General features: G+C 39.8%; 5 protein-coding genes across 9 annotated transcripts; 4 read left to right on the top strand and 1 right to left on the bottom strand.

The window, feature by feature from the left end:
• Positions 1-9,035: 9,035 nt before the first annotated feature.
• xkrx (XK related X-linked) lies at positions 9,036-27,591 on the bottom strand. The gene is made up of 4 exons (XM_062043977.1): positions 26,819-27,591; positions 13,151-13,413; positions 11,245-12,073; positions 9,036-9,468 (listed from the first exon to the last, which is right to left on the bottom strand). Exons 1-3 carry the CDS (start codon positions 27,115-27,117, stop codon positions 11,265-11,267), a joined length of 1,371 nt encoding a protein of 456 aa, XP_061899961.1. The 5' UTR covers positions 27,118-27,591; the 3' UTR covers positions 9,036-9,468; positions 11,245-11,264.
• Positions 27,592-40,466: 12,875 nt separating this feature from the next.
• Positions 40,467-59,442, top strand: arl13a (ADP-ribosylation factor-like 13A). Of its 3 annotated transcripts, none has more exons than XM_062043357.1 (10): positions 40,467-40,538; positions 45,954-46,061; positions 46,126-46,196; positions 46,262-46,430; positions 50,619-50,724; positions 50,808-50,989; positions 56,190-56,322; positions 56,379-56,607; positions 56,806-56,916; positions 58,997-59,442. In XM_062043357.1, exons 1-10 carry the CDS (start codon positions 40,519-40,521, stop codon positions 59,050-59,052), a joined length of 1,185 nt encoding a protein of 394 aa, XP_061899341.1. In that variant the 5' UTR covers positions 40,467-40,518; the 3' UTR covers positions 59,053-59,442. The 3 variants fall into 3 exon arrangements, with proteins under 3 accessions (XP_061899341.1, XP_061899342.1, XP_061899343.1); XM_062043358.1 differs by lacking the exon at positions 40,467-40,538 and adding an exon at positions 41,191-41,213; XM_062043359.1 differs by lacking the exon at positions 40,467-40,538 and adding an exon at positions 41,745-41,753 and having other exon boundaries at positions 58,997-59,439.
• A 3,225-nt stretch (positions 59,443-62,667) lies between these two features.
• On the top strand, positions 62,668-68,116 carry tmem35 (transmembrane protein 35). Its single transcript, XM_062044004.1, has 2 exons — positions 62,668-62,832; positions 67,742-68,116. The coding sequence occupies exons 1-2, from the start codon at positions 62,713-62,715 to the stop codon at positions 68,114-68,116; spliced, it is 495 nt and encodes a 164-aa protein (XP_061899988.1). The 5' UTR covers positions 62,668-62,712.
• Positions 68,117-68,242: 126 nt separating this feature from the next.
• On the top strand, positions 68,243-69,888 carry LOC133648179 (uncharacterized). 3 transcript variants are annotated; one of them, XM_062044001.1, is made up of 5 exons: positions 68,243-68,381; positions 68,451-68,519; positions 68,589-68,795; positions 68,934-69,416; positions 69,486-69,888. In XM_062044001.1, exons 1-5 carry the CDS (start codon positions 68,295-68,297, stop codon positions 69,603-69,605), a joined length of 966 nt encoding a protein of 321 aa, XP_061899985.1. In that variant the 5' UTR covers positions 68,243-68,294; the 3' UTR covers positions 69,606-69,888. The 3 variants fall into 3 exon arrangements, with proteins under 3 accessions (XP_061899985.1, XP_061899984.1, XP_061899987.1); XM_062044000.1 differs by having other exon boundaries at positions 68,934-69,888; XM_062044003.1 differs by lacking the exons at positions 68,243-68,381; positions 68,451-68,519 and adding an exon at positions 68,556-68,588 and having other exon boundaries at positions 68,658-68,795; positions 68,934-69,888.
• A 1,984-nt stretch (positions 69,889-71,872) lies between these two features.
• Positions 71,873-114,363, top strand: cenpi (centromere protein I). Its single transcript, XM_062043997.1, has 20 exons — positions 71,873-72,166; positions 75,593-75,730; positions 75,807-75,925; positions 84,561-84,668; positions 84,742-84,790; positions 84,849-84,895; positions 84,975-85,064; positions 87,374-87,505; positions 90,978-91,124; positions 99,458-99,578; positions 99,704-99,798; positions 99,880-99,997; positions 102,301-102,365; positions 102,509-102,618; positions 103,662-103,797; positions 106,646-106,770; positions 106,958-107,006; positions 107,226-107,441; positions 113,861-113,902; positions 113,967-114,363. The coding sequence occupies exons 1-20, from the start codon at positions 71,995-71,997 to the stop codon at positions 114,090-114,092; spliced, it is 2,205 nt and encodes a 734-aa protein (XP_061899981.1). The 5' UTR covers positions 71,873-71,994; the 3' UTR covers positions 114,093-114,363.
• The last annotated feature ends 29,816 nt before the right edge of the window (positions 114,364-144,179 follow it).

Here is a 144,179-nt window from a genome sequence, read left to right as displayed (position 1 = left end):
GCAAACTGTGGTCGACACGTGCAAACTGTGGTCGACACGTGCAAACTGTGGTCGACACGTGCAAACTGTGGTCGACACGTGCAAACTGTGGTCGACACGTGCAAACTGTGGTCGACACGTGCAAACTGTGGTCGACACCGTGCAAACTGTGGTCGACACGTGCAAACTGTGGTCGACACGTGCAAACTGTGGTCGACACGTGCAAACTGTGGTCGACACGTGCAAACTGTGGTCGACACGTGCAAACTGTGGTCGACACGTGCAAACTGTGGTCGACACGTGCAAACTGTGGTCGACACGTGCAAACTGTGGTCGACACCTGCAAACTGTGGTCGACACCGTGCAAACTGTGGTCGACACGTGCAAACTGTGGTCGACACGTGCAAACTGTGGTCGACACGTGCAAACTGTGGTCGACACGTGCAAACTGTGGTCGACACGTGCAAACTGTGGTCGACACGTGCAAACTGTGGTCGACACGTGCAAACTGTGGTCGACACCTGCAAACTGTGGTCGACACGTGCAAACTGTGGTCGACACGTGCAAACTGTGGTCGACACCTGCAAACTGTGGTCGACACGTGCAAACTGTGGTCGACACGTGCAAACTGTGGTCGACACGTGCAAACTGTGGTCGACACGTGCAAACTGTGGTCGACACGTGCAAACTGTGGTCGACACGTGCAAACTGTGGTCGACACGTGCAAACTGTGGTCGACACGTGCAAACTGTGGTCGACACCTGCAAACTGTGGTCGACACGTGCAAACTGTGGTCGACACGTGCAAACTGTGGTCGACACGTGCAAACTGTGGTCGACACGTGCAAACTGTGGTCGACACGTGCAAACTGTGGTCGACACGTGCAAACTGTGGTCGACACGTGCAAACTGTGGTCGACACGTGCAAACTGTGGTCGACACCTGCAAACTGTGGTCGACACGTGCAAACTGTGGTCGACACGTGCAAACTGTGGTCGACACGTGCAAACTGTGGTCGACACGTGCAAACTGTGGTCGACACCTGCAAACTGTGGTCGACACCTGCAAACTGTGGTCGACACGTGCAAACTGTGGTCGACACGTGCAAACTGTGGTCGACACCTGCAAACTGTGGTCGACACCTGCAAACTGTGGTCGACACGTGCAAACTGTGGTCGACACGTGCAAACTGTGGTCGACACGTGCAAACTGTGGTCGACACGTGCAAACTGTGGTCGACACGTGCAAACTGTGGTCGACACGTGCAAACTGTGGTCGACACGTGCAAACTGTGGTCGACACGTGCAAACTGTGGTCGACACGTGCAAACTGGGTCGACACTGCAAACTGTGGTCGACACGTGCAAACTGTGGTCGACACGTGCAAACTGTGGTCGACACCGTGCAAACTGTGGTCGACACCTGCAAACTGTGGTCGACACGTGCAAACTGTGGTCGACACGTGCAAACTGTGGTCGACACCTGCAAACTGTGGTCGACACCTGCAAACTGTGGTCGACACGTGCAAACTGTGGTCGACACGTGCAAACTGTGGTCGACACCTGCAAACTGTGGTCGACACGTGCAAACTGTGGTCGACACGTGCAAACTGTGGTCGACACCTGCAAACAGTGGTCGACACCGTGCAAACTGTGGTCGACACGTGCAAACTGTGGTCGACACCTGCAAACTGTGGTCGACACGTGCAAACTGTGGTCGACACGTGCAAACTGTGGTCGACACGTGCAAACTGTGGTCGACACCGTGCAAACTGTGGTCGACACCTGCAAACTGTGGTCGACACGTGCAAACTGTGGTCGACACCTGCAAACTGTGGTCGACACGTGCAAACTGTGGTCGACACGTGCAAACTGTGGTCGACACGTGCAAACTGTGGTCGACACGTGCAAACTGTGGTCGACACGTGCAAACTGTGGTCGACACGTGCAAACTGTGGTCGACACGTGCAAACTGTGGTCGACACGTGCAAACTGTGGTCGACACGTGCAAACTGTGGTCGACACGTGCAAACTGTGGTCGACACGTGCACACTGTGGTCGACACGTGCAAACTGTGGTCGACACGTGCAAACTGTGGTCGACACGTGCAAACTGTGGTCGACACGTGCAAACTGTGGTCGACACCTGCAAACTGTGGTCGACACGTGCAAACTGTGGTCGACACGTGCAAACTGTGGTCGACACGTGCAAACTGTGGTCGACACGTGCAAACTGTGGTCGACACTGCAAACTGGTCGACACCTGCAAACTGTGGTCGACACGTGCAAACTGTGGTCGACACGTGCAAACTGTGGTCGACACCTGCAAACTGTGGTCGACACCTGCAAACTGTGGTCGACACGTGCAAACTGTGGTCGACACGTGCAAACTGTGGTCGACACGTGCAAACTGTGGTCGACACGTGCAAACTGTGGTCGACACGTGCAAACTGTGGTCGACACGTTGCAAACTGTGGTCGACACGTGCAAACTGTGGTCGACACGTGCAAACTGTGGTCGACACCTGCAAACTGTGGTCGACACGTGCAAACTGTGGTCGACACGTGCAAACTGTGGTCGACACCTGCAAACTGTGGTCGACACCTGCAAACTGTGGTCGACACGTGCAAACTGTGGTCGACACGTGCAAACTGTGGTCGACACCTGCAAACTGTGGTCGACACCTGCAAACTGTGGTCGACACGTGCAAACTGTGGTCGACACGTGCAAACTGTGGTCGACACCTGCAAACTGTGGTCGACACGTGCAAACTGTGGTCGACACGTGCAAACTGTGGTCGACACGTGCAAACTGTGGTCGACACGTGCAAACTGTGGTCGACACGTGCAAACTGTGGTCGACACGTGCAAACTGTGGTCGACATGTGCAAACTGTGGTCGACACCTGCAAACTGTGGTCGACACCTGCAAACTGGTCGACACCTGCAAACTGTGGTCGACACGTGCAAACTGTGGTCGACACGTGCAAACTGTGGTCGACACCTGCAAACTGTGGTCGACACCTGCAAACTGTGGTCGACACGTGCAAAACTGTGGTCGACACGTGCAAACTGTGGTCGACACGTGCAAACTGTGGTCGACACGTGCAAACTGTGGTCGACACCTGCAAACTGTGGTCGACACCTGCAAACTGTGGTCGACACGTGCAAACTGTGGTCGACACGTGCAAACTGTGGTCGACACCTGCAAACTGTGGTCGACACGTGCAAACTGTGGTCGACACGTGCAAACTGTGGTCGACACCGTGCAAACAGTGGTCGACACCGTGCAAACTGTGGTCGACACGTGCAAACTGTGGTCGACACCTGCAAACTGTGGTCGACACCTGCAAACTGTGGTCGACACGTGCAAACTGTGGTCGACACCGTGCAAACTGTGGTCGACACGTGCAAACTGTGGTCGACACGTGCAAACTGTGGTCGACACGTGCAAACTGTGGTCGACACGTGCAAACTGTGGTCGACACGTGCAAACTGTGGTCGACACGTGCAAACTGTGGTCGACACGTGCAAACTGTGGTCGACACGTGCAAACTGTGGTCGACACGTGCAAACTGTGGTCGACACCGTGCAAACTGTGGTCGACACGTGCAAACTGTGGTCGACACGTGCAAACTGTGGTCGACACGTGCAAACTGTGGTCGACACCTGCAAACTGTGGTCGACACGTGCAAACTGTGGTCGACACGTGCAAACTGTGGTCGACACGTGCAAACTGTGGTCGACACGTGCAAACTGTGGTCGACACCTGCAAACTGGTCGACACCTGCAAACTGTGGTCGACACGTGCAAACTGTGGTCGACACGTGCAAACTGTGGTCGACACCTGCAAACTGTGGTCGACACCTGCAAACTGTGGTCGACACGTGCAAACTGTGGTCGACACGTGCAAACTGTGGTCGACACGTGCAAACTGTGGTCGACACGTGCAAACTGTGGTCGACACGTGCAAACTGTGGTCGACACGTGCAAACTGTGGTCGACACGTGCAAACTGTGGTCGACACGTGCAAACTGTGGTCGACACCTGCAAACTGGTCGACACCTGCAAACTGTGGTCGACACGTGCAAACTGTGGTCGACACGTGCAAACTGTGGTCGACACCTGCAAACTGTGGTCGACACCTGCAAACTGTGGTCGACACGTGCAAACTGTGGTCGACACGTGCAAACTGTGGTCGACACCTGCAAACTGTGGTCGACACCTGCAAACTGTGGTCGACACGTGCAAACTGTGGTCGACACGTGCAAACTGTGGTCGACACCTGCAAACTGTGGTCGACACCTGCAAACTGTGGTCGACACGTGCAAACTGTGGTCGACACGTGCAAACTGTGGTCGACACGTGCAAACTGTGGTCGACACGTGCAAACTGTGGTCGACACGTGCAAACTGTGGTCGACACGTGCAAAACTGTGGTCGACACGTGCAAACTGTGGTCGACACGTGCAAACTGTGGTCGACACCTGCAAACTGTGGTCGACACCTGCAAACTGTGGTCGACACGTGCAAACTGTGGTCGACACGTGCAAACTGTGGTCGACACTGCAAACTGTGGTCGACACCTGCAAACTGTGGTCGACACGTGCAAACTGTGGTCGACACGTGCAAACTGTGGTCGACACCTGCAAACTGTGGTCGACACGTGCAAACTGTGGTCGACACCTGCAAACTGTGGTCGACACGTGCAAACTGTGGTCGACACGTGCAAACTGTGGTCGACACCTGCAAACTGTGGTCGACACCTGCAAACTGTGGTCGACACGTGCAAACTGTGGTCGACACGTGCAAACTGTGGTCGACACCTGCAAACTGTGGTCGACACGTGCAAACTGTGGTCGACACGTGCAAACTGTGGTCGACACCTGCAAACAGTGGTCGACACGTGCAAACTGTGGTCGACACCTGCAAACTGTGGTCGACACGTGCAAACTGTGGTCGACACGTGCAAACTGTGGTCGACACCTGCAAACTGTGGTCGACACCTGCAAACTGTGGTCGACACCTGCAAACTGTGGTCGACACGTGCAAACTGTGGTCGACACCTGCAAACTGTGGTCGACACGTGCAAACTGTGGTCGACACGTGCAAACTGTGGTCGACACGTGCAAACTGTGGTCGACACGTGCAAACTGTGGTCGACACGTGCAAACTGTGGTCGACACCTGCAAACTGTGGTCGACACGTGCAAACTGTGGTCGACACGTGCAAACTGTGGTCGACACGTGCAAACTGTGGTCGACACGTGCAAACTGTGGTCGACACGTGCACACTATGGTCGACACGTGCAAACTGTGGTCGACACGTGCAAACTGTGGTCGACACGTGCAAACTGTGGTCGACACCTGCAAACTGTGGTCGACACGTGCAAACTGTGGTCGACACGTGCAAACTGTGGTCGACACGTGCAAACTGTGGTCGACACGTGCAAACTGTGGTCGACACCTGCAAACTGGTCGACACCTGCAAACTGTGGTCGACACGTGCAAACTGTGGTCGACACGTGCAAACTGTGGTCGACACCTGCAAACTGTGGTCGACACCTGCAAACTGTGGTCGACACGTGCAAACTGTGGTCGACACGTGCAAACTGTGGTCGACACGTGCAAACTGTGGTCGACACGTGCAAACTGTGGTCGACACGTGCAAACTGTGGTCGACACGTGCAAACTGTGGTCGACACGTGCAAACTGTGGTCGACACGTGCAAACTGTGGTCGACACCTGCAAACTGGTCGACACCTGCAAACTGTGGTCGACACGTGCAAACTGTGGTCGACACGTGCAAACTGTGGTCGACACCTGCAAACTGTGGTCGACACCTGCAAACTGTGGTCGACACGTGCAAACTGTGGTCGACACGTGCAAACTGTGGTCGACACCTGCAAACTGTGGTCGACACCTGCAAACTGTGGTCGACACGTGCAAACTGTGGTCGACACGTGCAAACTGTGGTCGACACCTGCAAACTGTGGTCGACACGTGCAAACTGTGGTCGACACGTGCAAACTGTGGTCGACACGTGCAAACTGTGGTCGACACGTGCAAACTGTGGTCGACACGTGCAAACTGTGGTCGACACGTGCAAACTGTGGTCGACACCTGCAAACTGTGGTCGACACCTGCAAACTGGTCGACACCTGCAAACTGTGGTCGACACGTGCAAAACTGTGGTCGACACGTGCAAACTGTGGTCGACACCTGCAAACTGTGGTCGACACCTGCAAACTGTGGTCGACACGTGCAAACTGTGGTCGACACGTGCAAACTGTGGTCGACACGTGCAAACTGTGGTCGACACGTGCAAACTGTGGTCGACACCTGCAAACTGTGGTCGACACCTGCAAACTGTGGTCGACACGTGCAAACTGTGGTCGACACGTGCAAACTGTGGTCGACACCTGCAAACTGTGGTCGACACGTGCAAACTGTGGTCGACACGTGCAAACAGTGGTCGACACCTGCAAACTGTGGTCGACACGTGCAAACTGTGGTCGACACCTGCAAACTGTGGTCGACACCTGCAAACTGTGGTCGACACGTGCAAACTGTGGTCGACACCTGCAAACTGTGGTCGACACGTGCAAACTGTGGTCGACACGTGCAAACTGTGGTCGACACGTGCAAACTGTGGTCGACACGTGCAAACTGTGGTCGACACGTGCAAACTGTGGTCGACACCTGCAAACTGTGTCGACACGTGCAAACTGTGGTCGACACGTGCAAACTGTGGTCGACACGTCCAAACTGTGGTCGACACGTGCAAACTGTGGTCGACACGTGCAAACTGTGGTCGACACGTGCAAACTGTGGTCGACACGTGCAAACTGTGGTCGACACGTGCAAACTGTGGTCGACACGTGCAAACTGTGGTCGACACGTGCAAACTGTGGTCGACACGTGCAAACTGTGGTCGACACCTGCAAACTGTGGTCGACACGTGCAAACTGTGGTCGACACGTGCAAACTGTGGTCGACACGTGCAAACTGTGGTCGACACGTGCAAACTGTGGTCGACACCTGCAAACTGGTCGACACCTGCAAACTGTGGTCGACACGTGCAAACTGTGGTCGACACGTGCAAACTGTGGTCGACACCTGCAAACTGTGGTCGACACCTGCAAACTGTGGTCGACACGTGCAAACTGTGGTCGACACGTGCAAACTGTGGTCGACACGTGCAAACTGTGGTCGACACGTGCAAACTGTGGTCGACACGTGCAAACTGTGGTCGACACGTGCAAACTGTGGTCGACACGTGCAAACTGTGGTCGACACGTGCAAACTGTGGTCGACACCTGCAAACTGGTCGACACCTGCAAACTGTGGTCGACACGTGCAAACTGTGGTCGACACGTGCAAACTGTGGTCGACACCTGCAAACTGTGGTCGACACCTGCAAACTGTGGTCGACACGTGCAAACTGTGGTCGACACGTGCAAACTGTGGTCGACACCTGCAAACTGTGGTCGACACCTGCAAACTGTGGTCGACACGTGCAAACTGTGGTCGACACGTGCAAACTGTGGTCGACACCTGCAAACTGTGGTCGACACCTGCAAACTGTGGTCGACACGTGCAAACTGTGGTCGACACGTGCAAACTGTGGTCGACACGTGCAAACTGTGGTCGACACGTGCAAACTGTGGTCGACACGTGCAAACTGTGGTCGACACCTGCAAACTGGTCGACACCTGCAAACTGTGGTCGACACGTGCAAACTGTGGTCGACACGTGCAAACTGTGGTCGACACCTGCAAACTGTGGTCGACACCTGCAAACTGTGGTCGACACGTGCAAACTGTGGTCGACACGTGCAAACTGTGGGTCGACACCTGCAAACTGTGGTCGACACCTGCAAACTGTGGTCGACACGTGCAAACTGTGGTCGACACGTGCAAACTGTGGTCGACACCTGCAAACTGTGGTCGACACGTGCAAACTGTGGTCGACACGTGCAAACTGTGGTCGACACGTGCAAACTGTGGTCGACACGTGCAAACTGTGGTCGACACGTGCAAACTGTGGTCGACACGTGCAAACTGTGGTCGACACGTGCAAACTGTGGTCGACACGTGCAAACTGTGGTCGACACGTGCAAACTGTGGTCGACACGTGCAAACTGTGGTCGACACCTGCAAACTGGTCGACACCTGCAAACTGTGGTCGACACGTGCAAACTGTGGTCGACACGTGCAAACTGTGGTCGACACCTGCAAACTGTGGTCGACACCTGCAAACTGTGGTCGACACGTGCAAACTGTGGTCGACACGTGCAAACTGTGGTCGACACGTGCAAACTGTGGTCGACACCTGCAAACTGTGGTCGACACCTGCAAACTGTGGTCGACACGTGCAAACTGTGGTCGACACCTGCAAACTGTGGTCGACACCTGCAAACTGTGGTCGACACGTGCAAACTGTGGTCGACACGTGCAAACTGTGGTCGACACCTGCAAACTGTGGTCGACACGTGCAAACTGTGGTCGACACCTGCAAACTGTGGTCGACACGTGCAAACTGTGGTCGACACGTGCAAACTGTGGTCGACACGTGCAAACTGTGGTCGACACGTGCAAACTGTGGTCGACACCTGCAAACTGTGGTCGACACGTGCAAACTGTGGTCGACACGTGCAAACTGTGGTCGACACCTGCAAACTGTGGTCGACACCTGCAAACTGTGGTCGACACGTGCAAACTGTGGTCGACACCTGCAAACTGTGGTCGACACCTGCAAACTGTGGTCGACACGTGCAAACTGTGGTCGACACGTGCAAACTGTGGTCGACACCTGCAAACTGTGGTCGACACGTGCAAACTGTGGTCGACACCTGCAAACTGTGGTCGACACGTGCAAACTGTGGTCGACACGTGCAAACTGTGGTCGACACGTGCAAACTGTGGTCGACACGTGCAAACTGTGGTCGACACCTGCAAACTGTGGTCGACACGTGCAAACTGTGGTCAGCACAGTTGCTGACCACAGTTTGCAGGTGTCATTGTCATTGTTTATTCATTGTTCAAATAGAAGAACCATCATGGATGTTGTCATTGTTATTCTTTATTAAACGTTCAAATAGAAGAAAAGGGTGAAGGCACAAGCAGTAAAATAGAGAAAAAGCTCATTCAGTGGCAGCCATCTTAAATTTTGTTCTCGATCCACATTTTCTTTCCAGTGACATTCTTCCTGGGAACAATCTGATTGCTTGCATCTTTTCAAAGGTCCCACATAGGAGTTCATTAGTGGAGATATCTGTCACACTTCCACAAGCAAGAGGAGGAAGATCTCGGTGGGCGGAGTGACTCCCAAAACTCCCCACACCTTTTTGGCCAGCTTGCCTTGCACACCTGGTTCAGTTCTGAGCCGCTCTCTTTGTCTGGGAGAATACATTGTTTGGGTCACAATCCGGGAGGGGGGGGGGGGGTCTTGAAGGCCAAAGTCTCCAACGATGTTGTTCAAGTCCACTCCACCTCCTTCAAGAGAACAACATTAATGAGCTACACCATCTTATTCCACTCCACCATCTTATTCCACCAGCAGCAGGTCCAAGTACTTCTGGCTGAGAACTTCCTCCTTGATCGCTGATCAGTGGTAACAAGACTGCCACAAATGTAACAAGACTGATAACGGTAACAAGACTGATCAGTGGTAACAAGACTGCCACAAATGTAACAAGACTGATAACGGTAACAAGACTGATCAGTGGTAACAAGACTGCCACAAATGTAACAAGACTGATAACGGTAACAAGACTGATCAGTGGTAACAAGACTGCCACAAATGTAACAAGACTGATAACGGTAACAAGACTGATCAGTGGTAACAAGAGTGCCACAAATGTAACAAGACTGATCAGTGGTAACAAGACTGATCAGTGGTAACAAGACTGATCAGTGGTAACAAGACTGCCACAAATGTAACAAGACTGATAACGTTAACAAGACTGATCAGTGGTAACAAGACTGCCACAAATGTAACAAGACTGATCAGTGGTAACAAGACTGATCAAATCCAGAAAGGACCTTCTCAGTGACTTGATGAGGTATGAAGTAACAACCTTTAGTCACTTTTTCATCCCAGACAGTGAAAGTCTGGGCCAATCAGGGAGCTCGATACTGAACAGCTCTGATGGCTTTGATCAATACTACTGTAGTAGTGATACTTTAGCTTTATTTAGCCATGTCTATTATTGACAATGCTTCATTTAGGAGCAAATTAATGTAGAATATGCTTTCAAAATATTTCTATAAAATTAGCTGTGTGTGATATCTGTTATTATAATGTATTTATTTTATTATTATTTGTACATAAACTTAACTTTAACTTAGTGAGGGACGGCTGTCACGCCTATTTGTAGATTATACCAATTCAACTGCAAATGTTTAGACAATATTTAAATAGGTGGTGGTGAGGGACGACTGTCACGCCTATTTGTAGATTATACCAATTCAACTGCAAATGTTTAGACAATATTTAAATAGGTGGTGGTGAGGGACGACTGTCACGCCTATTTGTAGATTATACCAATTCAACTGCAAATGTTTAGACAATATTTAAATAGGTGGTGGTGAGGGACGACTGTCACGCCTATTTGTAGATTATACCAATTCAACTGCCAATGTTTAGAGACAATATTTAAATAGGTGGTGGTGAGGGACGACTGTCACGCCTATTTGTAGATTATACCAATTCAACTGCAAATGTTTAGAGACAATATTTAAATAGGTGGTGGTGAGGGACGACTGTCACGCCTATTTGTAGATTATACCAATTCAACTGCAAATGTTTAGAGACAATATTTAAATAGGTGGTGGTGAGGGACGACTGTCACGCCTATTTGTAGATTATACCAATTCAACTGCAAATGTTTAGAGACAATATTTAAATAGGTGGTGGTGAGGGACAACTGTCACACCTATTTGTAGATTATACCAATTCAACTGCAAATGTTTAGAGACAATATTTAAATAGGTGGTGGTGAGGGACGGCTGTCACGCCTATTTGTAGATTATACCAATTCAACTGCAAATGTTTAGAGACAATATTGAAATAGGTGGTGGTGAGGGACGACTGTCACGCCTATTTGTAGATTATACCAATTCAACTGCAAATGTTTAGAGACAATATTTAAATAGGTGGTGGTGAGGGACGGCTGTCACACCTATTTGTAGATTATACCAATTCAACTGCAAATGTTTAGAGGCATGATGGCGGGCACTCGCCCAACAAACAAACTGCTGAATTCTTACCTCCAAACACCACATTTTTCTCAGGCATATTCTGTCAGGTCATCCAAGATGGCGGTCTCCTGCAGGTGGGAGTCCGGAGGGTCCAGCAGCGCCACGGGCTCGTCCGACATCAGCACCATGGTGGCGGCGGCGGAGTAGGAGGGTGCCATCTTCCCGGCCTCCAGGTGGTCCTGGCGGCAGCACAGGACGTTGTGGCTGAAGAGGCGCCTGCAGGGGTGGAGGTACTGGTAGAAGAGCAGCATGAAGAGCACGGCCAGGCTGTAGCCCACCAGCAGCTGCACGGCCAGCAGCGGCGCACACACGTACTCGTAGAAGTCCGTCTTGAAGAAGTACCAGAGCGTGAGGAGGAGCAGGTTCTCCACAAAGCGCACGCTGTAGTACGCGGCCAGGCGGTCCCAGCGCTGCTTCCGGTCCAGGAGCTCCGGGTGGCCCAGGTCCAGCTGCACGGCCGACCAGCAGAAGACGTTGATGCAGGCGTAGAGCAGCGTGAAGGCGCTCAACACCACCACCGTGCCCAGCTTGGAGAAGTTCTTCTCCACGTCCTCGGCCAGCGAGCCCTTTTTGGCCCACAACTCCGCCCAGGGCAGGAAGAAGAAGAAGAGCAGGTTGGCCACGCCCACCAGGATGACCCAATGGTTGAGCGCCGTGCTCATGAGGACCAGGATGGTGATCCGGGTGGCGATCTCCAGGCCTCGCCACAGGACCATGCACAGGTAGGCCAACTTGCGGAAACGCACCTTGTAGTCGTCGTAGCGCACCTGGATGGCGAGCACGCTGCACACCAGGGCGCCGTAAATGATGGACACCTTGGTGATGATCATCAGCGACACTGCAAACACACGGCAGGCACACTGCTCTCATCACACTTCAACACATTCAACACTCTGCTCTACGCTGACATAAACATGAAGAATGTACCAGATGCTGCCACTAGGGGGCAGCGTTACCTCCACTTCACCTCTACTCTAACATAAACATGAAGAATGTACCAGATGCTGCCACTAGGGGGCAGCGTTACCTCCACTTCACCTCTACTCTAACATAAACATGAAGAATGTACCAGATGCTGCCACTAGGGGGCACCGTTACCTCCACTTCACCTCTACTCTGACATAAACATGAAGAATGTACCAGATGCTGCCACTAGGGGGCACCGTTACCTCCAGTCTAACATAAACATGATGAATGTACCAGATGCTGCCACTAGGGGGCACCGTTACCTCCACTTCACCTCTACTCTAACATAAACATGAAGAATGTACCAGATGCTGCCACTAGGGGGCAGCGTTACCTCCACTTCACCTCTACTCTAACATAAACATGAAGAATGTACCAGATGCTGCCACTAGGGGGCAGCGTTACCTCCACTTCACCTCTACTCTAACATAAACATGAAGAATGTACCAGATGCTGCCACTAGGGGGCAGCGTTACCTCCACTTCACCTCTACTCTAACATAAACATGAAGAATGTACCAGATGCTGCCACTAGGGGGCAGCGTTACCTCCACTTCACCTCTACTCTAACATAAACATGAAGAATGTACCAGACGCTGCCACTAGGGGGCAGCGTTACCTCCACTTCACCTCTACTCTAACATAAACATGAAGAATGTACCAGATGCTGCCACTAGGGGGCAGCGTTACCTCCACTTCACCTCTACTCTAACATAAACATGAAGAATGTACCAGATGCTGCCACTAGGGGGCAGCGTTACCTCCACTTCACCTCTACGCTAACATAAACATGAAGAACGTACCAGATGCTGCCACAATGTTAGCATGCTAACATTTTACAGGTTAAAATGTACAAATTTAGCCAAAAGGCTAGCATTTCTTTGACGTGGTATTTAGACAAGTACACAAGGCGAGTATTGCGACTAGTAGAGCAAGTGAGTACTTCTTACGTCCTACAGGCAGGATGTACTTCTCCTGGATCATGGCGTACAGTTGGAGGGTGAGCTGCGGCGTGGAGCCCAGGAAGGCCTGGATGACGGAGGTGCGCTTGAAGGCATTCTTGTGCGTGGCCAGGATGCGCTGCGACCGGCTGATCTCGTACTCGGTCCAGGTCGTCTGGTGGCCTCTCCCCAGGAAGATCTTCCTGGTGATGGTGACGTATGGCTCCTCCCCCTTGCCGGCTTTGAAGTACACCACCAAGGCATCAAAACACCTGCGACACAGTACACATGAGCGTGTAGTACTTATGTACGCCAGCAGAGGGCAGAGTAGCAGTACAAGGAGTTCTAATGGCCAAAATACTGCTGTCACACTGACTGTTGTCATTGAAAAATATATTCGACATATTATAGGAAATTCACTAAAAAAGATGTAATTTAACACATTTATTTCTTGCTTGTGTATTTGCGCCAATAAGCAAACTTATACAATAAATCCAACTTTATGCACATAATGCATGATTGTCAAATTACATTTATTTGAAAATATATCAGGTAAAAATAGGCAAAATACCTATTGATCATGATAAATACATATTTTTAAAGAAAACTGTAGGAAATGTATTTATTTTATTAAAAAGAACATTACTTCAATATACACACTATTACAATAAATTCAACTTTATGCACATAATGCATGATTGTCGGTTGCAAAGTGGCAAAAATGACCTTATTTGAAAAATAAATCTGGTAAAAAATACGCAAAATACTTATTGATCATGATGAATATATATTTGTAAAGAAATAAATGTAGGAAATTGATTTATTTTATTTAAAAAACGTTATGCACATAATGCATGATTGTCGGTTGCAAAGTGACAAAAATGACAACATTTTTACATTTATTTAAAATATATGTCCAGGAAAAAAAAAAATCACAAAATACTAGAGATGCGTAAAAATGTAATATCGGAAATTATCGGTATCGGTTTTTTTATTATCGGTATCGTTTTTTGTTTTTTTTAAAATTAAATCAACATAAAAAACACAAGATACACTTACAATTAGTGCACCAACCCAAAAAACCTCCCTCCCCCATTCACACTCATTCACACAAAAGGGTTGTTTCTTTCTGTTATTAATATTCTGCTTCCTACATTATATATCAATATATATCAATACAGTCTGCAAGGGATACAGTCCGTAAGCACACATGATTGTGCGTGCTGCTGCTCCACTAATAGTACTAACCTTTAACAGTTAATTTTACTCATTTTCATTCATTACTAGTTTATATGTAACTGTTTTTATATTGTTGTACTTTCTTTTTTATTCAAGAAAATGTTTTTAATTTATTTATCTAATTTTACTAATTTTTTAAAAAAAGTATCTTATCTTCACCATACCTGGTTGTCCAAATTAGGCATAATAATGTGTTAATTCCACGACTGCATATATCGGTTGATATCGGTATCTGTAATTAAAGAGTTGGACAATATCGGAATATCGGCAAAAAGCCATTATCGGACATCCCTACAAAATACTCATTACGATAAATCTATATTTGTAAAGGAATAACTGTAAGAAATGTATTTGGTTATTTAAAAAATATACTGTATTAGCAATGTTTCATTTTTAGAACACAAAGAGGAGCAAGTACAGTATAAACCAGGGGTCACCAACCTTTTTGAAACCAAGAGCTGCTACTTGGGTACTGATTCATGCGAAGGGCTTCCAGTTTGATACACACTTAAATAAATTGCCAGAAATAGCCAATTTGCTCAATTTACCTTTAACTCTATGTTATTATTAATAATTAATGATATTTACACTTAATTGAACAGTTTAAAAGAGGAAAAAACACGAAAAAAATGACAATTAAATTTTGAAACATAATTTATCTTCAATTTCGACTCTTTAAAATTCAAAATTCAACCGAAAAAAAGACAAAAACTTAAAAAAAAGAATTTATGGAACATCATTAGTCATTTTTCCTGATTAAGATAATTTTAGAATTTTGATTAAATAGGTTAAAATCCAATCTACACTTTCTTAGAATATATAACAAATTGGACCAAGCTATATTTCTAACAAAGACAAATCATTATTTCTTCTAGATTTTCCAGAACAAAATTTTTCAAAGAAATTCAAAAGACTTTGAAATAAGATTTAAATTTGATTCTACAGATTTTCTAGATTTGCCAGAATAATTTTTTTGAATTTTAATCATAAGTTTGAAGAACTATTTCACAAATATTCTTCGTAGAAAAAACAGAAGCTAAAATTAAGAATTAAATGTAAATGTATTTATTATTCTTTACAATAAAAAAAAATAAATGTACTTGAACATTGATTTAAATTGTCAGAAAAGAAGCGGAAGGAATTTAAAAGGTAAAAAGGTATATGTGTTTAAAAATCCTAAAATCATTTTTAAGGTTGTATTTTTTCTCTAAAATTGTCTTTCTGAAAGTTATAAGAAGCAAAGTAAAAAACTTAATGAATTTATTTAAACAAGTGAAGACCAAGTCTTTAAATTATTTTCTTGGATTTTCAAATTCTATTTGAGTTTTGTCTCTCTTAGAATTAAAAATGTCGGGCAAAGCGAGACCAGCTTGCTAGTAAATAAATACAATTTAAAAAATAGAAGCAGCTCACTGGTAAGTGCTGCTATTTCAGCTATTTTTAGAACAGGCCAGCGGGCTACTCATCTGGTCCTTACGGGCTACCTGGTGCCCGCGGGCACTGCGTTGGTGACCCCTGGTATAAACAGTATTAAACAAAAATGTTACTCCCATTTCTTTTTCAATCACCATCCATTACTATTAATATTGTTTAAATGTAGTGTAGTCATATCTCAGTTGAAAATAAGATTTAAACACACCGTCAACTTTCAAGAGTTTTTTTTAAAGCATTTGGTCTTTTAATGTTTTAAATTCTTGAGTTTCACAATTTATATAAAAAAATCAAATGCAAGTAATAACACTATGTTTTCTATTCATAAATTAAACAATACGTTTTATTTTCAAATATTCTGACCAGGTAACGAACACATTACTGTCTTGAAGTTGACGTCAAAGTGGAAGTTGCATTTTGACGTAATGTGGGTGTACTTCATTAAATGTCCACTGGAGGTCAGGCTGAGGACAGAAAAGTGGAAAGTCCCAAGGCGTGGTGGTGTTACGTTCCAGGACAAACAACACACCCTAGAATGACCTCAGGACAGGGAAGTACTAGTTGGAAAGAAGCAAGCCAGTGAGGATTGTCAGCGCATGGTATGGCCTCACACCACTGTGCGGGAATGTTGATGACATTGCACGCAGGTTTGACCCAGAGTCTGCCAGCCCAGCCCACAGCAGGTTTGACCCAGAGTCTGCCAGCCCAGCCCACAGGGAAAAGTGGATGTATCTGCCCCTGTGCCTTGCATACATGGTGTCAGCATAGAAGCAGACCATGGACTCCAGACAGCACTCAGGTTGACAAATGCATTTGGAGGCAAAGCACTCAAGACGCTCACTTCCTTTTATGGATTTTTGGCTGCTGACTAAGTCTGAATGGAGCAAGTTCCTCTAAAAGACCAAATAAGTGACTCGCGTGTCGCTCTTCTCTCAGCTAGGCGCGCAGGAACTTGTTTGATCATCCTGAGAAGGAATCCTTAATGTATGTCTGCATGCTGGGACCTGTTGACACTTCAATCCTGTCTTTAGACGCTCAGAAGACAAGTCCAGGCCTGACACATCTCTAGCATGTAGTATAATCCCAACGAGTTCCTGTGCAGACTATGCTGCTTGAACCCAGGAAACAGGACAAACTAGACCATGGACACAATTCCAAACAGACACATAGAAGCACTAGTCTCCTTGAAACCAGGAAACAGGACAAACTAGACCATGGACACAATTCCAAACAGACACATAGAAGCACTAGTCTCCTTGAAACCAGGAAACAGGACGGACTAGACCAGGGGTCACCAACCTTTTTGAAAGCAAGAGCTACTTCTTGGGTACTGATTAATGCGAAGGGCTACCAGTTTGATACACACTTCAATAAATTGCCAGAAATAGCCAATTTGCTCAATTTAGCTTAAACTCTATGTTATTATTAATAATGAATGATATTTACACTTAATTGAACGGTTTAAAAGAGGAGAAAACACGAAAAAAAATGACAATTAAATTTTGAAACATAGTTTATCTTCAATTTCGACTCTTTAAAATTCAAAATTCAACCGGAAAAAAGAAGAGAAAAACTAGCTAATTCGAATATTTTTGAAAAAATAAAAAAAATAATTTATGGAACATCATTAGTAATTTTTCCTGATTAAGATTAATTTTACAATTTTAAAGACATGTTTTAAATAGGTTAAAATCCAATCTACACTTTGTTAGAATAAAAACAAATTGGACCAAGCTATATTTATAACAAAGACAAATCATTATTTCTTCTAGATTTTCCAGAACAAAAATTTAAAAATAAATTCTAAAGACTTTGAAATAAGATTTAAATTTGATTCTACAGATTTTCTAGATTTGCCAGAATGTTTTTTTTTAAATTTTAATCATAATAAGTTTGAAGAAATATTTCACAAATATTCTTCGTCGAAAAAACAGAAGCTAAAATGAAGAATTAAATTAAAATGTATTTATTATTCTTTACAATAAAAACAATTAATTTACTTGAACATTGATTTAAATTGTCAGGAAAGAAGAGGAAGGAATTTAAAAGGTAAAAAGGTATATGTGTTTAAAAATCCTGAAATCATTTTTAAGGTTGTATTTTTTCTCTAAAATTGTCTTTCTGAAAGTTATAAGAAGCAAAGTAAAAAAAATTAATGAATTTATTTTAACAAGTGAAGACCAAGTCTTTAAAATATTTTCTTGGATTTTCAAATTCTATTTGAGTTTTGTCTCTCTTAGAATTAAAAATGTCGAGCAAAGCGAGACCAGCTTGCTAGTAAATAAATACAATTTAAAAAATAGAGGCAGCTCACTGGTAAGTGCTGCTATTTGAGCTATTTTTAGAACAGGCCAGCGGGCTACTCATCTGGTCCTTACGGGCTACCTGGTGCCCGCGGGCACCGCGTTGGTGACCCCTGGACTAGACCATGGACACACAATTCCAAACAGACACATAGAAGCACTATGCTGCAGTCCAGTGACTCTGGTGCCAACAATGCAGCAGCAGCAGCAGTACTTTGCTATTGTCTAGTGCAGAGAGTGCGTGGTATGCTGCTATCAACTCAGACTAAAGAAGAATGATCTGCCTGAGATGAGACCAAGATCTCCTACATAAACCCTGTGCTGCTCTGCAGTGGCTGTGATAGGCTGCTTGCAGACAACTACTGTATGCTAGTGTCAAGTGAGCGTGCAGACAACTACTGTATGCTAGTGTCAAGTGAGCGTGCAGACAACTACTGTATGCTAGTGTCAAGTGAGCGTGCAGACAACTACTGTATGCTAGTGTCAAGTGAGCGTGCAGACAACTACTGTACGCTAGTGTCAAGTGAGCGTGCAGACAACTACTGTATGCTAGTGTCAAGTGAGCGTGCAGACAACTACTGTATGCTAGTGTCAAGTGAGCGTGCAGACAACTACTGTATGCTAGTGTCAAGTGAGCGTGCAGACAACTACTGTACGCTAGTGTCAAGTGAGTGTGCAGACAACTACTGTATGCTAGTGTCAAGTGAGCGTGCAGACAACTACTGTATGCTAGTGTCAAGTGAGCGTGCAGACAACTACTGTACGCTAGTGTCAAGTGAGCGTGCAGACAACTACTGTACGCTAGTGTCAAGTGAGCGTGCAGACAACTACTGTATGCTAGTGTCAAGTGAGCGTGCAGACAACTACTGTACGCTAGTGTCAAGTGAGCGTGCAGACAACTACTGTACGCTAGTGTCAAGTGAGCGTGCAGACAACTACTGTATGCTAGTGTCAAGTGAGCGTGCAGACAACTACTGTATGCTAGTGTCAAGTGAGCGTGCAGACAACTACTGTACGCTAGTGTCAAGTGAGCGTGCAGACAACTACTGTACGCTAGTGTCAAGTGAGCGTGCAGACAACTACTGTACGCTAGTGTCAAGTGAGCGTGCAGACAACTACTGTATGCTAGTGTCAAGTGAGCGTGCAGACAACTACTGTATGCTAGTGTCAAGTGAGCGTGCAGACAACTACTGTATGCTAGTGTCAAGTGAGCGTGCAGACAACTACTGTACGCTAGTGTCAAGTGAGCGTGCAGACAACTACTGTACGCTAGTGTCAAGTGAGCGTGCAGACAACTACTGTACGCTAGTGTCAAGTGAGTGTGCAGACAACTACTGTACGCTAGTGTCAAGTGAGCGTGCAGACAACTACTGTACGCTAGTGTCAAGTGAGTGTGCAGACCACTACTGTATGCTAGTGTCAAGTGAGCGTGCAGACAACTACTGTACGCTAGTGTCAAGTGAGCGTGCAGACCACTAGCTACATGTTCCCATTCAAAGCATGCATCCAGTTAAGATGGAGCACAATCAGTCCCACCTGACATGTGTTGGAAGACTAAATCATTGCAAGTAGAAAATAGATGTCATATTTCATAGCAGTGTTCTACAAGCTAGCGTGTGGTCTTTCAAGAGGTTAGCTAGGATGTTATCAATCTTATTACAATGTTGGACGACGACAGACGTCAAATCGTAAGGTTCACGCATTCGGTTTGTTTGTTTTTTTCAACAAAGGGTCAATTATGACATCACAGATCTACGGACGTACTTACCGTATCTCTGAGCAACATTTATGCTAATTTGACAGCAAAGCACATCACACATGTTGCAATGAGGAAGTAGAAGTATGTGATGTATCATATTGGAACTGCTGGAAATAAACAACATTTACCAGGAAGTGTTTTAAATGTATTTGACAATCATGATAGGTCAATAAGTTCAATTCAAGCATGAATTTCAGGCACCTCTTATGGTTTGGATATTTTAGTCAAATGATATATGAGCTTAGCCCTCAGGGGACACAGGCGGACTGTTCAGTCAATATTTACTGTTTTGTTGGCCGTATTGTTGTTGTCCTTCCATTGACATCTTTCTTGTCCATGTTGGAGTTCAACCTTTTCATGTGACACTGAATGTTGTGTGTGCATATGTTGTGTGTGCATATGTTGTGTGTGCATATGTTATGTGTGCATATGTTGTGTGTGCATATGTTGTGTGTGCATATGTTGTGTGTGCATATGTTGTGTGTGCATATGTTGTGTGTGCATACTCCAAAGCCAAACAGGACGCAACAGTCCTTTATTTTTCAAAAGGCCCTTAAAACATTTAGGTTGTATGTTTGTTTTTTTTACATTTGTGGGTCAAATCTAGGGATGATGTTCGAAACCGGTTCTCCCGGTTGTTTGATAAGAAAAGAACCGTTCGATAAGAAAAGAACCGATTCCATGGACTCGAATCCCTTTTTTGAGAACCGGTTCCCGTTATCGAGGCCGCTATGGTAAAGAAAAAGAGTTGGTTCTTTATTCGAATCCCGTCCCACAAGAAATGCCCTGTGGGACATCACAGGAAATGATGTAGCTCAGTCTGATGACTGAGCTACGTCATTTCCTGTGATGTCACACAAGCAGCAAAAATAATGGACCGGAAAAAAACGCCTCAAGGCATGACTATTCACCTATAGTGATCACAGAGACAGCTTGTTTTTGTGTTACTGTATATATTTGTTTTTCTGAAAAATCCCACTTAATATACTTTAGGTAACAACAGTCAATATATATATATTTATATATTTTTTTAGGGGGCTAACAGTCAATATTTATTTATTTATTTTTCTTAGAAAATAAAAGTGTGCTCTTGTTAAACCAAATATTGTGTTTTTTTCCATATACAACAACCTATCTGGATTCAATAAGAGAATCGACAAGGAACCGGTTCGATAAGAGGATGCGATAATGGGCTCGAACTCGATAATTTCTTATCAAACATCATCCCTACTCAAATCTACAAAAAAAATAAAAATAAAAATACCAAACATGTTTTTTATTGTATTTAAAGTTGACACTGAAGGCCTTTTGATCAAATATCACATGGATCAAATATCACATGGATCAAATATCACATGGATCAAATATCACATGGATCAATTAGCATACATTTGCACATTTAAACTATGCGACATTATCTGCTCAAAAGGCCTTCAAAAGGTAAACTAACATTACATGTTTGATATTTTTGTTTAGGACAGAAGGTTTTAGAAAAACAAATATGAATCCAAAATGTTTTAGTCTTTGGATCCATCCATCCATCCATCCATCCATCCAGCCATCCATACATCCAACCATCCAACCAGCCATCCAACCATCCATCCATCCATCCATCCAACCATCCATCCATCCAACCATCCATCCATCCAACCATCCATCCATCCATCCAACCATCCATCCATCCATCCAACCATCCATCCATCCAACCATCCATCCATTTTCTACCGCTTGTACATTCCAAATGGTATGGTTAAAGTTCATTGAGAAGTAGGACATTCTTTTTGGAAACTTTAGATCAGGGGTCAGCAACCTTTTTGAAATCAAGAGCTACTTCTTGGGTAGTGATTAATGCGAAGGGCTACCAGTTTGATACACACTTCAATAAATTGCCAGAAATAGCCAATTTGCTCAATTGACCTTTAACTCTATGTTATTATTAATAATTAATGATATTTACACTTAATTGAACGGTTTAAAAGAGGAGAAAACACGAACAAAATGACAATTAAACTTTGAAACATAGTTTATCTTCAATTTCGACTCTTTAAAATTCAAAATTCAACCGAAAAAAAGACAAAAACTTAAAAAAAAGAATTTATGGAACATCATTAGTAATTTTTCCTGATTAAGATTAATTTTAGAATTTTGATTAAATAGGTTAAAATCCAATCTACACTTTGTTAGAATATATAACAAATTGGACCAAGCTATATTTCTAACAAAGACAAATCATTATTTCTTCTAGATTTTCCAGAACAAAAATTTTAAAAGAAATTCAAAAGACTTTGAAATAAGATTTAAATTTGATTCTACAGATTTTCTAGATTTGCCAGAATAATTTTTTTGAATTTTAATCATAATAAGTTTGAAGAAATATTTCACAAATATTCTCCGTCGAAAAAACAGAAGCTAAAATGAAGAATTAAATTAAAATGTATTTATTATTCTTTACAATTAAAAAAAATAAATTTACTTGAACATTGATTTAAATTGTCAGGAAAGAAGAGGAAGGAATTTAAAAGGTAAAAAGGTATATGTGTTTAAAAATCCTGAAATCATTTTTAAGGTTGTATTTTTTCTCTAAAATTGTCTTTCTGAAAGTAAAACAATTAATGAATTTATTTAAACAAGTGAAGACCAAGTCTTTAAAATATTTTCTTGGATTTTCAAATTCTATTTGAGTTTTGTCTCTCTCAGAATTAAAAATGTCGGGCAAAGCGAGACCAGCTTGCTAGTAAATAAATACAATTTAAAAAATAGAGGCAGCTCACTGGTAAGTGCTGCTATTTGAGCTATTTTTAGAACAGGCCGGCGGGCTACTCATCTGGTCCTTACGGGCACCGCGTTGGTGACCCCTGCTTTAGAATATTACCTGTTCCTGAAATGAGCCTAAAATGGCATTGCTACATGAAAACTGCACTTTTTATGCCACATTCATGTGAACATACCCAATATATCTTCACATTTGGCCTCCTATTTACTGTAAATGTGTCCACCGGATGGAGATACCTTTTCCTATTCAAAGCATGCATCAGTTTAGAAAAACTGCTCCATTTTTGTTTCATCTGACCACAGAACTTTCCTCCAGAAGGTCTTATCTTAGTCCATGTGGTGTCAGATGGAACTAAAAGTGAGCTGTTTGGCCACAATACCGAGCAATATGTTTGGAGGAGAAAAAGCGAGGCCTTTAATCCCAGGAACACCATGCCTACCGTCAAGCATGGTGGTGGTAGTAGTATTATGCTCTGGGCCTGTTTTGCTGCCAATGGAACTGCTGCTTTAAATGAGACAATGAAAAAGGAGGATTAGCTCCAAATTGTTCAGGATGCGTTAAAATGTTATATCGGAAATTATCGGTATCGTTTTTTTTATTATCGGTATCTGGTTTTTTTTTTTGTTTGTTTGTTTTTCTTAATTAAATCAACATAAAAAACACAAGATACACTTACAATTAGTGCACCAACCCAAAAAACCTCCCTCCCCCCATTTACACTCATTCACACAAAAGGGTTGTTTCTTTCTGTTATTAATATTCTGCTTCCTACATTATATATCAATATATATCAATACAGTCTGCAAGGGATACAGTCCGTAAGCACACATGATTGTGCGTGCTGCTGCTCCACTAATAGTACTAACCTTTAACAGTTAATTTTACTCATTTTCATTCATTACTAGTTTCTTTGTAACTGTTTTTATATTGTTGTACTTTCTTTTTTATTCAAGAAAATGTTTTTAATTTATTTATCTTATTTTACTAATTTTTTTAAAAAGTACCTTATCTTCACCATACCTGGTTGTCCAAATTAGGCATAATAATGTGTTAATTCCACGACTGCATATATCGGTTGATATCGGTATCGGTTGATATACAGTCAAATTCTGCCAGCATTTTAGCAAAAATTCCAATTGATTTATTTTTTACTGTGTAACCACCATGTTGCAGTATGTTCAATTTCCTTTTCTATGGTTGTCATTAGAGATGTCCGATAATATCGGCCTGCCGATATTATCGGCCGATATATGCGTTAAAATATAATATCGGAAATTATCGGTATCGTTTTTTTTTTATTATCGGTATCGTTTTTTTTTTTTTTTTAATTAAATCAACATAAAAAACACAAGATACACTTACAATTAGTGCACCAACCCATATACGGCCGATATATGCGTTAAAATGTAATATCGGAAATTATCGGTATCGTTTTTTTAATTATCAGTATCATTTTTTAAATTTTTTTTTATTAAATCCACATAAAAAACACAAGATACACTTACAATTAGTGCACCAACCCAAAAAACCTCCCTCCCCCATTTACACTCATTCACACAAAAGGGTTGTTTCTTTCTGTTATTAATATTCTGCTTCCTACATTATATATCAATATATATCAATACAGTCTGCAAGGGATACAGTCCGTAAGCACACATGATTGTGCGTGCTGCTGGTCCACTATTTTCATGAATTACTAGTTTCTATGTAACTGTTTTTATATTGTTGTACTTTCTTTTTTATTCAAGAAAATATTTTTAATTTATTTATCTTATTTTAGTAATTTTTAAAAAAAGTACCTTATCTTCACCATACCTGGTTGTCCAAATTAGGCATAATAATGTGTTAATTCCACGACTGCATATATCGGTTGATATCGGTATCGGTTGATATCGGTATCAGTTGATATACAGTCAAATTCTGCCAGCATTTTAGCAAAAATTCCAATTGATTTATTTTTTACTGTGTAACCACCATGTTGCAGTATGTTCAATTTCCTTTTCTATGGTTGTCATTACGGCCGATATATGCGTTAAAATGTAATATCGGAAATTATCGGTATCGTTTTTTTAATTATCGGTATCGTTTTTTTTTTTTTTTTTATTAAATCAACATAAAAAACACAAGATACACTTACAATTAGTGCACCAAGCCAAAAAACCTCCCTCCCCCATTTACACTCATTCACACAAAAGGGTTGTTTCTTTCTGTTATTAATATTCTGCTTCCTACATTATATATCAATATATATCAATACAGTCTGCAAGGGATACAGTCCGTAAGCACACATGATTGTGCGTGCTGCTGCTCCACTATTTCCATTAATTACTAGTTTCTATGTAACTGTTTTTATATTGTTGTACTTTCTTTTTTATTCAAGAAAATGTTTTTAATTGATTTATCTTATTTTACTATTTTTTTTAAAAAGTACCTTATCTTCACCATACCTGGTTGTCCAAATTAGACATAATAATGTGTTAATTCCACAACTGCATATACCGGTTGATATCGGTAGATATCGGTATCGGTAATTAAAGAGTTGGACAATATCGGAATATCGGATATCGGCAAAAAGCCATTATCGGACATCCCTAGTTATGTCCCTACTCATCGGTTATGTCTAGGGATGTCCGATAATGGCTTTTTGCCGATATCCGATATTCTCCAACTCTTTAATTACCGATACCGATATCAACCGATACCTATATCAACCGATATATGCAGTCGTGGAATTAACACATTATTATGCCTAATTTGGACAACCAGGTATGGTGAAGATAAAGTACTTTTTTTAAAAATTAGTAAAATAAGATAACTAAATTAAAAACATTTTCTTGAATAAAAAAGAAAGTAAAACAATATAAAAACAGTTACATAGAAACTAGTAATGAATGAAAATGTGTAAAATTAACTGTTAAAGGTTAGTACTATTAGTGGAGCAGCAGCACGCACAATCATGTGTGCTTACGGACTGTATTCCTTGCAGACTGTATTGATATATATTGATATATAATGTAGGAAGCAGAATATTAATAACAGAAAGAAACAACCCTTTTGTGTGAATGAGTGTAAATGGGGGAGGGAGGTTTTTTGGGTTGGTGCACTAATTGTAAGTGTATCTAGTGTTTTTTATGTGGATTTAATTAAAAAAAAACAAAAAACGATACCGATAATAAAAAAAACGATAATTTCCGATATTACATTTTAACGCATATATCGGCCGATAATCGGACATCTCTAATGACAACCATAGAAAAGGAAATTGAACATACTGCAACATGGTGGTTACACAGTAAAAAATAAATCAATTGGAATTTTTGCTAAAATGCTGGCAGAATTTGACTGTATATCAACTGATACCGATATCAACCGATACCGATATCAACCGATATATGCAGTCGTGGAATTAACACATTATTATGCCTAATTTGCACAACCAGGTATGGTGAAGATAAGGTACTTTTTAAAAAAATTAGTAAAATAAGATAAATAAATTAAAAACATTTTCTTGAATAAAAAAAGAAAGTACAACAATATAAAAACAGTTACATAGAAACTAGTAATGAATGAAAATGAGTAAAATTAACTGTTAAAGGTTAGTACTATTAGTGGAGCAGCAGCACGCACAATCATGTGTGCTTACGGACTGTATCCCTTGCAGACTGTATTGATATATATTGATATATAATGTAGGAAGCAGAATATTAATAACAGAAAGAAACAACCCTTTTGTGTGAATGAGTGTAAATGGGGGAGGGAGGTTTTTTGGGTTGGCGCACTAATTGTAAGTGTATCTTGTGTTTTTTATGTGGATTTAATTTTTTTTTTTAAATATTTAAAAAAACGATACCGATAATAAAAAAACCCGATACCGATAATTTCCGATATTACATTTTAACGCATATATCGGCCGATAATATCGGCAGGCCGATATTATCGGACATCTCTAGACATAACCGATGAGGGGGGGACATACCTGATGAGGGGGGACATACTTGATGGGGAGGGACATACTTGATGGGGGGGGGGGGACATACCTGATGAGGGGGGACATACCCGATAACGGGGGATAAGCGATGAGGGGGGGACATACCTGATGAGGGTGAACATACTCGATGGGGGGGGGGGGGCATACCTGATGAGGGGGGACATACCCGATGAGGGGGACATACCTGATGAGGGGCCCCAGCAGGAGCAGGTGCAGGAGGAGGACCAGCGGCCTGTCCCTGCCCACGTCTCTGTGGATGAAGATGAGCGTCATCTGGATGAGGACGGCGGGCAGCAGCATGAAGGTGAGGGTGAAGGCCAGCCAGTGGGTGTCGTCATTGCGGCTGTATTGTCGGCACAGGACGGCGGCGTTGATCAGCTCTGCGCAGTAAAGCAGGGTGGCGAACACTACGCTCAGCGGGGCTCGAACCTGGTTCCCACTCACCACCAACATGTCCTCCCCCTCCCTCTCCCGCTCCTCCATGGACGCACTTGTCACAGTCCGGGGTGAGCCATACCTAACCGAGGTGAGCCATACCTAACCGAGGTGAGCCATACCTAACCGAGGTGAGTCATACCTAACCTGCCGCCATTCTCCTTCCAACTTGTCCTGCTTCTCAACTTTGCGACAGCGTCACAAAGTTTGCGGCAGTATTGTCCGCTGGAAACGCCTCGCTGGATAATCCTCCGCTCGTCGTGGAACTTCCGCTTCGAGTCGTCACGTCGTCCGCTAAATGATGTTGAAGACGGCCGGACCCAACAAGAAGACTTAGTGGCGGCCCCGCTGGGCGTCTTTGGCCGGCTTTCATGCGCTCTAGCCGCCAGTCAAGCAGCGTCAAGATGACCGCCTTAAAGCGGAAGTCAGTAGTCGGCCGTCCAAAATAAGAGCTACAACATCCGGTTTCGGTTTGGTGAAAAAGGTTAAGGCACGATGGAAAACGTTCTCCCAACTAGATGAGGCAATTCCTGACGGAAATGCGTGGGAATGCTGAAGTTGAACTGAAATCCTGGAATTTTTTTTAGAATGGTTGAGGGCGGACCTACGTCACTTCCGCCTACCAATCCCCTAGCAACCGGGAATTGGTTGAAAACAAAGCAGCTCACAGCGAACACAGCATTGACAGAAAAAGCATTTAACGAGCGTTGTGGCTTGGAAGTCGGCGTTAAATCCTTCATTTACGCATTTTTACTTATTCGCATATCGTGTGAAAAAATGAAAATGTATTATTTGCATCAGACTCGTCTCAGTGAACTTTAAAGCTTCTCAGGCTTAGCTTAGATTGCTAGTTAGCTTATATTACGGGGTCCCCAAATTTTTGGTGGCAGGTCAGGGCATGGGGACTTAGGTGAGCGCAAGCGTGGTGCGTGCCGGCCGACTTGTGCAACGGGGGAGAGGTGCAATGGAGGGGAGGTGCAATGAGGGCGAGGTGCAGCAAGGGCGAGGTGCAATGAAACGAGGTGCAATAAGGGCAAGGTGCAACGGGGGCGAAGTGCAACGAGGGCGAGGTGCAACGGGGGTGAGGTGCAATGGAGGGGAGGTGCAATGAGGGCGAGGTGCAGCAAGGGCGAGGTGCAATAAGGGCAAGGTGCAACGGGGGCGAAGTGCAACGAGGGCGAGGTGCAACGGGGGTGAGGTGCAATGGAGGGGAGGTGCAATGAGGGCGAGGTGCAGCAAGGGCGAGGTGCAATGAAACGAGGTGCAATAAGGGCAAGGTGCAACAGGGGCGAAGTGCAACGAGGGCGAGGTGCAACGGGGGTGAGGTGCAATGAGGGCGAGGTGCAGCAAGGGCGAGGTGCAATAAGGGCAAGGTGCAACGGGGGCGAAGTGCAACGAGGGCGAGGTGCAACGAGGGCGAGGTGCGACGGGGGCGAGGTGCAATGAAACGAGGTGCAATAAGGGCAAGGTGCAACGGGGGCGAAGTGCAACGAGGGCGAGGTGCAACGGGGGTGAGGTGCAATGGAGGGGAGGTGCAATGAGGGCGAGGTGCAGCAAGGGCGAGGTGCAATGAAACGAGGTGCAATGAGGGCAAGGTGCAACAGGGGCGAAGTGCAACGAGGGCGAGGTGCAACGGGGGTGAGGTGCAATGAGGGCGAGGTGCAGCAAGGGCGAGGTGCAATAAGGGCAAGGTGCAACGGGGGCGAAGTGCAACGAGGGCGAGGTGCAACGAGGGCGAGGTGCGACGGGGGCGAGGTGCAATGAAACGAGGTGCAATAAGGGCAAGGTGCAACGGGGGCGAAGTGCAACAAGGGCGAAGTGCAACTGGGGCGAGGTGCAACGGGGGCGAGGTGCAATGAAACGAGGTGCAATAAGGGCAAGGTGCAACGGGGGCGAAGTGCAATGAGGGCGAGGTGCAACGGGGACGAGGTGCAATAAGGGCAAGGTGCAACAAGGGCAAGGTGCAACGGGGGCGAGGTGCTCGCAGCTTTGATTGATGGTGGTCATGTCCTGTCTTGGACATGACCAGGGATAGAATTCTTGGTCGTACATGATCTGCCACCTCAGGTCAGCCTTCTATTGAGTTGAGTGTGTTTGGTGTGTTACTTCCTGTTTAGCGCTCTTATTTTGGTTGTTGTTCCTGTTTTCCTTGCAGCCTCACCCCCACCACTGGGTGTCTTTTTCGCGTAGCTGTTTTCATTTTAAGTTGAGTCTTTGCTGCTTGCCTTTGTTGCTCGTGTATGTTGGTACATAGTGGCCGTTTTCACCCGAGAGTTTTTGCTGTTCTCCAGCATTCTGTTTTGTTTACACCCTGATCAGTCTAGTTCTGTTTTGCATAGCCTTCCCCGTGCTTTGGTGCTGTTCCTCGTTGTTTGTTTATTTGAGCCGTTAAATGACGTTTAAACCGGCACCTTGTCCTCGTGGTGGTGTGCGTCTTGGGAACACACCAAATGATGGCCGTCATGTGACCCGAGCATGACGTGCACACTTGCTTGCTTCCACTTGACATTTGTGTTTGAAAGGAAATGCTGTCTTTTCCATATGTTACATATTGTGCACTTCAGCAGACACCACATGCGTGGTCATGTGACTGGTGGTGATCACATGACAGCAGCATGACATCATTGGCTGCAGCTGAGATACATTTAGCATGCGGGGTTCAGTTACCTTGCACGTCCACTTTTAGTGTCACCCACTTGTGGCTGTGGGAGCTGCTGAAGTCCAACAAAAGCTTTCATTTGACTCGTCCTCCTCAGGAGACTTTGTGGCTCTCAGTGAGTCGCTGGACCTTCACGTTCTCACTGGAACCAAACATGTTTGCTTCAGAAAGCCCAACATTTGGACACATGTGCCAAAAAAGAATGCTAAACGTCACTCGGAAAAGGAAAAGTGTGATGACAACTAGGGATGTCCGATAATGGCTTTTTGCCCATATCCGATATTCCGATATTGTCCAACTCTTTAATTACCGATACCGATATCAACCGATATATGCAGTCGTGGAATTAACACATTATTATGCCTAATTTGGACAACCAGGTATGGCGAAGATAAGGTACTTTTTAAAAAAATTAGTAAAATAAGATAAATAAATTAAAAACATTTTCTTGAATAAAAAAGAAAGTACAACAATATAAAAACAGTTACATAGAAACTAGTAATGAATGAAAATAGTGGAGCAGCAGCACGCACAATCATGTGTGCTTACGGACTGTATCCCTTGCAGACTGTATTGATATATATTGATATATAATGTAGGAAGCAGAATATTAATAACAGAAAGAAATGGGGGGAGGGAGGTTTTTTGGGTTGGTGCACAAATTGTAAGTGTATCTTGTGTTTTTTATGTTGATTTAATTTTTAAAAAACGATACCAATAATAAAAAAACCGATACCGATAATTTCCGATATTACATTTTAACGCATATATCGGCCGATAATATCGTCCGATATATAATGTAGGAAGCAGAATATTAATAACAGAAAGAAACAACCCTTTTGTGTGAATGAGTGTGAATGGGGGAGGGAGGTTTTTTGGGTTGGTGCACTAATTGTAAGTGTATCTTGTGTTTTTTATGTTGCTTTAATTAAGAAAAAAAACAACAACAACAAAAAAAAACAGATACCGATAATAAAAAAACCGATACCGATAATTTCCGATATTACATTTTAACGCATATATCGGCAGGCCGATATTATCGCACATCTCTAATGACAACCATAGAAAAGGAAATTGAACATACTGCAACATGGTGGTTACACAGTAAAAAATAAATCAATTGGAATTTTTGCTAAAATGCTGGCAGAATTTGACTGTATATCAACCGATACCGATATCAACTGATATATGCAGTCGTGGAATTAACACATTATTATGCCTAATTTGGACAACCAGGTATGGCGAAGATAGGGTACTTTTTTTTTAAAATTAGTAAAATAAGATAAATCAATTAAAAACATTTTCTTAAATAAAAAAGAAAGTACAACAATATAAAAACAGTTACATAGAAACTAGTAATGAATGAAAATGAGTAAAATTAACTGTTAAAGGTTAGTACTATTAGTGGAGCAGCAGCACGCACAATCATGTGTGCTTACGGACTGTATCCCTTGCAGACTGTATTGATATATATTGATATATAATGTAGGAAGCAGAATATTAATAACAGAAAGAAACAACCCTTTTGTGTGAATGAGTGTAAATGGGGGAGGGAGGTTTTTTGAGTTGGTGCACTAATTGTAAGTGTATCTTGTGTTTTTTATGTGGATTTAATTTTAAAAAAAAACAAACAAAAAAACGATACCAATAATAAAAAAAAAACGATACCGATAATTTCCGATATTACATTTTAACACATATATCTGCCGATAAAATCGGCAGGCCGATATTATCGGACATCTCTAATGACAACCATAGAAAAGGAAATTGAACATACTGCAACATGGTGGTTACACAGTAAAAAATAAATCAATTGGAATTTTTGCTAAAATGCTGGCAGAATTTGACTGTATATCAACCGATACCGATATCAACCGATATATGCAGTCGTGGAATTAACACATTATTATGCCTAATTTGGACAACCAGGTATGGCGAAGATAAGGTACTTTTTAAAAAAATTAGTAAAATAAGATAAATAAATTAAAAAAAATTTCATGAATAAAAAAGAAAGTACAACAATATAAAAACAGTTACATAGAAACTAGTAATGAATGAAAATGAGTAGAATTAACTGTTAAAGGTTAGTACTATTAGTGGAGCAGCAGCACGCACAATCATGTGTGCTTACGGACTGTATCCCTTGCAGACTGTATTGATATATATTGATATATAATGTAGGAAGCAGAATATTAATAACAGAAAGAAACAACCCTTTTGTGTAAATGGGGGAGGGAGGTTTTTTGGCTTGGTGCACTAATTGTAAGTGTATCTTGTGTTTTTTATGTGGATTTAATTTAAAAAAAAACTAAAAAAACCGATACCGATAAAAAAACAAAACGATACCGATAATTTCCGATATTACATTTTAACGCATATATCGGCCGATAATATCGGCAGGCCGATATTATCGGACATCTCTAATGACAACCATAGAAAAGGACATTGAACATACTGCAACATGGTGGTTACACAGTAAAAAATAAATCAATTGGAATTTTTGCTAAAATGCTGGCAGAATGTGACTGTAAAAGTGAAAGAGAAACCACATGAATGCAGTGTAAAAACAACAGCCCTACATTTGACGGTAAAACAACTTGCAAAACAAAACAAAAACAGTGCTTCCATTTCCAGTATGCACTATGAAAGAAAAGTAGAAAGAAACAAAACTACAACCTCAGTCGCCAGAATTGGATGATGAAAATAAAGGCGGTACAGTTCATGAGCTGGGAAAACAAAAAAGGTCGATTTTAACGGTTAAAAAAACCAAACCTGGCAGCTCAGCGGTCATAATTTTACAGTAAAAATAAAAGAAGAATAATGCTTTATTTTACAATAATGTCTTTTTAGGGTAAAAGAACAAATGTTTTAGTAGAAAGAACATATTGAAGTTTGGGGTGAAACCATCCTAGATGTGAGCAAACTTGCACCTCTTATGTCTGGAGCTGACCCAACACCCAGCTTTTTGAAGATGTGTAGCAAAGCCTGAGGAAGACTATCTGAGCGCTTCTTCTCTCCAAAGTGGAGCGAAGAAGTGAAGGAAATGTTTCTCACGTCTGCTGCTGACACACACATTGCCGTAGATACGTCATGGAACGTCACTTTTGCTTTAAAGGAGACCTTTGAAAGGCTGAGATGTACTTCCTGCATCACGACCTAGAAGGAGGCGTTTGATATCAATATCAATATGGCACTTTTCACTTACACATGTTCAAAACAACAGTGTCGTTGGTGGTCATGAAGGTTCTTTCATTTTTTTTATTTTTTTTTTCATTTTTTCATGTTTATTTCGAATATGTAGACAAAACAAAAACAACAAATTTTGAAAAAAACAACAACAAAAAAGCCATTCAAGAATGAATAACAAAAACAATAATAATAATAATAATAATAATAGTAATAATAAAAAGCAAAAGAAACAAGAAATGAAAATAAACATTTAATGTAAACATATCCGAAAATATATATATATGTATATATACATGCACATCTTTGAAGGTCAACACATGGTTTTGTCTTCTATTGAGAAGAAGTGCACTAGTTAAACCTCCATCACAGCTGCTTATCTGCTGGAATATTTATTTCCTTCCAAGAGCTCAACCCGTCACGCGTTATCCACTTCCTGCCTGTCACATTTGATCCACTTCCTGGCTGATTTCATGTCACAAACAAAGGCCCCTCATTACTAATGCATGCCTCTGCTGCAGGTCACCGCCTCCACACTGCAGAGGTGCTGTGCTCTGGCGGATATATATATATATATATATATATATATATATATATATATATATATATATATATATATATATATATATATATATATATATATATATATATATATATATATATATATATATATATATATATATATATATATATATATATATATATATATATATATATATATATATATATATATATATATATATATAATATTAATAAAATAAGATAAATACAATTCAAAAAGTCAAAAGATGGACATTTTTAAATATATATATATATATATATATATATATATATATATATATATATATATATATATATATATATATATATATATATATATATATATATATATATATATATCACTGTATACCGTATTTCCTTGAATTGCCGCCGGGAATATAGTATTCGCCTGCCTAGAATTACAGCCGGGTCAAACTCGTTTCGCAAAATAATTAGCGCATGCTTGGCACTTCCGCCGGGTCAAATTTGAGTCATTAAATTTACCATGGAGGATTACATATCTAAAATAAAACAGTTTTCTAAACTGGACTTTCAATCGAAGCAGGAGGTAATAATGAAAGGAATATCTCCAGAGACTTTTAAAACTGAAGAAAGATAAGGAAGACTGCCTTTGATCAGAAGCAGCTGCACATGGACATCATTTATAAGTAAAAGTAAGACCTTAATAAAGTTTTTTTTACTAAATGTGCTTTTCATGATAAGGTAAGCGCCGAAGTTAAAAGAGGTTTTAAAATAATTAGCGCACGCTTGCCCATCCCGCATGCTTTTGGTAAGCGCAGGAGTGAGAAGAGGTTTTAAATTAATTAGCGCCCCGGCGGCTATTCAAGGAAATACGGTATGTATAAATAAAGAATCAAATAGAAATAAATAATATACAAAAATATTATAAAATAAGGATAATAAAATAATAATAAATACAAAAATAAATAAAAATAAAAAAGAAGGAAAAAAGATCTCATCAACAGTTCAAACCTGGTGTGACTGTTTGCTAAAGAGTGACTTTGGACTCCCGTGACCTGCAGGCCAGGCCTTCTAGTGTTTGCTGTGCAGCAGAAGAGGGTGTGGTGGTGTGCTCTGTGTGTGTGCGTGTGTGTGCGTGTGCATCTTCAGTGTCACATGACACACGATGTCCAGCCAGGAGGGGCGGCGCCTGAAGGGACATTAGTGTAATGACTTAAGGAGATGAAACATGTTTATTTATGTGAAGCATCATTAGCAGCTCCACTTCCTGCACTCCTCTTCAGTACCAACACGGTGAGGTGTGCTGCATGTGCAGAAGTGTGTCTTCAGTACCAACACGGTGAGGTGTGCTGCATGTGCAGAAGTGTGTCTTCAGTACCAACACGGTGAGGTGTGCTGCATGTGCAGAAGTGTGTCTTCAGTACCAACACGGTGAGGTGTGCTGCATGTGCAGAAGTGTGTCTTCAGTACCAACACGGTGAGGTGTGCTGCATGTGCAGAAGTGTGTCTTCAGTACCAACACGGTGAGGTGTGCTGCATGTGCAGAAGTGCAGGTCACAGCAAAAACACAACACTTGATCACAGCGCCATCTAGCGGTGGTATCCCAGCAGGTGTGTTCATCTTCATCATGTCGTTATGGGACTCACCTGTCACCTGATGATGTATGCCGGTAAAAACAAAGTATAAAAACTAGAAATGATTCATCTGGTCTAATAAAACCATCAAGTAAAGAAATAAAAAAGGTGGTAAAAGTACTACAATGATTATACTGTCCTGTGCTTTTATTACATTTCTGAAGTTATAGTCAAGTACAAGAAAAGAGACGTGCCAAAAATTTCATTTAAGTAAATGTAAAAAAGTTACTCATTGCTAATTAAAGTTACTAATTACATTAGTAATGTGAGTAAATGCAAATTGCTAAATGTTTTTATATTTCATCATTCTTTTAGTATATATTTTGATTTAATTTTAAATTAATCTAATGAATTTAAATGTAATTTTACTTTCAGTTTAAAGTTTTTTTTTCACTTAATTGTAATTGCTTTCAACAATGACATCATAATCATGTAAAGGAATATAATTTATGTTTGAAATCATAACTCTTTTTTTTAATTGACATCATGGCAATGTGAACATGACATCATGGCAGTGTGAACATGACATCATGGCAGTGTGAACATGACATCATGGCAGTGTGAACATGACATCATGGCAGTGTAAACATGACATCATGGTAGTGTAAACATGACATCATGGCAGTGTGAACATGACATCATGACAGTGTAAACATGACATCATGACAGTGTAAACATGACATCATGGTAGTGTAAACATGACATCATGACAGTGTGAACATGACATCATGACAGTGTAAACATGACATCATGGCAGTGTGAACATGACATCATGGCAGTGTGAACATGACATCATGGCAGTGTGAACATGACATCATGGCAGTGTGAACATGACATCATGGCAGTGTAAACATGACATCATGGTAGTGTAAACATGACATCATGGCAGTGTAAACATGACATCATGGCAGTGTGAACATGACATCATGGCAGTGTGAACATGACATCATGACAGTGTAAACATGACATCATGGTAGTGTAAACATGACATCATGACTGTGAACATGACATCATGGCAGTGTGAACATGACATCATGACAGTGTGAACATGACATCATAGCAGTGTGAACATGACATCATGGCAGTGTGAACATGACATCATGGCAGTGTGAACATGACATCATAGCAGTGTGAACATGACATCATGGCAGTGTGAACATGACATCATGGCAGTGTAAACATGACATCATGGCAGTGTAAACATGACATCATGGCAGTGTAAACATGACATCATGGCAGTGTGAACATGACATCATGGCAGTGTGAACATGACATCATGACAGTGTAAACATGACATCATGGTAGTGTAAACATGACATCATGACTGTGAACATGACATCATGGCAGTGTGAACATGACATCATGACAGTGTAAAGATGACATCATGACAGTGTAAACATGACATCATGACAGTGTAAACATGACATCATGGTAGTGTAAACATGACATCATGACAGTGTAAACATGACATCATGGTAGTGTAAACATGACATCATGACAGTGTGAACATGACATCATGGTAGTGTAAACATGACATCATGACTGTGAACATGACATCATGGCAGTGTGAACATGACATCATGACAGTGTAAACATGACATCATGGTAGTGTAAACATGACATCATGACAGTGTGAACATGACATCATGGTAGTGTAAACATGACATCATGACTGTGAACATGACATCATGGCAGTGTGAACATGACATCATGACAGTGTGAACATGACATCATAGCAGTGTGAACATGACATCATGGCAGTGTGAACATGACATCATGGCAGTGTGAACATGACATCATAGCAGTGTGAACATGACATCATGGCAGTGTGAACATGACATCATGGCAGTGTAAACATGACATCATGGCAGTGTAAACATGACATCATGGCAGTGTAAACATGACATCATGGTAGTGTAAACATGACACCATGGCAGTGTGAACATGACATCATGACAGTGTAAACATGACATCATGGTAGTGTAAACATGACATCATGACTGTGAACATGACATCATGGCAGTGTGAACATGACATCATGACAGTGTAAAGATGACATCATGACAGTGTAAACATGACATCATGACAGTGTAAACATGACATCATGGTAGTGTAAACATGACATCATGACAGTGTGAACATGACATCATGGCAGTGTGAACATGACACCATGGCAGTGTGAACATGACATCATGACAGTGTAAACATGACATCATGGCAATGTGAACATGACATCATGGCAATGTGAACATGACATCATGGTAGTGTAAACATGACATCATGGCAGTGTGAACATGACATCATGGCAGTGTAAACATGACATCATGACAGTGTAAACATGACATGGCAGTGTGAACATGACATCATGGCAGTGTGAACATGACATCATGACAGTGTGAACATGACATCATGGCAGTGTGAACATGACATCATGGCAGTGTAAACATGACATCATGGCAGCGTAAACATGACATCATGGCAGTGTAAACATGACATCATGGCAGTGTGAACATGACATCATGGCAGTGTGAACATGACATCATGACAGTGTAAACATGACATCATGGTAGTGTAAACATGACATCATGACTGTGAACATGACATCATGGCAGTGTGAACATGACATCATGACAGTGTAAAGATGACATCATGACAGTGTAAACATGACATCATGACAGTGTAAACATGACATCATGGTAGTGTGAACATGACATCATGGCAGTGTAAACATGACATCATGACAGTGTAAACATGACATCATGACAGTGTAAACATGACATCATGGCAGTGTAAACATGACATCATGGTAGTGTAAACATGACATCATGACAGTGTGAACATGACATCATGACAGTGTAAACATGACATCATGACAGTGTAAACATGACATCATGGTAGTGTAAACATGACATCATGACAGTGTGAACATGACATCATGACAGTGTAAACATGACATCATGGCAGTGTGAACATGACATGGCAGTGTGAACATGACATCATGGCAGTGTGAACATGACATCATGGCAGTGTGAACATGACATCATGGCAGTGTGAACATGACATCATGGCAGTGTGAACATGACATCATGGCAGTGTAAACATGACATCATGGTAGTGTAAACATGACATCATGGCAGTGTAAACATGACATCATGGCAGTGTGAACATGACATCATGGCAGTGTGAACATGACATCATGACAGTGTAAACATGACATCATGGTAGTGTAAACATGACATCATGACTGTGAACATGACATCATGGCAGTGTGAACATGACATCATGACAGTGTGAACATGACATCATAGCAGTGTGAACATGACATCATGGCAGTGTGAACATGACATCATGGCAGTGTGAACATGACATCATAGCAGTGTGAACATGACATCATGGCAGTGTGAACATGACATCATGGCAGTGTAAACATGACATCATGGCAGTGTAAACATGACATCATGGCAGTGTAAACATGACATCATGGCAGTGTGAACATGACATCATGGCAGTGTGAACATGACATCATGACAGTGTAAACATGACATCATGGTAGTGTAAACATGACATCATGACTGTGAACATGACATCATGGCAGTGTGAACATGACATCATGACAGTGTAAAGATGACATCATGACAGTGTAAACATGACATCATGACAGTGTAAACATGACATCATGGTAGTGTAAACATGACATCATGACAGTGTAAACATGACATCATGGTAGTGTAAACATGACATCATGACAGTGTGAACATGACATCATGGTAGTGTAAACATGACATCATGACTGTGAACATGACATCATGGCAGTGTGAACATGACATCATGACAGTGTAAACATGACATCATGGTAGTGTAAACATGACATCATGACAGTGTGAACATGACATCATGGTAGTGTAAACATGACATCATGACTGTGAACATGACATCATGGCAGTGTGAACATGACATCATGACAGTGTGAACATGACATCATAGCAGTGTGAACATGACATCATGGCAGTGTGAACATGACATCATGGCAGTGTGAACATGACATCATAGCAGTGTGAACATGACATCATGGCAGTGTGAACATGACATCATGGCAGTGTAAACATGACATCATGGCAGTGTGAACATGACATCATGGCAGTGTAAACATGACATCATGGCAGTGTGAACATGACACCATGGCAGTGTGAACATGACATCATGACAGTGTAAACATGACATCATGGTAGTGTAAACATGACATCATGACTGTGAACATGACATCATGGCAGTGTGAACATGACATCATGACAGTGTAAAGATGACATCATGACAGTGTAAACATGACATCATGACAGTGTAAACATGACATCATGGTAGTGTAAACATGACATCATGACAGTGTGAACATGACATCATGGCAGTGTGAACATGACATCATGGCAGTGTGAACATGACATCATGGCAGTGTGAACATGACATCATGGCAATGTGAACATGACATCATGGCAATGTGAACATGACATCATGGTAGTGTAAACATGACATCATGGCAGTGTGAACATGACATCATGGCAGTGTAAACATGACATCATGACAGTGTAAACATGACATGGCAGTGTGAACATGACATCATGGCAGTGTGAACATGACAGCATGACAGTGTGAACATGACATCATGGCAGTGTGAACATGACATCATGGCAGTGTAAACATGACATCATGGCAGCGTAAACATGACATCATGGCAGTGTAAACATGACATCATGGCAGTGTGAACATGACATCATGGCAGTGTGAACATGACATCATGACAGTGTAAACATGACATCATGGTAGTGTAAACATGACATCATGACTGTGAACATGACATCATGGCAGTGTGAACATGACATCATGACAGTGTAAAGATGACATCATGACAGTGTAAACATGACATCATGACAGTGTAAACATGACATCATGGCAGTGTGAACATGACATCATGGCAGTGTAAACATGACATCATGACAGTGTAAACATGACATCATGACAGTGTAAACATGACATCATGGCAGTGTAAACATGACATCATGGTAGTGTAAACATGACATCATGACAGTGTGAACATGACATCATGACAGTGTGAACATGACATCATGGCAGTGCAAACATGACATCATGGTAGTGTAAACATGACATCATGACAGTGTGAACATGACATCATGGCAGTGTGAACATGACATCAAAGGCAACATGGCGCCACTTTCAGGGATCAAAGGTCAAGGTCATCCTTGAGAGCCGTTAAGAGGAAAGTTTGGCCGTCCAATGAAGGCAGCTGATGACCATCAGGTGTGCCCGTGATTGGCTGAAAGAGGGAAACACAGCATGCTCCTCCCACATGGGCTGAGCGGTGGCTTAGTGTGAGCCTGATTAAGTGTGCTAGCAGGGGGGCTGTTAGAAGACATGTGGACCCCCCACACTCATGCATGCAACTACATCTACTTCTGTGAGTATTTCATATTCACTCATTCATGCAACTACCTCTACTTCTGCGAGTACTTCATATTCACTCATTCATGCAACTACATCTACTTCTGTGAGTATTTCATATTCACTCATTCATGCAACTACATCTCCTTCTGTGAGTATTTCATATTCACTCATTCATGCAACTACATCTACTTCTGTGAGTATTTCATATTCACTCATTCATGCAACTACATCTACTTCTGTGAGTATTTCATATTCACTCATTCATGCAACTACATCTACTTCTGTGAGTATTTCATATTCACTCATTCATGCAACTACATCTACTTCTGTGAGTACATCATATTCACTCATTCATGCAACTACATCTACTTCTGTGAGTATTTCATATTCACTCATGCATGCAACTACATCTACTTCTGTGAGTATTTCATATTCACTCATGCATGCAACTACCTCTACTTCTGTGAGTACTTCATATTCACTCATTCATGCAACTACCTCTACTTCTGTGAGTACTTCATATTCACTCATGCATGCAACTACATCTACTTCTGTGAGTATTTCATATTCACTCATGCATGCAACTACATCTACTTCTGTGAGTATTTCATATTCACTCATTCATGCAACTACATCTACTTCTGTGAGTATTTCATATTCACTCATGCATGCAACTACATCTACTTCTGTGAGTATTTCATATTCACTCATTCATGCAACTACATCTACTTCTGTGAGTATTTCATATTCACTCATTCATGCAACTACATCTACTTCTGTGAGTATTTCATATTCACTCATTCATGCAACTACATCTACTTCTGTGAGTACTTCATATTCACTCATTCATGCAACTACATCTACTTCTGTGAGTATTTCATATTCACTCATTCATGCAACTACATCTACTTCTGTGAGTATTTCATATTCACTCATTCATGCAACTACATCTACTTCTGTGAGTACATCATATTCACTCATTCATGCAACTACATCTACTTCTGTGAGTACTTCATATTCACTCATTCATGCAACTACATCTACTTCTGTGAGTATTTCATATTCACTCATTCATGCAACTACATCTACTTCTGTGAGTATTTCATATTCACTCATTCATGCAACTACATCTACTTCTGTGAGTATTTCATATTCACTCATTCATGCAACTACATCTACTTCTGTGAGTATTTCATATTCACTCATTCATGCAACTACATCTACTTCTGTGAGTACTTCATATTCACTCATTCATGCAACTACATTTACTTCTGTGAGTACATGATTGCTCAATAATGTCACTTATCATTATTATTATTATTATTATTATTATTATTATTATTATTATTATTGTTATTATTATTAGTATTGTTAGTGTTACCAATGTACATTATATATTTTAGAATTTCACTTTTTTTTTTCTTTTTTTTTTTTTTACTATTTCTCACCTAACTAGATAAGGTAACCCAACAAACTACACAATAAAATATATATTGCTATAAAATATCATGACAATACATTGTGTATATACAAAGAAAATAAAACGACATGAAAATTAAAAATCATTACTTTTATTATGAGTTATATGCTGTATTCTATATTGTAGGATTGCACTTTATTTTCAGAATGTCTCACCTAGCTACTGTATTGCAAACTGTACTATAATGTACAGTACAGGCCAAAAGTTAGGACACCCCTTCTCCTCATGCAATGTGTTTTCTTCATTTTCATGACTATTTACATTGTAGATTGTCACATCAAAACTATGAATGAACACATGTGGAGTTATGTACTCAACACAAAAATAACTGAAAACATGTTTTATATTCCAGTTTCTTCAAAATAGCCACCCTTTGCTCTGATTACTGCTTTGCACACTCTTGGCATTCTCTCCATGAGCTTCAAGAGGTAGTCATCTGAAATGGTTTTACCTTCACAGGTGTGCTTGAAGCTCATGGAAAGAATGCCAAGAGTGTCCACTTGTCCACAACAACTATGGGTCAACTTGTCCACAACAAATATGGGTCAACTTGTCCACAATAAATATGGGTCAACTTGTCCACAACAAATATGGGTCAACTTGTCCACAACAAATATGGGTCAACTTGTCCACAACAACTATGGGTCAACTTGTCCACAACAACAATGGGTCAACTTGTCCACAACAAATATGGGTCAACTTGTCCACAACAACTATGGGTCAACTTGTCCACAACAACTATGGGTAAACTTGTCCACAACAACTATGGGTCAACTTGTCCACAACAACTATGGGTCAACTTGTCCACAACAACTATAGGTCAACTTGTCCACAACAAATATGGGTGAACTTGTCCACAACAACTATGGGTAAACTTGTCCACAACAACTATGGGTCAACTTGTTCACAACAAATATGGGTGAACTTGTCCACAACACATATGGGTCAACTTGTCGACAACAACTATGGGTCAACTTGTCCACAACAAATATGGGTCAACTTGTCCACAACAAATATGGGTCAACTTGTCCACAACAACTATGGGTCAACTTGTCCACAACAACTATGGGTCAACTTGTCCACAACAAATATGGATCAACTTGTCCACAACAACTATGGGTCAACTTGTCCACAACAACTATGGGTGAACTTGTCCACAACAATTATGGGTCAACTTGTCCACAACAAATATGGGTCAACTTGTCCACAACAAATATGGATCAACTTGTCCACAACAACTATGGGTCAACTTGTCCACAACAAATATGGGTCAACTTGTCCACAACAACTATGGGTCAACTTGTCCACTACAACTATAGGTCAACTTGTCCACAACAAATATGGGTCAACTTGTCCACAACAAATATGGATCAACTTGTCCACAACAACTATGGGTCAACTTGTCCACAACAACTATGGGTCAACTTGTCTACAACAAATATGGGTCAACTTGTCCACAACAAATATGGGTTAACTTTTCCACAACAACTATGGGTCAACTTGTCCACAACAAATATGGGTCAACTTGTCCACAATAAATATGGGTTAACTTGTCCACAACAACTATGGGTCAACTTGTCCACAACAACTATGGGTCAACTTGTCCACAACAAATATGGGTCAACTTGTCCACAACAACTATGGGTCAACTTGTCCACAACAACTATGGGTCAACTTGTCCACAACAAATATGGATCAACTTGTCCACAACAACTATGGGTCAACTTGTCCACAACAACTATGGGTCAACTTGTCCACAACAACTATGGGTCAATTTGTCCACAACAAATATGGGTCAACTTGTCCACAACAAATATGGGTTAACTTGTCCACAACAACTATGGGTCAACTTGTCCACAACAAATATGGGTCAACTTGTCCACAACAACTATGGGTCAACTTGTCCACTACAACTATAGGTCAAATTGTCCACAACAAATATGGGTCAACTTGTCCACAACAAATATGGGTCAACTTGTCCACAACAAATATGGATCAACTTGTCCACAACAACTATGGGTCAACTTGTCCACAACAAATATGGGTCAACTTGTCCACAACAAATATGGGTTAACTTTTCCACAACAACTATGGGTCAACTTGTCCACAACAAATATGGGTCAACTTGTCCACAATAAATATGGGTTAACTTGTCCACAGCAACTATGGGTCAACTTGTCCACAACAACTATGGGTCAACTTGTCCACAACAAATATGGGTCAACTTGTCGACAACAACTATAGGTCAACTTGTCCACAACAAATATGGGTCAACTTGTCCACAACAAATATGGGTCAACTTGTCCACAACAACTTTGGGTCGACTTGTCCACAACAAATATGGGTCAACTTGTCCACAACAACTATGGGTCAACTTGTCCACAACAAATAAGGGTCAACTTGTCCATAACAAATATGGGTCAACTTGTCCACAACAACTATGGGTCAACTTGTCCACAACAACTATGGGTCAACTTGTCTACAACAAATATGGGTCAACTTGTCGACAACAAATATGGGTCAACTTGTCCACAACAACTTTGGGTCAACTTGTCCACAACAAATATGGGTCAACTTGTCCACAGCAACTATGGGTCAACTTGTCCACAACAACTATGGGTCAACTTGTCCACAACAAATATGGATCAACTTGTCCACAACAACTATGGGTCAACTTGTCCACAACAAATATGGGTCAACTTGTCCACAACAACTATGGGTCAACTTGTCCACAACAACTGTGGGTCAACTTGTCCACAACAACTATGGGTCAACTTGTCCACAACAACTATGGGTCAACTTGTTGACAACACATATGGGTCAACTTGTTGACAACACATATGGGTCAACTTGTCGACAATAAATATGGGTCAACCTGTCCACAACAACTATGGGTCAACTTGTCCACAACAACTATGGGTCAACTTGTCGACAACAACGATGGGTCAACTTGTTGACAACACATATGGGTCAACTTGTCCACAACAACTATGGGTCAACTTGTCGACAGCAACTATGGGTCAACTTGTTGACAACACATATGGGTCAACTTATCGACAACAAATATGGGTCAACTTGTCCACAACAAATATGGGTCAACTTGTCCACAACAACTATGGGTCAACTTGTCGACAACAACTATGGGTCAACTTGTTGACAACACATATGGGTCAACTTGTCGACAATAAATATGGGTCAACTTGTCCACAACAACTATGGGTCAACTTGTCGACAACAACTATGGGTCAACTTGTTGACAACACATATGGGTCAACTTGTCGACAACAAATATGGGTCAACTTGTCCACAACAACTATGGGTCTAAGACTAGATGTGACCAATCTAAGTCTAAGACTAGATGTGACCAATCTAAGACTAGATGTGACCAATCTAAGTCTAAGACTAGATGTGACCAGTCTAAGTCTAAGACTAGATGTGACCAATCTAAGTCTAAGACTAGATGTGACCAATCTAAGACTAGATGTGACCAATCTAAGACTAGATGTGACCAATCTAAGTCTAAGACTAGATGTGACCAGTCTAAGTCTAAGACTAGATGTGACCAATCTAAGTCTAAGACTAGATGTGACCAATCTAAGACTAGATGTGACCAATCTAAGTCTAAGACTAGATGTGACCAATCTAAGTCTAAGACTAGATGTGACCAATCTAAGACTAGATGTGACCAATCTAAGTCTAAGACTAGATGTGACCAATCTAAGTCTAAGACTAGATGTGACCAATCTAAGTCTAAGACTAGATGTGACCAATCTAAGTCTAAGACTAGATGTGACCAATCTAAGTCTAAGACTAGATGGTTTTCTGATGAGTTAGTTCAGAATGACTGAAAGTAGTTTTAGTTCAGAATGACTTGCTGCCAGAAGAAGACTTAGTTGTCATTTAGTCAGTGTGTCCCACAGGACTGAAAGGAGGTCTTTGTGTGTCCAGGTCCCGCCTGCAGAGAACATGGTGGCCTGTGTGCTCACCTCACCACAACATGTTCAACCTGATGAGCAACTGCTGCACCTGGTTCTCCAAGTTCCAGGAACCAATCAGGTGTGGTTACGTGTTCCACAGAAACATGTCAACATGCAGCATGATTTCTGCTTCCTGTCCGCAGACCAGTGACCCTTCTTGTGGTGGGTCTGGACAAGGCGGGTAAGACCTCCTCCATCCGAGGGATGCTCAGAGGTGCCAAACAATCCACGTGTTCCAGGCCAGGGTTGACCGGAAAATAACTTGTCCATCTTCTCTAGTCCCCCACGCCGTGGAATGTGGCCCGGGGGTCTGGGGGGACTTTTATGGAGAAGCGCACGGGATCATCTTTGTGGTGGACTCTAGTGACCGTCCCAGGATGAAGGAGGTCAAGGAGGTCCTGGCTGACCTCCTCAAGCAACCCAGAGTGGCAGGGAAACCCATCCTGGTGTAAGTAGACACTCCCCTCTGGTGGCAGGTCCATGTCCTCAAGCAACCCAGAGTGGCAGGGAAACCCATCCTGGTGTAAGTAGACACTCCCCTCTGGTGGCAGGTCCATGTACCTGCACCATGACTGACATACATGTGACATATCTTCTTTTTAACACGGATGTTTACATGTTTTCATAGATCCTCATGACTGACATACATGTGATATATCTTAGTTAAGTCTTTTTAACACGGATGTTTACATGTTTTCATAGATCCTCATGACTGACATACATGTGACATATCTTAGTTAAGTCTTTTTAACACGGATGTTTACATGTTTTCATAGATCCTCATGACTGACATACATGTGACATATCTTAGTTAAGTCTTTTTAACACGGATGTTTACATGTTTTCATAGATCCTCATGACTGACATACATGTGATATGTCTAAATTAAGTCTTTTTAACACGGATGTTTACATGTTTTCATAGAGGGCACACAAACAAATGGACTTAATACAAATATACATTTATGTGAGTTGAAATAGTGAAAAACTGAAAGAAATACAATTGTATTTTGTAAAAAAAAAAAAAGTTAAATAAAGAAAACAAAATATTTTTGTGGTAACAAACATCTTTGTTCCACCCTTCCAGTTGACTACTTTAATTGTACAATGTTTTATTATATTTGATGTATTATTTACTTATCTCATTGAAGCATTAATTATGCACTTGATTTTACTGTCAGGATTTATTTCACATCATGGAAATGTGTTATGATCCACATTGTGGGACGTGACTAAAAGAATAAATACAATACTACTAATAATCATTCTTAGATGACTTAAATACAATACTACTAATAATCATTAATAACTAATAATCATTCTTAGATTACTTAAATACAATACTACTAATAATCATTAATAACTAATAATCATTCTTAGATGACTTCAATACAATACTACTAATAATCATTAATAACTAATAATCATTCTTAGATGACTTAAATACAATACTACTAATAATCATTAATAACTAATAATCATTCTTAATTGACTAAAATACAATACTACTAACAATCATTAATAACTAATAATCATTCTTAGATGACTTAAATACAATACTATTAATAATCATTAATAACTAATAATCATTCTTAGATGACTTAAATACAATACCACTAACAATCATTAATAACTAATAATCATTCTTAGATGACTTAAATACAATACTACTAATAATCATTAATAACTAATAATCATTCTTAGTTGACTAAAATACAATACTACTAATAATCATAATAACTAATAATCATTCTTAGATGACTTAAATACAATACTACTAATAATCATTAATAACTAATAATCATTCTTAGATGACTTAAATACAATACTACTAATAATCATTAATAACTAATAATCATTCTTAGATGACTTCAATACAATACTACTAATAATCATTAATAACTAATAATCATTCTTAGATGACTTAAATACAATACTACTAATAATCATTAATAACTAATAATCATTCTTAATTGACTAAAATACAATACTACTAACAATCATTAATAACTAATAATCATTCTTAGATGACTTAAATACAATACTATTAATAATCATTAATAACTAATAATCATTCTTAGATGACTTAAATACAATACCACTAACAATCATTAATAACTAATAATCATTCTTAGATGACTTAAATACAATACTACTAATAATCATTAATAACTAATAATCATTCTTAGTTGACTAAAATACAATACTACTAATAATCATAATAACTAATAATCATTCTTAGATGACTTAAATACAATACTACTAATAATCATTAATAACTAATAATCATTCTTAGATGACTTAAATACAATACAACTATTAATCATTAATAACTAATAATCATTCTTAGATGACTTAAATACAATACTACTAATAATCATTAATAACTAATAATCATTCTTAGTTTACTAAAATACAATACTACTAATAATCATAATAACTAATAATCATTCTTAGATTACTTAAATACAATAGTACTAATAATCATTAATAACTAATAATCATTCTTAGATGACTTAAATACAGTACAACTAATAATCAATAATAACTAATAATCATTCTTAGATTACTTAAATACAATACAACTAATAATCATTAATAACTAATAATCATTCTTAGATGACTTAAATACAATACTACTAATAATCATTAATAACTAATAATCATTCTTAGTTGACTAAAATACAATACTACTAATAATCAATAATAACTAATAATCATTCTTAGATGACTTAAATACAATACTACTAATAATCATTAATAACTAATAATAATTCTTAGTTGACTAAAATACAATACTACTAATAATCAATAATAACTAATAATCATTCTTAGATGACTTAAATACAATACTACTAATAATAATTAATAACTAATAATCATTCTTAGATGACTTGAGGTGACTTGAAGAGTTTTTCAAGAGTCCACAAGGACGTGAAGACTGACCTCAGACCACCGCTTCTTTCATCTTTTTGCTTCTACATTTGATTGTAAAACAAAACTTTGAAATCATAAATCCGATACTTCATTTGTTTCGTCAACAACAATGTTTGTCATGTCAAATAATCATTCATGCACTTTCTCTCAACTTGAAAACTTTGTTATGGACGCACATTATTTCCAGGCCTTGGCGCTGCGTATGAGACCATGTGGCGTCCGGACCAGGGGCCTTGAGACCAGGGGCCTTGAGACCAGGGGCCTTGAGACTATGTGCCGGTCCGGACCAGGCCCTTGAACCCATGTGGCGGTCCGGACCAGGGGCTTTGAGACCATGTGGCGGTCTGGACCAGGGGCCTTGAAACCATGTGGCGGTCCAGGGGCCTTGAGAGCATGTGGCGGTCCGGACCAGGGGCCTTGACACCATGTGGCGGTCCAGGGGCCTTGAGAGCATATGGAGGTCCAGACCAGGGGCCTTGAGAACATGTGGCGGTCCGGACCAGGGGCCTTGAGACCATGTGGCGGTCCAGTGACCTTGAGAGCATGTGGTGGTTCAGGGACCTTGAGAGCAAGTGGTGGTTCAGGGGCCTTGAGAGCATGTGGTGGTCCAGGGGCCTTGAGAGCATGTGGTGGTCCAGGGGCCTTGAGAGCATGTGGTGGTCCAGGGGCCTTGAGAGCATGTGGTGGTTCAGGGGCCTTGAGAGCAAGTGGTGGTCCAGGGGCCTTGAGATCATGTGGTGGTCCAGGGGCCTTGAGAGCATGTGGTGGTCCAGGGGCCTTGAGAGCATGTGGTGGTCCAGGGGCCTTGAGATCATGTGGTGGTCCAGGGGCCTTGAGAGTATGTGGTGGTTCAGGGGCCTTGAGAGCAAGTGGTGGTCCAGGGGCCTTGAGATAATGTGGTGGTCCAGGGGCCTTGATAGCATGTGGTGGTTCAGGGGCTTTGAGAGCAAGTGGTGGTCCAGGGGCCTTGAGATAATGTGGTGGTCCAGGGGCCTTGATAGCATGTGGTGGTTCAGGGGCTTTGAGAGCAAGTGGTGGTCCAGGGGCCTTGAGAGCATGTGGAAGTCCAAGGGCCTTGAGAGCATGTGGTGGTACAGGGGCCTTGAGAACATGTGGTGGTCCAGGGGCCTTGAGATCATGTGGTGGTCCAGGAGCCTTGAGATCATGTGGTGGTCCAGGGGCCTTGAGGGCATGAGGTGGTCCAGGGGCTTTGAGAGCAAGTGGTGGTCCAGGGGCCTTGAGAGCATGTGGAAGTCCAAGGGCCTTGAGAGCATGTGGTGGTACAGGGGCCTTGAGAACATGTGGTGGTCCAGGGGCCTTGAGATCATGTGGTGGTCCAGGAGCCTTGAGATCATGTGGTGGTCCAGGGGCCTTGAGGGCATGAGGTGGTCCAGGGGCCTTGAGAGCATGTGGTGGTCCAGGGGCCTTGAGAGCATGTGGTGGTCCAGGGGCCTTGAGAGCATGTGGTGGTCCAGGGGCCTTGAGGGCATGAGGTGGTCCAGGGGCCTTGAGAGCATGTGGTGGTCCAGGGGCCTTGAGAGCATGTGGTGGTCCAGGGGCCTTGAGAGCATGTGGTGGTCCAGGGGCCTTGAGAGCATGTTGTGGTCCAGGGGCCTTGAGAGCATGTGGTGGTCCAGGGGCCTTGAGAGCATGTGGTCCTTGAGTCTGAGCGTGACCAAGGTGTTGTCTTGTGTCGGCAGCTTGGCGAACAAACAAGACAAAATGAAGGCCCTGCTGGGAAGTGATCTGACTGAGATGTTGTCCTTGGAGAAGCTGGTCAACCAGAGCCGCTCCCTGTGCCACATAGTAAAGTCTCACACGTGGACCATCTTCACACTTGGACTTCACTCATGTGGCCCTTGTGGCCCCCCCCCCCCCTCTCCACACAGGAGCCCTGTTCAGCCTTAATGGACATCCGGCGCCGGTCGGACAGGAAGACTCTACGAGGTCTTCGCTGGCTGCTGAGAGCCGTCTGCCTGGACTACCTGGAGCTGAGCACCCGCGTGGTCCAGGACAGCAAGAGTCCCTTGGGGCCCCCAGAGAGGACGGCCAGCAAAAACAAGAGGGAGCGGTGAGGAAGGCAAAGTGACACATTTCCTGTCATATCAACAACACCCTGATGGTTACAACGTGACACATTTCCTGTCATATCAACACCCTGACGGTTACAACGTGACACATTTCCTGTCATATCAACACCCTGATGGTTACAACGTGACACATTTCCTGTCATATCAACACCCTGACGGTTACAACGTGACACATTTCCTGTCATATCAACACCCTGACGGTTACAACGTGACACATTTCCTGTCATATCAACACCCTGATGGTTACAACGTGACACATTTCCTGTCATATCAACACCCTGACGGTTACAAAGTGACACATTTCCTGTCATATCAACACCCTGATGGTTACAACGTGACACATTTCCTGTCATATCAACACCCTGATGGTTACAACGTGACACATTTCCTGTCATATCAACACCCTGACGGTTACAACGTGACACATTTCCTGTCATATCAACACCCTGACGGTTACAACGTGACACATTTCCTGTCTTATCAACACCCTGATGGTTACAACGTGACACATTTCCTGTCATATCAACACCCTGACGGTTACAACGTGACACATTTCCTGTCATATCAACACCCTGACGGTTACAATGTGACACATTTCCTGTCATATCAACACCCTGACGGTTACAACGTGACACATTTCCTGTCATATCAACACCCTGACGGTTACAACGTGACACATTTCCTGTCACATCAACACCCTGACGGTTACAACGTGACACATTTCCTGTCATAACAACACCCTGACGGTTACAACGTGACACATTTCCTGTCATATCAACACCCTGACGGTTACAACGTGACACATTTCCTATCATATCAACACCCTGACGGTTACAACGTGACACATTTCCTGTCATATCAACACCCTGATGGTTACAACGTGACACATTTCCTGTCTTATCAACACCCTGACGGTTACAACGTGACACATTTCCTGTCATAACAACACCCTGATGGTTACAACGTGACACATTTCCTGTCATATCAACACCCTGATGGTTACAACATGACACATTTCCTGTCATATCAACAACACCCTGACGGTTACAACGTGACACATTTCCTGTCATATCAACACCCTGACGGTTACAACGTGACCCATTTCCTGTCATATCAACACCCTGACGGTTACAACGTGACACATTTCCTGTCTTATCAACACCCTGATGGTTACAACGTGACACATTTCCTGTCATATCAACACCCTGACGGTTACAACGTGACACATTTCCTGTCATATCAACACCCTGACGGTTACAACGTGACACATTTCCTGTCATATCAACACCCTGACGGTTACAACGTGACACATTTCCTGTCATATCAACACCCTGACGGTTACAACGTGACACATTTCCTGTCATATCAACACCCTGACGGTTACAACGTGACACATTTCCTGTCTTATCAACACCCTGATGGTTACAACGTGACACATTTCCTGTCATATCAACACCCTGACGGTTACAACGTGACACATTTCCTGTCATATCAACACCCTGACGGTTACAATGTGACACATTTCCTGTCATATCAACACCCTGACGGTTACAACGTGACACATTTCCTGTCATATCAACACCCTGACGGTTACAACGTGACACATTTCCTGTCACATCAACACCCTGACGGTTACAACGTGACACATTTCCTGTCATAACAACACCCTGACGGTTACAACGTGACACATTTCCTGTCATATCAACACCCTGACGGTTACAACGTGACACATTTCCTGTCATATCAACACCCTGACGGTTACAACGTGACACATTTCCTGTCATATCAACACCCTGATGGTTACAACGTGACACATTTCCTGTCTTATCAACACCCTGACGGTTACAACGTGACACATTTCCTGTCATAACAACACCCTGATGGTTACAACGTGACACATTTCCTGTCATATCAACACCCTGATGGTTACAACATGACACATTTCCTGTCATATCAACAACACCCTGACGGTTACAACGTGACACATTTCCTGTCTTATCAACACCCTGACGGTTACAACGTGACACATTTCCTGTCATAACAACACCCTGACGGTTACAACGTGACACATTTCCTGTCATATCAACACCCTGATGGTTACAACGTGACACATTTCCTGTCATATCAACACCCTGACGGTTACAACGTGACACATTTCCTGTCATATCAACACCCTGATGGTTACAACGTGACACATTTCCTGTCTTATCAACACCCTGATGGTTACAACGTGACACATTTCCTGTCATATCAACACCCTGACGGTTACAACGTGACACATTTCCTGTCTTATCAACACCCTGATGGTTACAACGTGACACATTTCCTGTCATATCAACACCCTGACGGTTACAACGTGACACATTTCCTGTCATATCAACACCCTGATGGTTACAACGTGACACATTTCCTGTCATATCAACACCCTGATGGTTACAACGTGACACATTTCCTGTCATATCAACACCCTGATGGTTACAACGTGACACATTTCCTGTCTTATCAACACCCTGATGGTTACAACGTGACACATTTCCTGTCATGTCAACACCCTGACGGTTACAACGTGACGCATTTCCTGTCTTATCAACACCCTGATGGTTACAACGTGACACATTTCCTGTCATATCAACACCCTGACGGTTACAACGTGACACATTTCCTGTCATATCAACACCCTGACGGTTACAACGTGACACATTTCCTGTCATATCAACACCCTGACGGTTACAACGTGACACATTTCCTGTCATATCAACACCCTGACGGTTACAACGTGACACATTTCCTGTCATATCAACACCCTGACGGTTACAACGTGACACATTTCCTGTCATAACAACACCCTGACGGTTACAACGTGACACATTTCCTGTCATATCAACACCCTGACGGTTACAACGTGACACATTTCCTGTCATATCAACACCCTGACGGTTACAACGTGACACATTTCCTGTCATATCAACACCCTGACGGTTACAACGTGACACATTTCCTGTCATATCAACACCCTGACGGTTACAACGTGACACATTTCCTGTCATATCAACACCCTGACGGTTACAACGTGACACATTTCCTGTCATATCAACACCCTGACGGTTACAACGTGACACATTTCCTGTCATAACAACACCCTGACGGTTACAACGTGACACATTTCCTGTCATATCAACACCCTGACGGTTACAACGTGACACATTTCCTGTCATATCAACACCCTGACGGTTACAACGTGACACATTTCCTGTCATATCAACACCCTGACGGTTACAACGTGACACATTTCCTGTCATATCAACACCCTGACGGTTACAACGTGACACATTTCCTGTCATATCAACACCCTGACGGTTACAACGTGACACATTTCCTGTCATAACAACACCCTGACGGTTACAACGTGACACATTTCCTGTCATATCAACACCCTGACGGTTACAATGTGACACATTTCCTGTCATATCAACACCCTGACGGTTACAACGTGACACATTTCCTGTCATATCAACACCCTGACGGTTACAACGTGACACATTTCCTGTCTTATCAACACCCTGATGGTTACAACGTGACACATTTCCTGTCATATCAACACCCTGACGGTTACAACGTGACACATTTCCTGTCTTATCAACACCCTGATGGTTACAACGTGACACATTTCCTGTCATATCAACACCCTGACGGTTACAACGTGACACATTTCCTGTCATATCAACACCCTGATGGTTACAACGTGACACATTTCCTGTCATATCAACACCCTGATGGTTACAACGTGACACATTTCCTGTCATATCAACACCCTGATGGTTACAACGTGACACATTTCCTGTCTTATCAACACCCTGATGGTTACAACGTGACACATTTCCTGTCATGTCAACACCCTGACGGTTACAACGTGACGCATTTCCTGTCTTATCAACACCCTGATGGTTACAACGTGACACATTTCCTGTCATATCAACACCCTGACGGTTACAACGTGACACATTTCCTGTCATATCAACACCCTGACGGTTACAACGTGACACATTTCCTGTCATATCAACACCCTGACGGTTACAACGTGACACATTTCCTGTCATATCAACACCCTGACGGTTACAACGTGACACATTTCCTGTCATATCAACACCCTGACGGTTACAACGTGACACATTTCCTGTCATAACAACACCCTGACGGTTACAACGTGACACATTTCCTGTCATATCAACACCCTGACGGTTACAACGTGACACATTTCCTGTCATATCAACACCCTGACGGTTACAACGTGACACATTTCCTGTCATATCAACACCCTGACGGTTACAACGTGACACATTTCCTGTCATATCAACACCCTGACGGTTACAACGTGACACATTTCCTGTCATATCAACACCCTGACGGTTACAACGTGACACATTTCCTGTCATAACAACACCCTGACGGTTACAACGTGACACATTTCCTGTCATATCAACACCCTGACGGTTACAACGTGACACATTTCCTGTCATATCAACACCCTGACGGTTACAACGTGACACATTTCCTGTCATATCAACACCCTGACGGTTACAACGTGACACATTTCCTGTCATATCAACACCCTGACGGTTACAACGTGACACATTTCCTGTCATATCAACACCCTGACGGTTACAACGTGACACATTTCCTGTCATAACAACACCCTGACGGTTACAACGTGACACATTTCCTGTCATAACAACACCCTGACGGTTACAACGTGACACATTTCCTGTCATATCAACACCCTGACGGTTACAACGTGACACATTTCCTGTCATATCAACACCCTGACGGTTACAACGTGACACATTTCCTGTCATATCAACACCCTGACGGTTACAACGTGACACATTTCCTGTCATATCAACAACACCCTGATGGTTACAACGTGACACATTTCCTGTCATATCAACACCCTGACGGTTACAAAACCATTGGCTTAAACAGCTGTGGCTGTAGGCAACCTCTTTTGGTTACACTGACCATACAAGATGACAGTGCCTGCATTTAAATGCTGGACTATAAGCTGCTACTTTTTCCCTAAACTTTGAACCCTGCGGCTTGATAAATGTGTGTGCTATATATACTGTATATACTGTATATACTGTATATGTGTGTGTAATGCTAGTGATGCTGACATGTGTGCAGCCTGCGAGGAAGCCAGTGTGACATGAAGTCCAAGGACATGAAGTCCAAGGACACCAAGGACAAGGACATGAAGTCCAAGGACATGAAGTCCAAGGACAAAGCCAAGAGGAGCAAAGGGGAAATGCTGCAAAAGGTAAATAAAGGTGATGATTGTCAGGGCGGTGAAATAGGAAGACATTGTTGTCACAGGAGCAGACGCTGAAGAAGAAGATGAAGAAAGCCGCCAGGAGGAAGAAGAGTTTGGTTGAAGCTAATGAAGACAAGGACAAGGAGCAGGAGGAAGAGGAGGAAGAGGAGGATCATGTCGGCCATCTTCTCCCGCCCAGTAGCAAGAGCAGACCTAAAGGCAAGACCAAAGTCAAGGAGGAGACCCTGGAGGTGCCTGAATGGACGCATGAGGACGGCAAGCCGCTCAGAGGTGAGACCATGCAGGACACCATCTAAGACCAGGCTTGGTAAGACCATGCTTGGTAAGACCATGCTTGGTAAGACCATGCTTGGTAAGACCATGCTTGGTAAGACCATGCTTGGTAAGACCATGCTTGGTAAGACCATGCTTGGTAAGACCATGCTTGGTAAGGTGATGGAGAGCCAGGTGTGACAGAGGTGTGTGCAGCCCCGGGCAGGAGGAGCAAGAAGAAGAAGAAGAAGAAGGTGAAGAAGAGGAGCACCAACAAGATCAACACAGAAGAGGTGTGTCATCATGTCCACCTTCCTGCTACACTTGGTGAGGCTCTTTGACACTTTCACCTTTCACCTACTTTCCATGATGTCATGATTACTTTATTCTTATTCATTATTGGATGGAGAGGTTTTTATTATTATTATTACTTATAGAAATGACCAATGCAGCTGGGATAGGCTCCAGCACCCCACCACCCCGAAAGGGACAAGCGGTAGAAAATGGATGGATTGCACAGAATATAATTTGTCCTTAGACATTTTATTGGAATTTTTAAAAATACTTTAATTATTTCATTAACTATTTTTGTATTATTATTGAAATGATTTTGTTCAGTAGATACTTTTGCTTTTAAATTGTTGATCATAAAATGATATTATAATATCATATTTAATATATAAGTATTATACATAACATCATTATGATTTTATACTTTATAATATTGCAATCACTGCATAAAACAAAGGATAAAGATTTTAGGCATACAAAAATAGAAAATATTTATTAATATGCTAATAATGTTCATTTTATTCTGAATATTATATGAGCACATTATTAACATTAACATGTCATTTATTCATCAATTCATTTTTTTTTACAGTTTAACAATACAGTAGCCCCTCGTTTATCTTTGTTAATTGGTTCCGGGCCTCCAGACCATGGTATTGAACTTCCGCCAAGAAGGAATTATTCATCATAAATGGAGTATTTTTCATAACCAGAGCATAAAATCCCTTTTTCAACCTTGTGAATATGATTCTTGACATTATTAGCATGTTCATGTATGATTCTTGACATTATTAGCATGTTCATGCATGATTCTTGACATTATTAGCATGTTCATGTATGATTCTTGACATTATTAGCATGTTCATGCATGATTCTTGACATTATTAGCATGTTCATGTATGATTCTTGACATTATTAGCATGTTCATGTATGATTCTTGACATTATTAGCATGTTCATGTATGATTCTTGACATTATTAGCATGTTCATGTATGATTCTTGACATTATTAGCATGTTCATGCATGATTCTTGACATTATTAGCATGTTTATGTATGATTCTTGACATTATTAGCATGTTCATGTATGATTCTTGACATTATTAGCATGTTCATGTATGATTCTTGACATTATTAGCATGTTCATGTATGATTCTTGACATTATTAGCATGTTCATGTATGATTCTTGACATTATTAGCATGTTCATGTATGATTCTTGACATTATTAGCATGTTCATGCATGATTCTTGACATTATTAGCATGTTCATGTATGATTCTTGACATTATTAGCATGTTCATGTATGATTCTTGACATTATTAGCATGTTCATGTATGATTCTTGACATTATTAGCATGTTCATGTATGATTCTTGACATTATTAGCATGTTCATGTATGATTCTTGACATTATTAGCATGTTCATGCATGATTCTTGACATTATTAGCATGTTCATGCATGATTCTTGACATTATTAGCATGTTCATGTATGATTCTTGACATTATTAGCATGTTCATGTATGATTCTTGACATTATTAGCATGTTCATGCATGATTATTGACAATATTAGCATGTTCATGTATGATTCTTGACATTATTAGCATGTTCATGTATGATTCTTGACATTATTAGCATGTTCATGTATGATTCTTGACATTATTAGCATGTTCATGCATGATTATTGACATTATTAGCATGTTCATGCATGATTCTTGACATTATTAGCATGTTCATGTATGATTCTTGACATTATTAGCATGTTCATGTATGATTCTTGACATTATTAGCATGTTCATGTATGATTCTTGACATTATTAGCAATTTCTGGTGAACTAACACCCCTACACTCCAGTGTGGTAAAGCTCAGCCAATCACAGGCCACGATACTGACTAGTGCGCTCTGATTGGCTTGGTCCTCTCTAGTGGCCAACACTAGTGGAATATTCTTATTTCTCATTTATTTACACACTTTTATGCTGCAAAATGCTTCATTTTAGGACAAAAATACACAGTCGTAGTAGTAGAAAAGTAGTACATGATTGAATAGTTGTATTCAAATGTGATGATGATGTAGTAGATGACTGAATAGTTGTATTATATGATGTGTCCCTGGCAGATCTGTACAGAAAAGCCATTCTGGCGCTGAAGGAGCGTCAGACTGAGGGACAATGATGGAGAAGAAGTTTGTTCCTGACTAGTGAAGGTATTATTTTATTATTTCATGATCAACAAAGTCATATTTGTTGTTATTTCCCCCCTTTTTTTCTGAGACTATTTCAACACATCCTTACAATGCACTTAAGTCAACATTTGAAATTGTATGATCGGCTCTTTTTTCGCCACCTTTTTCCTCAATGTACTGATAGTTACTAGTTACTAGTTACTAGTTACTAGTAATGAGTTGTCTTTCAATGCATGACACTACTTTGTAAATAAAAGCGTGTTATTATTGATCTTAAATAGATTCAGGCCTGATCTTCACCTTGATCGTAAAACATTTCCTGTATGGACGCTAACTCTTTTTCTGCATTTTTTTCAAAATAAAAGGGTTGCAACCAAATATAGAAACATGATGATGTATTTGTTATTTTATTTAGGACTGCAGTTAATCAAGAGATCTGAGCAAAAATAAGTATGTAAGTAAAAATATGAATTTAAACATTTTAGTCCTGGTTTACTCTAAAACAGGGGTCACCAACGCGGTGCCCGCGGGCACCAGGTAGCCCGCAAGGACCAGATGAGTAGCCCGCTGGCCTGTTCTAAAAATAGCTCAAATAGCAGCACTTACCAGTGAGCTGCCTCTATTTTTTAAATGTTATTTATTTACTAGCAAGCTGGTCTCGCTTTGCCCGATATTTTTAATTCTAAGAGAGACAAAACTCAAATAGAATTTGAAAATCCAAGAAAATATTTTAAAGACTTGGTCTTCACTTGTTTAAATAAATTCTTTTTTTTTTTTTACTTTGCTTCTTATAACTTTCAGAAAGACAATTTTAGAGAAAAAAATACAACCTTAAAAATGATTTTAGGATTTTTAAACACATATACCTTTTTACCTTTTAAATTCCTTCCTCTTCTTTCCTGACAATTTAAATCAATGTTCAAGTAAAAAAATTTTTTATTATTGTAAAGAATAATAAATACATTTCAATTTAATTCTTCATTATAGCTTCTGTTTTTTCGACGAAGAATATTTGTGAAATATTTCTTCAAACTTATTATGATTAAAATTCAAAAAAATTATTCTGGCAAATCTAGAAAATCTGTAGAATCAAATTTAAATCTTATTTCAAAGTCTTTTGAATTTCTTTTAAAATTTTTGTTCTACAAAATCTAGAAGAAATAATGATTTGTCTTTGTTAGAAATATAGCTTGGTCCAAGTTTTAACCTATTTAAAACATGTCATCAAAATTCTAAAATTAATCTTAATCAGGAAAAATGACTAATGATGTTCCATAAATTTTTCTCTTCTTTTTTTCGGTTGAATTTTGAATTTTAAAGAGTCGAAATTGAAGATAAACTATGTTTCAAAATTTAATTGTCATTTTTTTCGTGTTTTCTCCTCTTTTAAACCGTTCAATTAAGTGTAAACATCATTAATTACTAATAATAACATAGAGTTAAAGGTAAATTGAGCAAATTGGCTATTTCTGGCCATTTATTTAAGTGTGTATCAAACTGGTAGCCCTTCGCATTAATCAGTACCCAAGAAGTAGCTCTTGGTTTCAAAAAGGTTGGTGACCCCTTATCTAAACTGTCTCCCAGTGTGTCCACATATTACAACTGATCAATATATGAACACAAATATTACAATTGAACATGAAAATGAAATGTTACTGTCTTGCTGCCACCTGTCTCACCCTCCCTCATTTTATATGGCCCCAAAATAATATGTGTCTATAAAATAGCTTATATTTTCTTTCTTTACTTTCTTATTTTCTTACTAAATGTATTAGGGTTTTTTTTTCTTCTAGTTTGACAGGGAAAAAAATGTTGTCCAATATTGCAACAAATATTATATTAGCTAACTTTGTTGGTCAAAATCCAAATAAATACTTCAATATCTGCTTAACTTATGGCTTCCAAGCTAGTTATCCATCAAATTGTACACTATACAATTGACTATTGATTGATTGATTGAGACTTGTATTAGTAGATTGCACAGTACAGTACATATTCCGTACAATTGACCACTAAATGGTAACACCCCAATAAGTTTTTCCACTTGTTTAAGTCGGGGTCCACGTTAATCAATTCATGGTAGACCAACAGATTTTACTGTAACATTTAGGAGTTTTTTTTTTTTTTTACAGCATATTACTGTAAGTTGAGAAAAAACCCACCAATGTTTGTTTTTTTACAGTAAAATTCTGTGGACTGAGCTGCCAGTTTATTTGTTTTTAAATCCACAGTTGATGATTTTATGCTACCACATTTTATTATGGTAAACAACTGGCAGCTGAGTTGCCAACATAAAATGAAACAGTGCTACTGTATTTCTATTTACATGTAAAAATAATAATAATAAAATAACAGCATATATTTTCTTGTAAAAAACAGTGGTCACAAAAAAAAAGTCAAATATTTCAATTGATGAATGATTTAGTTTTCCAAACTAATGACTGCGGTGTGTGTGTGGCCCTCAATGAGAACAAGTTTGACACCCCTGGTCTAGTAGGACCGGCCAAACTTAGTGAAGTTGGAGAAAATGCAAGTCCTTTATTTTTGATTGATTGAAACTTTTATTAGTAGATTGCATAGTACAGTACAGTACATATATGACAGCCATCAGACTGTATAATGCATATGTTCCTTTTGACTGTACATGTACTGTAAATGCATCATGTATTTATGTTATTCACATGTGAATAATGCTGTATAATAGACTGTATTTATATTATTCACATGTGAATAATGCTGTATAATAGACTGTATTTATATTATTCACATGTGAATAATGCTGTATAATAGACTGTATTTATATTATTCACATGTGAATAATGTTGTATAATAGACTGTATTTATATTATTCACATGTGAATAATGCTGTATAATAGACTGTATTTATATTATTGACATGTGAATAATGCTGTATAATAGACTGTATTTATATTATTCACACGTGAATAATGCTGTATAATAGACTGTATTTATATTATTCACATGTGAATAATGCTGTATAATAGACTGTATTTATATTATTTACATGTGAATAATGCTGTATAATAGACTATTTATATTATTCACATGTGAATAATGCTGTATAATAGACTATTTCTACTATTCACATGTGAATAATGCTGTATAATAGACTGTATTTATATTATTCACATGTGAATAATGCTGTATAATAGACTGTATTTATATTATTTACATGTGAATAATGCTGTATAATAGACTATTTATATTATTCACATGTGAATAATGCTGTATAATAGACTATTTCTATTATTCACATGTGAATAATGCTGTATAATAGACTGTATTTGTGTTATTCACATGTAAAAAATACCAAAGTGTTTATTGTCTATTGTGAGCCAACTGGGGTGCTGAATTTCCCCCAGGGATCAATAAAGTATTTTCTATTCTATATTCCGTACAATTGACCACTAAATGGTAACATTGTTGAACTTGTTTAAGTCCACGTTGATCAATTGATGGTCAATTGTCTAAATGATGTAATGTTTCTTGACTGGTTGTGGCCCCCTGCTGTGTTGTGCAGTGTAATGTAAAAGTGGACACTGTCCCTTTAAGAAGATCAGCGAGCAGGTTGAGCAGCAAGGATCACTATTTGGCAAGACCATTGATTTGCATGATCGTCACTAGCAAAGATGCCCTCGCCGAGGACGCTCACCGTCATGGCGCTCTCCTTCGCCCTCGGATTCTTCTTCCTCTTCATGGGAACCATCAAACTCACGCCCAGACTCAGCAAGGACGCCTACAGCGAGATGGTCAGTGTGTGTGTGTGTGTGTGTACATGTACGTGTGCGTGCGTGTGCGTGTGTGTGTGTGTGTGTGTGTGTGTGTGTGTGTGTGTGTGTGTGTGTGTGTGTGTGTGTGTGTGCGCGTGTACGTGTACGTGTGTGTGTGTCCGCCATTGTTCTTCTTCATCACGCTGACCTAAATAGTCAAGCGGCTGCTAAAAAGCGCTTACATTCTCACTATTGTATCACTATTGTATCACTATTATCTCACCATTGTATCACTATTGTATCACTATTATATCACTATTATATCACTATTATATCACTATTGTCTCACTATTATCTCACTATTATGTCACTATTATCTCACTATTATCTCACTATTATCTCACTATTATCTCACTATTATGTCATGTCCTCATACTGGGCTGCAGATGTTGAGAGAATGTATTATTAGTGTAAATGTAGTGAATGTATTATTAGTGTAAATGTAATGTAATGAATGTATTATTAGTGTAAATGTAATGTAATGAATGTATTATTAGTGTAAATGTAATGTAATGAATGTATTATTAGTGTAAATGTAGTGAATGTATTATTAGTGTAAATGTAGTGAATGTATTATTAGTGTAAATGTAATGTAATGAATGTATTATTAGTGTAAATGTAGTGAATGTATTATTAGTGTAAATGTAATGTAATGAATGTATTATTAGTGTAAATGTAGTGAATGTATTATTAGTGTAAATGTAATGTAATGAATGTATTATTAGTGTAAATGTAATGTAATGAATGTATGATTAGTGTAAATGTAGTGAATGTATTATTAGTGTAAATGTAATGTAATGAATGTATTATTAGTGTAAATGTAATGTAATGAATGTATTATTAGCGTAAATGTAATGTAATGAATGTATTATTAGTGTAAATGTAATGCAATGAATGTATTATTAGTGTAAATGTAATGTAATGAATGTATTATTAGTGTAAATGTAGTGAATGTATTATTAGTGTAAATGTAGTGAATGTATTATTAGTGTAAATGTAATGTAATGAATGTATTATTAGTGTAAATGTAATGTAATGAATGTATTATTAGTGTAAATGTAGTGAATGTATTATTAGTGTAAATGTAGTGAATGTATTATTAGTGTAAATGTAATGTAATGAATGTATTATTAGTGTAAATGTAGTGAATGTATTATTAGTGTAAATGTAATGTAATGAATGTATTATTAGTGTAAATGTAATGTAATGAATGTATGATTAGTGTAAATGTAGTGAATGTATTATTAGTGTAAATGTAATGTAATGAATGTATTATTAGTGTAAATGTAATGTAATGAATGTATTATTAGCGTAAATGTAATGTAATGAATGTATTATTAGTGTAAATGTAATGCAATGAATGTATTATTAGTGTAAATGTAATGTAATGAATGTATTATTAGTGTAAATGTAGTGAATGTATTATTAGTGTAAATGTAGTGAATGTATTATTAGTGTAAATGTAATGTAATGAATGTATTATTAGTGTAAATGTAATGTAATGAATGTATTATTAGTGTAAATGTAGTGAATGTATTATTAGTGTAAATGTAGTGAATGTATTATTAGTGTAAATGTAATGTAATGAATGTATTATTAGTGTAAATGTAATGTAATGAATGTATTATTAGTGTAAATGTAGTGAATGTATTATTAGTGTAAATGTAGTGAATGTATTATTAGTGTAAATGTAATGTAATGAATGTATTATTAGTGTAAATGTAATGCAATGAATGTATATGATTCATTCATGTTGTCACTAACACATTTATATGATTCATTCATGTCGTCACTAGCACATTTATATGATTCATTCATGTTGTCACTAACACATTTATATGATTCATTCATGTCGTCACTAGCACATTTATATGATTCATTCATGTTGTCACTAACACATTTATATGATTCATTCATGTTGTCACTAACACATTTATATGATTCATTCATGTTGTCACTAGCACATTTATATGATTCATTCATGTTGTCACTAACACATTTATATGATTCATTCATGTCGTCACTAGCACATTTATATGATTCATTCATGTCGTCACTAGCACATTTATATGATTCATTCATGTCGTCACTAACACATTTATATGATTCATTCATGTCGTCACTAGCACATTTATATGATTCATTCATGTTGTCACTAACACATTTATATGATTCATTCATGTCGTCACTAGCACATTTATATGATTCATTCATGTTGTCACTAACACATTTATATGATTCATTCATGTCGTCACTTGCACATTTATATGATTCATTGATGTTGTCACTAACACATTTATATGATTCATTCATGTCGTCACTAGCACATTTATATGATTCATTCATGTCATCACTAGCACATTTATATGATTCATTCATGTCGTAACTAGCACATTTATATGATTCATTCATGTCGTCACTATCACATTTATATGATTCATTCATGTCGTCACTAGCACATTTATATGATTCATTCATGTCGTCACTATCACATTTATATGATTCATTCATGTCGTCACTAGCACATTTATATGATTCATTCATGTTGTCACTAACACATTTATATGATTCATTCATGTCGTCACTAGCACATTTATATGATTCATTCATGTCTACACTAGCACATTTATATGATTCATTCATGTCGTCACTAGCCCATTTATATGATTCATTCATGTCTACACTAACACATTTATATGATTCATTCATGTCGTCACTAACACATTTATATTATTCATTCATGTCGTCACTAACACATTTATATGATTCATTCATCTCGCCACTAACACATTTATATGATTCATTCATGTCGTCACTAACACATTTATATGATTCATTCATGTCGTCACTAACACATTTATATGATTCATTCATGTCGTCACTAGCACATTTATATGATTCATTCATGTCGTCACTAGCACATTTATATGATTCATTCATGTCGTAACTAGCACATTTATATGATTCATTCATGTCGTCACTAGCACATTTATATGATTCATTCATGTCGTCACTACATATTATGTATCTACATGTTATGTATCTACATATTATGTATCTACATGTTATGTATTTACATGTTGCGTATCTACATGTTACGTATCTACATATTGCGTATCTACATGTTATGGATGTACATGTTACGTATCTACATGTTACGTATCTACATGTTACGTATCTACATGTTACATATCTACATGTTATGTATCTACATATTACGTATCTACATATTATGTATCTACATGTTATGTATCTACATGTTACGTATCTACATGTTACGTATCTACATGTTGCGTATCTACATGTTATGGATCTACATGTTACGTATCTACATGTTACGTATCTACATGTTACATATCTACATGTCATGTATCTTCATGTTATGTATCTACATGTCACATATCTACATGTCATGTATCTACATGTTAGGTATCTAGGTGTCATGTACCTACATGTGCACAACAGGGTAGCTGGTTAACTATGTTATGAGAGTAGTGTACATGTACAGTGTGTGTGTTTGTGAAAATGTCAACGTGTTGTCTGAGTGATGTCAGTGAGTGAGTGGGCGAGCACAGAGAGAGAGCGGTAGGACTGCACTGCACTGCACAGTAGAGTGATGAATGGGTCCGGTTGTGTCCTGCAGAACTAATAATAAAGCAAGCAGATTGTCACAAATCGGCAGCCTTGTCATTCTGACCTGAAAGTGGAGCTTAGCAGACCCATTGACGGGTAAAGTGAAGTGTGTTACCCCCAACCAAAACATCCACCCTTTAGGCAACGTCTGCCCTGTGCTCCTCTACTACAGTCTGCATGGGAGCAGAACAGCAGGACAGGTGTAACAACTACATTATTACCTGTCACTCTTTAGAACTCTTAGTGCAGATCACAATGTTCATTATTTAAATGTTTACCTAAGTTGGAAGCAAAGGTGATAATTCTAATCGCCACATTTGGTGAGGCCTGTTTTAAAGCAACACTTCAAGTGCGTTGCCACCCTCTTTAAAGTGTCACCTTTATTGTTGAAGTCCAAATACCTCCATGTTATACTTCACACCCTCTTTATTGACCAGTAGAATTGTACTTTTATTGTTAGTTTTGAAGTCCAAATACTGCATATTGTACTTCACACACTCTTTATTAACCAGTAGAATTGTAGTTTTTATTGTTAGTTTTGAAGTCCAAATACCTCCATATTGTACATGTCGCAAAGCACTCTGGGTAAAACGATACCATATAAGGAGATATCTGCTGATGTCACAATTGGGGCAAATTCCAAACAGCTTGATTGGTGGAAGGAAGTCAAGATTGTTTTATAAATCATGCCTCCATGCTTCCATTTCACATGCAGAACCCAAAGACCCGAAAGCAGGTACCATTAGGTAAACACAAGTTAGTTTTGCAGAACAGGTTCTCTTTAGTAAATACAAGGATATCTGATCTCATTTATCCCAAATGTAGTCATTTATTGTTATTTAACAAGCTATCATGCTGCAGCAATCCATTATTTTGGTAAGTGAGTCATCTGACCATGAATTTGTTCCATTTATAGAATAATCGGACACAAGATTTGTTTCCTTTTCATATTTTAATTAGAAAGGGCTTCACAGCAGCTGCTCTAAAGATGGTTAAGGCTCGTCAGCCATCAGTTAAACACAAGCAACAATCTGTAGGATCCAATCCCACCATTAGTATCAGGACATTTACCTAGTTCCTGAATCCTAATGGATTGGTGAGGTGGTAAAGTGGAGAATGTGGACTACTTAGTGGTTTCCCACCTGGAGTGATGTGGACTACTTAGTGGTTTCCCACCTGGAGTGATGTGGACTTCTTAGTGGTTTCATGCACAGCTCAAATGTGTGACAAAGGTCTCCCGTGCTCTCCTTTTTAGAAAAGGGCGTACAAAAGCTACGCCAAGGCCCTGCCAGGCCTGAAGAAGATGGGCATCAGCTCCGTGCTGCTGCGAAAGATCATGGGCTCCCTGGAGGTGGGCTGCGGCGTGGTTCTCACCCTGGTGCCGGGCAGACCCAAGGACGTGGCCAACTTCCTGCTGCTGCTGGTCATGCTCGCCGTGCTCTTCTTCCACCAGCTGGTGGGCGACCCCCTCAAGCGCTACGCCCACGCCCTGGTCTTCGGCATCCTGCTCACCTGCCGCCTGCTCATCGCTCGCCAAAGCGAGGAGCGGGAGGAGAGCCGGGAGGAGCAGCATCAGCAGCATCAGCAGCACGTCAACGACCAGGAGAAGAACAAAGTCAAGCAGTCTTAGGGGAGGAAACTTGGAACTGGTGACCACTGGTCCTCAACATGACTGACAACAATCATACCTGCCCACTCATTCCATTGTCCAAACCATCTCGCCTCTAAATGGTCTTCAACTTTATAGTGTCTTCAACCTGCCCACTCATTCCATTGTCCAAACCATCTAGGTTCTAAATGGTCTTCAAATGTATAGTGTCTTCAACCTGCCCACTTATTCCATTGTCCAAACCATCTCGGTTCTAAATGGTCTTCAACTTTATAGTGTCTTCAACCTGCCCATTCATTCCATTGTCCAAACCATCTAGGTTCTAAATGGTCTTCAAATGTATAGTGTCTTCAACCTGCCCACTCATTCCATTGTCCAAACCATCTCGGCTCTAAATGGTCTTCAACTTTATAGTGTCTTCAACCTGCCCACTCATTCCATTGTCCAAACCATCTAGGTTCTAAATGGTCTTCAAATGTATAGTGTCTTCAACCTGCCCACTTATTCCATTGTCCAAACCATCTCGGTTCTAAATGGTCTTCAACTTTATAGTGTCTTCAACCTGCCCACTCATTCCATTGTCCAAACCATCTCGGCTCTAAATGGTCTTCAACTTTATAATGTCTTCAACCTGTCCACTCATTCCATTGTCCAAACCATCTCGGCTCTAAATGGTCTTCAACTTTATAGTGTCTTCAACCTGCCCACTCATTCCATTGTCCAAACCATCTAGGTTCTAAATGGTCTTCAAATGTATAGTGTCTTCAACCTGCCCACTTATTCCATTGTCCAAACCATCTCGCCTCTAAATGGTCTTCAATTTTATAGTGTCTTCAACCTGCCCACTCATTCCATTGTCCAAACCATCTCGCCTCTAAATGGTCTTCAACTTTATAGTGTCTTCAACCTGCCCACTCATTCCATTGTCCAAACCATCTCAGCTCTAAATGGTCTTCAAATTTATAATGTCTTCAACCTGCCCACTCATTCCATTGTCCAAACCATCTCGGCTCTAAATGGTCTTCAACTTTATAATGTCTTCAACCTGCCCACTCATTCCATTGTCCAAACCATCTCGGCTCTAAATGGTCTTCAACTTTATAATGTCTTCAACCTGCCCACTCATTCCATTGTCCAAACCATCTCGGCTCTAAATGGTCTTCAAAGGTATAGTGTCTTCAACCTGCCCACTCATTCCATTGTCCAAACCATCTCGGTTCTAAATGGTCTTCAACTTTATAGTGTCTTCAACCTGCCCACTCATTCCATTGTCCAAACCATCTCGGCTCTAAATGGTCTTCAACTTTATAATGTCTTCAACCTGCCCACTCATTTCATTGTCCAAACCATCTCGGTTCTAAATGGTCTTCAACTTTATAGTGTCTTCAACCTGCCCACTCATTCCATTGTCCAAACCATCTCGGCTCTAAATGGTCTTCAACTTTATAATGTCTTCAAAAGGCTGACTGAAGTCTTCAAAGTGAAACAATTAGCGCATGTTTCGAAGTGAAGATGATGACAAATCAGACATATCATCAGATGCAATACCACAGGACTACTTTACGACATATGTTCCCTCCTTTTGAGTGTTTGCAGAATTGTGCATGAACGTGATCTCCTCCTAATGCTAGTAATGTGATGCAACATAGTTCCACTGCTATGTCTCCTCCTAATGTGGTGCAACATAGTTCCACTATGTCTTTGTCCTCAGATGGTCTCTTCAAGGTTCCCTGGAGGACCAGCCTTCTGTTCTTCTTTTTCTGTAAATGCTCAAAGTAAAAACCCTGATTGAATACTCTTTGGCTTTCTTTGTTTGCTCTTTCTATGTCTTAGTTTTACGCAGGAGTTGAAGTACGTGACGGAGGAGAGGGGGAAAAATCACTATTTTCTTCTGTAAATACACTTTATTATGAATTCATTCTTTATGATGAATCAATTCTGACACTTTGGCCTGAGGCCAAAACCACCAATCTAAATGAAGGCTTTTCAGTTAGTGGATACATACTGAAATATCCACACCACCGATACCACATCTTTATGTGTGGACACATACTGAAATATCCACACCGCCGATACCAGATCTTTATGTGTGGACACATACTGAAATATCCACACGGCCGATACCAGATCTTTATGTGTGGACACATACTGAAATATCCGCACCGCCGATACCAGATCAGTATGTGTGGACACATACTGAAATATCCACACCGCCGATACCAGATCTTTATGTGTGGACACATACTGAAATTTCCACACCGCCGATACCAGATCTTTATGTGTGGATACATACTGAAATTTCCACACCGCCGATACCAAATCTTTATGTGTGGATACATACTGAAATATCCACACCGCCGATACCAGATCTTTATGTGTGGACACATACTGAAATATCCACACCGCCGATACCAGATCTTTACGTGTGGATACATACTGAAATATCCACACTGCCGATACCAGATCTTTATGTGTGGATACATACTGAAATATCCACACCAACGATACCAGATCTTTATGTGTGGACACATACTGAAATATCCACACGGCCGACGCCAGATCTTTTTGTGTGGACACATACTGAAATATCCGCACCGCCGATACCAGATCTTTATGTGTGGACACATACTGAAATATCCACACCGCCGATACCAGATCTTTATGTGTGGACACATACTGAAATATCCGCACCGCCGATACCAGATCAGTATGTGTGGACACATACTGAAATATCCACACGGCCGACACCAGATCTTTATGTGTGGACACATACTGAAATATCCACACCGCCGATACCAGATCTTTATGCGTGGATACATACTGAAATATCCACACCGCCGATACCAGATCTTTATGTGCTAATATACATTCTGAAATGAAGATATCCATACTTTTGATACTTTAGTTCAGGGGTGTCCTAAATTTTTCCAACATAGGCTTCATACTGAAAAGTCAAAGACTGCAGGGGCCGTATTGATATTTTTTTATTTAAAAAAAGAAATGCTAAAAACACATATACATACTTAAAGACATAACTTTGTATAATAACAAAGTATATTACTATTTTTAGAACATTTCAGCTTTTTCTCATTCCATACTGATTTTTGTTGTTGTTGCTTTTTTCTTACATTTTTTCTTACATATTACTTATTTGAACACAGACAACTGTTTGGATTTTGTTGGACAAATATCGGATCGGTATCGCATACTTTTATTCCATGGCTTTTAACACTGAGTGATATCCATCCTGCAATGGCGCCCCATAATACACCTGCTGTGAACCTGTTTTTATGTTTTTATATTTTATTTATTTATTTTTTATCGTGTTCTGTTTGTGTTGTGTTGTGTTTGCTCGGTTTCTCGTATTATTTTCAACCTGCCCATTGTACAGCACTTTGGCTACCCCTGTGGTAAATTTTAAATGTGCTTTATAAATAAAGTTGATTTGATTTGATTTGATTTGATACCATCCTGGACTTTACTCTGTATTGGATCGGAGATGATACAGAGGCAAGGGTCGTTAAATAATTTGTACTTTTGCATTAGACTCTGTGAATATGTCATCCTAATTAACACTCTTTAGGATGGTTTGCTTCTCCATATAAACCACTGTCAAAACCTGTCGTTTATCTAAAATACATTATGATAAAAAATAAACCTATGTTTTCCTCTGATATTGACAAAACACAATCATAACACGCTGTTTAAGGCAACTTCTTGGCACGTATGGAGTCTTTACGCACTACATTACCCACGATGCACCACGGTATGCGAATAGCCCCTACTACGCATGCGCAGAACAAACGGTCGCGCCAAAGACTGGAGTTTTGAATGAAAAAAGGCGAGGACGAAGCTAGCCTTCTTTTGCGCACATTTCATATTTTTGTTGCAATGTAGACATGGAAACTACACAACATTTGCCGGAGTTGTTGGATTCGAACACAACGTCCTCTGACGACCAGTCTGTGAGCAACCGGAGCGGCGGCAGAAGTTTGAGAGTGGCGGAGAGAGAAAGACGGAAGAATGAAGCCGAGCCCCCGCTCGTTGCGGCTCTCAAGTATTTCTCTGACGGTACCTTTTTACACACTTAACATCACACTGCTTTCAAACTACACTTTTTAGTGTAGTTTACGCTCTTTAAATGTCCCTCCGCTTTGTGAAAACACCAAACCTTGGGCGATGACGTCACGCGCGGCTAGTTGCTAGCTAGCTTGTTTACATCATCATGTTATGTTATTTTCATTTAATATCTTCCTGTTTACATCATCATGTTATGTTATGTTATTTTCATTTATTATCTTCTTGTTTACATCATCATGTTATTATTTTATTCCCCCCGCGTCCCCAAAAGGGACAAGCGGTTGAAAATGGATGGATGGATGGATCTTCTTGTTTACATCATCATCTTGGTCACCGTGTTCATATCTGCTTGACGGAGTTCGAACACAGAATGCCAGTAAACTCAGTGTTGTGAAGCAGTTTAGGGTCACACATTTGAATGCAGATTTAAGATCCACTGGGATCCTCCCACCTCCAAAGACATGCACCTTGTCCAGGGTCTACCCCGCCTTCCTTGTCCAGGGTGTACCCCACCTTCCTTGTCCAGGGTGTACACCGCCTTCCTTGTCCAGGGTCTACCCAGCCTTCCTTGTCCAGGGTCTACCCCGCCTTCCTTGTCCAGGGTGTACCCCGCCTTCCTTGTCCAGGGTCTACCCCGCCTTCCTCGTCCAGGGTCTACCCCGCCTTCCTTGTCCAGGGTGTACCCCGCCTTCCTTGTCCAGATGGGAAAGAATTGAGGGGGAAAGTTAGGGATGATGTTTGATAAGAAATTATCGAGTTCGAGCCTATTATCGAATCCTCTTATCGAACCGATTCCTTATCGATTCTCTTATCGAATCCAGATAGGTTGTTGTATATGGAAAAAAACACAATATTTGGTTTAACAAAAGCTCACTTTTATTTTATAAGAAAAAAATAAAATAAATAAATATTGACTGTTACCCCCCTAAAAAAATAAAATAAATAAATATTGACTGTTACCCAAAGTATATTAAGTGGGATTTTTCAGAAAAACAAATATATACAGTAACACAAAAACAACCTGTCTCTGTGATCACTATAGGTGTATAAATAATAATATAGTGTTAAATAAAATCAGTCCTTTGGGCACAAAACTGAAATTAATACAGCTCTCCAAAAAGTGCACTTCTGCTGCTATTGGAACATACTAACAACACACACAGGCAGACAGCTAACAAACAATCCAAGACGCCTAATAAAGTTCCAAAGCAGATTAATCCATTTAGGCTCTTTATTGTTGTTTTTTACTATAGTGGTCTCGATAACGGGTACCGGTTCTCAAAAAGGGATTCGAGTCCGAGGACTCGGTTCTTTTCTTATCGAACAACCGGGAAAACCGGTTTCGAGTATCATCCCTAGGGAAAGTGGAAAAGTCATAAATAAAGTGTTTTACTGCTCATTTTCCTTTCCTGCAAGAAGTGTGATGTGTTTGTCATTGTTTGTGGCTCCGTGGTGTTCATCTTTTGGAACTGCTATTAGGCTAAATGGTTTATAGTTGCACAAACCATATATCTGAAAAGAAAAATAGTTAATTTCTTACACATGCAACATATTAATAACACGGTGCACAACCTGTATTTACATCACCTTTAGGGTGTGCAGTACATTCAAATATTGACATGTTAAAAGGTTCTAGTGTTAATTACAATAAGAAAAAAAACTCCCCCATGCATGAAACAGTATCCCATTTATTTGAAATGTTATTTTGTTATTTGTTATGTTAGGCTCCAGCATCCCCCACGACCCCAAGAGGGACAAGCGGTAGAAAATGGATGGATGGGTTATGTCAGTCTGAGTACTTTATGACCGAGACATTTCCACTGCTGTGGATCAGACCAGAGTGGTATATGAAGAGAATATGGCCAACTAAACTATGACTGCTGTTGTTCCATTTTCCCCACAAAATCAATCTATATATCAGGGGCCGTACTTATCAAGCTTCTCAGAATTACTCCTAAGAAGTCTGCTAAGAGTTGACTTAAGAGTAAATAAATTCTTCGCTGAAAGCTGCACTTAAAAGTTAGTTATCAAGCGTCTTACTCACACTTTCAGCGAAGTGTAGGACTGAATCTTAAGTGTCACACTCAGAGCTGAATTACGACATTACTATGTGCCGTAAACGGAATTTTAGGTGACGTCATTTCTGTGTCCATAGAAATGACCAATCACGGAAGGGAATCCGTTGTCTAAGAATAAAGAAATATCTTGGAAATATTTAAGTGGACAATGGGAGTGTATATTTTGACAATAAACTACAAAATAATACAAAACAAACTAGTCCCTGCCGGCACTCACGCTACCGCTCCCTCTCTTCTATCGCCCACACACTCACTGACGTCACTCACCTCACGGCCACACACATACGCTACTGTCATAACATTTTCTTTCCAATTCATTAATTAGGCAACTAATTTGAAACTGATGTGGGTGGCTCTATATATACTAGCCCACTGCAGACACATGCAGAAATCAACAAGGAATCAAAAAGTATTAAATCTGTGACAAAAATAATATCCGCTCTGTCTAAACGATACCGTTTGATCAGCTGCTCGTCATAAAAAAACAACAACATTGTTCCGTTCCCTTAACGTTCGCGCACGTCTCTCTCGCCTCAGTGCCATCCCCTGCTGGCAACTCCTAACCACTTAAGACACCACTGAAGGTCTCTTAAATATCGTAGAGAGTAGGAGTGATTCTTATACTTAAGAACGTTGATAAAAAGCTTGTATTCTTAAGTTTGAGAGTAAGACTAAATTTCGCAAATTCTCAGGACTTAAGTGTAAAATGGCACTCTAAGAAGCTTGATAAGTACGGCCCCAGACCTGTTGCCATAACAGCCCAACAAGGAACACACATAATCCAAGATAGAAATAATATATTGTAGACAAGCCAAGAGTGGACCTTTCTAAGTAGTATACTTATAATACAGTCTCTGTTTTATACTATCAGTTGTAAAAGGATATCACCCATAAGTACTTTATGAGGATGAATCTCATCTTTATGGCTGTAAACATAATAGACTCACTATCTTCTCACATACTGTATACACACTGATTGATTGATTGAAACTTTTATTAGTAGATTGCACAGTGAAGTACATATTCCGTACGATTGACCACTAAATGGTAACACCTCAATAAGTTTTTCAACTTGTTTAAGTCGGGGTCCACTTAAATTGATTCATGATACAGATATATACTGTCATCATAATACAGTCATCACCCAAGATAAGGTTTGGTTGGTATCAACACTTCAGTCACATGCAGTAACGTGTCTAACAACTTATTTTGGCTGCATTTATATAACACACAAATACATATACTTGTATCCTATTTTCCATTTATGAATTTTAGTGAAAAGGGATGAAAACTATGTGATTCTAATATTGTATTAAAACTACTGTGATCCTTCATCTAGTGGAAGCAGGGACTCCTTGGATTGGAAACGATCACATCAAGAGGAACCTGGTGTTGGTGGAGAAGGTGGCGTTCTCTGAAGGCCTCTCCCCGGATGCCATCTCCGTGATGCTGGAGTTTGCCATGAGCCCTCGAATGCGTAAGTTGTGTAGGGCAATGTTGTGATTGGAGAACTCTGTTCAACAACAATCTCATCCTCTCTTTGCGTTGTGTAGGGTCGAGTATGCGCTCCCGGGTGCTCAAGTGTCTGATCCCTGCTACGGTGGTGCCTCAGGAGGCCGTTGTCCGAGCCATAGCTTGGCTGGGTGTCTCTAAAATAGCCACAAGTTCGCAGGTGAGTGCAAGACATTTCATTGTGCGCTGCATTTGATCTAATGAAAGCTTGCCTCTATTAGGGATGGTACAATTGACCGGTTTTACTATTAACTGTTAGGGCTGTGAATCTTTGAGCACCACATGACTCCATTTGATTCTTGGGGTAACGATTCCATTCAGAATCCATTCTCCATTCCAAACAATTCTCGATTCAAAATCAATACTTTTTTAATACCATTGGGTAGGGATGATGTTTGATAAGGAATTATCGAGTTCGAGCCTATTATCGAATCCTCTTATCGAACCGATTCCTTATCGATTCTCTTATCGAGTCCAGATAGGTTGTTGTATTTGGAAAAAAACACACAATATTTGGTTTAACAAAAGCTCACTTTTATTATATAATAAAAAAATAAAATCTAATAAATAAATCAATATTGACTGTTACCCACCTAAAAAAATAAAATAAAATAAATAAATATTGACTGTTGTTACCCAAAGTATATTAAGTGGGATTTTTCAGAGAAACAAATATATACAGTAACACAAAAACAAGCTGTCTCTGTGATCACTATAGGTGTATAAATAATAATATAGTGTTAAATAAAATCAGTCCCTTGGGCACAAAACTGAAAATAATACAGCTCTCCAAAAAGTGCACTTCTGCTGCTATTTGACATAACTGTTTGTTATGATGCTTTGACATTTTTGCACTTTATTTCTTTATTGAAAGAAAATTCTATGAAGAGAAAAGTTGTTTGCAAATGTGGTTACAATGCTAAAAAATGAAAAGTTAAAGCTAAAAAAAGAAATACACTTTATTGAGTTAACATTATTTCTTTATAGGGGGAAAAATTTTATGAGCGAGAGAATATAACAACTACACTACCCAGCATGCAACGGGAGTTACGAGCATGCACGGTAGCCCCGAAAAGTGTTGCATGTTGCCACGCTGTGAAAGTAAACGTCAAGAACTCAGCCAACACGCCTCGTCTGCATTATTTATAATTAGACCCACAACACATCTACAGTGTGATTTTGTTTTGTTTACAAGGAAAGAAAAACAAAAGTTAAAAAAGGGAGATGTGTTGTATATACAGTGGGGCAAAAAAGTATTTAGTCAGCCACCGACTGTGCAAGTTCTCCCACTTAAAATGATGACAGATGTCTGTAATTTTCATCATAGGTACACTTCAACTGTGAGAGACAGAATGTGAAAAAAAAATCCAGGAATTCACATTGTAGGAATTTTAAATAATTTATTTTTAAATTATGGTGGAAAATAAGTATTTGGTCACTTCAAACAAGGAAGATCTCTGGCTCTCACAGACCTGTAACTTCTTCTTTAAGAAGCTCTTCTGTCCTCCACTTGTTACCTGTATTAATGGCACCAGTTTGAAATTGTTATCTGTATAAAAGACACCTGTCTACAGCCTCAAACAGTCAGACTCCAAACTCCACTATGGCCAAGACCAAAGAGCTGTCGAAGGACACCAGGAAAAGAATTGTAGACCTGCACCAGACTGGGAAGAGTGAATCTACAATAGGCAAGCAGCTTGGTGTGAAAAAATCAACTGTGGGAGCAATTATCAGAAAATGGAAGACATACAAGACCACTGATAATCTCCCTCGATCTGGGGCTCCACGCAAGATCTCATCCCGTGGGGTCAAAATGATCATGAGAACGGTGAGCAAAAATCCCAGAACCACACGGGGGGACCTGGTGAATGACCTGCAAAGAGCTGGGACCAAAGTAACAAAGGTTACCATCAGTAACACACTACGCCGACAGGGAATCAAATCCTGCAGTGCCAGACGTGTCCCCCTGCTTAAGCCAGTGCATGTCCAGGCCCGTCTGAAGTTTGCCAGAGAGCACATGGATGATACAGCAGAGGATTGGGAGAATGTCATGTGGTCAGATGAAACCAAAATAGAACTTTTTGGTATAAACTCAACTCGTCGTGTTCGGAGGAAGAAGAATACTGAGTTGCATCCCAAGAACACCATACGTACTGTGAAGCATGGGGGTGGAAACATCATGCTTTGGGGCTGTTTTTCTGCTAAGGGGACGGGACGACTGATCCGTGTTAAGGAAAGAATGAATGGGGCCATGTATCGTGAGATTTTGAGCCAAAACCTCCTTCCATCAGTGAGAGCATTGAAGATGAAACGTGGCTGGGTCTTCCAGCATGACAATGATCCCAAACACACCGCCCGGGCAACGAAGGAGTGGCTCCGTAAGAAGCATTTGAAAGTCCTGTGGAGTGGCCTAGCCAGTCTCCAGACCTCAACCCCATAGAAAATCTGTGGAGGGAGTTGAAAGTCTGTGTTGCTCGGCGACAGCCCCAAAACATCACTGCTCTCGAGAAGATCTGCATGGAGGAATGGGCCAAAATACCAGCTACTGTGTGTGCAAACCTGGTAAAGACCTATAGTAATCCTTTGACCTCTGTTATTGCCAACAAATGTTATATTACAAAGTATTGAGTTGAATTTTTGTTATCGACCAAATACTTATTTTCCACCATCATTTACAAATAAATTATTTAAAAATCCTACAATGTGAATTCCTGGATTTTTTTTCCACATTCTGTCTCTCACAGTTGAAGTGTACCTATGATGAAAATTACAGACCTCTGTCATCATTTTAAGTGGGAGAACTTACACAATTGGTGGCTGACTAAATACTTTTTTGCCCCACTGTATATGTATGTGCTGCGGTTGTTTTAAGAACGTTCCGACAGCTGCCGTAAAGGAGGTGCGTTGCTAGCCTGGTTGCTATGTTTCCGGTTGGTCGTAAAAGTGTTGGTCATGTGTTTTACCCTGCTAAAATCTCTCAGTAAAGTTATTCGATGGATTATAGCTTTTGTTTTGAACTTTATTACACCTTGGAGCGCTTTTTCCTGTCCATTGTTTTCCTGCTTTCGCTATCTGCGCCTAATGACTGAGCTACGTGACGTCATTTCTTGTGATGTCCCACGGCGCATTTCTGGTCGGGACGGGATTCGAATAAAGAATCAACTCTTTTCCTTTACTATAGTGGTCTCGATAACGGGTACCGGTTCTCAAAAGGGGATTCGAGTCCGAGGACTCGGTTCTTTTCTTATCAAACAACCGGGAAAACCGGTTTCGAGTATCATCCCTACCATTGGGTGCCTTTCATGATGAACTACATTATTCCGTAAAATACATAAACAGCTCTGATTAATGTCTTTATTACTTCAAAGAAAACTGGTTTTGTTCGATGACATTCTACCCCAACATTTAGTAAAGGAGCTAAACAGGGCAGATTTTTTTTCATAAAAATGTTTTAATCTGTTAAGAATTGTTAAACATAATTGTGCTTAAAAGGGTCAGTTATTTAATCCCAGAGGCTCCACTATTCCGTGTGTTTCAGTCCTCCTCACTCGCTACAAATAGATAGATAGATAGTATTTTATTGATTCCTTCAGGAGAGTTCCCTCAGGAAAATTAAAATTCCAGCAGCAGTGTACAAAATGGGCATTATTCTGGTACGTTACTTTTGGCACAACCCGCACGGAAATGACAACTTTGTTACACGTTATACGCCCCTATGGAGAGACATGCTAGTGAAAGTAAACATCTTTCCACTTGACTTTGCTCTATAATGAAGTGCTGATCATCCTGTAGATTTACCGTAGTCTCAAATCCTCAATTGTGTCATTGTGACATGTGGATGGATTTATATGCCATAACAAAGATCTAAAGCAGAGGTCCCCAAACTACGGCCCGCCCACATCCAAAATCCGGCCTGCAGGAAATCCCAAGTTAAACATAAAAATGTGTTTTTATTATTATTATTTTTTTTAAATCTGTGCTTTCTAATACATGTTCTACCATGTGTTACTCTCGGGGTCTCCTAGCCTCTCAGGCAAATCATATTGTCTAAAGATGCATTTTCCCCATCGATAAGGTGACATCATGGCGTCGTGGGGAAGTGCAGGACAGGGCGCCGAAACAAGCATGCTAGTTAGTTAGCATCATCTAGCTAGCTTACTTGTCGCTCTCTGAGCCACAATGTTGACGGCTTTCTACATTGCTGCTAATCATATTTGGGTGATGACACTGTAGTTGTAGAGTATTGAGAAGGTATATTCTTGACATAACTAGGGATGACACTCGAAACCGGTTTTCCCGGTTGTTTGATAAGAAAAGAACCGAGTCCTCAGACTCGAATCCCTTTTTGAGAACCGGTACCCGTTATCGAGACCACTATAGTAAAGGAAAAGAGTTGATTCTTTATTCGAATCCCGTCCCGACCAGAAATGCTCCGTGGGACATCACAAGAAATGACGTCATGTAGCTCAGTCATTAGGCGCAGATAGCGAAAGCAGGAAAACAATGGACGGGAAAAAGCGCTCCAAGGTGTAATAAAGTTCAAAACAAAAGCTATAATCCATCGAATAACTTTACTGAGAGATATTAGCAGGGTAAAACACATGACGAACACTTTTACGACCAACCGGAAACATAGCAACCAGGCTAGCAACGCACCTCCTTTACGGCAGCTGTCGCAACGTTCTTAAAACAACCGCAGCACATACACATATATACAACATATCTCCCTTTTTTAACTTTTGTTTTTCTTTCCTTGTAAACAAAACAAAATCACACTGTAGATGTGTTGTCTGTCTAATTATAAATAATGCAGACGAGGCGTGTTGGCTGAGTTCTTGACGTTTACTTTCACAGCGTGGCAACATGCAACACTTTTCGGGGCTACCGCGTATGCTCGTAACTCCCGTTGCATGCTGGGTAGTGTAGTTGTTATATTCTCTAGCTCATAACATTTTTCCCCCTATAAAGAAATAATGTTAACTCAATAAAGTGTATTTCTTTTTTTAGCTTTAACTTTTCATTTATTACCATTGTAACCACATTTGCAAACAACTTTTCTCTTCATAGAATTTTCTTTCAATAAAGAAATAAAGTGCAAAAATGTCAAAGCATCATAACAAACAGTTATGTCAAATAGCAGCAGAAGTGCACTTTTTGGAGAGCTGTATTATTTTCAGTTTTTAACCGAAGGGACTGATTTTATTTAACACTATATTATTATTTATACACCTATAGTGATCACAGAGACAGCTTGTTTTTGTGTTACTGTATATATTTGTTTTTATGAAAAATCCCACTTAATATACTTTGGGTAACAACAGTCAATATTTATTTATTTTATTTTATTTTTTTAGGTGGGTAACAGTCAATATTTATTTATTTCTTAGATTTTATTTTTTATTATATAATAAAAGTGAGCTTTTGTTAAACCAAATATTGTGTGTATTTTCCCATATACAACAACCTATCTGGACTCGATAAGAGAATCGATAAGGAATCGGTTCGATAAAAGGATTCGATAATAGGCTCGAACTCGATAATTCCTTATCAAACATCATCCCTAGACATAACTGATGTAAACAGAGGTCACAACACAGGAAGTATATTACCCCATGGGGCGTGGCTTTAGGAGAAAGTTGCCAAACTTTTCTGACTTCTTTGAATGCATGTCAAATAATTTGATATGATGTTTTCTTGGGTACATGAGTAACATTTTCCTTCACCAGATCGATCAATAATTAGTAGGGGTGAAACGGTACACAAAGATTTCGGTTCGGTACGTACCTCGGTTTAGAGGTCACGGTTCGGTTCATTTTCTGTACAGTAAAAAAACAACAAAATATACATTTTTTGTTTTTTTTATTTACCAAATTTGTAAACAATGGCATAACATACACTACCGTTCAAAAGTTTGGGTTCACCCAAACAATTTTGTGGACTAGCCTTCATTTCTAAGAACAAGAATAGACTGTCGAGTTTCAGATGAAAGTTCTCTTTTTCTGGCCATTTTGAGCGTTTAATTGACCCCACAAATGTGATGCTCCAGAAACTCAATCTGCTCAAAGGAAGGTCAGTTTTGTAGCTTCTGTAACGAGCTAAACTGTTTTCAGATGTGTGAACATGATTGCACAAGGGTTTTCTAATCATCAATTAGCCTTCTGAGCCAATGAGCAAACACATTGTGCCATTAGAACACTGGAGTGATAGTTGCTGGAAATGGGCCTCTATACACCTATGTAGATATTGCACCAAAAACCAGACATTTGCAGCTAGAATAGTCATTTACCACATTAGCAATGTATAGAGTGTATTTCTTTAAAGTTAAGACTAGTTTAAAGTTATCTTCATTGAAAAGTACAGTGCTTTTCCTTCCAAAATAAGGACATTTCAATGTGACCCCAAACTTTTGAACGGTAGTGTATATATACACACAGGGTCCATTGCCAGGGTTAATGTGGTCAACATACTGTATATAAAATAAAAACTAAATAATATAAGGCTCAGAATGGTTTCCTAACAAAACCCTTCTACATATAAAGTGCTTTTTTTGATTGATTGATTGAGACTTTTATTAGTAGATTGCACAGTACAGTACATATTCCGTACAATCGACCATTAAATGGTAACACCCCAATAAGTTTTTCAACTTGTTTAAGTCGGGGTCCACGTTAATCAACATTAAACTGCCTCAAGTTGTTGCTCAGATTAAATAAAATGACAAAACTTTTCTTCTACATATAAAAAGTGCAACATTAAACAGTTTCAAGTCAACTCAGCCTCAGATTAACTTCTCCCCCCCCCAGCCTGGCTAACTTGGCAGTAAGAGGATATATGGGCTCATTGTTCTTCCACCATAGAAGTGGCTCAAAATCTAGTTGTTAATGCAATATGGTCTTAAATCTGCTGCTATAAAAACATTTGTTATTGCTTTAGCCCTGTGTTGCACCTTTCCTGCTTCCGGCTCCCAGACCGTAGTCGAGGAGCGCAGGGGAGACACTCCTCCAGGGCCGATGTATTTTCGGGGGCAACACCTTTCACTCTACCCGGCAGTGGGTCTCCACAGCTCTGGGGCCGTACTTATCAAGCTTCTCAGAATTACTCCTAAGAAGTCTGCTAAGAGTTGACTTAAGAGTAAATAAATTCTTCGCTGAAAGCTGCACTTAAAAGTTGGTTATCAAGCGTCTTACTCACACTTTCAGCGAAGTGTAGGACTGAATCTTAAGTGTCACACTCAGAGCTGAATTACGACATTACTATGTGCCGTAAATGGAATTTTAGGTGACGTCATTTCTGTGTCCATAGAAATGACCAATCATGAAAGGGAATCCGTTGTCTAAGAATAAAGAAATATCTTGAAAATATTTAAGTGGACAATGGGAGTGTATATTTTGACAATAAACTACAAAATAATACAAAACAAACTAGTCCCCGCCGGCACTCACGCTACCGCTCCCTCTCTTCTGTCGCCCACACACTCACTGACGTCACCCGATCACCTCACGGCCACACACATACGCTACTGTCATAACATTTTCTTTCCAATTCATTAATTAGGCAACTAATTTGAAACTGTTGTGGGTGGCTCTATATATACTAGCCCACTGCAGCCACATGCAGAAATCAACATGGAATCGAAAAGTATTAAATCTGTGACAAAAATAATACCCGCTCTGTCTAAACGATACCGTTTGATCTGCTCGTCATCAAACAAATCCAGAACATCGTTCCGCTCCCTGAATGTTCGCGCACGTCTCTCTCGCCTCAGTGCCATCCCCTGCTGGCAACTCCTAACCACTTAAGACACCTCTGAAGGTCTCTTAAATATCGTGGAGAGTAGGAGTGATTCTTAGACTTAAGAACGTTGATAAAAAGCTTTTATTCTTAAGTTTGAGAGTAGGACTAAATTTCGCAAATTCTCAGGACTTAAGTGTAAAATGGCACTCTAAGAAGCTTGATAAGTACGGCCCCTGGACTCCAGGGTAAATGACGAGTCCGGCGATTAGTTGCAAATCGTGGCTTTATTGAGGTCTTGCACACAGCCAATCCAACAAAACACTAGCCACTCCCCGCACTTAGCTACCGCTCCATCACCTCTCTCGCCCACACACTCACCTCACATGCTGTCACATATTAAAGGGCCACACACACACATACGCTACTCTCATAACACCTGCCTGACTGGCCGAGGAGAGGCTGCTTGAATGCGGTGGTGACGCTTCAAACGGGTTAGCATGTTTGACGTGTTGTCAGAAGCAGCTGCTGAACAATGTCGGCAAACCTCCGTCCTCCATTGTTGTATCGCACCGCGCAGCCAAAGTGTTCCCAAACGGGAGATCTTAACGAGGCAGGAGGGTCTTCCAGCTCTGGCTTTTACATGTTGTCCTAGCCCGGTCGTTGCTAGCATGACGTGTGTTGTGCCTTGGTGTGCATTGTTTACACAACGTGCGGTACGCTACTTAATATGTCCGTGTGGAAACTCGTTCAGTACACCTCCGAACCGAACCGAACCGAAACCCCCGTACCGAAACGGTTCAATACAAATACACGTACTGTTACACCCCTAATAAATAGTCTTTATTAATACGTCATTATTTTCTACTGTTGTATTATTTGATTACTGACTGTTATTTCTGGAGGTAATAAATAATCTCTAAGAATACAATGATATTATTAGAAGAAAAGCAGACACTTGTACAAAGGCCCTAATAGAGGCCGAATACTCTCTGCAGTTGAATAAATCACAGCAACAGGTCACGATGCAGGAAGGTTTTAATAGGCTGGGCTGCATTTTTCAGGTTTTTTTCATCAAGTGGGTGTTGACCATTTTCGACATGATGGATGCAAAGGATCAACTGAGAGCCGTCTATGGCTTCATCTTCAACTTTGTGACGGATGAAAGTCTGGTACGTGTCCTGCCACTTCTGTGTTGGCCCGCCAATAACTGCCCAGTGACTAAGTGTCCTCATGTTGTTTCAGTGCCCCTTCATCTGCCACCTCTTGTACCTCCTGACCACAAAGCAAAGCGGTGAGTTATTGTCAGCTCTTTCTTTTAAGCTCTACTGACTTTTTGCTTTGGTTTGTAGTGCGCGTATATCGAGTCCGAAAGCTACTGGAGCTGCAGTCCAAACTAGTAAGTGTATATATTATCCCTCTGTGTTGTTGCTGTGTGTGTGGCGCTCTTAGAAGATCATGTTGTTTTGTTTTGGCAGGGAAGACAGCCCTTCCTCTTACACCTGCTCTCTCTTTACAAAGTCTTTTGTCCTGAGCTGGTGACGCTCTCCATTCCATCCAGAATGAGGGTTTGTACATATTAAACTCATTTGGTGTTAGGGTGGCATAGATTTGCATTTCATTAGGCACAATCGGACATATTAATGAAATGCTATTGATTACCTGATAATATTTTTGTGTCTGTGTAAATTAAGCTAGTTGTTGCCTCACATTAAGAGCTTATTGTAGTGATGTGCGGATCAATACTGAAATATCGATCAGATAGTTATGCTCTAATATCGTTTCTCAAATCAAAATATCCATAGTTTTGATACTTTGGTCCAAACTTTTTCCACCAAGGGCCGCATACTGAGAAGTCAAAGTAGGCATTTAAAAATGCTTCAAACTGATATTGTGTATTATATTAGCCTTTTTTCATTACAAACCGATTTTTGTACTGTCTTTTTCTTACATTTTTGCTTGAGTTTTCCCCATACAATAATAATATGGCTGTTTAACTGCATAACCATGTTTGTAAAAAAAATCTGCCTGTATAAAAATACAGTATTAATGTTTAGTTTCACATTTAACAATGTATATTATGGTTTTGATGTTTTAATTCATAGGTTAGTATTTTATTTTCTAATTACCTAGCTAAACTTAGTTTATAATTTAGGTACATTTTATTTTTATTTTGAAAGCATTTAATATTGTAGATCAGGGGCCGTACTTATCAAGCTTCTTAGAATTACTCCTAAGAAGTCTGCTAAGAGTTGACTTAAGAGTAAATAAATTCTTCGCTGAAAGCTGCACTTAAAAGTTAGTTATCAAGCGTCTTACTCACACTTTCAGCGAAGTGTAGGACTGAATCTTAAGTGTCACACTCAGAGCTGAATTACGACATTACTATGTGCCGTAAACGGAATTTTAGGTGACGTCATTTCTGTGTCCATAGAAATGACCAATCACGGAAGGGAATCAGTTGTCTAAGAATAAAGAAATATCTTGGAAATATTTAAGTGGACAATGGGAGTGTATATTTTGACAATAAACTACAAAATAATACAAAACAAACTAGTCCCCGCCGGCACTCACGCTACCGCTCCCTCTCTTCTATCGCCCACACACTCACTGACGTCACTCACCTCACGGCCACACACATACGCTACTGTCATAACATTTTCTTCCCAATTCATTAATTAGGCAACTAATTTGAAACTGGTGTGGGTGGCTCTATATATACTAGCCCACTGCAGACACATGCAGAAATCAACAAGGAATCGAAAAGTATTAAATCTGTGACAAAAATAATATCCGCTCTGTCTGAAAGATACCGTTTGATCAGCTGCTCGTCATCAAAAAAAAACAAAACATTGTTCCGTTCCCTGAACGTTGGCGCACGTCTCTCTCGCCTCAGTGCCATCCCCTGCTGGCAACTCCTAACCACTTAAGACACCTCTGAAGGTCTCTTAAATATCGTGGAGAGTAGGAGTGATTCTTAGACTTAAGAACGTTGATAAAAAGCTTTTATTCTTAAGTTTGAGAGTAGGACTAAATTTCGCAAATTCTCAGGACTTATGTGTAAAATGGCACTCTAAGAAGCTTGATAAGTACGGCCCCAGGAGTGTCTAAATGTTTTCCACCAAGGGCCGTACACTAAAAAGTCTAGTATGGGGGTTCCATTTTGATATTTAAAAAAATAATAATATCACCCAAACTTTGTGTTATAGGTGACTAAAATGATTATTATTACACTGGTTTAAATGTAACTTAGATATTGGGTTTCACTATGTAAAAGTGCTTTGACTCACTAGAGAAAAGCGCTATATAAATATAATTCACTTCAGTTCCTTAATATTAATTTTTAAAAAATATTTCTACTTTTTTTCTTAGATTTTTAATGTTTGTTTTTTTCGACAAATATATCATTTGAAAATACACAACTTTTAAAGCTTTTAGCAGGCACGTTAGGTGTATTTGCACAAAGGATCGGTATTGCTGATAGCCGCCTGAATTTTACTTGGTATCAGATCGGAAATAAAATCAGTGGAATGGCAAATCAGCAGTTTATTCAATGCATGTATATATTCTTTCTCATGTTTCCTGGTCAGCCTGTTGATTCATTTAGATATTGCTGCCACCTAGCTGCAGACTTGTGTATTGTTCAAGCATTGCTAGAAACACTAACACCATAGGTCTTTCACAGCCCCTCCATGTTGTCCCCCGGAGATATTCATCCTCTCCTGTAGCAAAAAATGGCAGAAAATTGTTTTTTTTTGTAGTTCTTGGTCACCATTTTTTGATAACCCTAACCGTTTATATTGTGCAGGTTTAGCTCGTAGTTATGTGACTTGCACAGACAAAGTCAAGTGTATGTCCTTGCTGTGGTCATTTCCAGGGTGGCTTCAGGAATCACGCCTTGCCATGGAAATCTGCGCTGACTTTTGTCCAGAAGAGGAGCGGCACGCTAGTTGCCCCCGGCAACGGTCTGACACCCACAATTAAGGATCAGACCATCTCAAGAAAAAGGGTAATGAAAATTGGGGCTGGATGTTTATGGCAAAAATGTTTCTTTCTTTCTTTCTTTTAGTTTATTTCGAACATGAACACATTTACATCATAATACATCACACAATTTCATATCATTTCATTTACATCATGCCCGAAAAGGAGTAGGAAGAAGCAAAGCTTATTTAATCCTACCCCTTTCCCACTTCAAAGCGTTTACAATTATATAAAATCATTTACTGACCTTTTTATATAATAAAATAACATCTATGAATTAGTATATACAACAGTTTGTAATATGTAATTAATTAATTCAGTCATTATTAACATACTGAGATGAAGAATATTTTCAATAAGGTTGGAAGTTTTTCTCATAATTCTTCTTCTTTGTACTTTGTAAGCACTATTAATTTAAACAACCTCTTAAACTGGATCATGTCAGTACAATTTTTAACTTCTTTACTTAATCCATTCCATAATTTAATTCCACATATTGTTATGCTAAAAGTTTTAAGTGTTGTACGTGCATATAAATGTTTTGAATTATTTTTTCCTCTAAGGTTATATTTCTCCTCTTTAGTTGAGAAGAAATGTTGTACATTCTTTGGTAGCAGGTTATAGATTGCTTTGTACATCATTTTAGCTGTTTGCAATTTTACCAAATCACCAAACTTTAATATTTTTGACTTAATAAATAAAGGGTTTGTATGTTCTCTATATCCAACATTATGTATTATTCTAACTGATCTTTTTTGTAACATTGTTTTACAATTGTTTTGACTGATATTGAAATCATCATTAATAACATGATTATTTATCAAGTTGAAAAGATTAGTATTTACTGCATAACAAAAACTCAACTTTAAATGGATGTAAATTAATAATGAATAAACAACAAGTAAAATAATAATAATTAAGTAGAGTAACAATAGCAATATAAAATAGGAAAAAAACCATCACATTTTTTAATTTCACTTTTTACCTTTTGACTTATTTTACCTCTGTAGAGTTTGTGGTTTTGTATGTCATAAATATAATTTAATAAATGTCAAAATCCTCACGTATTGGTGCAATACATCTGTAGACAATTTTGACCAGTATTTTAGGTGAAAGCATATTGATTTTGAAAATGCATTAATGAGTGTTTTAAGTACATTATGCTTGTTAATTGCACTTTTTTGAAAGTCTTATTTTGGATGTTGTGCACACAATGTTGTTGTGAAGGGGGGAAGTGTGCTGCTGTTCTGAGCTTGACGAGTAAGGAGTCAACTTGAGGCTGTTAAAAGAAAAGAGGGTGAGCCTCTCATGTTGCGACCGCTGTTTCTACATCGATGTAGTTCACAACATCATGTATGTTTCAGCGGTCCTGGACACATTATTTCCCCAAACAAATGTTCAATGATACTATTTCACCCACATCCATGTCTCTTTCCCTGATATTCTGCGGTTTATCAGCGGATTCCGTTTTATTGGCTATTCTGCTATTCCATCCGTGATTACGAGAATGCAGAAATCATATGCCTTACTTTTTGGTTGAGTTTAGTGGTTATTGATGAGGCATACTAGAGCTGTGTCAAATAAAAAGTGGTAACCATGATGAGATCCCAAACTTTTAGGAGACGTGGTCTTGTTTCAACTGAAACGATCACTCATCCGTTTTACTGTTACAAGCTCCGGTTTTTGCATTCCCATTACCGTATTTTTCGGACTATAAGTCGCAATTTTTTTTAATAGTTTGGTGCGACTTATACTCAGGAGCGACTTATGTGTGAAATGATTAACACATTAGCGTAAAGTATCAAATAATATTATTTAGCTCATTCACGTAAGAGACTAGACCAGGGGTCACCAACCTTTTTGAAACCAAGAGCTACTTTTTGGGTACTGATTAATGCGAAGGGCTACCAGTTTGATTGATACACACTTAAATAAATTGCCAGAAATAGCCACTTTGCTCAATTTACCTTTAACTCTATGTTATTAATAATTAATGATATTTACACTTAATTGAACGGTTTAAAAGAGGAGAAAACACGAAAAAAATGACAATTAAATTTTGAAACATAGTTTATCTTCAATTTCGACTCTTTAAAATTCAAAATTCAACCGAAAAAAAGAAGAGAAAAACTTAAAAAAATAATTTATGGAACATCATTAGTAATTTTTCCTGATTAAGATTAATTTTAAAATTTTGATGACATGTTTTAAATAGGTTAAAATCCAATCTACACTTTGTTAGAATATATAACAAATTGGACCAAGCTATATTTCTAACAAAGACAAATCATTATTTCTTCTAGATTTTCCAGAACAAACATTTTAAAAGAAATTCAAAAGACTTTGAAATAAGATTTAAATTTGATTCTACAGATTTTCTAGATTTGCCAGAATAATTTTTTTGGAATTTTAATCATAATAAGTTTGAAGAAATATTTCACAAATATTCTTCGTCGAAAAAACAGAAGCTAAAATGAAGAATTTAATTAAAATGTTTTTATTATTCTTTACAATAAAAAAAAAAAAATACTTGAACATTGATTTAAATTGTCAGGAAAGAAGAGGAAGGAATTTAAAAGGTAAAAAGGTATATGTGTTTAAAAATCCTAAAATCATTTTTAAGGTTGTATTTTTTCTCTAAAATTGTCTTTCTGAAAGTTATAAGAAGCAAAGTAAAAAAATTAATGAATTTATTTAAACAAGTGAAGACCAAGTCTTTAAAATATTTTCTTGGATTTTCAAATTCTATTTGAGTTTTGTCTCTCTTAGAATTAAAAATGTCGGGCAAAGCGAGACCAGCTTGCTAGTAAATAAATACAATTTAAAAAATAGAGGCAGCTCACAGGTAAGTGCTGCTATTTGAGCTATTTTTAGAACAGGCCGGCGGGCTACTCATCTGGTCCTTACGGGCTACCTGGTGCCCGCGGGCACCGCGTTGGTGACCCCTGGACTAGACGTATAAGATTTCATGGGATTTAGCGATTAGGAGTGACAGATTGTTTGGTAAACGTATAGCATGTTCTATATGTTATAGTTATTTGAATGACTCTTACCATAATATGTTACGTTAACATACCAGGCACGTTCTCAGTTGGTTATTTATGCCTCATATAACGTACACTTATTCAGCCTGTTGTTCACTATTCTTTAGACATTTTAAATTGCCTTTCAAATGTCTATTCTTGCTGTTGGCTTTTATCAAATACATTTCCCCCAAAAATGCGACTTATACTCACTCCAGTGCGACTTATATATGTTTATTTCCTTCTTTATTATGCATTTTCGGCCGGTGCGACTTATACTCGGAAAAATACGGTAATCGTTTTCTTCAATTATAACATCTTTATGATCCTGAGAAGCCATAATGGAAATTGAAATGTTTTGAATTGTCCAACCCTAATGAAGATGATGAAAGTTGTATGGAAGCTGTCATGTCAAGAAGTATTTCATTTACAGCAAGAAGTGTTTGATCCTCATCCTTTCAATGGTGCTTTCAGAAACATTGCCACCTGGAAATACCTGCGCTAAGTTGTGCACCCCAGAAGGACTCTCAGACAGAGTGGTCGGCCTCTGGCAGGAAGTTGGTCCCCCTGGTGCATGTCCGCTCCTTTCAGCAGCTTTTGGAGAATATTCACCACATAGAGGTAATCCAACGGCTCATTTTTTAAACATTTGTAGCAAAGCCTCTTTTTTTGTCAAAGCTGTCAACCGTAAATAGGGCTCATCTAGCTAGGGGTGGGTCAGAACTTGCAGCTTGTTTTGGTCTGAATGAATGTGGGCGGCACAACTTTGGATGCATTGTCGAGTGCAGACCCACTGAGCTTTCAGCAGAGGGCGTATCAGCAGAAGTTGATATACCCAACCGAGACCATTGTATCGAACGGTTCAATATGAATACATACATACACACAGTACATACACACACATATATATGTGTGTATATATATATATGTGTGTGTGTGTGTGTGTGTGTGTGTGTGTGTGTGTGTGTGTGTGTGTGTGTGTGTGTGTGTGTGTGTGTGTGTGTGTAAATATATATTTACATGTGTTTTGTAATCAAGCAGCTAAAACGTGGATATGTTGGTAGTGTTTTGCATTTTTCCCATCTTGCTTTGTAATGGATTTAATGGGTGTAATTTTGTTGCATCTGCGTTTTTTATAATGTTCACAAAGTTCAGAGCGCAGGTTATGTGTGACCATGTCTGTTTTTTGTTTTTTTTTGCACCATGACTAGGGAAGGTTGTTTGCATTGGGTCATATAAGTAATTTTGCGCATACCTTCCTTAACGACAGTGCTTCTCAAATATTTTTTGTTGCGTAATAAGAAAATAGTTTGCTTCCCCGCTTTCTCCACCATGACTATAAATAGTACAATTTTTAAATAAAATTGTTCTAACTATACATATACCTCTGCATAACATTGTAAGTTTATTAATATAAAAGGAAACAACACACTCGTCTTTCATTGTGGTTACAGCGAACTGCATTATATTCTGCTACGGCATAAAAACATGTTCCCCGAGGTCACACCCTGGCGTCACACCACACCTAGGGTTGGGTATCGTTTGAATTCGAACGATTCCGATTCTTTGTTTCGATTCCGATTCCTGACAATTCTCGATTATGATTCTTTTAAGAGGCAGGGTCGGAAAAAAGTTTTGGATATTTTAAATGAGCTAGCTAACCTACATGCAGTCTTTCTGAATGAAATAGTCTGACATTCTCCATCAATTTTAATTCTATTAACTTTTTATGAACTTTACTATAAATTCCTCACAGGGGTTTTCAACTAGAATATAAATATCAAATCTATGAACTTGAATATAAATATTATAAATACATTTTCACAGGGGTACACTTTCCTCAAGAGAGCTTTATTTTTGAAAACCTCATGAAAACACATTTACACACATAAGTGTATGATGCTGCAGGAAACCTCATGAAAACACATTTACACACACAAGTGTATGATGCTGCAGGAAACCTCATGAAAACACATTTACACACATAAGTGTATGATGCTGCAGGAAACCTCATGAAAACACATTTACACACATAAGTGTATGATGCTGCAGGAAACCTCATGAAAACACATTTACACACATAAGTGTATGATGCTGCAGGAAACCTCATGAAAACACATTTACACACATAAGTGTATGATGCTGCAGGAAACCTCATGAAAACACATTTACACACACAAGTGTATGATGCTGCAGGTACTTAAACATGTTACCGTGCTCCCAATGATGGGCTAACCTGGTGCAGAAAAGCAAATAAACAATAAGAAACAACTTGCAAAACCCAGTCCTGATTAGCAGCAGGTACAGTATAAAATCAGAGACAGTTCTTGTTTAGGAAAATGACCATATCCGCCTTCTCAGGCAGGATGCGTGAGCGTTCTGGACAGATAGTGTCTCCTGCTGTGGAAAATACACGTTCGCTGGGTGTGGAAGAAGCTTGAACGCATAAATAGGAGAAAGCGAGATCTGACAGCAGGAGGAGGACGGTCGGCGCAGCGCGTCAAAGACGGGACATGCATATATTTGTACTTCATGAACTCGGAGATGCTTCATCATGTTCGACGTGCACCCTCCTAAGCACGCAACAGTCCTGTCGCACGTGTTATATTTCGCCGATATTTCATTTTTTTTAGTAAAATAAAGCCACACTTTCGACCGCCGACGCCCGCTATCCATGCTTGACTGACTCGCTCGGCTACAAAGGCTCGGCTATGCTAACACTTCCGGCGGTGGGCGCTTCTTCGTTGGTGTTCAGCGGCTTCTTCTTCCGGTCGGCGGACTTTTTTTTTTTTCCCGGTCGGCGGACTGGGTATCGAAACTAGGAATCGAAATTTAAACTTTTGAACGATTCCGGGAGAATCGGAAAGTTAGTCCCGGTTCCAATCGATACTCGATACCCAACCCTAACCACACCCCCCCACTATTTCAGAAGGACTGAGTATAATTAAAGCACATTGACCTGTATTACCCATGTTGTCCGCAAGATGACAACTTCAAAATTGTCAGACTGTCAAAATGAAAGCAATCTCCCTGTGGGTAAGATGACATCTCACTGGCCAAATAGGGCCGTTGTTTGGACACCTCTGTTCTATTGTACAACATGTATAAATGACAAAAATATGCTAATATAGTCTTTTGGGAATGTACAAATAAACAGTATTATGTATAATTCACGGTAATGATGACTGCTGTAAAACTCCACGGTTAGAATGACCTTTTTTAAGAAAAAAAACTGAAAACCGTGATAGATATTTGCTCTTTGATAAACTCACGGACTGACTGGTGTCAGCTCGCTAGCTTAAATGCTAACATGAAAACAAGAGAAATTAACGTCTTCCCAAATGAAGAAACAACACACCCCAATTTAAAGGCCTACTGAAATGATTTTTTTAAATTTAAACGGGAATAGCAGATCCATTCTATGTGTCATACTTGATCATTTCGCGATATTGCCATATTTTTGCTGAAAGGATTTAGTAGAGAAAATCGACGATAAAGTTCGCAACTTTTGCTCGCTGATAAAAAAATGCCTTGCCTGTACCGGAAGTAGCGTGACGTCACAGGAGCTAGTATTCCTCACAATTCCCCGTTGTTTACAATGGAGCGAGAGAGATTCGGACCGAGAAAGTGATGATTACCCGATTAATTTGAGCGATGATGAAAGATTCGTAGATGAGGAACGTTACAGTGAATGACTTGAGAGGCAGCGATGGACGTATCTTTTTTCGCTCTGACCGTAACTTAGGTACAAGCTGGCTCATTGGATTCCACACTCTCCTTTTTCTATTGTAGATCACAGATTTGTATTTTAAACCACCTGGGATACTATATCCTCTTGAAAATGAGAGTCGAGAACGCGAAATGGACATTCAGTGCCTTTTATCTCCACGACAATACATCGGCGAAATGCTTTAGCTACGAGCTAACGTGATAGCATCTTGCTTTAACTGCATATAGAAATAAACCCCTGACTGGAAGTATAGATAGAAAATCAACAATACTATTAAACCGTGGACATGTAAATACACGGTTAATGCTTTCCAGGCTGGCGAAGGTTAACAATGCTGTGCTAACGACGCCATTGAAGCTAACTTAGCAACCGGACTGCACAGAGCTATGCTAAAAACATTAGCTCTCCACCTACGCCAGCCAGCCCTCATTTGCTCATCAACACCCGTGCTCACCTGCGTTCCAGCGATCGGCAGAAGGACGAAGGACTTCACCCGATGCGTTTGGCGGCCCGGAGACGTAGGAAGTCGAGGTGAAGTCGGCGGCTAGCGCGGCTTGCGCTCCAACAAAGTCCTCCTGGTTGTGTTGCTGTAGTCCGCTGCTAATACACTGATCCCACCTACAACTGTCTTCTTTGCAGCCTTCATTGTTCATTAAAAAAATTGCAAAAGATGTCCAGAATACTGTGGAATTATGAAATGAAAACAGAGCTTTTTGTATAGGATTCTACGGGGTACCATAACTTCCGTTACTCGGACTTCGTCACGCGCATACGTCATCATACCGCGATGTTTCAGCCGGATATTTCCCGGGAATTTTAAAATGTCACTTTATAAGTTAACCCGGCCGTATTGGCATGTGTTGCAATGTTAAGATTTCATCATTGATATATAAACTATCAGACTGCGTGGTCGCTAGTAGTGGCTTTCAGTAGGCCTTTAAACTTACATACACACATTACTGTCTGAGCAATGAAGCTATACGATTGAACCTGCAATCTGTGCTCTTTTACAACAAAGTCATCATTCTATACTCAGAAGAATACGAGACAGCTGTGTTTTTATGGTGCGTTCAAGGACCGCTGAACAGAGTAGGACGCCACAACATCCGCCAGAAATATAAGATAATTAGAAATAAAATCTTAAAGTGCTACAGTACAAAGCAATATTTAAATCAATAAAAGCTTAGCTATCTAACCAAATTAAATACTAGGAACACTATTAGTGAAACATAACAAACATAGAACATGCAAAATAGTGGGTTTTCTGACCATGTGTCTATTTTAGTTATTTAAAAGAAATGACTCAGTCAAATGATGATAGTGTGTATAAGTACTTTTGTTTTTGTCCTGTCCAATCATATAGTGGATGTAGATGCCCATATTTGCTGTCCAGATTCACTTCACAAAAGAAGTGTGGGATACTTCTCTTGTTGCCTTATTTGTATCTGACTTTATTACCGTATTTTTCGGACTATAAGTCGCAGTTTTTTTCATAGTTTGGCCGGGGGTGCGACTCATACTCAGGAGCGATTTATGTGTGAAATTATTAGCGTAAAATATCAAATAATATTATTCTGCTCATTCACGTAAGAGACTAGACGTATAAGATTTCATGGGATTTAGCGATTAGGAGTGACAGATTGTTTGGTAAACGTATAGCATGTTCTATATGTTATAGTTATTTGAATGACTCTTACCATAATATGTTACGTTAACATACCAGGCACGTTCTCAGTTGGTTATTTATGCCTCATATAACGTACACTTATTCAGCCTGTTGTTCACTATTCTTTAGACATTTTAAATTGCCTTTCAAATGTCTATTCTTGCTGTTGGCTTTTATCAAATACAATTCCCCAAAAAATGCGACTTATATATGTTTTTTTCCTTCTTTATTATGCATTTTCGGCCGGTACTCTGGAGCGACTTATAGTCCGAAAAATACGGTAAGATTTATATTATTGTTTTGTGTACTTTTTGAGCACATTCAACATTACCACAAAAGTAATTGTAAGTGGGATAATTTTAGTCACAATAATAGTGATATGAAATTTTTAAAAATATATTTTATTTATTTTACATAATACAATTTTGCATCCCTAATAGCCTTATTTACTCTAAAGAGTTTACTCACCTGAAAGATTCCTTCAAAATGGTTGCGCAGTTGGACGTAAAACATTTAAAACTATGATTACCCACTTCTCTAAAGTGGGCTGGCTCAAGGTGGAGGACAGAGTTAAACAACTTGCACTGAGCCTAGTCTATAAAATCCGCTACACCTCCCTGATACCGAAGTACATGTCAAACTACTTCCTTAACGTAAATGACCGCCATAACCACAACACCAGGGGGAGCTCCACTAACCACGTTAAACCCAGATTCCGAACTAACAAAGGTCTTAACTCATTCTCTTTCTATGCCACATCAATGTGGAATGCGCTCCCAACAGGTGTAAAAGAAAGGGCATCTCTATCCTCCTTCAAAACCGCAATAAAAGTTCACCTCCAGGCAGCTACAACCCTAAACTAGCACCCTCCCCGGATTGCTAATTGCTAATAATCAAATGTAAACAATCAAATGCAGATTCTTTTTCTTATGCCTTCTGATCTCTCTCTCTCTCTCTCTCTCTCTCTCTCTCTCTCTCTCTCTCTCTCTCTCTTCTCTCTCTCTCTCTCTATGTCCACTACTTGCTGTCCATATCCTACCCCCCACCCCCTCCACACCCCTGATTGTAAATAATGTAAATAATTCAATGTGATTATCTTGTGTGATGACTGTATTATGATGATAGTATATATGATAGTATATATCTGTATCATGAATCAATTTAAGTGGACGCCGACTTAAACAAGTTGAAAAACTTATTCGGGTGTTACCATTTAGTGGTCAATTGTACGTAATATGTACTTAACTGTGCAACCTACTAATAAAAGTCTCAATCAATCAATCAATCAATTCCTTACAATAGCGCCAGGTAGCCCAACTTAATGTGGATGCACAGCTTGTCAGAACACCCAAACATCCATCAAAAGCGATCTTTTCAATGCCTTTCATTTCAAAAAGTAGATTTTTCTCACGTTTGTTCCTCATAAACAGGCTCTAGGGGCAAATATTACCGTTAAAACATCCTTAAATAGTACATTTTGCTTTCAGGGCTATCTTTTACTTGAACCTTTAACTATGTGCAATACCTGCTCATAACCACAAGGTGGTGCTCTGCCTCCATTGTTGTGTTCTGCCAACTTCTTGTTTCCCCTACTCAGAATCAGAAATACTCTATTAATCCCCGAGGGGAAATTAAAATTTTTAGCACAATCCTATTCAAAATCAGACAAACATTACAGGGAGACAGAACAGGATCAAACATTACAGGGAGACAGAACAGGATCGCTGACGGGTCTGCCAACTTCCAGTGCCCCTTACAAAAAAGGTGAGATACAGCAGAGACTTGTAATTTGTTTATTACAAGTAAGTATCAACCAGTGTTTTTATGGACATAAATTGCGCGGTTGTTCTTCAGGGGAGTGTGAGAAATGAATTGTGAAGTCCCTTAAAGGGGCAGAGGTAGACGTCATTTGTTATGGTGGGCACTCTCTAAAATATCATGAAACATCAATCCCGCCTTTTCACCGGCATGACCTGTGGTGATAGGGTTGAATGTGCATACAGCCACTCCAGATCAGTCACGCTGGCATAAAAGCACTCACAAGAGACCACTGATGGATTCCCTCATGGTGCCTTAACGACGCCATCGGAGAGCCAATTGGCCGGCTGTCTTTCCCCCGTCATTGTCGTTTACTTCCTAATTCTTATGCTCACAAAGTGCTGGTACCGGAGCAGCTGTTCATACATTTTAAAGAGCTGTTTAAATGATCTGGCGTGATGGGAGAAATGTCCTAGCCTAGCGCTGGAGTTATTAGGATTATTGAAGTAGCAGCAAAGTGATGTTAATCAGGTGTTGGTGTTTGCAGTGTGATATTTCACTTTTCAAGCATTATTTGTCATGGTCTTCTGTATATATATTAAGATTATTTTAGACCAGGGGTCACCAACCTTTTTGAAACCAAGAGCTACTTCTTGGGTAGTGATTAATGCGAAGGGCTACCAGTTTGATACACGCTTAAATAAATTGCCAGAAATAGCCAATTTGCTCAATTTACCTTTAACTCTATGTTATTATTAATAATTAATGATATTTACACTTAATTGAACGGTTTAAAAGAGGAGAAAACACGAAAAAAATGACAATTATATTTTGAAACATAGTTTATCTTCAATTTCGACTCTTTAAAATTCAAAATTCAACCGAAAAAAAGAAGAGAAAGACTAGCTATTTCGAATCTTTTTGAGAAAATTAAAAAAAGAATTTATGGAACATCATTAGTAATTTTTTCTGATTAAGATTAATTTTAGAATTTTAAATAGGTTAAAATCCAATCTACACTTTGTTAGAATATATAACAAATTGGACCAAGCTATATTTCTAACAAAGACAAATCATTATTTCTTCTAGATATTCCAGAATAAATTTTTTAAAAGAAATTCAAAAGACTTTGAAATAAGATTTAAATTTGATTTTACAGATTTTCTAGATTTGACAGAATAATTTTTTTGAATTTTAATCATAATAAGTTTGAAGAAATATTTCACAAATATTCTTTGTCGAAAAAACAGAAGCTAAAATGAAGAATTAAATTAAAATGTATTTATTATTCTTTACAATAAAAAAATACATTTACTTGAACATTGATTTAAATTGTCAGGAAAGAAGAGGAAGGAATTTAAAAGGTAAAAAGGTATATGTGTTTAAAAAACCTAAAATAATTTTTAAGGTTGTATTTTTTCTCTAAAATTGTCTTTCTGAAAGTTATAAGAAGCAAAGTAAAAAAAAATTATAATGAATTTATTTAAACAAGTGAAGACCAAGTCTTTAAAATAGTTTCTTGGATTTTCAAATTCTATTTGAGTTTTGTCTCTCTTAGAATTAAAAATGTTGGGCAAAGCGAGACCAGCTTGCTAGTAAATAAATACAATTTAAAAAATAGAGGCAGTTCACTGGTAAAGTGCTGCTATTTGAGCCAGTTTTAGAACAGGCCAGCGGGCTACTCATCTGGTCCTTACGGGCTACCTGGTGCCCGCGGGCACCGCGTTGGTGACCCCTGTTTTAGACTCTCTGGTTGGTCATTGGTCACACCGTGTCTTGCTGATATTTACCCCCCAACAGCTGCCCTCTCAGATGGGCTCTCTGCTGACCTCCAGCCTGGCTCTGCACTACCTGGACTGCGTGCAGGAAGAGTTGGCCCTCCTCCGCCTCAACTTCTGGCTGGGCTGCGCTCTCCAAGAAGGTAGGGTTGCTGTTCAGCTCACCTGCAGCTGAACCCACGACTTGAGTTGGCGTGCAGCTCAGAGAGCGAACACGCGCTTGATGGTGGCGTTTTCAATTTTACACCTTTTGCTCTCCGTCTCGCAGAATTTTTGTTTTGTCGAGACGTAGGAGCGCCGCAAAATTCAGACGAGGCTCTGCAGTTTTTGAACAAGCTGCTGTCGGCACAACAATTTCTCCAGGTGAGCCTCTTCTTCCATGCACTTCCTGTCCTCTTCCTTTTGACACGTTCATTTAATGGCCAGTCATGATGTCTCCCCCAGGAAGGGTTTTCTAGCTCTGAGGCTTTTCTCTACAAATTCCTCAATGTTTGGGACGGATGCCTGCTGCGGTCACAGATCTTCGGCCTGCTGAGCAACATTCCTGTGGTCCCGAGCATCAGTAGGTTTTGGCTCTAACATTTTAACCTTTAGCCGTCATTAAGTGTAAAAAATATTCCAATAAATTACAGAAGAAAAAATCATTTTCCTTATATTAGCAGCACCGGACTATAAGCCGCAGACATATACGTTGTCAAATAAGTTATTTATACAGGAAGATTTTGTAAATGTTTATTTACATACTTAAATTGTATCCATACGGTGTGTGTAAAAAATAAGTCAAATCTAAAACCATCCATCCATCCATCTTCTTCCGCTTATCCGAGGTCGGGTCGCGGGGGCAGCAGCCTAAGCAGGGAAGCCCAGACTTCCCTCTCCCCAGCCACTTTCATCCAGCTCTTCCCGGGGGATCCCTAGGCGTTCCCAGGCCAGCCGGGAGACATAGTCTTCCCAACGTGTCCTGGGTCTTCCCCGTGGCCTCCTACCGGTCGGACGTGCCCTAAACACCTCCCTAGGGAGGCGTTCGGTTGGCATCCTGACCAGATGCCCGAACCACCTCATCTGGCTCCTCTCGATGTGGAGGAGCAGCGGCTTTACTTTGAGCTCACCTCGGATGGCAGAGCTTCTCACCCTATCTCTAAGGGAGAGCCCCGCCACCCGGCGGAGGAAACTCATTTCGGCCGCTTGTACCCGTGATCTTGTCCTTTCGGTCATAACCCAAAGCTCATGACCATAGGTGAGGATGGGAACGTAGATCGACCGGTAAATTGAGAGCTTTGTCTTCCGGCTCAGCTCCTTCTTCACCACAACGGATCGATACAGCGTCCGCATTACTGAAGACGCCGCACCGATCCGCCTGTCGATCTCACGATCCACTCTTCCCTCACTCGTGAACAAGACTCCGAGGTACTTGAACCTCCTCCACTTGGGGCAGGGTCTCCTCCGCAACCTGGAGATGGCACTCCACCCTTTTCTGGGCGAGAACCATGAACTCGGACTTGGAGGTGCTGATTCTCATCCCAGTCGCTTCACACTCGGCTGCGAACCGATCCAGTGAGAGCTGAAGATCCTGGCCAGATGAAGCCATCAGGACCACATCATCTGCAAAAAGCAGAGACCTAATCCTGCAGCCACCAAACCAGATCCCCTCAACGCCCTGACTGCGCCTAGAAATTCTGTCCATAAAAGTTCTGAACAGAATGGGTGACAAAGGGCAGCCTTGGCGGAGTCCAACCCTCACTGGAAACGTGTCCGACTTACTGCCGGCAATGCGGACCAAGCTCTGACACTGATCATACAGGGAGCGGACCGCCACAATCAGACAGTCCAATACCCCATACTCTCTGAGCACTCCCCACAGGACTTCCCGAGGGACACGGTCGAATGCCTTCTCCAAGTCCACAAAGCACATGTAGACTGGTTGGGCAAACTCTCATGCACCCTCAAGGACCCTGCCGAGAGTATAGAGCTGGTCCACAGTTCCACGACCAGGACGAAAACCACACTGTTCCTCCTGAATCCGAGGTTCGACTATCCGGCGTAGCCTCCTCTCCAGTACACCTGAATAGACCTTACCGGGAAGGCTGAGGAGTGAACACACCCTCCGGTTCCCCTTTTTAAAGAGAGGAACCACCACCCCGGTCTGCCAATCCAGAGGTACCGCCCCCGATGTCCACACAATGCTGCAGAGTCTTGTCAACCAAGACAGCCACCACAGATGGTGGTCCAGAATCGCTTCGAAGCCGTCCGGAAATCGTTTTCCATGGCTTCCCCGAACTCCTCTCATGTCAGAGTTTTTGCCTCCGCGACCGCTGAAGCCGCACACCGCTTGGCCTGTCGGTACCTGTCCGCTGCCTCAGGAGTCCTATGAGCCAAAAGAACCCGATAGGACTCCTTCTTCAGCTTGACGGCATCCCTCACCGCCGGTGTCCACCAACGGGTTCTAGGATTACCGCCACGACAGGCACCAACTACCTTGCGGCCACAGCTCCAATCAGCTGCCTCGATAATATAGGTGCGGAACATGGTTCTCTCGGACTCAATGTCCAGCACCTCCCTCGTGACATGTTCAAAGTTCTTCCGGAGGTGGGAATTGAAACTCTCTGACAGGAGACTCTGCCAGACGTTCCCAGCAAACCCTCACAATGCGTTTGGGCCTGCCAGGTGTGTCCGGCATCCTCCCCCACCATCACAGCCAACTCACCACCAGGTGGTGATCGCTAGAAAGCAAATCTAAAACCACTAAGTTAAATCAATGTTTCGTGGCTAAAGTGCGAAAAGAAAGATTGTGGGTGTGCATGTGCTGCATTGTTGAACAAATCATTCTGCACAATGTCAACCATATTTCAATGTCGTCTTCTTCAGATATCAAGCGGCTTCTCTTTGAGCCCCTCATGCAGCTCTACTTCACGTCCTCAATATTTTTCAAGGTAAGCCTTTTTTGTTTTTGTATACTCCTGGATGTTACAGCCCCATTGAATAGCACTCATAATGTGTGTGTGTGTGTGTGTGTGTGTGTGTGTGTGTGTGTGTGTGTGTGTGTGTGTGTGTGTGTGTGTGTGTGTGTGTGCAGTGTGGGATGTTGGAATGTCTAAACAGTATGCTGACAAAGTGGCTGACTTGGCACTCGGTGTACGTTCTGGAGGACGACTTGGACATCAGTCTCAACAGCCACACCTTCATGTAATTATATCTTTACATATATTTAGCAATATGTTACAAATGAGGGACAAGCAGTAGAAAATGGATGGCTGCATGAATGGAAAAACAATACAAAAACATGTTTAGATGTACAAAGATGGTGTCAATAATGCAGTGGAGAACAGGGGTGACCAAATTGTGACCTAAGGGCCATTTTTGACCTGCAGCTCGTTTTCTGTTAGCACTTGTTCAGACAACCCTGGTGTCGGCTTTACAGCAGGGGTGTCCAAACCTCTTGAATTGGCGGGTGCCTTGGGCTAAAACATTTGGTTGGGGGCCTAAAGCTGACTGCATGTTTTTATATATGTATAATATAATGGTTATATGATTAATAATTAATATAATTTGATATTAAAAGTATGGGAAAATTTGACTCCTACCTTTACTTCTTTGACGACTTCTTTAAAGTTTTGTAATCAATCAGAAATATCAAGCAGCTAAAATGCTTCAAACATGGTTTCCCATCATGCAGTATAATTTACATGGGTGTAATTTAGAATTTTTTATGGTGCTTGGGCAGTTTTTATAATATCCACAAAGTTCAGTGAGCAGGTCGTGTTAGGCGTGAACATTTGTGTTGGTTGCTTTTTTTTTTTTTTTTTGCACCATGACTAGGGAAGGTTGTTTGGATTGGGTCAAAGAAGTAAATGATGTGCTGTTCTCACTTCAAAATCACAATTCATGGTCATTGACCTAATTTACTCACGTTGTCCACAAAATGGCGTGATATTTGCACTAATCAGATACTGTAAATAAATTGTAAAACACTCGCTAGATTCCTTAGTAAACGCATGACGTCTCGCGGGCCAAACTGAAGACCCCGGTGAAGCGCACTTGGCCCACGGGCCATATTTTGGACACCCCTGGCTTGGAGTACTTTTCAACCTGCAGATTTGATGCTTTGGGTTTTCAACAGCTTTTTGTCCAAGCTGTCCGCTGTAAAGCAGTAGTGGTTTTAGAGTCCCTCCTTCCAACTGTTGTGCTCTTCCTAAAATCAAGTGCTTTGTGTGCGACCTCAATTCCAGACACATGAGTCTGTCTGGCTACAAGGACTCGGTGAAGGAACTGGTGCACTTTGTGGGCCGCCTGGCGACCGTGGGCCTGCAGGTCGAGAGCTGTCACTCCCTCCTGCTCAACTTCATCCTGGACTTCTATGAGACGGTAAAGCCAGAGCATCACTTGATGCAAACATGTGCTCTTTTCTTTTCTTCTGCTTTGACAGCAGAGAGCAGTCTCAATGACAAATGCGTTCAGCCTCAGAGAGGAAAAAAAAGTCAAGCACGGTGGTGTAGTAGTCCAAAAACATGCATGCTAGGTTATTTGGAGACGACTATGTCCAGAGATAGTCTAGTTGTGCCTGTAACCAGTCTGCTACCTACCTTTCAAGGTGAACTAGTATAGTCACCCTAATGAGGATGCTGGAAATGTATGTATGGAAACTGCAAACTGGCACACCCAGTGAGGAAAAGTCAGTCCCCGACTTTTGTCTTGTTTTTACTTTGTGAGCAATAATGACGAGGACAATATGGACTTGTAGAGAGCACTTGATGAATATTTACGAGCATGACCTTTTGCATCAACCATCTTTTTGCAGGCATCATTCAAAATAAATTGGATACAAGACAATAACTGGGCCATTTCACCAAATGGTTGCCATTTGCTTGTCTTCTTTCCTTCCAACTTAGAATGTGATAATGCACGTATTGAACTACTCCAAATGTGTATTGGCCCATACTTTATTTTACAAGGTACTTTGAGTACCACAGCCACATGCATTCACGCTACTGGCACTTTGACACAAAGTTTGGTTTTAATCCAAACAAACAACATCAGAAAGTAACAGCACTGTGCTGAGATTTGAACCCTGCAGAAAAATAATGACTTTTGTCCTTTCCATGGCCTGTAGAAGATGTGAATGATGCAGCTCTCTGTGGACCATGTGATTTATGAATTACTTATTTTATACATTTTTCACAGGAGCTAATGTGTTGGAGTAACAGGACTGAATACAAACAGTGTAAATTACAACTCAATTGTTAATTTGAGTGTGAAGAAAATAAAGTATGCAGTATCAATCCAATATTGATATCAACCCGACATCGGCAAGTACAAATTAGTATGGGATTATATCTAAAATTCCACTGTAATACAAGCAGTCCTGTGGTGCGTTCACTTGTGCCAAGTACACTAGCCAGTTAAAAGCCAATAAGCACAGTTTTTTCTTGTATTTCAAAGGTAAACAGTGGCAGCTATAGGTTACTCCAAGCTTGCAGCTACACAACACACTTAGACAAACTTTAATGATCCACAAGGGAAATTGTTCAAAGCTAAGCACACAAGCTAGACGTACGTAGTAAGTAGGGCTGGGTATCGGTTAAAAATGTTCAATACCAGTACCCTTAATACGTTACTGATATCAACTGAGTACTTCATTCGATATTGATCTTGTGAACAGAATGCAATAGTACATAAGTAATTAAGCTGCTAAAGAAGCTAAAACCAGTAACCTAACCACTGAACAAAACATTAACAGATGTGACTGAGCAGGGCGCTAATTTGCTAATTCAGTAAAATTAGCGAGCAAGCTAAGCTAGCGTTAGCTCACATGCCTAGGACATGCCCAAAACGATTTACTTGACAATACATGTTTTAACACACAAAGGATGAGTACTGTTAACATAGTAAGCATTTATATATGACCTGAACTTATCGACGGTTGAGCAGTGTCCTGTTGAGATGACGACGATGTAGAAGCCGGCTTTTTTAAACACAGTACAGTTCTCCACCCTTAAGTTTGCTCCGTGCTTGATGAGGTCTTTAATCATATTGCTAGTATTCCACAAAATCATCTTGCCGCATTGTATGCATTTATTTGTACCCGGCGCCACAGGCGTGTAGTGCAAACATACCTTTGACCGTTTTGCTGCCGGCATCTGGGAATGAATTTTGTTGCGGTGGTGGACCAACCACGTGAATCGAAGAACGCTTGCAGTGATTGGCTGCGAGCAAGACCATAGAAACAGTCATTTTTTCTTGATCTGGGTACAAAAAGAACCGATTGCAGGTATCCTTTGACAGACGCAGTTTCGATACTACTTGGTATTGGGTTGTTTCGGGCGATACCTGAAAGGTATCGAGTACCGATACCTAGCCCTAGTAGTAAGTGTCCTTAATTGAACAATATTGCAGTCTAAAACATTATGAATGATCAAATAATTATAAATCAAATCAAATCAAATCAAGTTTATTTATAAAGCACAATTAAAATTTACCACAGGGGTAGCCAAAGTGCTGTACAATGGCAGGTTAAAAATAATACGAGAACCGAGCAAACACAACAGAACACGATAAAAAATAAATAAATAAAATATAAAAACAGGTTCACAGCAGGTGTATTATGGGGCGCCATTGCAGGATGGGTATCACTCAGTGTTAAAAGCCATGGAATAAAAGTATGTTTTTAAGAGAGATTTAAAAACAGGAAGAGAGGAGGCTTGTGTAACACTAAGAGGTAGGTCGTTCCAGAGCTTGGGAGCAGCAGCGGCGAAAGCTCTGTCACCTCTAAGCTTCAGCCTTGTGTCCGGGACCGTCAGTAGCAGCTGATCGGCTGATCTTAGGGATCGGGTGGGGCAGTAAGGCTGAAGGAGGTCGGAGAGATATGTTGGCGCGAGGTTGTTTAGACATTTAAAAACAAATAAAAGGAGTTTAAAATTGATTAATTGCATATTACTTCCAGATACTAAGGCATAAGTGTATTAGAAAGTAACCAGTAACAAACGTGTCCACATTATTCAATTTACTGCGTCATGAGCTTAACCTACTGAATTATTGTGATCCCTGGATGTCGCTACAAACGTAATTTTCACTCCACATCCATGTAAAGATATCTACTTTGAGCTTTAGTACTGAAAAACTATTTCATGTTAGTCACATTTGAAGATGCTATTGTACTGTTTAAGGTAGTGTGAAGGACTCTTTTAAATTGTATGTATTGAACCTTCTCCTCCAGGTGTGTGACATGTTCCTGAAGTACGGACTCCCGCTCATCGTGATGCCGCCACCCGGGGTTTTCTACCCGGCTCTGCTAGCCACCGACCCAGTCAGCGTGGACCGACTGGCCTACATCATGCACAGGTACAGCCTGATGTAGTGCACGTGTACATGCTCATGTATCATTTATGATCAGAAGTGGAGCCCTCCCTCCCTTCCCTTTTTCATCATCAGTTTGAGCATTGTGGCTGCCAGTTTGCCCAAGTTCAATAGGGGGGAATGACAAGTCTTAAGAACCTCCATCATGCAGTGTTTGTGTTTTTCTCATCAGGTACAAGGTGAACCTGAAGTCGGCTAAAAGTCAAGAGACACTCACAGCGGTAACGCCAACTATCACTCACTGCATCACAAGCACAATCATGCATTAGTATGCTCATTTCTTTGGTCTTTGTCATGACTCTTACAATGTATGTTGACCACTACTGTGGCCCCTTAAACCTCCTTATGCTGGACAAGGAGCCATGTAATGGAAATAGAAGAAGCAGGAATACATGGACACAACAAACAGTAGCTGCTCTTTGTGTCGCTCTCCACAACAGCCCTATCACATCAGCCGCCACACCTTTCGCGAGTTCAACAACTATGTGGTGGACACGGTCAACTGCCTGTGGAACTCCAATATGTTCCCAGGAGGCACGGGCGTGCAGCTGGACCAGGAGCTGTTGCTGAGGAGCAAAGTTCCCCAGTACTGGAACAGCTTCGACCTCGTCCATCATCCGGCCTTCATCAACTACGCTGTCGACTTCCACATCAAGGTGTGTGTGTGTGTGCGTGCGTACCCGTACACGTACCCAAAGCAGCTGGTGACGCCTGAGTAAAATATACTTGCAGACAAGTGACAATAGGAAAGTATTTCAGGGGCGCACAAAATAAAGTGAAATGAGTCCAAATACAGCATTTGAAACGTAGAGCAGCAGCATGAGTGAAGCCTTTAGACCAGGGGTGTCCAAAGTCTAGCTCATTTTTAAACAGCCCGCGTCACCATTTTAATGTTAGCATGCTAACATTTTTTTGTGCCAATTTTGCTGTTATTTAACATATGACATAAGCTTCTTCTTTTTTTCTTTTTTTTAAGCTAATTTTGTAGGTTTATACACACCTCAGTCATATTTTGGTACTTGCTGCATGCTAACGTTACACACATCAGAGTAATATATTTTTGTACTTCACGCATATTACAGTTAGCATTTTAGCTTGCTAATAACATTAGCATGCTATCTTTTTTAGATAATTCAAATGGTATTTGGTAGTTTATATTTTGGTATTTCACTAATGCGAACTGTAAGCATGTTATTGTTAGCTTACTAATTTATTCTTTTAGCTTGTTTTGCTCATCAGTTTTTGCCAGGCTAAATATGTATTAAATTTGTTTAACCACCATTTGGTAAGCTAAACGAAATGGCTTGGCGGGGCAAATTTGGCCCCCAGGCTCCACTTTTGGCACCCCTGCACTAAGTATTTTCAAGAGAGACTACTATAAAAAATAAACATCTGATGCTTGTATTCCGACTTCCTCCCAGAAGTGAAAAACCGTGGCGGCCAGGTTGTTTTACTGCAAGCAGCATGTAAACTCTCAGAGTACGGAAAGGGTTTAGTTCTACCTTCAAAAAGCAAATACGAGCAAAAAAATCTAACTATGCAATAAAACCTGCTCAGTGGCCTAGTGGTTAGAGTGTCCGCCCTGAGATGGGTAGGTTGTGAGTTCAAACCCCGGCCGAGTCATACCAAAGACTATAAAAATGGGAGCCATTACCTCCCTGCTTGGCACTCAGCATCAAGGGTTGGAATTGGGGGTTAAATCACCAAAATGATTCCCAAGCGCGGCCACCGCTGCTGCTCACTGCTCCCCTCACCTCCCAGGGGGTGATCAAGGGGATGGGTCAAATGCAGAGAGTAATTTCACCACACATAGTGTGTGTGTGACTATCAGTGGTACTTTAACTTTAACATATACCCCTATACTTTAATCAAAAAAAGATTAGTCAAGTGATATCAAAAATGACACGTCGGTGAAGTTCACAGAAATATGAAACTATCTGGTGCTCCAGACGTCATTCTACACCACTAAACAGATGAAAGTTGTAAAAGCATGGGGGTCTACAACTTCTTTTTGTGTGTCTGGGTCAAGGACATTGGTATCAAGAGTCTCCTGGATAAATATGTATGGTTTTTGTAAGGGTAAGGTTGTAGTTCATGATTTAACTTCACGTCTACAGCCATGTTTGTTGTTGTTGTTATTGTTGTTGCTGTTGCATGCACCACTTATGAGCAGTCTTTGTGAAAATATAACTATAGATCTTAACATTGTATATGTGCTGAAAGATTCATTTATGATTGTGTATCAACATATAACTATAGATCTTAATGTTGTGTATGTGCTGAAAGATTCATTTATGATTGTGTATCAACATATAACTATAGATCTTAATGTTGTGTATGTGCTGAAAGATTCATTTATGATTGTGTATCAACATATAACTATAGATCTTAATGTTGTGTATGTGCTGAAAGATTCATTCCTGATTGCTGCCTTTGGTAAAAGCTTAACTCTTTTAAGTTTTGCACTTTACAAAACACTCGAAGCAAAAATGAGTTTTATAAGAACTCTGAAACAAGATAAAATACAAATAATATCAAGATGAAGTTAAAAAGGAAAAAGTAAATGTTAAAAGTACATTAAACAAACCTTTAAGGAAGTAAACACTGCATACTCCATCTGCTCCCTTGCTTTTCTCCCCATTTTTTCTTTCGCCCTTCTTGATCACCTCTCCAGGAACTCTGAAGCAACTTTTATTATCTTGGTGTTTCTAACGGTTCCATCAGCCGAAAAGAACGCAAGCAAAGCACATTTTTCTTTGAGAAAGGCAAAATGCCGCCCAGAACGCTGTGACAGCAGACACTCCCTGGCCCACCACTTCAAGGCCCACATATTTCATGAGGGAGGCAGACGTGAATACAACCCTTAGACCAAACAAGAGGCCGTCAGAGGGCACACAAGCTACGTGACGCGGGAGCATATGAAAACTGAGGTCCCTCTACACTGTATGTCAGTATTAAACTTAGACTTAGACAAACTTTAATGATCCACAAGGGAAATTGTTCAACACAGTAGCTCAGTTACAATGATGGAAAGTGTAAGGATGGAAAGGACAAATCAGGTATAAATAGACTAATATAGCGATAAAAAATCTAACATATATACAGAATATGTGTACAGAATAATATATATACAGATATATTATATTATGTCTATAACATATACAATATATACCAATGACCATGTACAATATTACAGTATATACAGTATAAGTGACAGCAGCAGCATAAAATAGAGAGTAGATCCAGCAGGAAATAGAAAATAGACATTAAAAACAAAGAGAAGTAGCTAACATGTCAGGGGCCGTACTTATCAAGCTTCCATTTTACACTTAAGTCCTGAGAATTTGCGAAATTTAGTCCTACTCTCAAACTTAAGAATAAAAGCTTTTTATCAATGTTCTTAAGTCTAAGAATCACTCCTACTCTCCACGATATTTAAGAGACCTTCAGAGGTGTCTTAAGTGGTTAGGAGTTGCCAGCAGGGGATGGCACTGAGGCGAGAGAGACGTGCGCGAACATTCAGGGAACGGAACAATGTTTTTGTTTTTTTTGATGACGAGCAGCTGATCAAACGGTATCGTTTAGACAGAGCGGATATTATTTTTGTCACATATTTAATACTTTTCGATTGCAGTGGGCTAGTATATATAGAGCCACCCACACCAGTTTCAAATTAGTTGCCTAATTAATGAATTGGAAAGAAAATGTTATGACAGTAGCGTATGTGTGTGGCCGTGAGGTGAGTGACGTCAGTGAGTGTGTGGGCGATAGAAGAGAGGGAGCGGTAGCGTGAGTGCCGGCGGGGACTAGTTTGTTTTGTATTATTTTGTAGTTTATTGTCAAAATATACACTCCCATTGTCCACTTAAATATTTCCAAGATTTTTCTTTATTCTTAGACAACGGATTCCCTTCCGTGATTGGTCATTTCTATGGACACAGAAATGACGTCACCTAAAATTCCGTTTACGGCACATAGTAATGTCGTAATTCAGCTCTGAGTGTGACACTTAAGATTCAGTCCTACACTTCGCTGAAAGTGTGAGTAAGACGCTTGATAACTAACTTTTAAGTGCAGCTTTCAGCGAAGAATTTATTTACTCTTAAGTCAACTCTTAGCAGACTTCTTAGGAGTAATTCTATGAAGCTTGATAAGTACGGCCCCAGGTGTCCGGTAATAGGCAGATGTCATCTATTGCTGTATGGCGAGTGATTATACAGCTGGATGGAGTGTGGAATGAAGGAGTTCTTGAATGGCACAGGGCGGGAAGGAAGTTGAAGGAGCCTGTTTTTAGTATGAACTCCGCTGTCCCTTAATTGTCATGTGGAGTGGGTGGGCAGGATTGTCCATGATGGCCAGCAGTTTGTCCAGTGTCCTCCTGTCCCTCACTGACACAAACGCCTCCAACTGCGTGCCAATAGTTTGGCCGGCTTTCCGGATCAGTTTATCAATCCGGTTAAAGCTGGGCTACCTAAGTTATATATTTGTTTAATAAAACAATCCTATTAGCATCATACAGTAGGCTATATCTTAACATTTCTGAAAAAAAATCATACATCTGTGCATTACAATGAAGTATTTTAGTAAATAAAACCCCGGAAGACAAAATAACTTGTCTTCCTGGTGGTCAAAAACCTCTAGACCCAATCTCAGGTTTTAGAGAAAGTAGGGGTGAGCGGAGCCCACAAAGGAGCCTCCTCATTGGCTGACACAATATATAGTGAAGCGCAAGCACGCTGCAAACTTGTCTTCAGTAAAGATGGCAATACCTGCGCTTTCCTTGAGACTTAGACTTCTATTACTACCATAAGCCTCTGCAGCCACCGCCATCTTGAGATACCAGCACATATTCCAGCACATACTGCTAAAAGAAAGAAAAAGAGGAAATCAGAGGAAGAAAAGAAAGATGCGGTACGTCTAAGAAGAGCCAAAACTTGAATAAATGTTGGTCCGGCGTATTCAAGATGGAAGCCATTGCGGGCCAGTCTTGGACTAACTTTGGCTATTTTCCTTCTCGACAGGTCATCTATGTTCCTTAATTTTGTGGGTATCCTTTTGCGTGGCAACGTGTGTTACCCATTGTCTGCAAGAAAATACTTTTACTTTAGTTTAGTATTTATTTGGTCAGTGGTCAACAAAATAAACTAACAGTTATTTATCCACAATTTCCCTTGTGGATCAATAAAGTTTGTCTAAGTCTAAGTTTGACATCCATGAATTTATTAATTGACAATTTTACAGAGCGAAAGGGTTTAAGCGGAAGTTGAGCACTTAATAGTGAAAATATAAAATACTTCCATGTTTGTTCCATCCTTCTATGCAACTTCAGACTGTCAACAACCTACAGCTCTTGTGTGCCATTTTGTGCACTTCCAGAGAGTAGAAGACTTGGAGGGAGTATATTTAGTGCACTTCCAGAGAGAAGAAGACTGGGAGGGAGTATATTTAGTGCACTACCAGAGAGAAGAAGACTGGGAGGGAGTATATTTAGAGCACTTCCAAAGAGAAGAAGACTGGGAGGGAGTATATTTAGTGCACTTCCAGAGAGAAGAAGACTGGGAGGGAGTATATTTAGTGCACTTCCAGAGAGTAGAAGACTTGGAGGGAGTATATTTTGTGCACTTCCAGAGAGTAGAAGACTTGGAGGGAGTATATTTAGTGCACTTTCAGAGAGAAGAAGACTGGGAGGGAGTATATTTAGTGCACTTCCGGAGAGAAGAAGACTGGGAGGGAGTATATTTAGTGCACTTCCAAAGAGAAGAAGACTGGGAGGGAGTATATTTTGTGCACTTCCAGAGAGAAGAAGACTGGGAGGGAGTATATTTAGTGCACTTCCAGAGAGTAGAAGACTTGGACGGAGTATATTTTGTGCACTTCCAGAGAGTAGAAGACTTGGAGGGAGTATATTTAGTGCACTTCCAAAGAGAAGAAGACTGGGAGGGAGTATATTTAGTGCACTTCCGGAGAGAAGAAGACTGGGAGGTAGTATATTTAGTGCACTTCCAAAGAGAAGAAGACTGGGAGGGAGTATATTTAGTGCACTTCCAGAGAGAAGAAGACTGGGAGGGAGTATATTTAGTGCACTTCCAGAGAGAAGAAGACTTGGAGGGGGTATATTTTGTGCACTTCCAGAGACAAGAAGACTGGGAGGGAGTATATTTTGTGCACTTCCAGAGAGTAGAAGACTGGGAGGGAGTATATTTTGTGCACTTCCAGAGAGTAGAAGACTTGGAGGGAGTATATTTAGTGCACTTCCAGAGAGAAGAAGACTGAGAGGGAGTATATTTAGTGCACTTCCAGAGACAAGAAGACTGGGAGGGAGTATATTTTGTGCACTTCCAGAGAGTAGAAGACTGGGAGGGAGTATATTTTGTGCACTTCCAGAGAGTAGAAGACTTGGAGGGAGTATATTTAGTGCACTTCCAGAGAGAAGAAGACTGGGAGGGAGTATATTTAGTGCACTTCCAGAGAGAAGAAGACTGGGAGGGAGTATATTTAGTGCACTTCCAGAGAGAAGAAGACTGGGAGGGAGTATATTTTGTGCACTTCCAGAGACAAGAAGACTGGGAGGGAGTATATTTTGTGCACTTCCAGAGAGTAGAAGACTGGGAGGGAGTATATTTTGTGCACTTCCAGAGAGTAGAAGACTTGGAGGGAGTATATTTAGTGCACTTCCAGAGAGAAGAAGACTGGGAGGGAGTATATTTAGTGCACTTCCAGAGAGAAGAAGACTTGGAGGGAGTATATTTTGTGCACTTCCAGAGACAAGAAGACTGGGAGGGAGTATATTTAGTGCACTTCCAGAGAGAAGAAGACTGGGAGGGAGTATATTTTGTGCACTTCCAGAGAGAAGAAGACTGGGAGGGAGTATATTTAGTGCACTTCCAGTGTGTGCCGACACACCTGTGGAAAGCAGTGTTCATGTAGCTTTCATACAAGGTATATTCATAGCAAAGTGAGCTTCTTTATTATGGATGTCAGCAGCATGAGACATGTTTAATAATACACACACACACTAACCACAGCATCCAGCAGTGAGATTTAGTGTGAAATGAATCCTCTCTCTCTTTATCAGTGTTGGCCTGAGAGAAAAGTCATGGATCTCACTTCCTTAAAGGTAAGAGGGCTCATATTAAATGTGCCGTGACAGATATGACCGCAGGTGTGTGTGTGTGTTGCAGCGTCCCAGTCCATGGAGCTGGTACCAGGAGTACCTGTACATGCAGGGTTACCACGGCCTGCGACACTTTACTCTCACCAACATCAGCCAGGACAAGACTGCTCTGTCACAGCAGCAGCAAGGATAGACTTTTCTTTTAGAAAGGACTTGTACATATCTCATCAGATGCTTCTGCAAGTAAGCTTCTGAGTATCTTTTTACGGACATAAATTATTTGTTCTTTTTATTCTAGTCCATTCATTGACTGCAGTGTTTCAAGTGTTGTCCAACTCTTGTTGTTGGGAACAAACACTTTCCATGCCAATAAAATCCAGCTGGCATCTGCAGAAATGATAACCTTGTGCTTCTTGACAGGAAGGATGAAGAAGACACTTTATATGGCACTCCACTTCTCAACATGCCAATATTTCTTCTTGCCTTGACTGTAGGTGTCATTTGTCAAACAATCTTCCTTTATAAACATTTTTATTAGGGATGTCCGATAACATCGGCCGATAAATGCGTTAAAATATAACATCGGAAATTATCGGTATCGTTTTTTTTTATTATCGGTATCGTTTTTTTTTTTTTTTTTAATTTTTTTTTTTTTTAATTAAATCAACATAAAAAACACAATATACACTTACAATTAATGCACCAACCCAAAAAACCTCCCTCCTCATTCACACAAAAGGGTTGTTTCTTTCTGTTATTAATATTCTGGATCCTACATTATATATCAATATATATCAATACAGTCTGCAAGGGATACAGTCCGTAAGCACACATGATTGTGCGTGCTGCTGATCCACTAATAGTACTAACTAGGGATGTCCGATAATGGCTTTTTGCCGATATCCGATATTCCGATATTGTACAACTCTTTAATTACCGATACCGATATCAACCGATACCGATATCAACCGATATATGCAGTCATGGAATTAACACATTATTATGCCTAATTTGGACAACCAGGTATGGTGAAGATAAGGTACTTTTTAAAAATAATAATAAAATAAGATAACTAAATTAAAAACATTTTCTTGAATAAAAAAAGAAAGTAAAACAATATAAAAACAGTTACATAGAAACTAGTAATGAATGAAAATGAGTAAAATTAACTGTTAAAGGTTAGTACTATTAGTGGAGCAGCAGCACGCACAATCATGTGTGCTTACGGACTGTATCCCTTGCAGACTGTATTGATATATATTGATATATAATGTAGGAAGCAGAATATTAATAACAGAAAGAAACAACCCTTTTGTGTGAATGAGTGTAAATGGGGGAGGGAGGTTTTTTGGGTTGGTGCACTAATTGTAAGTGTATCTTGTGTTTTTTATGTTGATTTAATAAAAAATTTTTTTTTAAAAAACGATACAGATAATAAAAAAAACGATACAGATAATTTCCGATATTACATTTTAACGCATTTATCGGTTATCTAGTATCCCTAGTACTAACCTTTAACTAGTATCCCTAATACTAACCTTTAACAGTTAATGTTACTCATTTTCATTCATTACTAGTTTCTATGTAACTGTTTTTATATTGTTGTACTTTCTTTTTTATTCAAGAAAATGTTTTTAATTTATTTATCTTATTTTATTTTATAAATTTTTTTCAAAAGTACCTTATCTTCACCATACCTGGTTGTCCAAATTAGACATAATAATGTGTTAATTCCACGACTGTATATATCGGTTGATATCGGTATCGGTTGATATCGGTAATTAAAGAGTTGGACAATATCGGAATATCGGATATCGGCAAAAAGCCATTGTCGGACATCCCTAATTTTTATACTTCCATTTCCCCTAAAACGACATGAAAATCAACACATTAGTTCAATATGTCAGATTGAAACCAGCTTTAACCCCGCATTCATCCAAACATAAAACAAATACTAGTCTTTACGGCTTCCTCCCACCTCCAAAGACATGCACCTGGGGATAGGTTGATTGGCAACACTAAATGGTCTGTCTGTGTTGGCCCTGTGATGAAGTGGTGACTTGTCCTGGGTGTACCCCGCCTTCCGCCCGAATGCAGCTGAGATAGGCTCCAGCGACCCCGAAAGGGACAAGTGGTAGAAAATGGATGGATGGATGGATGTTAAGATTTCAATTTGGGACTACTGGCTTCCAGTTAATGATTTATTTATTTGGCCACCAGATGGTGCTATTTCTTCCCATGTAAAGCACGCAGCAAAGTTTTACACCTCTTGTGGCCAGCATAGCTGTGTGTAATGATTTGATTTGATATATTTTTTATTTAAAATATGCAAAAAAACAAGAGCAAACCTGATCCAATATAGTGCTAAAGCCTTAACAGCTTTATAACAAAATGAAAACAATGGAGAATAGAAAACGAAAAAATAAATAAACAAATGAGCAATGGACTTTATTTTTTATTTATTTTTTTTACATATTTGAAAAGGAGTAAGAAGAAGTTTACACTTATTTAATCCCACCCCTTTAAATCATAAATTACTCTTGAGCTAGAACTACCTGTTCACTCTTTTGTACAAATGTAATGATGTGACTGTAAAGTGTTTTTACATCAGATGGTTTTCACCTGATTTAAAAAACAACAACAGTTGAATAAACATACTGGCCTTTTAGAGGGTTTAAAGCAGGGCTGTCCAATTTTTTGACTTGGGGGTTGCATTGGGCTAAAAATATTTGGTCAATAGCAGAAAGCCTTGTTGTATGTATGTATGTGTATATATATATATATATATATATATATATATATATATATATATATATATATATATATATATATATATATATATATATGTCTTAATTAGATTATCCAAAAAAATAGTGCTTGATACCGTGGTAGAGCGTAATATGTATGTGTGGGGAAAAAAATCACAAGACTATTTCATCTCTACAGGCCTGTTTCATGAGGGGTTTTCCTCAATCCTCAGGAGGATTGAGGAAAACCCCTCATGAAACAGGCCTGTAGAGATGAAATAGTCTTGTGATTTTTTTCCCCACACATACATATATATATATATATATATATATATATATATATATATATATATATATATATATATATATATATATATATATATATATATATATATATATATATATATATATATATATATATATACATATTATATATATATATATATATATATATATATACTTATATATATTTATATATGTGTGTGTGTATATATAAATGTACATAATATATATAGTTGGATATTAAGAGTATGTAAAAGCTTGGCTCCTTCCTTGTTTGCTTCCTTGATAACCTGTCGTTGTGGCTTGTACAGCCCTTTGAGACACTTGTGATTTAGGGCTATATAAATAAACATTGATTGATTGATTGATTGAAAGTTTTGTAATCAATCAGAAACATCAAGCAGCTAAAATGCGCCAAACATGGATAAGTGTGGAGAGTGTTATGCATTTTTCCCATCATGCTTTGAAATGGATTTAAATGGGAGTCATTTTTTTTATGGTGCACGGACATTGTTTATAGTAGAAACCCCGAAAGCAGTGAAATTGTCACTGTCACGGCGCGGATTCGAACCCGCTTCCCTCCTGCAACTGAGTGTCACAGTTCCTCCTCTTGACTGCTCACCCGGACACGCCCACGCAGCGACAAGCCTGCACACAATTGCAATCTGCACACCTGGGACTGATGAGGGCGAGCTGTATAAAGGACCAGGGGACCCAAGGATGCACGCGGGAACTTAGTTTACCCTTTGGATACCGTAAGGCTTATGCTCTTTCTCTCTCTCTCTCTCTCTCTGCGCTTTCCCCTCGTGTCTGACATCCTTGTTTGTTCTCCCGTGTTTCCGCAGTGTTTCCCTTCCGTTGCCCTGGATCTCGACAGCCTCCCTCGTTTCCAGACTCCTCGCTCGCCCCCGGACACTGACGTCTCTCTCTCTGCCCCACGGACACTTTGCGGATCTTGGACCCCTTTTGCCCTGCCCTCTTTGGACTTGACTACTTTCTCAACTACACTAGGTAACACACTTCAGATATCTACACACATAGTCTTACACCACACACTCTTGTATTTTGGTCACACACTCCATTCTATAGTTTTAGATGTATTGTTTATTATTATATTATATATATATTGATTATGTATATAATAAATTATTGAACATACTGCCCTCTGGTGTCTGAGCCGTCACATCCCCTTGGTAATCATAACAGTCACGTTAAATAAAAAGAGAATACAATGATTTGCAAATCCTTTTCAACTTATATTCAATTGAATAGACTGCAAAGACAAGATACTAAGATATATGTTTTGCAAATATTAGCTCATTTGGAATTTGATGCCTGCAACATGTTTCAAAAAAGCTGGCACAAGTGGCAAAAAAGAGTGAGAAAGTTGAGGACGGGGCGAGGGTCACCACTTTGTCAAAAATGCCTGAGCAAATTGTTGAAGAACAACATTTCTCAAGCAGCTATTGCAAGGAATTGAGGGATTTCACCATCTACGCTCCGTAATATCATCAAAAGGTTCAGAGAATGTGGAGAAATCACTGCACGTAAGCCATGATATTACGCACCTTGGATCCCTCAGGCGCTACTGCATCAAAAAGCGACATCAGTGTGTAAAGGATATCACCACATTGGCTCAGGAACAACTTAAACTGTACAACTTAAGCTGTACATCAAGTGCAAGTTAAAACTCTTACTATGCAAAGCCAAAGCCATTTATCAACAACACCCAGAAACGCTTCGCTGGGCCCGAGCTCATCTAAGATGGACTGATGCAAAGTGGAAAAGTGTTCTGGGGTCTGACGAGTCCACATTTCAAATTGTTTTTGGAAACTGTGGACCAAAGAGGAAAAGAACCATCTGGACTGTTCTAGGGTGAAAGTGTAAAAGTCAGCATGTGTGATGGTATGGGGGTGTATTAGTGGCCAAGACATGGGTAACTTACACATCTGTGAAGGCACCATTAATGCTGAAAGGTACATACAGGTTACAAGCAACGTTATCCTGGACGCCCCTGCTTATTTCAGCAAGACAATGCCAAGCCAGGTGTTACAACAGCGTAGTAAAAGAGTGCGGGTACTAGACTGGCCTGCCTGTAGTCCAGACATTGAAAATGTGTGCAGGCTAAAATATGAGAAGGGAGACTGTTGAACAACTTAAGCTGTACATCAAGCAAGAATGGGAAAGAATTGCACTTCAAAAATGTGTCTCCTCAGTTCCCAAACCTTTACTGAGTGTTGTTCAAAGGAAAGGCCATGTAACACACTGGTAAAAATGCCTTTTTTGCAATGTGTTGCTGCCATTCAATTCTAAGTTCATGATTATTTGCAAAAAATAACACATTTCTCAGTGTGAACATGAAATATCTTGTCTTTGCAGTCTATTCAATTGAATATAAGTTGAAAAGGATTTGTTGTATTCTCTTTTTATTGACCATTTACACAACGTGGCAACTTCCCTGCTTTTGTACGTGCTAAGTTCAGTGAGCAGGTTGTGTTGTGTGTGCCCATGTCTGTTGGTTGGATTTTTGTTTTTGTTTTGCACCATGACTAGGGAAGGTTGTTTGCAATGAGTGGGATAAGTAAGTGCTGCGATTGGTTCCATCCAAAATGTAATTAAAGGTCATTGACTGGAAATACTTGCATTGTCCACTTGATGGCGACAAAATGTCAGAATGAAATGCAGTCTTTCAAAATGAGTGGGCACTAACTCATGTGGGCCACAGTGCAGATGTCAGCGGGCTGCATTTGGACCGCGGACCAAAGTTTGGACACCCTTGGCTTACAGCCTCAAAATATAAATAAAATGTGCTCTGTTTATTTTAGGTAGAAGTAGTTTTAAAAGATTGACCCATTTAAAGTGGAAGGAAAATGTTTTTACAGCAGTTTGTGAGAAGCTGACATTTTCCCTCTGTGACCTTCACTGTGTTTTTCTTTTCAATGTGAAATGTCAGAAATAATGCATGAAAGTCAATGTTGCTGCCATAATAATAATAATAATAGTGATAAGTAGTAATGCATGAAAGTCAATGTTGCTGCCATAATAATAATAGTGATAAGTAATAATGCATGAAAGTCAATGTTGCTGCCATAATAATAATAGTGATAAGTAATAATGCATGAAAGTCAATGTTGCTGCCATAATAATAATAATAATAGTGATAAGTAATAATGCATGAAAGTCAATGTTGCTGCCATAATAATAATAGTGATAAGTAATAATGCATGAAAGTCAATGTTGCTGCCATAATAATAATAGTGATAAGTAATAATGCCTGAAAGTCAATGTTGCTGCCATAATAATAATAATAATAGTGATAAGTAATAATGCATGAAAGTCAATGTTGCTGCCATAATAATAATAGTGATAAGTAATAATGCCTGAAAGTCAATGTTGCTGCCATAATAATAGTGATAAGTAATAATGCATGAAAGTCAATGTTGCTGCCATAATAATAATAGTGATAAGTAATAATGCCTGAAAGTCAATGTTGCTGCCATAATAATAATAATAATAGTGATAAGTAATAATGCATGAAAGTCAATGTTGCTGCCATAATAATAATAGTGATAAGTAATAATGCCTGAAAGTCAATGTTGCTGCCATAATAATAGTGATAAGTAATAATGCATGAAAGTCAATGTTGCTGCCATAATAATAATAGTGATAAGTAATAATGCATGAAAGTCAATGTTGCCGCCATAATAATAGTGATAAGTAATAATGCATGAAAGTCAATGTTGCTGCCATAATAATAATAGTGATAAGTAATAATGCCTGAAAGTCAATGTTGCTGCCATAATAATAATAGTGATAAGTAATAATGCATGAAAGTCAATGTTGCTGCCATAATAATAATAGTGATAAGTAATAATGCATGAAAGTCAATGTTGCTGCCATAATAATAATAATAATAGTGATAAGTAATAATGCATGAAAGTCAATGTTGCTGCCATAATAATAATAGTGATAAGTAATAATGCATGAAAGTCAATGTTTCTGCCATAATAATAATAGTGATAAGTAATAATGCATGAAAGTCAATGTTGCTGCCATAATTATAATAATAATAGTGATACGTAATAATGCATGAAAGTCAATGTTGCTGCCATAATAATAATAGTGATAAGTAATAATGCATGAAAGTCAATGTTGCTGCCATAATTATAATAATAATAGTGATACGTAATAATGCATGAAAGTCAATGTTGCTGCCATAATAATAATAGTGATAAGTAATAATGCATGAAAGTCAATGTTGCTGCCATAATAATAATAGTGATAAGTAATAATGCATGAAAGTCAATGTTGCTGCCATAATAATAATAATAATAGTGATAAGTAATAATGCATGAAAGTCAATGTTGCTGCCATAATAATAATAGTGATAAGTAATAATGCATGAAAGTCAATGTTGCTGCCATAATAATAATAGTGATAAGTAATAATGCATGAAAGTCAATGTTGCTGCCATAATAATAATAGTGATAAGTAATAATGCATGAAAGTCAATGTTGCTGCCATAATAATAATAATAATAGTGATAAGTAATAATGCATGAAAGTCAATGTTGCTGCCATAATAATAATAGTGATAAGTAATAATGCATGAAAGTCAATGTTGCTGCCATAATAGTGATAAGTAAAAATGCATGAAAGTCAATGTTGCTGCCATAATAATAATAGTGATAAGTAATAATGCATGAAAGTCAATGTTGCTGCCATAATAATAATAATAATAGTGATAAGTAATAATACATGAAAGTCAATGTTGCTGCCATAATAATAATAGTGATAAGTAATAATGCATGAAAGTCAATGTTGCTGCCATAATAATAATAGTGATAAGTAATAATGCATGAAAGTCAATGTTGCTGCCATAATAATAATAGTGATAAGTAATAATGCATGAAAGTCAATGTTGCTGCCATAATAATAATAATAGTGATAAGTAATAATGCATGAAAGTCAATGTTGCTGCCATAATAATAATAATAATAGTGATAAGTAATAATGCATGAAAGTCAATGTTGCTGCCATAATAATAATAATAATTATAGTGATAAGCAAATGTCCCTTGAAATGTATTCTGTTTGGGCTTTTATTCATGAAACAATGCACGTGAAAATGACTTAAATGTTAGCTATTTATGTTTTACTTTTAAAAGAGGAAAACAATGGGGGAAAAAAAGCTTTTGGGAAGCTCACATTTAGAAAAAAAAACTTGAAAATTAATCACCAATTTTAGGGCTTAATAATAATAATCTGCACATCTTCCTGGAAGTAAATGTTATGTCAAATATTTCTGCTTCTCACGATTTGAAAGCAACTCAAACATTGGCTGTTCCACTGAGGGACTCAAAGACAAGTGCAAGCATTTTCATACTTTTCATTTTGAAAGCAGTACAATACATATTGTAAAGTTCCCTCAGTCCCAGGTCCTGGGGTCCCACCAATCAGTCCCAGGTGCTGGGGTCCCACCAATCAGTCCCAGGTGCTGGGGTCCCACCAATCAGTCCCAGGTCCTGGGGTCCCACCAATCAGTCCCAGGTGCTGGGGTCCCACCAATCAGTCCCAGGTGCTGGGGTCCCACCAATCAGTCCCAGGTCCTGGGGTCCCACCAATCAGTCCCAGGTGCTGGGGTCCCACCAATCAGTCCCAGGTCCTGGGGTCCCACCAATCAGTCCCAGGTCCTGGGGTCCCACCAATCAGTCCCAGGTGCTGGGGTCCCACCAATCAGTCCCAGGTGCTGGGGTCCCACCAATCAGTCCCAGGTGCTGGGGTCCCACCAGTCAGTCCCAGGTGCTGGGGTTCCACCAGTCAGTCCCAGGTGCTGGGGTCCCACCAGTCAGTCCCAGGTGCTGGGGTCCCACCAGTCAGTCCCAGGTGCTGGGGTCCCACCAATCAGTCCCAGGTCCCACCAATCAGTCCCAGGTGCTGGGGTCCCACCAATCAGTCCCAGGTCCCACCAATCAGTACCAGGTGCTGGGGTCCCACAAGGCTGTCAGTCATTAAGTGTTACACATAAATTCAATGCTTGAACTTCTGTAGTTTTCTTTGTGCCCTTTTTGTCCACACTTTATTTAATGGTAAAAAGGCAACATATGCAATATTTCACCCCCAAAAAGGTTGACAGTGTAATATTTGATGTGAAGTCATTGGAGCTTAAATATGTCAGTCATTCTTAAATATGTCAGTCATTCTTAAATATGTCAATCATTCTTAAATATGTCAGTCATTCTTAAATATGTCAAACATTCTTAAATATGTCAGTCATTCTTAAATATGTCAGTCATTCTTAAATATGTCAATCATTCTTAAATATGTCAGTCATTCTTAAATATGTCAGTCATTCTTAAATATGTCAATCATTCTTAAATATGTCAGTCATTCTTAAATATGTCAATCATTCTTAAATATGTCAGTCATTCTTAAATATGTCAGTCATTCTTAAATATGTCAATCATTCTTAAATATGTCAGTCATTCTTAAAGACATTGATACATTATTATGTCTGCAGCAATGGAACTTGAACAAGTCCGACTAAATGTGTGAGGGATGCAACATAAACATCTTCATGGAGTTTTATTACTACGCTCTCATATCCTCATCAATCACTTTATAACTGAATATTCCAACACAGTGTTACTGTTCAAACTGTGTAATGTCACAGTGGCCAAACATATGAAATATAATTCTTCAATAAAACCTCTGCCTTTTTTCAATAAATACTTAGGTCTACTACACTACTGTATTTTAATGTTGTCATTATGGTGGTACTTAATGAATACTTAGGTCTACTACACTACTATAATGTCATCATTGTGGTACTTAATGAATACTTAGGTCTACTACACTACTGTATTTAATGTTGTCATTATGGTGGTACTTAATGAATACTTAGGTCTACTACACTACTGTATTTAATGTTGTCATTATGGTGGTACTTAATGAATACTTAGGTCTACTACACTACTGTATTTAATGTTGTCATTATGGTGGTACTTAATGAATACTTAGGTCTACTACACTACTGTATTTAATGTTGTCATTATGGTGGTACTTAATGAATACTTAGGTCTACTACACTACTGTATTTAATGTTGTCATTATGGTGGTACTTACTGAATACTTAGGTCTACTACACTACTGTATTTAATGTTGTCATTATGGTGGTACTTAATGAATACTTAGGTCTACTACACTACTGTATTTAATGTTGTCATTATGGTGGTACTTAATGAATACTTAGGTCTACTACACTACTGTATTTAATGTTGTCATTATGGTGGTACTTAATGAATACTTAGGTCTACTACACTACTGTATTTAATGTCGTCATTATGGTGGTACTTAATGAATACTTAGGTCTACTACACTACTGTATTTAATGTTGTCATTATGGTGGTACTTAATAAATACTTAGGTCTACTACACTACTGTATTTAATGTTGTCATTATGGTGGTACTTAATGAATACTTAGGTCTACTACACTACTGTATTTAATGTTGTCATTATGGTGGTACTTAATAAATACTTAGGTCTACTACACTACTGTATTTAATGTTGTCATTATGGTGGTACTTAATGAATACTTAGGTCTACTACACTACTGTATTTAATGTTGTCATTATGGTGGTACTTAATGAATACTTAGGTCTACTACACTACTGTATTTAATGTCGTCATTATGGTGGTACTTAATGAATACTTAGGTCTACTACACTACTGTATTTAATGTTGTCATTATGGTGGTACTTAATGAATACTTAGGTCTACTACACTACTGTATTTAATGTTGTCATTATGGTGGTACTTAATGAATACTTAGGTCTACTACACTACTGTATTTAATGTCGTCATTATGGTGGTACTTAATGAATACTTAGGTCTACTACACTACTGTATTTAATGTTGTCATTATGGTGGTACTTAATGAATACTTAGGTCTACTACACTACTGTATTTAATGTTGTCATTATGGTGGTACTTAATGAATACTTAGGTCTACTACACTACTGTATTTAATGTCGTCATTATGGTGGTACTTAATGAATACTTAGGTCTACTACACTACTGTATTTAATGTTGTCATTATGGTGGTACTTAATGAATACTTAGGTCTACTACACTACTGTATTTAATGTTGTCATTATGGTGGTACTTAATGAATACTTAGGTCTACTACACTACTGTATTTAATGTTGTCATTATGGTGGTACTTAATGAATACTTAGGTCTACTACAGTACTATAATGTCACCATGGTGGTACTTAATGAATACTTAGGTCTACTACACTACTATAATGTCATTATGGTGGTACTTAATGAATACTTAGGTCTACTACACTACTATAATGTCACCATGGTGGTACTTAATGAATACTTAGGTCTACTACACTACTATAATGTCACCATGGTGGTACTTAATGAATACTTAGGTCTACTACAGTACTATAATGTCACCATGGTGGTACTTAATGAATACTTAGGTCTACTACAGTACTATAATGTCACCGTGGTGGTACTTAATGAATACTTAGGTCTACTACACTACTATAATGTCACCATGGTGGTACTTAATGAATACTTAGGTCTACTACAGTACTATAATGTCACCATGGTGGTACTTAATGAATACTTAGGTCTACTACACTACTATAATGTCATTATGGTGGTACTTAATGAATACTTAGGTCTACTACAGTACTATAATGTCACCATGGTGGTACTTAATGAATACTTAGGTCTACTACAGTACTATAATGTCACCATGGTGGTACTTAATGAATACTTAGGTCTACTACACTACTATAATGTCACCATGGTGGTACTTAATGAATACTTAGGTCTACTACAGTACTATAATGTCACCATGGTGGTACTTAATGAATACTTACGTCTACTACACTACTATAATGTCACCATGGTGGTACTTAATGAATACTTAGGTCTACTACAGTACTATAATGTCACCATGGTGGTACTTAATGAATACTTAGGTCTACTACAGTACTATAATGTCACCATGGTGGTACTTAATGAATACTTAGGTCTACTACAGTACTATAATGTCACCATGGTGGTACTTAATGAATACTTACGTCTACTACACTACTATAATGTCACCATGGTGGTACTTAATGAATACTTAGGTCTACTACAGTACTATAATGTCACCATGGTGGTACTTAATGAATACTTAGGTCTACTACACTACTATAATGGTGGTACTTGAAGTGTTCTGAGGTTCTACTTGGTGGAAGAAGTTTGAGCAATGAGTGTTTCAAAGTAAAATAATACATGATAATGAGTGTTTCAAAGTAAAATAATACATGATAATGAGTGTTTCAAAGTAAAATAATACATGATAATGAGTGTTTCAAAGTAAAATAATACATGATAATGAGTGTTTCAAAGTAAAATAATACATGATAATGAGTGTTTCAAAGTAAAATAATACATGATAATGAGTGTTTCAAAGTGAAATAATACATGATAATGAGTGTTTCAAAGTAAAATATTACATGATAATGAGTGTTTCAAAGTAAAATAAATACTTACATGACAACTTTGTGTTTATCAGTGAAAATGACAACAATTGATGGCTACATTACACTTGTTTGCTCTTTTATTCCACCTTTTGATTACTTGTGTAATATATATTTAAAATGGCAGCAGGTGGATATAAATAGATCTGTGGGCACTAAATGGCCCCGGGGCCACACTTTGTACATCCTGGTCTGATCATCTCACATCCTCATGACCTGAGTTTTGGGATCAGATCCCAGGACTTGGTCTGAGCACCTGGGTTTAAGGACTATGTTGATACGCAAGTGATCACAAATACTTCTTTTTTCCCCCCATCGTCCATGAGGCGCCCCTCAGGGAGGACTCTACCACCCTGGCCTTCCCTACATGTGTTGACCATCCATGAAAGTTGTGGAAACATGAAGTATATCTTCAACATAAACATGAAGTATATCTTCAACATAAACATGAAGTACATCTTCAACATAAACATGAAGTATATCTTCAACATAAACATGAAGTACATCTTCAACATAAACATGAAGTATATCTTCAACATAAACATGAAGTATATCTTCAACATAAACATGAAGTATATCTTCAACATAAACATGAAGTATATCTTCAACATAAACATGAAGTATATCTTCAACATAAACATGAAGTACATCTTCAACATAAACATGAAGTATATCTTCAACATAAACATGAAGTATATCTTCAACATAAACATGACGTATATCTTCAACATAAACATGAAGTATATCTTCAACATAAACATGAAGTATATCTTCAACATAAACATGAAGTATATCTTCAACATAAACATGAAGTATATCTTCAACATAAACATGAAGTATATCTTCAACATAAACATGAAGTATATCTTCAACATAAACATGAAGTACATCTTCAACATAAACATGAAGTATATCTTCAACATAAACATGAAGTATATCTTCAACATAAACATGAAGTATATCTTTGTAAAGTGTATATCTTTGCTCACCACAGGTGTGAGTACAACTTCTATTATTGATTATTGATCAGGCTGCTGCCTGTCTCACATCCAGTGTGGGCGGGGCTTGAAGTTGTAAATCTCCCAGCTGGAGACGCGCGCACACACACACACGAGCGCGCGCACGCACACACGCACGCGGAGAAGACGCCAACCTCCGCGCGCTCTCACTCTCTTTTCCCGGCTCATGACGCATCTTTCCCGGGAAACTCCTGTCTTCTCTCTCCCGGAAAGGACGACGCGCTCCAGTGTGGTCACGTGACACCGCGGCGGACGACGCTCTTCGTCCTCCAGCCTTCGCGGATCTCTCGCGGCCGCTGAGGGGCCACCACGTCCGGGGAGAGTCCGAAGCTTCTGCTCCGCAGCTGCAAGAAGGTAAGACTGCTGATGGATGCTGGATGCTGGATGCTGGATGAGAGATGCTGGATGATGGATGCTCCTTGTTGCTTCTTCTCGCTCTGCACCTCAAAGCTGCTTTTCTGCTGATGCTGCAACTTTTCTTTCATCTTCTCGTGCAGCGACAACATTTTACTTGACGTCTTTCTTCCGTCCTTGGCCATATAAGGACATGTAGGAAATAAACACATAGAAGATGTAGAAGTCTGCTGATGCTGCAACTTTTCTTTCTCATCTTCTCCTGCAGCGACAACATTTTACTGTCTTGACAGGACATGAGGAGCATGCAGTACACATGAATAGAGGAGCATGCAGTACACATGAATAGAGAAGCATGCAGTACATACATGAATAGAGGAGCATGCAGTACACATGAATAGAGAAGCATGCAGTACATGCATGAATAGAGGAGCATGCAGTACATACATGAATAGAGGAGCATGCAGTACATACATGAATAGAGGAGCATGCAGCACATACATGAATAGAGGAGCATGCAGTACATACATGAATAGAGGAGCATGCAGTACATACATGAATAGAGGAGCATGCAGTACATACATGAATAGAGGAGCATGCAGTACATACATGAATAGAGGCGCATGCAGTACACACATGAATAGAGGAGCATGCAGTACATACATGAATAGAGGAGCATGCAGTACATACATGAATAGAGGAGCATGCAGTACACATGAATAGAGAAGCATGCAGTACATGCAGGAATAGAGGAGCATGCAGTACATACATGAATAGAGGAACATGCAGTACATACATGAATAGAGGAGCATGCAGTACATACATGAATAGAGGAGCATGCAGTACATGCATGAATAGAGGAGCATGCAGTACATACATGAATAGAGGAGCATGCAGTACACATGAATAGAGGAGCATGCAGTACATGCATGAATAGAGGAGCATGCAGTACATACATGAATAGAGGAGCATGCAGTACATGCATGAATAGAGGAGCATGCAGTACATACATGAATAGAGGAGCATGCAGTACACATGAATAGAGAAGCATGCAGTACATGCAGGAATAGAGGAGCATGCAGTACATACATGAATAGAGGAGCATGCAGTACATACATGAATAGAGGAGCATGTAGTACATGCAGGAATAGAGGAGCATGCAGTACATGCAGGAATAGAGGAGCATGCAGTACATACATGAATAGAGGAACATGCAGTACACATGAATAGAGGAGCATGCAGTACATACATGAATAGAGGAGCATGCAGTACATACATGAATAGAGGAGCATGCAGTACATACATGAATAGAGGTGCATGCAGTACATACATGAATAGAGGCGCATGCAGTACATACATGAATAGAGGAGCATGCAGTACATACATGAATAGAGGTGCATGCAGTACATGCATGAATAGAGGAGCATGCAGTACATACATGAATAGAGGAGCATGCAGTACATACATGAATAGAGGAGCATGCAGTACATACATGAATAGAGGAGCATGCAGTACATACATGAATAGAGGAGCATGCAGTACATGCATGAATAGAGGAGCATGCAGTACATACATGAATAGAGGAGCATGCAGTACACATGAATAGAGGAGCATGCAGTACATGCATGAATAGAGGAGCATGCAGTACATACATGAATAGAGGAGCATGCAGTACATGCATGAATAGAGGAGCATGCAGTACATACATGAATAGAGGAGTATGCAGTACATACATGAATAGAGGAGCATGCAGTACACATGAATAGAGAAGCATGCAGTACATGCAGGAATAGAGGAGCATGCAGTACATACATGAATAGAGGAGCATGCAGTACATACATGAATAGAGGAGCATGCAGTACATGCAGGAATAGAGGAGCATGCAGTACATACATGAATAGAGGAACATGCAGTACACATGAATAGAGGAGCATGCAGTACATACATGAATAGAGGAGCATGCAGTACATGCAGGAATAGAGGAGCATGCAGTACATACATGAATAGAGGAACATGCAGTACACATGAATAGAGGAGCATGCAGTACATACATGAATAGAGGAGCATGCAGTATATACATGAATAGAGGAGCATGCAGTACATACATGAATAGAGGAGCATGCAGTACATGCATGAATAGAGGAGCATGCAGTACACATGATTAGAGGAGCATGCAGTACACACATGAATAGAGGAGCATGCAGTACACACATGAATAGAGGAGCATGCAGTACACACATGAATAGAGGAGCATGCAGTACATACATGAATAGAGGAGCATGCAGTACATGCATGAATAGAGAAGCATGCAGTACACATGAATAGAGGAGCATGCAGTACATACATGAATAGAGGAGCATGCAGTACATACATGAATAGAGGAGCATGCAGTACATACATGAATAGAGGAGCATGCAGTACATGCATGAATAGAGGAGCATGCAGTACATACATGAATAGAGGAACATGCAGTACATACATGAATAGAGGAGCATGCAGTACATACATGAATAGAGGAGCATGCAGTACATACATGAATAGAGGAGCATGCAGTACATGCATGAATAGAGGAGCATGCAGTATATACATGAATAGAGAAGCATGCAGTACATGCATGAATAGAGGAGCATGCAGTACATACATGAATAGAGGCGCATGCAGTACATACATGAATAGAGGCGCATGCAGTACATACATGAATAGAGGTGCATGCAGTACATACATGAATAGAGGAGCATGCAGTATATACATGAATAGAGGCGCATGCAGTACATGCATGAATAGAGGAGCATGCAGTACATACATGAATAGAGGCGCATGCAGTACATACATGAATAGAGGAGCATGCAGTACACATGAATAGAGGAGCATGCAGTACATACATGAATAGAGGAGCATGCAGTACACATGAATAGAGGCGCATGCAGTACATACATGAATAGAGGAGCATGCAGTACATACATGAATAGAGGCGCATGCAGTACATACATGAATAGAGGAGCATGCAGTACATACATGAATAGAGGCGCATGCAGTACATGCATGAATAGAGAAGCATGCAGTACACATGAATAGAGGAGCATGCAGTACATACATGAATAGAGGAGCATGCAGTACATACATGAATAGAGGTGCATGCAGTACATACATGAATAGAGGCGCATGCAGTACATACATGAATAGAGGCGCATGCAGCACATACATGAATAGAGGAGCATGCAGTACACATGAATAGAGGAGCATGCAGTACATACATGAATAGAGGAGCATGCAGTACATACATGAATAGAGGAGCATGCAGTACATACATGAATAGAGGAGCATGCAGTACACATGAATAGAGGAGCATGCAGTACACATGAATAGAGAAGCATGCAGTACATACATGAATAGAGGAGCATGCAGTACATACATGAATAGAGGAGCATGCAGTACATACATGAATAGAGGAGCATGCAGTACATACATGAATAGAGGAGCATGCAGTACATACATAAATAGAGGAGCATGCAGTATGTAACGTTATGTTGGACTTGCTCAGTGTCAGGACTGACTAAGTTCTAAATCTGGTTTCAATGTCTTGTGCCTGCTGGGATCCTTCATTCCTTTGGAATTTGCCTCCATGTTTTTCAACATTTTCATTCAGTTGTTGCCAAAAGTTCCTTCTTTTTCTCTGTCCTCTTGTTGTGGGGCAGACTGGCTCGTACATGCACATGCATCCTCCGCTGTTGACATTCTTTATGCAAAGTAGTGTATACCTCTAACTTATATCTGTCAGTAGACATGTTATGGATGTGTTGGATCCAGTGTGGTGCAGACTAGTTGGATGTGTTGGATCCAGTGTGGTGCAGACTAGTTGGATGTGTTGGATCCAGTGTGGTGCAGACTAGTTGGATGTGTTGGATCCAGTGTGGTGCAGACTAGTTGGATGTGTTGGATCCAGTGTGGTGCAGACTAGTTGGATGTGTTGGATCCAGTGTGGTGCAGACTAGTTGGATGTGTTGGATCCAGTGTGGTGCAGACTAGTTGGATGTGTTGGATCCAGTGTGGTGCAGACTAGTTGGATGTGTTGGATCCAGTGTGGTGCAGACTAGTTGGATGTGTTGGATCCAGTGTGGTGCAGACTAGTTGGATGTGTTGGATCCAGTGTGGTGCAGACTAGTTGGATGTGTTTGAATTGTTGTCATGTTGGTGACTGCAGTCTAACAATTTCTTTGTGAGGGAAACACTTCTTTTTAGTCTTTGCAGACCTTCCAAAAGCTCATGTTCACAGTCAAGTTGTCAGGTTGTGTAAATGGTAAATAAAAAGAGAATACAACAAATCCTTCTCAACTTATATTTAATTGAATAGACTGCAAAGACAAGATACTAAGATTTATGTTTTGCAAATATTAGCTCATTTGGAATTTGAGGCCTGCAACATGTTTCAAAAAAGCTGGCACAAGTGGCAAAAAAGAGTGAGGAAGTTGAGGAATGCTCATCAAAGACTTATTTGGAACATCCCACAGGTGTGCAGGCTAATTGGGAACAGGTGGGTGCCATGATTGGGTATAAAAGCAGCTTCCATGAACTGCTCAGTCATTCACAAACAAGGACGGGGCGAGGGTCACCACTTTGTCAACAAATGCCTGAGCAAATTGTTTAAGAACAACATTTCTCAAGCAGTCGTCTTATATTTGCGCCAATATGCATGTGTTTACCAATGTCCTGCCAACAGTGAATGGACTTGAATAGTCATCAAACAATATGAAAAGAGGGCTGGTCTTATATTAATGGTCGTCTTATATTGGGGGTTGTCTTATTTTGGGGTTGTCTTATATAGGTGGTTGTCTTATATTGGTGGTCGTCTTATTTTGGGGGGCGTCTTATATTGGGGGTTGTCTTATATTGGGGGTTGTCTTATATTGGGGGTTGTCTTATATTGGGGTCGTCTTATATTGGGGTCGTCTTCTATTGGGGGTTGTCTTATATTGGTGGTCGTCTTATATTGGTGGTCGTCTTATATTGGGGGTTGTCTTATATTGGTGGTCGTCTTACATTGGGGGTTGTCTTATATTGGAGTCGTCTTATATTGGGGGTTGTCTTATATTGGTGGTCGTCTTATTTTGGGGGTCGTCTTATATTGGGGGTTGTCTTATATTGGGGTCGTCTTATATTGGGGGTCGTCTTCTATTGGGGGTTGTCTTATATTGGTGGTCGTCTTATATTGGTGGTCGTCTTATATTGGGGGTCGTCTTATATTGGTGGTCGTCTTATATTGGGGGTTGTCTTATATTGGTGGTCGTCTTACATTGGGGGTTGTCTTATATTGGAGTCGTCTTATATTGGGGGTTGTCTTATATTGGTGGTCGTCTTATTTTGGGGGTCGTCTTATATTGGGGGTTGTCTTATATTGGGGTCGTCTTATATTGGGGGTCGTCTTCTATTGGGGGTTGTCTTATATTGGTGGTCGTCTTATATTGGTGGTCGTCTTATATTGGGGGTCGTCTTATATGGGTGGTCGTCTTACATTGGGGGTTGTCTTATATTGGAGTCGTCTTATATTGGGGTTTGTCTTATATTGGGGGTTGTCTTATATTGGTGGTCGTCTTACATTGGGGGTTGTCTTATATTGGAGTCGCCTTATATTGGGGTTTGTCTTATATTGGGGTTGTCTTATATTGGGGTCGTCTTATATTGGGGGTTGTCTTATATTGGGGTTGTCTTATATTGGGGTCGTCTTACATTGGGGGTTGTCTTATATTGGAGTCGCCTTATATTGGGGTTGGTCTTATATTGGGGTTGTCTTATATTGGGGTCGTCTTATATTGGGGGTTGTCTTATATTGGGGTCGTCTTATATTGGGGGTTGTCTTATATTGGTGGTCGTCTTATATTGGTGGTCGTCTTATATTGGGGGTCGTCTTATATTGGTGGTCGTCTTACATTGGGGGTTGTCTTATATTGGAGTCGTCTTATATTGGGGTTTGTCTTATATTGGGGGTTGTCTTATATTGGTGGTCGTCTTACATTGGGGGTTGTCTTATATTGGAGTCGCCTTATATTGGGGGTTGTCTTATATTGGGGTTGTCTTATATTGGGAGTTGACTTATATTGGTAGTGGACTTATATTCGCACCAATATGCATGTGTTTACCAAAGTCCTGCCAACAGTGAATGGACTTGAATAGTTCTTTCATTGATCCAGATGAGGTGATTGAGGCCTCCAGCGTGTGTCCTGCTAGTTAACAATATGCCCTGCTAGTTAACAACATACCGTGCTAGTTAACAATGTGCCCTGCTAGTTAACAACGTACCTTGCTATTTAACAATGTGCCCTGCTAGTTAACAACATACCTGGCTAGTTAACAATGTGCCCTGCTATTTAACAATATGCCCTGCTAGTTAACAGTGTAGACTGCTAGTTAACAATATGCCCTGCTAGTTAACAGTGTAGACTGCTAGTTAACAATGTAGAGGACGCTGATGATCCAGAGAAGTTGTGCATCTTCATCTTCAAACACCTTCTGATGAGCGCCTAAAATGCTGTTTTGTTGGCTCTACATTATTTATAAATACTTTAAAAGAGAGTCTGGTTTTTTTCTTTCTTTCTGTCTTTTTTTTTTGAGAGTCTGATGTGTTGAAGTCTTCTCCAACTACTTACTACTTACTTCTTTACCTGGAGAGTCTGATGTGTTGAAGTCTTCTCCAACTACTTACTACTTACTTCTTTACCTGGAGAGTCTGATGTGTTGTAGTCTTCTCCAACTACTTACTACTTACTTCTTTACCTGGAGAGTCTGATGTGTTGAAGTCTTCTCCAACTACTTACTACTTACTTCTTTACCTGGAGAGTCTGATGTGTAGAAGTCTTCTCCAACTCCTTACTACTTACTTCTTTACCTGGAGAGTCTGATGTGTAGAAGTCTTCTCCAACTACTTACTACTTACTACTTACTTACTTACCTGGAGAGTCTGATGTGTTGTAGTCTTCTCCAACTACTTACTACTTACTTCTTTACCTGGAGAGTCTGTTGTGTTGTAGTCTTCTCCAACTACTTACTACTTACTTCTTTACCTGGAGAGTCTGATGTGTTGAAGTCTTCTCCAACTACTTACTACTTACTTCTTTACCTGGAGAGTCTGATGTGTAGAAGTCTTCTCCAACTCCTTACTACTTACTTCTTTACCTGGAGAGTCTGATGTGTAGAAGTCTTCTCCAACTACTTACTACTTACTACTTACTTACTTACCTGGAGAGTCTGATGTGTTGTAGTCTTCTCCAACTACTTACTACTTACTTCTTTACCTGGAGAGTCTGTTGTGTTGTAGTCTTCTCCAACTACTTACTACTTACTTCTTTACCTGGAGAGTCTGATGTGTTGTAGTCTTCTCCAACTACTTACTACTTACTTCTTTACCTGGAGAGTCTGATGTGTTGAAGTCTTCTCCAACTACTTACTACTTACTTCTTTACCTGGAGAGTCTGATGTGTAGAAGTCTTCTCCAACTCCTTACTACTTACTTCTTTACCTGGAGAGTCTGATGTGTAGAAGTCTTCTCCAACTACTTACTACTTACTACTTACTTACTTACCTGGAGAGTCTGATGTGTTGTAGTCTTCTCCAACTACTTACTACTTACTTCTTTACCTGGAGAGTCTGTTGTGTTGTAGTCTTCTCCAACTACTTACTACTTACTTCTTTACCTGGAGAGTCTGATGTGTTGAAGTCTTCTCCAACTACTTACTACTTACTTCTTTACCTGGAGAGTCTGATGTGTAGAAGTCTTCTCCAACTCCTTACTACTTACTTCTTTACCTGGAGAGTCTGATGTGTAGAAGTCTTCTCCAACTACTTACTACTTACTACTTACTTACTTACCTGGAGAGTCTGATGTGTTGTAGTCTTCTCCAACTACTTACTACTTACTTCTTTACCTGGAGAGTCTGTTGTGTTGTAGTCTTCTCCAACTACTTACTACTTACTTCTTTACCTGGAGAGTCTGATGTGTTGTAGTCTTCTCCAACTACTTACTACTTACTTCTTTACCTGGAGAGTCTGATGTGTTGAAGTCTTCTCCAACTACTTACTACTTACTTCTTTACCTGGAGAGTCTGATGTGTAGAAGTCTTCTCCAACTCCTTACTACTTACTTCTTTACCTGGAGAGTCTGATGTGTAGAAGTCTTCTCCAACTACTTACTACTTACTACTTACTTACTTACCTGGAGAGTCTGATGTGTTGTAGTCTTCTCCAACTACTTACTACTTACTTCTTTACCTGGAGAGTCTGATGTGTTGAAGTCTTCTCCAACTACTTACTACTTACTTCTTTACCTGGAGAGTCTGATGTGTTGAAGTCTTCTCCAACTACTTACTACTTACTTACTTACCTGGAGAGTCTGATGTGTAGAAGTCTTCTCCAACTACTTACTACTTACTTCTTTACCTGGAGAGTCTGATGTGTTGAAGTCTTCATGCTGCTCGAAAGTATCGTCTAATCAATGTGATACCTCCTACCACCAGTCATTAATGATAACTGCCACCTTGCGTAATAGAAACTAATCAAAAGAATACACACTATTCAAGTAGAAGGTGGTACATTGTGGCGGTACATGCTGCTCGAAAGTATCGTCTAATCAATGTGATACCTCCTACTGCCAGTCATTAATGATAACTGCCACCTTGCGTAATAGAAACTAATCAAAATAATACACACTATTTAAGTAGAAGGTGGTACATTGTGGCGGTACATGCTGCTCGAAAGTATCGTCTAATCAATGTGATACCTCCTACTGCCAGTCATTAATGATAACTGCCACCTTGCGTAATAGAAACTAATCAAAGTAATACACACTATTCAAGTAGAAGGTGGTACATTGTGGTAATACATGCTGCTCCAAAGTATCGTCTAATCAATGTGATACCTCCTACCGCCAGTCATTAATGATAACTGCCACCTTGCGTAATAGAAACTAATCAAAGTAATACACACTATTCAAGTAGAAGGTGGTACATTGTGGTAATACATGCTTCTCGAAAGTATCGTCTAATCAATGTGATACCTCCTACCGCCAGTCATTAATGATAACTGCCACCTTGCGTAATAGAAACTAATCAAAATAATACACACTATTTAAGTAGAAGGTGGTACATTGTGGCGGTACATGCTGCTCGAAAGTATCGTCTAATCAATGTGATACCTCCTATCGCCAGTCATTAATGATAACTGCCACCTTGCGTAATAGAAACTAATCAAAATAATACACACTATTTAAGTAGAAGGTGGTACATTGTGGCGGTACATGTTGTTCGAAAGTATCGTCTAATCAATGTGATACCTCCTACTGCCAGTCATTAATGATAACTGCCACCTTGCGTAATAGAAACTAATCAAAATAATACACACTATTCAAGTAGAAGGTGGTACATTGTGGTAATACATGCTGCTCGAAAGTATCGTCTAATCAATGTGATACCTCCTACCGCCAGTCATTAATGATAACTGCCACCTTGCGTAATAGAAACTAATCAAAATAATACACACTATTCAAGTAGAAGGTGGTACATTGTGGTAATACATGCTGCTCGAAAGTATCGTCTAATCAATGTGATACCTCCTACTGCCAGTCATTAATGATAACCGCCACCTTGCGTAATAGAAACTAATCAAAATAATACACACTATTCAAGTAGAAGGTGGTACATTGTGGTAATACATGCTGCTCGAAAGTATCGTCTAACTAACTAATTAATGTGATACCTCCTACCGCCAGTCATTAATGATAACTGCCACCTTGCGTAATAGAAACTAATCAAAATAATACACACTATTCAAGTAGAAGGTGGTACATTGTGGCGGTACATGCTGCTCGAAAGTATCGTTGAATCAATGTGATACCTCCTACCACCAGTCATTAATGATAACTGCCACCTTGCGTAATAGAAACTAATCAAAATAATACACACTATTCAAGTAGAAGGTGGTACATTGTGGTAATACATGCTGCTCGAAAGTATCGTCTAATCAATGTGATACCTCCTATCGCCAGTCATTAATGATAACTGCCACCTTGCGTAATAGAAACTAATCAAAATAATACACACTATTTAAGTAGAAGGTGGTACATTGTGGCGGTACATGCTGCTCGAAAGTATCGTCTAATCAATGTGATACCTCCTACTGCCAGTCATTAATGATAACTGCCACCTTGCGTAATAGAAACTAATCAAAGTAATACACACTATTCAAGTAGAAGGTGGTACATTGTGGTAATACATGCTGCTCGAAAGTATCGTCTAATCAATGTGATACCTCCTACTGCCAGTCATTAATGATAACTGCCACCTTGCGTAATAGAAACTAATCAAAATAATACACACTATTTAAGTAGAAGGTGGTACATTGTGGCGGTACATGCTGCTCGAAAGTATCGTCTAATCAATGTGATACCTCCTACTTCCAGTCATTAATGATAACTGCCACCTTGTGTAATAGAAACTAATCAAAGTAATACACACTATTCAAGTAGAAGGTGGTACATTGTGGTAATACATGCTGCTCCAAAGTATCGTCTAATCAATGTGATACCTCCTACCGCCAGTCATTAATGATAACTGCCACCTTGCGTAATAGAAACTAATCAAAGTAATACACACTATTCAAGTAGAAGGTGGTACATTGTGGTAATACATGCTGCTCGAAAGTATCGTCTAATCAATGTGATACCTCCTACCGCCAGTCATTAATGATAACTGCCACCTTGCGTAATAGAAACTAATCAAAATAATACACAATATTTAAGCAGAAGGTGGTACATTGTGGTAATACATGCTTCTCGAAAGTATCGTCTAATCAATCTGATACCTCCTACCGCCAGTCATTAATGATAACTGCCACCTTGCGTAATAGAAACTAATCAAAATAATACACACTATTTAAGTAGAAGGTGGTACATTGTGGCGGTACATGCTGCTCGAAAGTATCGTCTAATCAATGTGATACCTCCTATCGCCAGTCATTAATGATAACTGCCACCTTGCGTAATAGAAACTAATCAAAATAATACACACTATTTAAGTAGAAGGTGGTACATTGTGGCGGTACATGTTGTTCGAAAGTATCGTCTAATCAATGTGATACCTCCTACTGCCAGTCATTAATGATAACTGCCACCTTGCGTAATAGAAACTAATCAAAATAATACACACTATTCAAGTAGAAGGTGGTACATTGTGGTAATACATGCTGCTCGAAAGTATCGTCTAATCAATGTGATACCTCCTACCGCCAGTCATTAATGATAACTGCCACCTTGCGTAATAGAAACTAATCAAAATAATACACACTATTCAAGTAGAAGGTGGTACATTGTGGTAATACATGCTGCTCGAAAGTATCGTCTAATCAATGTGATACCTCCTACTGCCAGTCATTAATGATAACCGCCACCTTGCGTAATAGAAACTAATCAAAATAATACACACTATTCAAGTAGAAGGTGGTACATTGTGGTAATACATGCTGCTCGAAAGTATCGTCTAACTAACTAATCAATGTGATACCTCCTACCGCCAGTCATTAATGATAACCGCCACCTTGCGTAATAGAAACTAATCAAAATAATACACACTATTCAAGTAGAAGGTGGTACATTGTGGCGGTACATGCTGCTCGAAAGTATCGTTGAATCAATGTGATACCTCCTACCACCAGTCATTAATGATAACTGCCACCTTGCGTAATAGAAACTAATCAAAATAATACACACTATTCAAGTAGAAGGTGGTACATTGTGGTAATACATGCTGCTCGAAAGTATCGTCTAATCAATGTGATACCTCCTATCGCCAGTCATTAATGATAACTGCCACCTTGCGTAATAGAAACTAATCAAAATAATACACACTATTTAAGTAGAAGGTGGTACATTGTGGCGGTACATGCTGCTCGAAAGTATCGTCTAATCAATGTGATACCTCCTACTGCCAGTCATTAATGATAACTGCCACCTTGCGTAATAGAAACTAATCAAAGTAATACACACTATTCAAGTAGAAGGTGGTACATTGTGGTAATACATGCTGCTCGAAAGTATCGTCTAATCAATGTGATACCTCCTACTGCCAGTCATTAATGATAACTGCCACCTTGCGTAATAGAAACTAATCAAAATAATACACACTATTTAAGTAGAAGGTGGTACATTGTGGCGGTACATGCTGCTCGAAAGTATCGTCTAATCAATGTGATACCTCCTACTTCCAGTCATTAATGATAACTGCCACCTTGTGTAATAGAAACTAATCAAAGTAATACACACTATTCAAGTAGAAGGTAGTACATTGTGGTAATACATGCTGCTCCAAAGTATCGTCTAATCAATGTGATACCTCCTACCGCCAGTCATTAATGATAACTGCCACCTTGCGTAATAGAAACTAATCAAAGTAATACACACTATTCAAGTAGAAGGTGGTACATTGTGGTAATACATGCTGCTCGAAAGTATCGTCTAATCAATGTGATACCTCCTACCGCCAGTCATTAATGATAACTGCCACCTTGCGTAATAGAAACTAATCAAAATAATACACAATATTTAAGCAGAAGGTGGTACATTGTGGTAATACATGCTTCTCGAAAGTATCGTCTAATCAATGTGATACCTCCTACCGCCAGTCATTAATGATAACTGCCACCTTGCGTAATAGAAACTAATCAAAATAATACACACTATTTAAGTAGAAGGTGGTACATTGTGGCGGTACATGCTGCTCGAAAGTATCGTCTAATCAATGTGATACCTCCTATCGCCAGTCATTAATGATAACTGCCACCTTGCGTAATAGAAACTAATCAAAATAATACACACTATTTAAGTAGAAGGTGGTACATTGTGGCGGTACATGTTGTTCGAAAGTATCGTCTAATCAATGTGATACCTCCTACTGCCAGTCATTAATGATAACTGCCACCTTGCGTAATAGAAACTAATCAAAATAATACACACTATTCAAGTAGAAGGTGGTACATTGTGGTAATACATGCTGCTCGAAAGTATCGTCTAATCAATGTGATACCTCCTACTGCCAGTCATTAATGATAACCGCCACCTTGCGTAATAGAAACTAATCAAAATAATACACACTATTCAAGTAGAAGGTGGTACATTGTGGTAATACATGCTGCTCGAAAGTATCGTCTAACTAACTAATCAATGTGATACCTCCTACTGCCAGTCATTAATGATAACCGCCACCTTGCGTAATAGAAACTAATCAAAATAATACACACTATTCAAGTAGAAGGTGGTACATTGTGGTAATACATGCTGCTCGAAAGTATCGTCTAACTAACTAATTAATGTGATACCTCCTACCGCCAGTAATTAATGATACCTGCCACCTTGCGTAATAGAAACTAATCAAAATAATACACACTATTCAAGTAGAAGGTGGTGCATTGTGGCGGTACATGCTGCTCGAAAGTATCGTCTAATCAATGTGATACCTCCTACCGCCAGTCATTAATGATAACTGCCACCTTGCGTAATGGAAACTAATCAAAATAATACACACTATTCAAGTAGAAGGTGGTACATTGTGGCGGTACATGCTGTTCGAAAGTATCGTCTAATCAATGTGATACCTCCTACTGCCAGTCATTAATGATAACTGCCACCTTGCGAAATAGAAAATAATCAAAATAATACACACTATTCAAGTAGAAGGTGGTACATTGTGGTAATACATGCTGCTTGAAAGTATCGTCTAATCAATGTGATACCTCCTACCGCCAGTAATTAATGATACCTGCCACCTTGCGTAATAGAAACTAATCAAAATAATACACACTATTCAAGTAGAAGGTGGTACATTGTGGCGGTACATGCTGCTCGAAAGTATCGTTGAATCAATGTGATACCTCCTACCACCAGTCATTAATGATAACTGCCACCTTGCGTAATAGAAACTAATCAAAATAATACACACTATTCAAGTAGAAGGTGGTGCATTGTGGCGGTACATGCTGCTCGAAAGTATCGTCTAATCAATGTGATACCTCCTACCGCCAGTCATTAATGATAACTGCCACCTTGCGTAATGGAAACTAATCAAAGTAATACACACTATTCAAGTAGAAGGTGGTACATTGTGGCGGTACATGCTGTTCGAAAGTATCGTCTAATCAATGTGATACCTCCTACTGCCAGTCATTAATGATAACTGCCACCTTGCGAAATAGAAAATAATCAAAATAATACACACTATTCAAGTAGAAGGTGGTACATTGTGGTAATACATGCTGCTTGAAAGTATCGTCTAATCAATGTGATACCTCCTACCGCCAGTCATTAATGATAACTGCCACCTTGCGTAATAGAAACTAATCAAAATAATACACACTATTCAAGTAGAAGGTGGTACATTGTGGTAATACATGCTGCTCGAAAGTATCGTCTAATCAATGTGATACCTCCTACCACCAGTCATTAATGATAACTGCCACCTTGCGTAATAGAAACTAATCAAAATAATACACACTATTCAAGTAGAAGGTGGTACATTGTGGCGGTACATGCTGCTTGAAAGTATCGTCTAATCAATGTGATACCTCCTACTGCCAGTCATTAATGATAACTGCCACCTTGCGAAATAGAAAATAATCAAAATAATACACACTATTCAAGTAGAAGGTGGTTCATTGTGGTAATACATGCTGCTTGAAAGTATCGTCTAATCAATGTGATACCTCCTACCGCCAGTAATTAATGATACCTGCCACCTTGCGTAATAGAAACTAATCAAAATAATACACACTATTCAAGTAGAAGGTGGTACATTGTGGCGGTACATGCTGCTCGAAAGTATCGTTGAATCAATGTGATACCTCCTACCACCAGTCATTAATGATAACTGCCACCTTGCGTAATAGAAACTAATCAAAATAATACACACTATTCAAGTAGAAGGTGGTGCATTGTGGCGGTACATGCTGCTCGAAAGTATCGTCTAATCAATGTGATACCTCCTACCGCCAGTCATTAATGATAACTGCCACCTTGCGTAATGGAAATTAATCAAAATAATACACACTATTCAAGTAGAAGGTGGTACATTGTGGCGGTACATGCTGTTCGAAAGTATCGTCTAATCAATGTGATACCTCCTACTGCCAGTCATTAATGATAACTGCCACCTTGCGAAATAGAAAATAATCAAAATAATACACACTATTCAAGTAGAAGGTGGTACATTGTGGTAATACATGCTGCTTGAAAGTATCGTCTAATCAATGTGATACCTCCTACCGCCAGTCATTAATGATAACTGCCACCTTGCGTAATAGAAACTAATCAAAATAATACACACTATTCAAGTAGAAGGTGGTACATTGTGGTAATACATGCTGCTCGAAAGTATCGTCTAATCAATGTGATACCTCCTATCGCCAGTCATTAATGATAACTGCCACCTTGCGTAATAGAAACTAATCAAAATAATACACACTATTCAAGTAGAAGGTGGTACATTGTGGTAATACATGCTGCTCGAAAGTATCGTCTAATCAATGTGATGCCTCCTACTGCCAGTCATTAATGATAACTGCCACCTTGCGTAATAGAAACTAATCAAAATAATACACAATATTTAAGTAGAAGGTGGTACATTGTGGCGGTACATGCTGCTCGAAAGTATCGTCTAATCAATGTGATACCTCCTACTGCCAGTCATTAATGATAACTGCCACCTTGCGTAATAGAAACTAATCAAAATAATACACACTATTCAAGTAGAAGGTGGTACATTGTGGTAATACATGCTGCTCGAAAGTATCGTCTAATCAATGTGATACCTCCTACTGCCAGTCATTAATGATAACCGCCACCTTGCGTAATAGAAACTAATCAAAATAATACACACTATTCAAGTAGAAGGTGGTACATTGTGGTAATACATGCTGCTCGAAACTATCGTCTAATCAATGTGATACCTCCTACCGCCAGTCATTAATGATAACTGCCACCTTGCGTAATAGAAACTAATCAAAATAATACACACTATTCAAGTAGAAGGTGGTACATTGTGGCGGTACATGTTGCTCGAAATTATCGTCTAATCAATGTGATACCTCCTACCGCCAGTCATTAATGATAACTGCCACCTTGCGTAATAGAAACTAATCAAAATAATACACACTATTCAAGTAGAAGGTGGTACATTGTGGTAATACATGCTGCTCGAAAGTATCGTCTAATCAAAGTGATACCTCCTACCACCAGTCATTAATGATAACTGCCACCTTGCGTAATAGAAACTAATCAAAATAATACACACTATTCAAGT

This window comes from Entelurus aequoreus, linkage group LG04 (assembly GCF_033978785.1).
Source record: "Entelurus aequoreus isolate RoL-2023_Sb linkage group LG04, RoL_Eaeq_v1.1, whole genome shotgun sequence".
NCBI classification, from domain to species: Eukaryota; Metazoa; Chordata; class Actinopteri; order Syngnathiformes; family Syngnathidae; genus Entelurus; species Entelurus aequoreus.
This window is presented reverse-complemented; position numbering and strand designations above follow the sequence as displayed.

Coding starts and splice junctions, on each gene's coding strand:
- xkrx (XM_062043977.1), bottom strand. CDS start 27,117: ATGGAGGAGCGGGAGAGGGAGGGGGAGGACATGTTGGTGGTGAGTGGG. Junction 13,414..26,818: donor CTGCTGGGGCCCCTCATCAG/GTATGTCCCCCT, acceptor ACTGTGTCGCAG/GTGTTTTGATGCCTTGGTGG. Junction 12,074..13,150: donor GTACATCCTGCCTGTAGGAC/GTAAGAAGTACT, acceptor GTGTGTTTGCAG/TGTCGCTGATGATCATCACC.
- arl13a (XM_062043357.1), top strand. CDS start 40,519: ATGCAACTACATCTACTTCT. Junction 46,197..46,261: donor CATCCGAGGGATGCTCAGAG/GTGCCAAACAAT, acceptor CATCTTCTCTAG/TCCCCCACGCCGTGGAATGT. Junction 56,608..56,805: donor GGACGGCAAGCCGCTCAGAG/GTGAGACCATGC, acceptor AGGTGTGTGCAG/CCCCGGGCAGGAGGAGCAAG.
- tmem35 (XM_062044004.1), top strand. CDS start 62,713: ATGCCCTCGCCGAGGACGCTCACCGTCATGGCGCTCTCCTTCGCCCTC. Junction 62,833..67,741: donor AGGACGCCTACAGCGAGATG/GTCAGTGTGTGT, acceptor TCTCCTTTTTAG/AAAAGGGCGTACAAAAGCTA.
- LOC133648179 (XM_062044000.1), top strand. CDS start 68,295: ATGTATAGTGTCTTCAACCTGCCCACTTATTCCATTGTCCAAACCATC. Junction 68,382..68,450: donor AACTTTATAGTGTCTTCAAC/CTGCCCATTCAT, acceptor AGTGTCTTCAAC/CTGCCCACTCATTCCATTGT. Junction 68,520..68,588: donor AACTTTATAGTGTCTTCAAC/CTGCCCACTCAT, acceptor AGTGTCTTCAAC/CTGCCCACTTATTCCATTGT.
- cenpi (XM_062043997.1), top strand. CDS start 71,995: ATGGAAACTACACAACATTTGCCGGAGTTGTTGGATTCGAACACAACG. Junction 84,896..84,974: donor TGGAGCTGCAGTCCAAACTA/GTAAGTGTATAT, acceptor TTGTTTTGGCAG/GGAAGACAGCCCTTCCTCTT. Junction 87,506..90,977: donor AGACCATCTCAAGAAAAAGG/GTAATGAAAATT, acceptor TGGTGCTTTCAG/AAACATTGCCACCTGGAAAT.